The 128075-nt window shown below is 49.1% G+C and overlaps 4 protein-coding genes and 1 long non-coding RNA gene across 17 annotated transcripts; 3 read left to right on the top strand and 2 right to left on the bottom strand.

Moving 5' to 3' along the window:
• Positions 1-16986: 16986 nt before the first annotated feature.
• On the top strand, positions 16987-33265 carry L3MBTL2 (L3MBTL histone methyl-lysine binding protein 2). Of its 2 annotated transcripts, XM_068400948.1 has the most exons (17): positions 16987-17053; positions 18043-18310; positions 18557-18690; positions 19712-19835; positions 20825-20904; positions 21835-21952; positions 22315-22449; positions 23138-23226; positions 23861-24092; positions 24798-24874; positions 25480-25584; positions 26815-26962; positions 27932-28014; positions 29421-29655; positions 30426-30491; positions 31422-31544; positions 32427-33265. In XM_068400948.1, the coding sequence occupies exons 1-17, from the start codon at positions 17033-17035 to the stop codon at positions 32531-32533; spliced, it is 2145 nt and encodes a 714-aa protein (XP_068257049.1). In that variant the 5' UTR covers positions 16987-17032; the 3' UTR covers positions 32534-33265. The 2 variants fall into 2 exon arrangements, with proteins under 2 accessions (XP_068257049.1, XP_068257050.1); XM_068400949.1 differs by lacking the exon at positions 30426-30491.
• A 1789-nt stretch (positions 33266-35054) lies between these two features.
• CHADL (chondroadherin like) lies at positions 35055-38451 on the bottom strand. Its single transcript, XM_068401747.1, has 4 exons — positions 38293-38451; positions 36542-38203; positions 35669-35835; positions 35055-35313 (listed from the first exon to the last, which is right to left on the bottom strand). Exons 1-4 carry the CDS (start codon positions 38449-38451, stop codon positions 35055-35057), a joined length of 2247 nt encoding a protein of 748 aa, XP_068257848.1.
• Positions 38452-43588: 5137 nt separating this feature from the next.
• On the bottom strand, positions 43589-69815 carry RANGAP1 (Ran GTPase activating protein 1). 4 transcript variants are annotated; one of them, XM_068401281.1, is made up of 17 exons: positions 69747-69815; positions 68920-68957; positions 67129-67266; positions 65754-65881; positions 64765-64824; positions 63925-64104; positions 62588-62722; positions 61251-61409; positions 60948-61061; positions 59296-59395; positions 58475-58559; positions 57902-58055; positions 53266-53379; positions 52804-52906; positions 50924-51012; positions 48896-49017; positions 43589-44482 (listed from the first exon to the last, which is right to left on the bottom strand). In XM_068401281.1, the coding sequence occupies exons 3-17, from the start codon at positions 67238-67240 to the stop codon at positions 44413-44415; spliced, it is 1725 nt and encodes a 574-aa protein (XP_068257382.1). In that variant the 5' UTR covers positions 67241-67266; positions 68920-68957; positions 69747-69815; the 3' UTR covers positions 43589-44412. The 4 variants fall into 4 exon arrangements, with proteins under 4 accessions (XP_068257382.1, XP_068257381.1, XP_068257383.1 ...); XM_068401280.1 differs by having other exon boundaries at positions 69752-69787; XM_068401282.1 differs by lacking the exon at positions 68920-68957 and having other exon boundaries at positions 69752-69812.
• A 293-nt stretch (positions 69816-70108) lies between these two features.
• On the top strand, positions 70109-72312 carry LOC137664195 (uncharacterized). Its single transcript, XR_011048262.1, has 2 exons — positions 70109-70811; positions 71948-72312. It is a non-coding gene; the product is annotated as an uncharacterized lncRNA (long non-coding RNA).
• Positions 72313-73745: 1433 nt separating this feature from the next.
• Positions 73746-127503, top strand: ZC3H7B (zinc finger CCCH-type containing 7B). Of its 9 annotated transcripts, none has more exons than XM_068400840.1 (23): positions 73746-73958; positions 80372-80432; positions 82355-82388; positions 82770-82967; positions 83853-84011; positions 87391-87471; positions 89031-89090; positions 90502-90544; positions 94617-94882; positions 95811-96159; positions 97120-97178; positions 98101-98263; positions 98350-98511; positions 99404-99609; positions 103092-103192; positions 103874-104055; positions 107876-107961; positions 113547-113680; positions 118124-118229; positions 119629-119737; positions 121482-121615; positions 122417-122580; positions 123367-127503. In XM_068400840.1, exons 2-23 carry the CDS (start codon positions 80380-80382, stop codon positions 123557-123559), a joined length of 3042 nt encoding a protein of 1013 aa, XP_068256941.1. In that variant the 5' UTR covers positions 73746-73958; positions 80372-80379; the 3' UTR covers positions 123560-127503. The 9 variants fall into 9 exon arrangements, with proteins under 9 accessions (XP_068256941.1, XP_068256949.1, XP_068256943.1 ...); XM_068400848.1 differs by having other exon boundaries at positions 80369-80432; positions 89034-89090; positions 97123-97178; XM_068400842.1 differs by having other exon boundaries at positions 80369-80432; positions 89034-89090.
• Positions 127504-128075: the final 572 nt, after the last annotated feature.

Raw genomic sequence — 128075 nt, 5'->3', positions numbered from 1 at the left:
CTTGGAATATATTGTATACCTTTTGGCACCCAACCGTGAGCATGAGGTAAGCTTGTGTGGATGTCCTGTAGACGCTGCACCGCGACCGCGCGTGGGTGTCCTGTCACCCTGTGTTGCATCTGGTGATCTGCCAGACCCAGGGCATACGTGGTCGGTTACTGTATATATATTTGGGGGATTTCCTGAACAGAAATGCTTCAGCTGTGGAGCGTGTCTCTAGTAAACCCAGTTGTGTGCTGCCCCTAGCTGTGTGCACATGGAGTTAATCCCATCACGTTAAGAACATGCTGTGTGTTCTACGCTGGCTGGGTACCATGTATGTGGCTGGTTCATTGAGGGCTTCCCAAAATACAGCCTTACTCTGTGTGTACCTACAATGCTGGCTGCCTAGGGAATAACTCGTAGCAGGGCATTACACACCTGGAAGACATGGATGTGACCAGAGCACAACAGATATCTGCATAACACCAGCTGTGTTGTAAGCATCAGCATATCCACAAATCCCAGGCAAAGAACAACGTGAGCAAGTTGCCCGCAGGAAACTGCTGCTGGAAGATGATGGAGGGGGGAACCTGAAGAGATGGGAGCCTCAGTCAAGTGCCAAACAAAAGTAATGGTGTATTGCAATGTGGACGGATGTTCGAGGTTGTTAGAACGGGAGTAAAATGCCTGGTATTTGGGTATAAACACAAGTAGGACAATGAATCTTGTATAAAAAAAAGGTTTATTTGATAGCAAGAAGCCTTCAGCAAGATCGTGGAAAGCCCCTGGGAGGGTTAGGAAAGCAGCCCTGTGCTTTCATATTCTCCCTTAGGTAATCCTCATAGCGATCACCCCTGCGTGGCGCAGAGCAGCTCTGCACCAAGCCCACAGTTACCTCCTCTGCTTTCGGGGGGGACTGCTGTTGACCTGCTCTACAGTGGAGCAGAGAACAACAAGCCTCATGTTGAATGCCAGGGCAGCAGACCAGGATGGTTCAGAGCTGCGTTCTCCATGCCGGTCGTGGCAAGCTTTGTTCTCCCTTCCCCCCACCCAAGCAAAGCCTACTTTTGATGTCAGCCTTGGGGCTTCTCAGGCTGGAGTATAAATAAAATTCCTTCTAACCACATACTGGTTAGTGAAGTGTAAAGTGTACCTAGCTTGCTGACTTGTATGTTTTTTGTGCATCCCAACTTCTAGGGTTGAATGAAAGCTGTTTGCTATGTTAGCACCAAAAATCTGTTTTGAATTTGTCCTGGCCTGTGCGGGAGCATCAGGTCCATGCTGAAGTGAGGAAGCCTCGAGACCTTGCAGAGCAGCTTTGATTCAAAGAGCTACAGATCTTCCAACTTTGAATGCCAACATAGTGACTTGCTTAAAAGGTGCCACGAGGCATTTTATGTGGCAGCACAGCTGCTGTGTCACTCTCTGTAGATGCTGTCTCTGAGCCAAGTTTAAGCATTTCATTGAAGTGATGTGGATGATCGAGGGTCTTGGATTTGCATGGAGTTTCTTTCCCTTACATCCCTCTACCTCTGCTTTCCCTGATTCTACTGGAGAACTAGAACCCACCAGTTGGGGAAATGCTGTGGCTGAATGGGGAAGTGGTAGGACTTCAGGATGACAACAAAGTTAAGACATTGTCTGTGTCACTGCCATGTGCTCTTGCCAATCAGTTGTATCCAAATTAGAGTAGATTATTTCACTTCTTAGACCAGCAAAAAGAACTCACACCCAACATTTTAGCAGTCCAATCAAAGATTTGTTGTCCAGTTACAATGATGCTAATGCTTATAGTTAAATAACATGCAGTTCAGTGATGTAACCTTTCTAATTCCAAGGCCCCTTTGAGTCCTAGAGTCAATGACTGAAGTTGCAGGTGGGGAGGGCTTACAGTCACATGGAGGAGTATAATCATGGTTTCTCCTTCAGTCTTGAGGTCATCTGTTTGTAAAAAATACTCCACACCTTGCTCTTCCCTGTTTCATTGTTCCACATTATGTACAAATTTACTGTTTATGGAGTGTTTTACATATGTTGCATACTTGTTCTTTGTTACCCCTAAAACTGGTTTTACCCAGCTCCCCATGATTCTGATGACTTGGCCACTGGTGAATTGCTTATAGCCCTGGGCCTGTGGTATCATCCTGTGACTGTATGTGTCTGCACTGTTTGTTTTTTTTTTCCAAATTCCAGCATCATAGATACCCTGTTCTACACAGAGCTGCCTGTTATTACAGAACCACAGAATGGCCGAGGTGGGCAGGCACCTCTGGAGATCGTCTAGTCCACCTCCCTGCTCCAAGCAGGGTCACCTAAAGCAGGTTGCACACTGCTGTGTCCAGATGAATATCTCCAGGATGGAGGTGCCACAGCCTCTCTGTGTATTCCCCCCAGCAGGTATCTGTACACACAGATAGGATCCCCCTGAGCCTTCTCTTCTCCAAGCTGAACAGGCCCACCTCTCTCAGACTCTCTTAATCTGACAGATGCTCCAGTCCCCTCATCATCTTCCTGGCCCTTTGCTAGACTCACTCCACTACGTCCATGTTTCTCTCGTACTGGGGAGCCCAGACCTGGACACAGCCTTCCAGATATGTCTCACCAGTGCTGAGGGGATCACCTTCCTCACCTGCTGGCAATGCTCTTTCTGATGCAGCTGAGGAGGCTGTTGGCTGCCTTTGGCACAAGAGCACATTGTTGGTGTATTGTTCAACTTGTCACCAGGACCCCCAGGCCCTTTTCTGCCAAGCTGCCTTTCAGTATGTGCTGGTGCATGGGGTTGTTCCTCCCAGGTGCAAGACTTTACATTTCCCTTTGTTTAACTTCATGAAGTTCCTGTCAGCCCATTCCTTCAGCCTGTTGAGGTCCTTCTGGATGGCAGCACAACCCTTTGGTGTATCTGCCACTCCTCTCAGTTTTGTACCATCTGTGAACTTCCTGAGGATGTACTCTGCCCCATCGTTCAGGTCACTAACAAAGATGATGTTAAACAGTATTGGTCCCAGTACCAACCCCTGGGGTACGTCACTAGTGACTTGCCTCCACTGGGCTTTGTGCCACTGATCCCAACCCTTCAATCCACCTCGCTATCTATTTATCTAGCCCATACTTCCTCAGTTTGTGAGGAAGTTGGCAAGAGATGGTGTCAAAAGCCTTAAGTAAATTCAAGATAAACAATGTTCATTGCTCTCCATTCACCAGGACAGTCACAGAATAAAGAAGGCTGTAAGGCTGCTTAAGCGTGATTTCCCTTTCATAAACCCATGGTGACTACTCCTGTTCACCTTCTTGTCCTTAGCGTGTTTGGAAATGGTTTCTGGGAAGATTTGCTCCATCACCTTGCCAGGGATTGACGTAAGGCTGACTGGCCTGTAGTTCCCAAGATTCTGCTGCTTTGAGACAAGAGTCTCATTCTTCCGCTCCTCAGGAACTTCCCCCTGTCACTATGACCTTTCAAAGATAATAGAGAGTGGCCTTGCAATGACATCAGGCAGCTCCCTCAGCACTTGGGTGTGCAACCATCAAGTCCCATGGACTTGAGCATGTCTAGTTTGTTTAAATGTTTTCTAACCTGATTCTACTTCACTGAGAGTGTCTCCCTTGCTCCAGATGTTCCCACTGGTCTCAGGGAACTGGGATTGCTGAAAGCAGGGAACTTCAGAGAGGCACCCAGATGTGCTGATTTCCCAGACATGTTATGAGAGCTTTCCCCAGGAAACTGTCCTCCCAGCACATCCTTGTTTTCATGCAGACACATAGGCTGGGCACCCATCTGCCATGTATCAAGATCTCTCCTGTCCACATCACACTGCAACCTTTCCTTGCCAAGTTAGTCCATCACTTCCTCACTTGATTATTAGTTCTCCTGTCCCTCACCTGTTGTCCCTAATTTAAAGCTTTTCTCCATAGGTTGGGCAACCTTTGTCCCCTTGGTCAGGTGGATCCCATCTCTTCATAGCAGTCCTGGATCCTTGAAGAGGGTCCCATGGTCATAAAAGCTGAATCCCTATTGACACCGGCTGCACAACTCGTTGTTGACCTGCAGGCTGCATCTGTTCCCCCTCAAGTACTTTCTCCTCACCAGCAGAAGACCACTCAGCCCCCATATTTATGCCCATTGCATCCAGAGCCATGAAGTCACACTTGACATGCTCCGGGTCTCCCCTGGTAGTATTGCTAATGCCCACAAGGGAGAGCAGCAGGGGGGGGTAACAGTGTGAGAGCTGGACAAGCCTTGGCAGCCTCTTCATAACATCCCAGATCTGAGAACCCGGCAAGCAGCGCATCTCCTTAGGCAGGTTGGTAGATGGGGACCTCCGTCCCCTGCAGCAGTGAGTCTGTCACTACCAGCACCTACTGCTTCGCATGGTGCTGCTGCATGGCTCAGGCCTGGGCAGTTCGGATGTTTCATCATCAACTCAGTTGCGACAGCGGCTGAGGTGAGTGTGGGCGAGGGTGAGATCGGGCTGCACCGGGCGGGTTCCATACTCAGGGCCACCCGAGCAGCAGCCCCTGAGTCCCGTCCCAGGAGAGGAGGGGGTGTAGCCGGAGACACCGTGGGAGATTTGAAGAGCCCCTGGGGAGCGCGAGCGACCCGGAGCGTGCAAACAGGGGCGTGGCAGTTTGCGCAGCAGTTCTCGCAGGCAGGGCAGGCGAGCAGGGTAGGCGGGCAGGCAGGTATGGTTTCCACTCGGCAGGGCCCTAAGTCCCATGCGGGTGCCAGAAAAGAGATGGCAACCCAAACGGACCTGCCACGGAAGCATGCGGAGGTGCAGGTGGCAGGCTGCAGGGAGTGCCAGAGCCTGGCCCTGGCACTCGAGGGTAACGGAGACCTCACCTGTGTGAGGTGCGAACAGGTCGACGACCTGATCTCCTTGGTGGCCCAACTTGAGGAGGTGGAAAGGTTAAGGAGTACAAGAGCATCCCAGGAAGAGGATGGCAGGCAGTGCTGTTCCCTGCCTGTCCTGGGGAAAATGGACGGGCCGAATGCTCCCCGGGTAGTGGAGGATCCTCTTCCTCCTCTACAAGGAGCAGGAGGAGACCTAGGGGATGGGGGGGAATGGAGGCAGGTCCCTGCTCGGGGTGGCAGGCGAATCCCATCCCGACCTTCCTCCCCTCCCTACGTCCCCCTGCAGAACAGGTATGAGGCGCTGGAGTCTGAGCGTCTTCCTGAGTGGCAGGAAGACACAAATCTAGGTGAAAGACCCTCTACGGGGCTACGTAAACAGAAGCAACCGAGTAAGAGGGTTGCAACCAGCTCCAAAAAGGAGAAAAGAAAAGTAATTGTTATAGGTGACTCCCTGCTAAGGGGAACGGAGGGCCCCATATGCAGGCCAGACCCAACTCACAGGGAAGTCTGCTGCCTCCCTGGGACTCGGGTAAGGGATGTTGCCAGGAGGATTCCTCAACTGGTGAGGCCCTCTGACTACTACCCACTATTAGTATTCCAGGTGGGTAGGGATGAGATTGAAGAGAGAAGTCCCAGGGCTATCAAAAGGGACTTCAGGGCCCTGGGGCGTTTGGTAAAGGGGGTAGGTGCGCAGGTGATATTCTCTTCAATTCCTTCGGTGTTAGGTGAAAATAGGGAAAAGACTATGAAAGTACAACAGATTAATATGTGGCTAAGAGACTGGTGCCGTAGGTGGGATTTGGGGTTTGTTGACCACGGGGCGGCTTTCATGGCACCGGGCCTGCTTATGCCGGATGGGGAACAGCTGAATCAGAAGGGGAAAAGGGTTATGACCCAGAAGTTGGCAGGGCTGATCAAGAGGTCTTTAAACTAGGTTCGATGGGGGAGGGGGATAAGACCAGGGCAGCCACAAATGAACCTAGGGGTGACAGGCCTGCGTCAGGGGCAAGGCCGCTAGCCCCGCTGAAGTGTGTTTACACCAATGCACGCAGTATGGGCAACAAACAGGAAGAGCTAGAAGCCACTGTACAGCAGGAAGGTTATGATGTGGTTGCCGTCACAGAAACGTGGATGGATGACTCTCATGACTGGAGTGCAGCTATGGATGGCTATAGGCTCTTTAAGAGGGACAGGCGAAGCAGGAGAGGCGGTGGGGTAGCGCTGTATGTTAGGGAGTGCTTGGACTGTGTTGAAATTGAGGAAGATGGTGAGGATGACAAGGTTGAATGTTTATGGGTGAAGATCAGGGGGAAGGTCAGCAGGGCGGACATTACGGTGGGAGTCTGTTATAGACCATCCAACCAGGATGAGCAGGCGGACGAGGCGTTTTACAAGCGGCTGTCAGAAGCCGCCCGGTTGCCGGCCCTTGTACTCGTGGGCGACTTCACCTTGCTGGATGTCTGCTGGAAATACAACATGGCAGAGAGGAAGCAATCTAGGAGGTTCCTAGAATGTGTGGAGGACAACTTCCTCATGCAAGTGGTAAATGAGCCCACTAGAGGAGGGGCCCTGCTTGACCTGTTGTTTGTGAACAGAGAAGGACTAGTGGGAGATGTGAGGTCGGTGGCCGTCTTGGGAGTAGCGACCACGAAATGTTAGAGTTTTCTATAGTGGGGGAAGTAAGGAGGGGCAAGAGCAGAACTTCTGCCTTAGATTTCCGGCGGGCTGACTTTAGCCTGTTTAAGAGGCTGGTGGACCGAGTCCCTTGGCAATCGGTCCTGAAGGGCAAAGGAGTCCAGGAAGGCTGGACATGCTTCAAAAGGGAATTGCTAAATATTCAGGAGCAGGCTGTCCCGGTGTGTAGGAAGACAAGCCGTCGGGGAAAAAGACCGGCCTGGTTAAACAGAGAACTTAGGCTAGAACTTAAGGAAAAAAAGAGAACCTACTTGCTCTGGAAGAAGGGTCGGGTAACTTGGGAGGTCTATAGGGACGTGGCCAGGTCGTGTAGGGTGAAGATTAGAAGGGCCAAAGCTCAATTAGAGCTTGATTTGGCTGCTACAGTCAAAGATAACAAAAAAAGCTTTTACAAATACATCAACAGCAAAAGGAGGGTCAAGGAGAGCCTCCACCACTTGCTGAATGAGGAGGGTAGTGTAGTGTCAGGGGATGAGGAAAAGGCAGAGGTGCTCAATGCCTTCTTTGCCTTGGTCTTTAATGTCAAGACCGGTTGTCCTCAGGAGACTCGGCCCCCAGAGCCTGAAGTTAGGGACGGGGGGCTGTGTGAACCTCCCGTAATCCAGGAGGAGACGGTTAGTGACCTGCTGTGCCAGCTGGACACCCACAAGGCTATGGGCCTGGATGGGATTCACCCCAGACTAATGAAGGAACTGGCAGATGAACTTGCCAAACCACACTCGATTATCTACCGGCAGTCCTGGTTAACTGGAGAAGTTCCAGCTGACTGGAAATTAGCAAATGTAACGCCCATCTACAAGAAGAGTCGGAAGGATGATCCAGGGAACTATAGGCCTGTCAGCCTGACCTCGGTGCCAGGCAAGGTGATGGAACAGATCATCCTGAGTGCCATTACACGGCACATGCAGGACAATCGGGGCATCAGGGCCAGCCAACATGGATTCATGAAAGGCAGGTCCTGCTTGACCAACCTGGTCTCCTTCTATGACCAAGTGACCCGCTTAGTAGATGAGGGCAGGGCTGTGGATGTAGTCTATCTAGACTTCAGTAAGGCATTCGACACTGTCTCCCACAGCATCCTCCTAGACAAACTGGCTGCCCGGGGCTTGGATGGGTGGACTCTTCAATGGGTTAAAAACTGGCTGGATGGCCGAGCCTAGAGAGTGGTGGTGAATGGGGCAAAGTCCAACTGGCGGCCGGTCACTAGCGGTGTTCCCCAGGGCTCAGTTCTGGGGCCGGTGCTGTTCAATATCTTTATAGATGATCTAGATGTAGGGATTGAGTGCACCCTCAGCAAATTTGCAGATGACACCAAGCTGGGTGGGAATGTCGATCTGCTGGAGGGTAGGAAGGCCCTACAGAGGGATCTGGACAGGTTAGATAGATGGGCCGAGACCAACAGCATGAGGTTCAACAAGAACAAGTGCCGGGTCTTACACTTCGGCCACAACAACCCCATGCAGCTCTACAGGCTGGGGGAAGAGTGGTTAGAAAGCGGCCTGGTGGAAAGAGACCTGGGGGTGCTGATCGACAGCCGGCTAAACATGAGCCAGCAGTGTGCCCAGGTGGCCAAGAAGGCCAATGGCATCCTGGCCTCTATTAGGAATAGTGTAGCCAGCCGGTCTAGGGAAGTGATCATCCCTCTGTACTCGGCACTGGTGAGGCCGCATCTTGAGTACTGTGTTCAGTTCTGGACCCCGCACTTCAAGAAAGATGTTGAGGTGTTGGAGCGAGTCCAGAGGAGGGCGACCAAGCTGGTGAAGGGTCTGGAGGGTCTGTCCTACGAGGAATGGCTGAGGGAGCTGGGGTTGTTCAGCCTGGAGAAGAGAAGGCTCCGAGGTGACCTTATTGCAGTCTACAACTACCTGAAGGGAGGTTGTAGTGAAGTGGGAGTTGGCCTCTTCTCCCGGGCAACTAGTGATAGGACAAGAGGACATAGCCTCAAGCTTCGCCGGGGGAGGTTCAGGTTGGACATTAGGAAGAATTTCTTTACAGAAAGGGTTATTAGACATTGGAATGGGCTGCCCAGGGAGGTGGTGGAGTCACCATCTCTGGTTGTGTTTAAGAAAAGACTGGACATGGCACTTAGTGCCATGGTCTAGTTGACATGGTGGTGTCAGGGCAACGGTTGGACTCGATGATCCCTGAGGTCTCTTCCAACCTGGCTGATTCTGTGATTCTGTGATTCTGTGATCAGACACAGCTCCCAGCCTCACATCTCCTGTGAGAGCACTGAACTGAGTCTATTGTTGTCCTGTACGTCTGCAGGTGGAGCAGGAGATATCCTCCTGGGCCATGAGTCACAAGTTTCCAGCCTTCACCATCGTGGCAGTCTCTGATTCCCAACCCGATGAGCACAGGCTGTGCCTTCAGTACATATGGGGGGTTCAGGGTCTTGAAACTGCAGGGTCTCCAAGAAGATCCTGTTCTGTCCCAGCCTCAGCCAAAGCGAGAAGCCTCAAACACTCCCTGTAGCACACAGCTTGCAAAGCTGAATCCTCCCACAGGAGAGCTCAGCCTGGGTGGAGGCTCTGACATTAGAGGGAGAGCCGTTCCTGTGGCTGCAGGAGACCATGCCACGTGGTGTGTCACCGCCATTACTGAGCACAGGGACCCTCACCCGCTCTGTGCACCCCGCTGTGCAAACCCCTTGCGTCTGTTTGCTGCTCTGCGGGAGCTGCACTCTAGGCCCAGCAGTTACACAGGCTTCTCCCTAGAACCTGCTATCTCTTAGTTACAATAATACATACACAGTAAGTGTCACACCAGATAATTGTACAAAAACTAAAACAATGTTGGTAACAGTCACCTGGTCACTAGACAATTGTGGTAACAGCGAAACGAGCTACAACACAGCTCCTGGCAGGCCAAGACAAGTCCAGACAAAGCCTGACAGGGCCCGCATTACTCTCATAACGCAGAGCTTATGGCCTCTTACAAGTGGTGGCAGCACCACGACCAGGCTGAGGTACACGATGTGACAGCGACAGCCATTCCAGCTTCTGCTTCCTTTTCCAGTGCTTCTTCCAGTGTCTGATACACACTTAGTTCTTCTGCGAGAAACTCCACCTCCTGTTTCCAAGATGGTCTTTTTCCACACACCGTGTCCTTGATTGCGCTGCTTGCAGTTCCAACCAGACTCAAGGACTCTGGCCTGGCCTCTTTGGAAAGTCTGGAGCGGGTCCTGTATTTAAAGACAGCAGCCGTCAGAAGCGTCTGCTCCTAATGACTGGTTCTGCCTAAGCGTGTGAAGAGGCCTCCTACCCTTAAAATGAGCTTTTCTTTGAAGAACGGCCATAAGTTGCCCTGGCTGGGGAATGTTTGTTTTTACAAACCCTCTTAGCGGCTGCCTTCATACAACACAACCCTTGGGCAACTGTCAGTTTGCACAAGGAGCCATTTCCTCCCTTGGCTTGTCAAAACAGATCACGTGCTATAGATGCGGGCCTGAGGCAGAGCCTAGCCCAGCCCCTGGAAGTGTGAGAACACAACGGGCTCCATCTGCAGTGGTTTCAGCAGCATTTATTTCTTCATCACGACTGAAAAGCCACTGAGCTGCTCCATGAGCCTTGACAGGCATGTTGTGTGCACCAGCATCTGCCTGCCCAACTTCGATTCTGGTGCTTTGTTTAGAAAAAATGGGGGTTTGATGATTTGCTTGAGTTGCCGTAGTTGCACTCCCTTAGACCCTGTACCTCCCCGGCAGGGATCCTGCACCCAGTGGATGTTTGAAAGGGAAACCTGTTCTGTAACCAGCGCTGTGGGTAGCCTATGGGCAATCAGCCATGGCTCCTGTCTACACTCCCTGCTGTAGGAAGTGTGGTGGATTTAGGGAGGGTGAAGGAATTACTGTTGGCACCATCTCCCATAGCCATCTTTAAAGCCCTTCATAGCTCCTGGTGAAGCTGGCATGGCTCAGACTCCTGTTTTCCACAGGTGTGCTGGGCGGTGGCAGGCTCTGGTGTATCTTGGAAGCACAGACCTATGTGGGATACAACCACGAGCTCTGTCAGTGAGTGTTTTGCGTCTCCCCATGTCCCTGCAGTCCCCAGGGCAATAGCAGGAATGGGAAGGCAGTGGCAGTGGCATTACAAGAACACTCTTTGCCAACCCCGCTCCTCGGGCTGAAAGGGCATAGCTCCACGCTGCCCAGAAAAGCGGGGAGTCCTTCACTTGGGTTTGTTTCCTTCTTCACTTTTGCTTTTCATTGTCTTTGTTGTCCCACACTGTTGCTGTAGCCTTTCTAAAACAGGGAAAGTATGCAGGTAGAGCTGCATACCCTGTGGAGGAAGAGTTGCAGCAGCATGGCACTCTGGGGCTGGTGAAGCAGGGGCTCAGATGTTGGGACATCCCTGGGCTGGCATAGAAAGGATTTCCAAGGGCTGAAAGGCAGGACTTGGGTGTTAAATTTTGGCTGGGAAATGAGGCCTGGTAAGCCAGGGCCCAGCCCTCTGCACTACTACTGGGGATAGTGGCCACAGAGGTAGGGGCTGTGGGGCAGGAGAGGGGACTGCAAACACAGCACTGGAAGCCTGGGCCCCATTTTCTGCTCGTAGCAACCCCAACTCCCTAAGCTGAAGGTCCTTCAGGCATTTGCTTTTCCTTTGCTTTCTTGAGATTGCAGCAAGAGCAACAGCAGCAGTCGGGGAATCTCATGTTCTTCCTGTGCAAATGTGTTCTGCTCTTCTGGCAGCAAGTTGGTAACTTCAAGCTTCTCTAAAGAAGACCCTTGGGGCAGGTATTCTGGACATATTTTTTTTAGTCCACCTACGGTAACCCATGGTGTTCCTCTCCTGGACTGTGGACCATGTGCTGTGTCTTGTCTGAAAAGGTATTATAGGGGCATGTGGGGGGAGGTGAGGGAGGAAAAGGATGACCATCCATACACAACTCATGCAGCCTGCTTGGTTCATGGAGCAGCACATTTTCTTTTCTGTTGTAAGAAGAAGATGTGAAAGCTTCCTCTGGGGGGAAGGAGAGCCAACAACAGGTCATAGGAGAAGCACTAGCTACACACTGTGGTGCTAGATCAGCACTGTGCTGAAGCAAAGAATTTGATTTGCTTTGATCACAGCTGCAGTGGAGATATTACATCTCTGTCCAGCCAAAGATCAGGACTTGCTTTTTAAGTTGATGTCCCAAACAGCTTCCAGTCTGTGGTCTACCCTGAGTCATGCACATCCATGGGCAAGACAAGTCTCTATCCTTGCTTAGCGTTGCCACTGAAACACTCTGCAACCTGCGAGACGAGATGATCTAACTCACTTGAGCTCATCTGGAGTCACTAGGAGCCACCTTGTAGCTACACCTTCCCCATACAAGGTAGAAGGCAGCCACTAAAGTAGCAGATGAAACTGGTAGGGATGTCCTGCAGGATTATGCTCGGGCAGCAGGGCTTCATCGCTGACTTTCTGGCAGTGGTCTGCAGATGGTGATGTTGGTGTAGGAGACAGGGCCCCAAAGCAGCTAGCCCAGAGATGCCACTTCTCAAAATGACTGGGGTGGGGTGGAATGGATGCTGGGGGAGGTGGTGGAGGGGAGAAGTGAACCTGAATATAAATAGCCCCCCAGTGACTCAAAGCAGGTAACTATGGCACTCTCATTCTCTTGTGTCTGTTTTGAAGGGGAATTCAGGAATCTGGTCTCTACATCCACCCTGTGATGATCATCTGTGCAATAAAACAAGTGTCTTGTTTTAAATCCAGATTCTTCCTTGGATCATGCATTGCTGTGCCATGATGAAGGCTTCTAGGCTGCTCTTTGGTACTTGTGATACTTCTTGTCTACTTTATGAAAGCAGTGGCTTCTCTCCCCATTTTATTTCCATCCTCATCTGGGATTGTCTGCTGCAAGTTGCACTCAGTTGCAGCTCAGTGTTCCCAAACATACGTAAATATCTGAAATAAATTTAAAAGATCAGGTACACACTGGGAAGACCCTAATTGTCTTGTGGCCATGACCACGCTGTGGAGCATGAGATGTGTGTGAGCCACCTGAGAAAATGGCTCCTTCCTGCTCCTGCCATGGCCTCTGCCATGGCCTCTGCATGGCTTCAGCAGATGCGCCCTCCTCTTGCCTTCATTTCCGACTGCACCGGGGTACACCAAACCCTGCGCAGTTGTACGTAGTCAGGCAGGCACCTGTAGAGCCTCATGGAGGCCTTTAATGTGTTTGTACTGCATCAGATCCCCTCTCAGTCTTCTCTTCTCCAAACTAAAAAGCCCCAGGTCTCTCAACCTTTCCTCATAAGGCGGGTGTTCCAGTCCCTTAATCATCCTCGTAGCCCTCCGTTGGACTCTCTCCAGTAGATCTCTGTCCCTCTTGAACTGGGGAGCCCAGAACTGAACACAATACTCCAGGTGAGGTCTCACCAGGGTAGAGCAGAGGGGAAGGAGGACCTCCCTTGATCTGCTGGACACACTCTTAATGCACCCCAGGATACCATTGGCCTTCTTGGCCACAAGGGCACATTGCTGTCCCATGGATAACTTGTTGTCCACCAGGACTTCCAAGATCCTTCTCCACAGAGCTGCTCTCTAGCAGATTGCCTCCTAACCTGTACTGGTGCATTTTATTACTCCTTCCCAGGTGCAGGACTCTGCACTTATCCTTGTTGAACCTCATTAGGTTCCTCTTTGCCCAGTTCTCCAGTCTGTCCAAATCACGCTGAATGGCCGCACAGCCTTCAGGTGTATCAGCCAAACCTCCCAGCTTCGTATCATCAGCAAACTTGCTGAGAAGACACTCTGTCCCTTCATCAAGGTCGTTGATGAAGATGTTGAACAGGACTGGACCCAGCACTGATCCTTGGGGGACTCCACTAGTTACAGGTCTCCAGCTGGACTTGGCACCATTGATTACCACTCTTTGGGCTCTACTGTGTAGCCAGTTCTCAATCCATCTCACTGTCTATTCTTCTACCTCACACTTCCTGAGCTTGCTCACAAGGATATCATGGGAAACTGTGTCAAACGCCTTGCTAAGGTCAAGGTAGGCTACATCCACTGGTCTCCCTGCATCTACCCATTCAGTCACGACATCATAGAATGCTATCAGGTTAGTCAAGCATGATTTCCCCTTGGTAAATCCATGCTGACTACTCCTGATAACCTTCTTTTCTTCCAGGTGCTTAGAGATGACCTCCAAAATGAGCCGCTCCATCATTTTTCCAGGGATGGAGGTGAGGCTGACTGGTCTGTAGTTTGCTGGATTTTCCTTCTTGCCTTTTTAGAAGACTGGAGTGACATTGGCTTTCCTCCAGTCCTCAGACACCTCTCCTGTTTGCCACGATCTTGTGAAAATGATGGAGAATTTGCATTCCGGAACTTGGAAGCTGGCCCTGTGACCAGAATGGCTGCCGCTTGGTGCTGGAAGTGAAACTAGGCCCATGGACTGCCAGGATTCTCATGCACTCTTTGAAATGCCAGAGAGCAGAACACTAAAAAAGGAGGCTCTGGAGGAACAGCAGATGAATTTATGGAGCCTGGGGACCTGGAGCAAGAGCTCCTCACCCCTGAACTTGGGTGAGGGGACAGTCCCAGTAGACAATGCTCCTAAAGGACATTGTGGTGATGAGGCACAGATGGTGCTGAAGTATGAAAAGCTTCTCCAGCTGCACAACTTGGAGCTGAGTGCCTGTGTCCAGCTCTGAGAAAGCAGCCTGGCCTCTGTCCTGCAGCAATAATCCCTCCCGTTGCATCCTAGACTCCTTCTGTGCTTTCACCTGACAGCAGCCTTTTTATAATGATCTTTCTAAAATTTTTATTTCAGATGGGATCAAAACAGAGACCAAGCCCAGCGCAGCAGTAGGGAAGGAGATAGGAAAAGTGAACCAAACCCCACTAAGTTTTGGGGTTTGGTTTCTTGAGATTGTCAGTGCTGTTATAGCCCTAAAGAAAGGAGCTGGCTTTACAAAGATATTACGATTAATATTACATAAGAAAGTTTTTTATTATTGAAGAGAATATAATTATTCCTTAATGCATTCAAATTTGATTCAAATTAAAATGAAATTATTTAAATACTATTATTTATTGAAAAGGTTTATTTAGAACCTCAACGACAAATGAACAGCCGTGGGATGGGGACTGCCTTTAAGCCTGTTTCTTTAAGCTCTCAAGAAGCCTTGAGCCAGCCTGGCTGTGACCTAAGGGAGCAGTGCTGCTTGTTCCGCTCTGGGAAGGGAGCAGGGGATGTGCACCAGCAATAGCTCACGATGTGTTACATGAGAGATTATTGCAGTAGAAAGATTTAATGAACCTGTAATTTTGTATCTGTCTTTTCTGGAAACAGCTTTGCTGTCTGTTACACAGCACACTGTCTAGCAGTATTTGTAAGGGAATAAGAGCCTTTATAATTTATTTCGTTATCAACTACATTATTTAAATATTTTAAAAGCAATTTTCTGTTTCCTTACAGTGCTGGAGGATTGTTTGGAAAACCTGAACCTGGAGGACCCCTGACGCTACGGAAACCTGCTGATGAAGATGCACGCTGTGGCCTTTGCAAGCTCCCTGCCACTGTCCCTCTGCAATGAGGCTGTGACCCCAGTCACCGCCCAGGATTCTCAGCGTGGTTCACACTGGTAGCGACACTCCTTTTCATTTAGAGTCAAACACAAGTCAACAGCAAAATCACTTTGAGAGGAAAGCATTTAGAGCAACAGGCTGTAGCCTCGTGTGGGGGCATTTGGATAGCCTGGAAGAGCAAGCCGTGTGTATCTGTAATGTAGGTAAGCCTTTGGAGTGGATCTTTTCCTTACTTTCGCCTGTAACTGTGTGCGCTTCACGCATTATTTGTTCACCTACTCACTACAAAGTCTGTACAGAGTAGGAACGTTCAGTATAGGCTTTTTTTTTGTCTTTTTTCAATGTCAACACAATGAAGGTGATAACAAAATAAAAGCGGTAGAATGGGAAATAGAACTAACTCCAGGGGACATACCTTTGGCATAAAAGAGAATCAATGCCAGAGACATATGGATTGACACTTGCTTCTTGGCTGTTCTTGACAGCGAGCTGGGGTGAGGGATGTTGCTACCAGTACGAGAGCACACTACTTTTCCGTGGGGGGAAAAAAGCCAAAAGGGAGAGAAGCATTTGTACTATCAAGAAACTATGCTATAAATGTGTAAAAATTTAAAAACCAATTGCACAGCACAGCAAGCACTTCAAGGCCTCTTTTGCTTAGGTAATACTTTCTTTGCCAAATAAAACATCTACTTACGGATGAAATCTCTGAGACTGGTGTCCTGGCTTCATTGGGATTTGGTTTCAGTTTGTGGCCAGCCATGGTGATCGAGGCACTTAGCAGTTAAATCCAGGGCAGCTGACCCTGGCTGGCCCACAGATCTATTCGATAACATTAACATCAAGCTCACTATGAAAGAGAGGGTTTGATAAGAAGAGGTGGGGGCTTTTTCCTGCTTTCCTTGTCTCTTCTTCCTTTTTCCTCTCTTTTATTGTGATTCCTGGAGCAACTTGCCAGTGATCTGTGGATAAGTATACTTTTGTCTGTTTTGTGTTGTCATTTACATTGATTTCTTCATTTCATTAAATCTGGTTAATTTCAATCTACAAGTCTCCCTCCTTTTCCCAATTTCCTTCCTCATTTGGGGAAGGGACATTGGGTGAGAGAAAAACTGCTATTGTTTAGCCCCGGGTGCAAGCTAAACAAAGACAACTGGTCATCTGAGGGTGTGGGGAGCAGCAGCATTAACTTGTGTGGGTTATTTACTGTGCGATTCTCAGACAAGGCAGGGCAGGGTTGGAGTGAAGGAGTGAGTTCTCTGTCCTCTGCACCCTGCTTGCCTGGCAGTGCTTTACCAGCATCCACTGATGGTTCCCTGGCCTGGGTGACACACTGGTTGTGTCGGTGGTGTGGGACACGGACAAAGGGGCTGCTAGGGTGACATTAGGTACCAGCCACGCTAAAGGCATTCCTACCACCGAAAACCCAATCCTTAACCTCCCACCAAGGCTTCTAGGAAGCCGTGTGCATCCTCGGTTACGTTGAAGACGCACAGCTCCAGTTGCGCATCTCTGTGGGGCTCGCCTTGTTTCAGGGACGCCACGTAGGCACCCGCACGCCGACGGTTACCGGGCATCAAACCCGTCCGTGGGTCTGAAGTTGGGGGGTTGGTGGGTGTTTTTCATCTGTTTTGTTGTTTACACAAGCTTCTGGGACTGAGAGAGCTAATCCAGAACCACGAGAAGGGACGGGCTGGACCCGCCAGCACTGCCCTGAGCCGTGCCCGGGGAGCCGGCAGCGGGGCCCGGCCTCTCCTCCGCTCCCGGGCGGCACCGCCTCAGGCGCCATCGCCGCGCCTTCCCGCCGCCGTGGCGGGAAAAGAACTACAGCTCCCGTCGTGCCCCGCGGGGAGAGCGGCGAGAATAAGCTCTTCGCTGATTGGCTTTCTTTTCCCGGCTCCCGCCAATCAGATGCGCCGCTGAGGGGGGGGTAACGTGCTCCCCGCGCGTGAGGCGGGCTAGCGGCGTCTGAGCAGTCATGGAGCAGGACAAGGGGGAGGTGAGCGGCGGCCGGGCCGGGCCGGGCCGGGGGCTCCTCTGGGGCCGGGAGAAGGCCGCCCGCTCCTGCAGCCGCGGAGTTGCCCGCGGGGTGCTGGGGAAAGCCTAGGGGCTCCGGCCTGGGCCGCCTGGTGCCCTGAGGGAGGGCGCGAGGCCCGGGCTGTGTTAGCGGGGTAACGGCTGCCCGCGGCCGGGAGGGGGCGGGGGGCGCCGGGCCGCCTCCTCCCGGCCCCTGCGCTGTGGTGGTGGCCGCTCGCCCCGCCTCCGCGCTGCCGAGGGCCGGGCTGGTGCTGGAGGGGGTGATGGGTCTGACCCGGGCGGGACAAACCTCTGCGTCCCCCTCACCTCTCTGGGGGAGGTTGCGCGTGGTGCTGCCCTTGCTCGTCAGCCCTGGGAACTTGTAACATGTCCCCAAGTTTCATTCGTGTTTGGTGGAAGAGCTTCTGAATGGAGGTCAGCTACGGACTATGCAGTTTCCAAAGAACATGAACTTTCTCCAGAGTCGAAGCAGAGTTTGTCCTGCTGACATCCAGGCTGTACTGGTCATGTGAGCTGTGGTGGCCAAAGTGTGCAGCTCTGTGCTCTGCGCTGGAAGTTTGCGATGACTTTAATATTGATAGCATCTGCACTGCTGTGCTGTGTTACTGTGTTGGGAGAAACAGTGCCTGGAAGAATGCAGTCTCCTCTGTCTTCATCAGCACAGCAGTGTAGTTCTCAGTGTTCTTTCCATGTTCCTGAAACCTTTTTTCTAGGTATCTGTAGCTCTGTGGCTGTCTGTTTCCTCTTGGGAAGTGAAATGCAGCCTGTGAAATACCTGTAAGGGGACCTTCCCTGCTAGCTATTCAGATTCCTGCCTTTGGGGTTGTTATGTGGACTCATTGCTCACCCAGAGGCCTCTCCCTGGTCCAGGAGGCCCCCCAGCAGTGAAGGCAGCCTTGTTGTGGGGTGTGGTGTAGAATCTGTTTTAAAGCAAACTGGCTCTTTTTTCAGTTGGTGTCTACCTCCTGCCACAAGACTTCATCTTTGGAGCGGACGGAGGAGGAAGGTGATGATGAGGATGAGGATGATGAATTGGGCATGTTTGAGGGTTATGACACCTTCCGGGGCTACAACAGCAGCATGGGCAGTGACAGCAGCTCCTGTCTGGATGAGTCTAGTGATGATGAGGTGGCAGACCGGGAAGCTGGAGAGCTTCCGAGCTCTCCTGTGCACCAGCCATCCACAGGCCGGCCCACAGAGGACAGCGGCTCCGAGCCAGGTACTGCGTTGCCTGCCGGTTCTACCTAAAGCACATGGGTGATGGGAAGAACAAGGGCTGGGGGAATCCGAAGGGTGCGTGACTGCATCTTGAATATGCTTTAGGAGCAGTACTGGATTGAGAATGCATTTTCTGGGCTACGTGGGGGAGCTGCTATGTGTAATGAGGGTTACCTGGGCTCAGCTCTGTCCTTGTAGTGTATCGACCCCGACAACTGCTCGTGTTTTTGTGCCTTCCTTCTCTCAGCTGTGTGCGAGATGTGTGGGATTGTGGGCACCAGGGAGGCTTTCTTCTCCAAGACCAAACGTTTCTGCAGCGTCTCCTGCTCCAGAAGCTACTCCTCAAACTCCAAGAAGGCCAGCATCCTGGCCAGACTGCAGGTGGGTCAAACCCCTTCCTTCTTCCCTGGGAATGGATCAGGAGGTGCCTGTATGCAGGGGTACGTGGTTGCTTTCTAGTTAAAGATCAGACTGCCATTACCAGTGGTTTGTTCTTCCTGCCTGAAGCCCACCATCAAGGTTTAAAAACCTTGAGTAAAGAGTATCTTGATAAAGATCTTGAAACCTTGATAAAGAGTATCATAATAATAATAGAAATAATTAAATATATACAAATATGTACAAAACCAAGATTGAGCTCCCTTGATGACGATCATGTCACCACTGGGGCTGCAGGGCAGGCTCTGGGAAGTCCTGGGCTGGACTCAGTGGCAGATGGGAACTGGATTCAGGAATGCACAGATTGGGATCGAAGGCAAGAGAAAAACAGACAGAGTCCTCTTTGGACACCGGACATAGAAGAAGAGAGTGTGACCCTCGTGATCCCTCAGCTTTAAACTGAGAATGATGTGTTTGGGATGCAATACCTCATTGGTCAATTTTGGGTCACCTGTCCTGTCCACTCCTCCCTGGAGGTGTGACTCTTCTGTGGCCTTTCACTTGTGGACCATGAGGAATTTAGCAGTGACCTTGGTTTCTGTAGGAAGAAGTATAAGCAAGAGCCTTTCTGCATAACATCCCTACCGTTACCTTAGTAATAACTATAAACTTTGAGCGTTATCAATCCTGTCTGAAAAACATGCAGTTAGTTTCAGAAAGTGCAGTTACTTAGAAGAAACTTAGCTGAAAGGAAAAATCACTGAAAGGAAAATTGGTTCTGTCCTAATCCAAACCAGGACATCCCCAGAGAAAGCATGCCAGCTGAAAGGTGGTGCTCCCTAGAAGCTGAGGAAGGACACGTTGATATTTTACCTGTTGTTTCTTCGTGTTCCTGTGAGCATTAGTAAAAACTGTAGGAACCTGAAAATTGTCCCAAGGAAGACACGCATGCCCTACTGGCCAGTTGCAGGGACTGACTTCTTCTCCTGTGCCACTAATGTTCCTAATGTTCCTCCTTTTGTAGGGGAAGCCACCAACGAAGAAAGCTAAGGTCCTGCACAAGGCAGCCTGGTCGGCCAAGATCGGGGCCTTCCTCCATTCGCAGGGCACGGGGCAGCTGGCAGATGGGACACTGACAGGCCAGGATGGTGAGTGTAGGAGGCATGAGGAGATGCAGCTACTGGGGCCGCAGAAATGGGGAGACCTGGAGGGCTGTAAACTCTACAGCCCTCTTCCTCACCTCTGGTACACTGCCTTGTGCTGAAACGATGTGTGTGGATTGCTCCGACACAGCCTGGCAGGACACGGGGCACGTCTCTCTCCCCCTCCCTGCCAGTGCTAACGGAACCCTGGTGGGTTCCTGCTCATCCGCTATTGCAGCCTCATCCTTGCTCCTCATGCGACTTGACCTGGAGCATAAGCTCTCTAGTCACACTCTCACGAGGTACTGGCAAAGGTGACCTAAAGGTGCCCTGCTGCTCCCAGCCATTCGCTGCCCCATTGCCTGTGGGGAGTTTTATTTAAGCTGAGTCATTCACTGATCGACTTGAGGAACAACCAGTCGCTGCAGCTGAAGGAGTAGCGAGCTGCTGCGTTAGGGCAGAAGTGAGCCCCAGGGGGAGGCGGCAGGGATTGATCCCTGAGCAGACTGCTGCTGGAGCAGAGCTGTAGCCTTGGATCAGGAGTCACTCTGGGATTAATATCCCAGTGCTTCACTCTGATTTTCCCAGCACCCTCTGGGGAAGCAAGTGCTGCTGGTAGGACCCTGCAGTGTTGCTGCAGAGAGGCAAAGCTGCTAAGTGATTTAGCATTGACATGATGCAGTCTCCACTCTCAGCCCTGGGCTGGATTTGACCGCTTTTTTTTGCCCCTCGTGTTTCCCCTTCCCCAAAAGCAAGTGACAGCAAGAATTGATTAATATTGTGCCTCTTGCCGGGACTGGTCCACACGCACTTGTGGGATCTAGTTCCCTACCAGGGAAAATGCACTGGAATGCAGAGTCCCTGTGTGCTGGGGCAGAGGGCTCTGTTCCTGAGCAGGCCACAGCGTGGCTGCAAGCTGTAGTCCAGAGGTAACTGAGCGCTCTATGCCCTTTCTATAATCTCACCTGATTTTCTTCTCTCATGTCTGCTTATAGCACTCGTCCTGGGCTTTGACTGGGGAAAGTACCTGCAGGAGCACGACTTCAAGGCAGCTCCTGTCAGCTGCTTCAAACACGTGAGTTCTTCTTCTTTGCTGTGCCTCTCCATGTGCATGGGACATGCCATATGCATGCGCCTCCCCTGTACTCCTGTGACAAGTGGTGGGGAGAGACCTGGGAGCTGGTTATTGAGCCCCAGCTGATGCAAGGAAAAAAGTTTGGGCTTCTCACAGCTAAGAATGGGAGTCCCACAGAGGGACCAGGAGTTTTGGAGGAGGAAGCAGAGGGGGACTTGGTAGAAGTACTGGTGGTGGTGATGGCCCAGTGCTGGCTGGGGACAGAATTAGTTCTGACTGGGGAGGATAGCAGAAAGCTCCTGGTTGCCTTTGCAGTTTATGTGGGTGAGCACAGCCCAGGGTGATGGGCAGGGAGGAACTCTGCTTATATGGGCCTGGCAGTAACTGCCCCTCCAGCATGTCTGGTTCCTGTCATACTGATTTGCAGTCCTTGGGGGCCAAGTAGCCAAGGCAGATCCATGGAAGAATGGTAGTTCTTCAGTATTATAGCAGCCCCAGCCTCTCTGTATATTAAGACTCACTTGTTATGTTCCTTTTGAGCTGTGATCTCTGATAATACTAACAAAAATTGTGTTTTTCTTGAGGATCAGTCAGGAAGACGCAGCAGTTTGATGGTTAGGGATTTTGATACCATAGAGGAATGGCGGCAGCTACTTTGGGATAATAGGACAGCTGGCAGTGAAATAGTTAAGTGTTGCTATATGATGTTCTGCCTTTTGGAATCCTCTGTGAACACCCCAGTGAGATATTTGGGACAGTTTGGTTGCATTTCAAGGTGTTGACAGATACAGGAAGGGTAAGGCATGCAAACCTGGGCCTAAGATGAAAGTGTAGCTGCCTAAAACATGGTTCTGAAAGCTGGAATGAGCGCCTGAGCCCTGCTCTGACTGTCAGCATCCCTCTCCCAATGTGGCTGCCTCAATCCTTCAGGTGCCGCTCTTCGATCAGTGGGATGATGTGGTGAAAGGTATGAAAGTGGAAGTGCTGAACAGTGATGCCGTGCTCCCCAGCTGCGTGTACTGGATTGCGTCCGTCATCCAGATTGTAGGTATGTCTCCAGTGTAAGTCCTGACAGCTGGGATTGGCTAACCTCTGAGGGAAGATTTGGAGAGCCAAGTGTAGCTGGGCAAGCAAAACATCAACTCTTAGGAGCTCTGCAATTGCTGAAAGATTTTGGAATAGGAAATGCCATGGTGCGGGGGTGGGAGGAAACCAGCATCTGGTTCCTGTTCTGGTTGCTGGGCTCTTTGCGAGCGCAGTTCTACCTCCAGAATGGTTGGAGAAGCTCTGATAACCTCTGCACAGCTCTGAAGGCCATGCTGTAGGAAATAAGCCTGAGGTGCCCAATGGGAAGAGGATAAATTTTTGGCCTCTAATGCCTTTCTCTGGTTGTCTGCTCTGTCCTGGTAGGGTACAGGGCCCTTCTGCGATACGAGGGCTTTGAGGATGATGCTGCCCACGACTTCTGGTGCAATTTGGGCACAGTGGATATTCACCCCATTGGCTGGTGTGCTGTCAACAGCAAAATCCTGGTACCACCACAAAGTGAGTGTGGGGCAAGAGGGGTCAGCGTGTACCTGGGCTTGCAGGAGCCTTGGTTTATGCCTAGTGCAGTGGGACAGGTGCTCCCATTGTATGTGGGACCACAGCTCCATTTGTGCTCTGAGTTACAAGGAACAGTTAGTTCTTTGGGAAGCTGGAGACTGCTTGGACTGCTCCCTCTGCGTCTCCCTGTGGTTGACCCTGGGGGTGCTGGATGCAGAGCTGTGTCAGACCCAGGGACAGAGGCTAATGCAGGTGGCCATTCCTCATTCTGACCCACATGGTGGCTATGCTTAACCTCTGGGGGAACTTTTATGTCCTACATCCTGGACAGTGTCTCTGGGAAGTGCACTGGATCCAGCTAGCAGGTAGGAGAGGGGTGCCAGTATAGCAGAATTCAGGCAAGCTGAGATTTGCTTGGTATGGTTCATGTGTTTTTGTTCTAATACCACTTCCACATCAAGATCAATGGAACTGGGTGTCTGCTTGGCCCAGTCCGTTCTGTAACAGCGATCACTTGCAGCCAGTTGTGAGGGCGAGCTTGCAGAACAGGGTCTGCCTGAGAGCAGGTACAGGATCTGAATGTGAAGGCTGTTTAATGCAGATGGACTGTCAGAGAGGAAGAAAGGTGTAGCATGGTGCTGTAATTCCTTCAGTCATAAAGATGTGCTTTTTCCCTGTGCATATGTAGCTATCCATGCCAAGTATACTGACTGGAGAAGTTACCTCATGAAAAAACTAGTGGGAGCCAGGACCATTCCAGTGGATTTCCACATCAAGGTAAATGTGAGAGGCTGTCATGTTATGTGTGGAAAAGAAGCCAAAGCCAAGAGATGTGTGTGCAACATGTCTCTTCTGGTTCTGATCTGTGCGACTCCTCTATGTGTCCCCTTGAAACCCAGGCAGGGCAGGGGGAGTGAGACATCTGTCATGATCCTGTAGGTAATGGCACAGCCCCTATGGTCAGCACCACCATTTCTCCTTTGGGTCATAGATGGACTTTAAGAGCTTGAGACCCTTATGATCTCTTTCATGAGTGAAAAAGACATGCAATTCCCCACTCAGTTGCTGCTGAACAGAAGTGACATCAGTTTCTCACATTGAGAACATTCACACAAGGTGCTGGCTGAGCATGGCTGCTGGGCCAGGGTGGGGGTAGCTGTTATGGGGCAACAGGACAGGGGAGTCTTAGGGTGCATGTGTCCAACCGTGCTGTCCTGTGTGGGGCTGGCAGCTCCCTGTTGCCCTGATGAACCCACTCCCATGCATCCCCTCCCAGAGGTGTCTGCCAGTCAGCTTTGGGCATCGCAGGGGGTTGGCCAGCATGTCTGTGGGGAAAACTGTTCCCTGAAGAGTTTGGAGAAGGAAAACACCAAGTGCGATTGATCTCATCTCTTCTTTTGGTTGTTGCCAGATGGCAGAGAGCATGAAGTGCCCGTTCCGGCAGGGCATGCGGGTGGAGGTGGTGGATAAGAACCATGTGTCCCGGACGCGCATGGCAGTGGTGGACACGGTGATCGGGGGCAGACTGAGGCTCCTCTATGAGGATGGCGACAGCGATGATGACTTCTGGTGCCACATGTGGAGTCCCCTCGTCCATCCTGTGGGCTGGTCACGGAGAGTGGGACACAGCATAAAGAAGATGGGTAGGTATCAGGCCACCACAAGCATCTGGTTTGCTGTGAGATGCCTGGGCCCTGCTGTTGACACCAGTCTTGACATGCCGAGAGCCAGGCAGTTGCCTCAGGAGCTGACAGATAAGGTCTACACAGTCATGTGTCTGCTGCTTTTCCCCTGGACAGATAAAAGCCTGGCGATCTCCTGCCACAGGTCAGGAGAGGGGGACTGGAGGGTTTCTTACCTGAAGCAGGTAGTCTGTCCCCACAGTGTGAGAATGCAGAGTCTGCAACATCGAAGGTGTTTATAGTCTTTTTGAGGAAATTTATGCTGGCTTCTGTAAGACCGAATGCTGTCAGGTTGTGTTTTTCTGGACTTTACAGTGAGGAATTCTTGATCAGCTTAGACTGGCAGAAAAAAAAACAAACCTCAAGCCCTGTTGATCCTTTTGGCTGTGTCTCCCTTTCTTGCTGCTTCTCCCTGATGATTACAGCTGCATGTAGAGGTGTCATCACTAGCGCTCAGGAAGATCATCCATCTGCTTTTCAGCAAGCCCTGCATCACAGCCCATATTATGAGAAGGTGTAGAGGGACTGACCTTTTTATTACTCTTCTCATGGTCTCTGATCTAGTTCTTTTAAGGCAGCTGAGCCAGATCATTAATAGCCAGTGTGTTTTCTTACTGCAGTTGCTACAGGTTTCTTACCTCTCTTTGTTTCTTCCGTTCCTCACAGAAAAACGCAATGACATGGCAAACCATCCCACCTTCCGGAAGATTTACTGTGATGCTGTCCCCTATCTGTTTAGGAAGGTAGGACAAGTCTGCCTTTCTGTGTTGGCCACAGCAAAGGAAGCAATGATACCACTTCCTTCCTTGGGTATATACACTGCTGTGTGGGTTGTTGAGGATGGCTCATTTGTCTCTCTTACAGCAATAGGGCAGTAAGGTGTTTTGGGGCTTCAAGGCTGTGGTTGGGCAGGGGCAGGTCAAAATAGAAAGATGGAAGAACTAAAAGACGACAACACATTGAGGGACTCAGTTGAAGGGCAAGCAGTTGCTTGGAGCTTTGAGTTGGAGAGGGAAGATGATTGTATGGGAGAGACCAGTTCAGATGAGCTGGATCATACTGGTAAGGACTGAGATGAGAAGGAAGCTTGCGCTTTGCTGTGGAGCAGTGGCTGAGTGCAGGGCCTGGCTCTCTGACTGACCAGAGCCTTAGCAGGAGATTGCTGATACAAACACAGCGTTGGTTTGGCTACCTCTTTGTATTACTTGTAATTTTTCTTTTTTCCCCTCCCAACTTGGGTTAAGCCAAGTAAAGAAGCTCTAATCCTGTTTGCACTTGGTGCGGTTGGTGTCGGGATGGGACTGTCCCATACCCTTGACAGCACGTGGTATACCAGAGTCTCCCTTAGGTACGAGCTGTCTATGCTGAAGGTGGATGGTTTGAAGAAGGCATGAAACTAGAGGCCATTGATCCACTGAATCTGGGCAACATTTGTGTGGCCACTGTTTGCAAGGTAAGTTCAGTGGGCAGAAAGGGGTCTACCATGTTTACCTGAGATAACCCAGCCTCTCCTCAGGTCTTTGCAAATGAATAAGATTGGGTAGGATTTTGCATGAGGGAGAGGAGAGGAAAGGGCTATCAAGAGAGGTAGGCAGCTGGTGTGTGGAGGGAACTGGGGCATTACCTCAGAGGTCTGAGAAGCTCATGAGACCAGCAGTTGTCCACTTGCTCCTAAGTGGACAGCATGAGGATGTCCGTGCTTGGTCTGCAAGCTAACTGTCCAGTGTGTGTGACTGGCAGCCACCCTTCCTTCACCCTTGGGCATGCAGTAGGGAAGACTTGTTCTCCAGTTCTTGGAGTGCATAAAGAGAGCCCTCTGTAATGGTGCCTTGAGGAGAGGAAGGAGAGGGGAAGAGTTGTGGGGTGACCTCTGTGTGGGGAATGGGGTGTATCTGTATTGGCAGCATTCACTGGTGCAGGAAGCTGAGGATGGACGTGTTTCCTGCAGTCTCTCTTGATGAGGTGGTAGTGATCTCTACTTCTGTGCTAGTGTTGGGAAGGAAATTGCTTGGCCAGGTTTCCTCAGTGAGGTGTGTTGCATGTCCTAAAGCATAGCATTGACTTGGGCTTTTCCTGCTCCATCAAGCAGCTGTTTGCCCTCATAGAACCCAAGCAGAGGACTTTGATACTTGGGTTTCAAAGTCAAGGCAGGGGGATGCTAGAAAAGCTCTTTGTGTCTGTAAAATGTTCCCTTCAGCCATTGCTTGAAAATGTGAAGAGGTTGGGGCAGACGTACCTATCACATTTGGTAGGCACCAATTACCAGTGAGTGACAGGATGGGACAAGTCTTGTTGCTGTTCAGGAAGTGGCAAGTCTGAAGGTGGTGCCCTTTCCTTCTGTCCAGTAGCAAGTTCATGACCTGGCTGGTGAAGAGGGCCTCTGGGCTGCCAATAAAATCTGTTTCTAAGGGAGAACAGAGCTCCCGACCGTTTATGGCTGAGTCCTTTTCACAAGGCTATTAGTGTTGGTCCCAGTCCTGCAGGAATTGCTGCTTTGGGGGTTGGCTTGTGTTGACTTAACATACGAGGAGAAGCTACTGCATGCCCAGGAACATATAACATTGCATTTTACTATCTAGTGGCAATTGTGATCCATCTGTGGGGACTCTTGGGAGGATCCTTTGAGAGGAGAGGCTTTAGAGCAAGCAAAGCTCTACATTCATGCCCTTCACTCCTACCTCAGGTCCTCTTGGATGGGTATCTCATGATCAGCATTGATGGAGCCACGTCTGCTGATTGCTCTGACTGGTTCTGCTATCATGCCTGCTCACACGCCATCTTCCCTGTCAACTTCTGTCAGAAGAACGGCATTGATCTGACCCCTCCAAAAGGTGAGATTGGGACTCTGCCCGGTGGTACAAACCTGCGTGCAGAATCTGCTGGGCTGTGCTTTTCTGAGAGGTGTCAGGTTCAGATGATCAAAAACTCAAAGTCCCAATCTGCCTGTTTTTCAGGGAGATAGGGATGGTGCAGAGAGCCAGTTCCGTTTGAGCTCTGGCGATATACCAAGTCTTGGTACTTCATGGAAGGAAGTAACATCTCCAGAGGGCGTTAATGGCATGGTGGTTAGCTCCTGGAGGATCAGTGGGAGAGGTGTACAATCCCCAAACTGAACAGAATCAAAGGTTTAAAGGACAAGGAGGGTGGGAAGGGATAAGTAGAGCCATTGCTGCATGACTCAGTACTTAAAAGTGGCAGGAGTCACCTCTATTCTTGTATGAATAAATCTGAGATGAGTATTTCTTCAAAATCGTGAGAGGCAATCACCCTAGGAGTGTTTTTACTGCCTCGTCTGGCCATACCCAAAAGGGCGTGCTCTGCATTTCTGTGTTGCAGCACTTTTGTGCAGGGCTATTCTGTCTTCCTTTGATGTTTGTGCTGGTGGGAGAATGGTCTTAGTGGTGTGTCTTGAACATACTTCTTCCTGCCTGCTGCTTCTCCTCACCTTGCTCTGTGGTCTGGATATGTGACTGACACAGGTGTTCAGAATTGCAGCTCGCACTTTTCTGTATTTGCCCGCTGGAGCGGGGTGCTGGACTGCCATGGAATCTGTGCACTAGACCAGGCATCCAAGATCACAGGATCACAGAATGTTAGGGATTGGGAGGGGCCTCGAAAGATCATCTAGTCCAATCCCCCTGCCGGGGCAGGATTGCCTAGACCATATCACTGTATGTGCTAGTTAGTGAAACTGCTTTGCAGCCAGTTGCTATGCCTCCTTCCTTCCTGTTCTGCCTTTTCTCCCAGCTGGTCTGCCCAGTAACTGACTTTTTCCCGCTGACCATTTCTTCCTGCTGCAGGGCTAGATGCAAAGACCTTCGACTGGGAAAGTTACCTGGAAAAGACTATATCAAGACCTGCTCCAGCACGGCTCTTCGACACAGTGAGTGCTGCCAGAAAGAAGAGATGTGTAGGGATGTTGCAGTCAGCAAGAAGGAGCACAAGAGCTCTGACTGTCACAGAATTGTACTGGGGAGTCCAGAAATGGTCACAGCACTCCAGGTGTGGCCTCACCAGTGCTGAGTAGAGGGGAAGGATCCCCTCCCTCGACCTGCTGGGAACAGTCCTAATGCAGCCAAGCATACCATTAGCCTTCTTTGTCCCACGGACATGTTGCTGGCTCATGTTTAACCCGGTGTCCACCAGGACTCCCAGGGCCTTTTCTGCCAAGCTGCTTTCCAGCCACTCGGCCCCCAGCATGTGCTGGTGCCTGGGGTTGTTCCTCCCCACGTGCAGGATGTGGCATTTCCTTTTGTTGAACTGCATGAAGTTCCTGTCAGACCATTTCTTCAGCTTGTGGAGGTCCCTCTGGATGGCAGCACAACCCTCTAGTATATCAGTCTCTCCTCCCAGTTTTGTGTCACCAGCAAACTTGCTGAGTTTAACATGATCCTCTGTCATGTCATCTAGATAATTAATGAAGATGTTGAACAGGATTGGACCCAGTGTTGACCCCTGGGGTACACCGCTGGTCACTGGCCTCCAGCTAGACTTCTTGCCACTAATCACCACCCTCTAGGCCCAGCCACTCAGCCAGTTTTCAGTCCACCTCACTGTCTCCTCATCCAGCCCATACTTCCATCAGCTTTTCTTTGAAGATCTTATGGGAGACAGTGTCAAAAGCCTTGCTGAAGTCAGGGTAGACAATGTCCAGTGTCTCTATTGGGCTGCTCTTTGGTGCCAGCCAGCACTTCTAAGGAGAGCCCAAGGCACAGAAGTCTGTGCTTTCCAAGTAAAGGCCCCGTTTGGCTGGTCAGGACAAGCAGTGTTGTGCCTCTGTGGGTGTAATGATATCTTGGTCCCTCTGAGTGTGACCTCCGATTCTCTAGTGTTTCCAAGAGCTCCAGGCTCCTGGTGGGTTCTGCACTGCTTATTGCCTGTGGACATGTGGCTGGCACTTGGGTGGAGAGGGTCTGCTTTGCATCAGCAAAACTGCTGCAGCACCTGGATCTGTGGCCATCTTTCTGATTTTGCCAGGCTGTCTCAGGTTAATGGGTTTGATCGCGTGTCCCTTAACTGCTGCCTGCTGCTCCCCCAGGTCAGGATCTTGTTTCTAAAGGTTGGGCTGAGATAAACTAAGGACACAGCTGGCCTTGGATCTGTTCCTGTGTGCCCCCTTCGGTTAAACACCTGGTTGGTTCTGTTGTGTGACTGTGGGCTTGTTCTCTCTCTGCTTGCTTTAAGCTGGAGGCAAGCTTGTAGCTGTTCTAGGGTGCTGGTGGCCAGGTGTGGGTTTGGACTGGGTATGATGGCCTTGGGTTTTCTTTTTTCATTTTTTTCTGCACCCAGGACTGCCCAAACCACGGCTTCGTGGCAGGCATGAAGGTGGAAGCAGTGGACCTGATGGAGCCCCGGCTCATCTGTGTGGCCACAGTGAAGCGTGTAGTCCAGCGTCTCCTTAGCATCCATTTTGATGGCTGGGACAATGAGTATGACCAGTGGGTGGACTGTGAGTCTCCAGACATTTATCCTGTGGGGTGGTGCGAGCTGACAGGCTACCAGCTTCAACCACCTGTTGTTGCAGGTGAGTGAAGATTTGACTGTGGTTTCTAATGCTAGAGGCAAAGGTTTCCTTCCTCCTGCTCTGAGTGGCTTCTCCTTTTTGGGCCTTGTAGGAGGGAGAAAATTGCCTGCTTGATTTGCACTGACTACCGTAAGTCTTCCTCTGCTGCCACGCATTGTAGCAGCTGGCAGAGGGAGGAGTCTGTGGTGGGGAGAAAACAGCCTGAGATTTGAGGTTGGCTCTGTTTTCCATCTGTTCCCCCACCTGCACACCAACAGAGAATTGCTCCTGATGAAGTCAGGTAGAGTTCCAGGTGGTCCTGTCCCTGCACAGCTCCCTTTTACTAAGTGTACCTATAACCTCAGCCAGGTAGCAGGGGGAGCTCAATCCCTGCTCCCTTTTCTCATAAATTCTCTGACTCTGTCTGTGAAAGGTAAGAGCATCCCTCTTCAGAGTTTATTCCTTCCCTTGTCGCAGGGAGGCCACTGCCTCGCCTTCGCAGATATTTTCCATCTTGTCCCAAGCTATGAATCTTGTTTCTTTACTGCCCCTGCCAAATCTCTAGTGGGCCTCTCTCCCCTATGCAGCCCCAGCCGGCCACCCTGGGCCCTCGCCTGGAAGCACAGACAGCAACTGCGCCAGAGCCTTGCTTTTCCCTCAGCTGGTTGTCTCGGGAAGAGGGCGTCGGCTCGGGGGGATGGGTGTATCTTGTTTCTCGCTTATGTCACTTCATCCCAGTTACCTACTGGTTGTGGGACTTGGCTTTCGTTTCCCTCTCGTCTCCATGACAGAGCCCACAACTCCAGTGAAGGCCAAGGAGGTGCCCAAGAAGAAGAAGAAACCCTATGGAAAGAAGAGTGAGTGATGTTTAATTAGTGCCCTCCCGCTCGCTCACAGGCTGGGCCCAGTTAGAGGAACCCTGTCCATGTCCCGTCAGAGCAGGAGAGAGAGGCCTTGTCTTGCTGTGGATGCCCTCACTCAGCTGTGGGTTTGACAACACAGCTTCATCCTTCTTAACTGCCCCCATTTCCTAAGAGAGCAGAGAGCTGTGTGTGTGGGAAGGATCTGTTCTGCAGTCTGTTTTCTGTTGGCTGAGGTATAGATGGCGCTTGCTTCCAGGTGTGAGGTTGTGCTGCTTTCCCCGCTGTGTCCGCAGTCAGAGGGAGACTGTTCACTGCAGCTGGAGGGTAGCTGGAGAGCAACCCTGCCTGCTTTGTGCTGAGGGAAAGGTGGCCGTAAGATGGCTGAAGAGGCCAGTAGTGGGGCTAGACCATGTTTATTGTTTCATCTTGTCGTTGTTGTCATTGTTGCAGTAGCTGTGGCAAATCATGTGTAGACAGGCAAGAAATTCCTTCCTGGTGGGGGTGGGTGGAGAGGAAAGGACATCTAAAGAATATAAAGACGTTCAACCTAAATAAAAAAGTCAGCTAAAAATGAAAACATTAATACTACAGTGTCCGTGCCTTGGAGCCAACGTGCCCATTGCCTAGGACTAGACCCAGACAGGTAAGCAAAGCTGACTCTAGACTGATTCCAACAGGACCCGCTCCTTGGAAGTTAAGCACACGCTGAAGTGCCTTGCTTTTAATGAAGGAGAACATGGAGGAGCATATTTTGAGATGATGACTATAGAGTTTTTCTCCAGTAGGCCAGCTGGCAGCTAATGACCATGTAGCTTCCTGGTCAGTTGTGCTGGTCCCTGGCCTGTGGTTTCTCAGTGGAGCGGGGTTGCTGATTTTCCACGGGAAAAGAAACACTTCCCCATGCTCTGTTATCTCTTTGTTAAGGGAAAAAGCTACCTGCCAAAACCCGCAACATGAAGCAGACTGTCAAGAAGCCTCCCGTCCCAAAGACGAAACGAGAAGCAAAAGCTGCCAGCAAGGCTTTGCCAGAGCCAGCATCCGACGAAAGTAAGGGAGTGAGTTAGTCTACCCAGCAGCCATGTGCAACTCTCACATATGCCCTGCTTGCCACCGGCCCTCCCAAGGCCTGTGCTGCTTCTTGGCGGTTAAGTCACGAGCGCCCTCAGGCAGGGAAGGGCCGCACATGATAAATATCCTTCCCCACTCCTCCAGAGAGAGTGGAAGAAAGCCTTTGCCAGCTTTCCTTGGGAAGCTTTGCCTCCTGAGGAGGTTTGGTGACACTAATATAGCTGCATATCTTGATGCTGCTGATGCCTGCTGAGGGCCTGGCTGCCCTACTGAGCAGTCTGGTTGTGTGATGTCAGTTAGGGAGGAGAGTCAAGATGGACATGTCAAAAGTGTGTTGTCACATCCCGGTCCCCATAAGGGCTTGTCGTAGCATGTGAACACAGCTCATCATGCTGAGCACCAAGAGGTGTGGTGACCAGAAGAGCATCTGGCAGCTGGGTCACCTGCCAACCTGAGTGGGTGCTGGGGAAGAGGATAGATGATGTGCTTTGTGCACATGGGGATGGAGCTTCATGAAGGTCCCCATTGCTCACAAAGGTTTAATTTGCCCTGTATGGACCCAGGCAGGTAGAGAACGGGCCACACTGGCTTTTCTTCCCTCGGCCCTAGGAGAAGTTGTTCTTGGAGCAGGCAGCTGAATGCTGACAGGGTTTAGTCCCATCCTGATTGCTGCTCTGATCATGGATAGACTTGTGCTGGCAAGACAGGGCTGCTTATGGTAAGGGACCCTCAAGAAGTGGGCTGGAAACCTGGGGCATTTTGAGTATGCATGAACAGAGCTGGTTTTGGGGTGCTGCAGGTAGAGCGAGGCAGCATGGGTTGGTTGTACTTATTTTTCCCTCTCTCTCTGTCTCTTGCTAGTCATTGCTGTGCAGGTGAAAGAAGAAACCATCGACCCCTCAGCAGAGTTTGAAGCCACAGAGCTTCCCATTCCCGTCGGCAGCATAAAGCAGGAGGTCACAGACTGATGCTGGAGTATCCCCCAGCTGCCCACAGCAGCTTGTGCTTCACCTTGTGACTCTTGGGGGAAAGTCCCGGCAAAGGGAAGCAGAGGACTAAAAGGGCCTTCCCTTTCTGAGGCAGACCACCCTGCAACATCACAACTCTGCTTTCCTGGTGTGCAAGAAAATTTCCCCCAGACTTGTAATTTTAAGCCCTGGGAAAGAGACTCGAGAAAGGCCGCAGGCATGCTGAGGAGCATGACTAGGATGGCTGCTGGGATTGTGTGTGCCTGGCTTTGAAGGCACCTTTCTAAGCAGGAGCTCCCAACGGGGAAAGAGGCTGCCAGAGCACGTAGGGGCAGTTTGGGTTGTCAGCTGCGGCTGGAGGTGGTGAGCTGCAGTCTGAGATGATGTGTGCAGGTCACGTGCATCAGGAAATCAGCTGCCCTCGTAGGACACTGGTGCTCTGCTCCCTGGTCTAGGACCTGCAACCCCCAAAAAAGTCAGGACAGGAAGAGTGAAAGGTGAAAACAAACCCAAAAAGGGATGATGGGTCTCTTCCAACCTGATTGATTCTGTGACGCCTCTTGAGGGAGCAAGAGACCTTTCTGAGTGTCATAATTCCTTGCTTTTGAACCCAGAACTGCAGAGGACATGGTGCACAGTTTGAATTTTTAATTTTTTAGCAGTCCTGCTGTAAATCTGATCTGTGATCTGTACCCTAAAGCCCTGTGAATTAAACTTGATGAAGAGGCCAAAGGCTTGTGCATCATTTTCCGGGTCACCAAAATACCAGGGTTACCCAAGATGGGAAGGAGAAAAAGGGCTGTAAGTGGGTGGGTGTAAGTGAATGGCAGTTTGTGTTTGGGGATTTTTTTATTTTTGAGGGGTGCAACAGGCTTTGTCTGTGCACTTGCCCCTGTCTGTGTGCCAGTTCTGCTGACTGTCACAAGAATGCAGAAGATAACTGCCTCCCTGGAAGTGTTCAAGGCCAGGCTCAATGGGGCTTTGAGCAACCTGGTCTGGTGGAAGGTGTCCCTGCCCACGGCAGGGGGGTTGGAACTAGATGATCTTTTAAGGTCTGTTCCAACCCAAACCATTCTATTCTGTGATTCTATGAATGCCATCTCCCATTTTAGAGCAAAACTGGAATGTTCCTCTCTTTCCCCAGAGGGGCCATCAAAGTTCAGGACAAAAATCAGAAAGGTCAGTGCAGTGACACTGACAAAAAAAAAAGTTTTAAATCTCCTGTAGCTGGTTCCTGTGACCTTCCTGCAGGTGAGGAAGCGCCCTGCCTGTTGGTGCCACTGTGGGGCCTGGCCGGCTACAGGGAAAGTGACTCGTCAAACCCTACAGGGAAATGGTGGCTGCCTAGGACACCGCCTTGGCCACAAAATGTCTGCCTTGGCCGTGCTCCACTCAAACTTCCAGGCGAGAGCTTGTGATGCCAAAATATTTCCTGCTTTGCACAGTGGTTCACGACCAAAACAAAAATGTTGGCAAGCTTACTGTCTAGAAAATATGGGGTAGAGACTGGGAGTAATTAACACAGCCTTCCTCTTTTCCCTACTAAAGAGGCAAACGGAGCCTGTAATGAGAGGGAAGAAGAGGCTGTGAGGGAGCAATGAAACACAAGTGGAAGGAGTGGGGAGGGTCTGTGTCAACCTGGGCATGAGAGCTGTGCCATCTCGGCCCCTCCCTAACTGACCACGGGGGTGGCCCTGGGCTCCTGGGGGATCCATGATGGGGTGAGTGTGGTGGGGGGTGTGGCATTTTTATTGAAGGCGTATAATGGGGCTTCCCTGCCTGCCTGCCGCTGCCTGCTTGCCTGTCACCAGCTTGAGACAGATGTCTTAATGCGGGAGGATCCCATTTCAGGGTGAAGCCATCCAGTTTCTCTCTTCCCCTCCCTCTTGGGCTGCCATCTTTCCCCAGCCTTGGCAAACAGCTGGGCTTGTAGGGCCACCTGTCCTTATAGGACGGTAATTTCCAAAGGCCTTTGGCTTTCTTCCTCCTGTTTTTTGCTACAACAGCTCCGTGCCCCACATGGTCATTTAACAGCTAGAAGTGTTTACCTTTTAAAGCCTTCCCAATTTGAACAGACTTCTGACTTTAAAAAAGAAGAATCGCCATGTGTTCCCCCTGGGGTTGGGGGGTCCCAGCCTGGGCTGCCATGGGGAATAGGTTGGGTAAGTTGCTTGTGAATGAGATGTGGGAACCACCCATCAAATTTTGCAGGAAATAGAAAGATTTTGATCTGCTTATGTTTTAATTCTGGAGATGCGGGGAATTCAGGCAGTGTTTTCACTGAGGATCATTTTTAAGTTTTCTACTCTAAGATTTGAGCCAGTGCAAGACCTTGCGTTGGTGCTGTTTGCAGTCCTGCTCAGGGCCCTTTAATCATTTCTGAAGCTGTGAAAGCTCAGTGGTCTTAAAAACAAAACCAAACTTGTGGATTCCAGCTTTTCTGCATGGCTAGACGGAGCCTTGGGGAGAAAAAGCAAGTATTTGGCTTTGTTCTTCAAGGCATCAAAGCGTGCTGCAAACGTTACGGAAGCTTTTTGCACCGGTTCTTTCCAGGGTAACGTGCCTCTGTGTCCTGCAAAAACAGGGTAACGTGCCTCTGTGTCCTGTTCTTGCTCAGCTTGCTTGCAGCCTTGGCCTTGTCAGGACTGGCTCCCCCAGCCTCGCCTCGGCCCCAGCCAGGGCAGGTTTGGAAAGTGGTGGAAAGCTTCACCTTCAGCCCCCGGGCTTCTGCAGGGGACCCGCAGGTGGCCCCTACGTGGAGGTTGAGTTTGTCGATCCACCTGGAAACATGGCAGGAGATCAGGAAAAGGAGCAGGACAGGGGAAAGGGAGAAGTGAAACTACTTGCCCATGAGTGGGCACGAGTCACCTCAAAGCCAGGCCAGGTTGCTCGGGTCCTCACCTGGGTCACCTTTGAATATCTGAGTATCTGCCACCACAGCTTGTGGCTGCTTTTTCCTACACCAGGAAAGCCCAAGCTACTTCCATCCTTGCACATAGACATGTGCTCCATCTCTCCAGCATGGGAGAAGACACAAAAGGGCCAGTGTGCCATGGGCTCATGCCTCTGGTGCAGTAGGGTCCAGCTGTCCCCCAGGTTGTCCCCTGGGTCCATTTCCCCCCTCATGGCACTCACCTGTGCAGGGGAAGGAGCTGGCAGTTGCAGTGGAAAGGCACATCCCTCAGGTTGAGGATCTCCAGCCCTGTGAAGTTGCTCATGTCGGGGATGTTGCTCATTTTGTTGCTCTCCAGGTAGAGGCTTCTGATCTTGGGACCAAGGCCAGCAAAGGCACCAGAGGAAATCTGTAATGAAGGGAGGGTGAGTCAGGGGGTTCCTGATGGAGGCAGGGGAGCAAATCTCTGCCCCTGCACTGCTAATCAGCCTGAGGGCCTGAGAGTGCCTGTCCTTAACCTGGAGGCCCCATGAAAGAGCTGTTTTAAACAGCAGCACATGTACTTGGGGACTCAACCAGTTTCGGTCACATTTTGGGACTCACTAAACCCCACTTAGTCTTCCTGCAAAGCAGGTGACATGCAGGAGAGCCTTAGAGGGATCCCTGGGCCCTGTAAAGGTGAATGGTCCTTACAAGAGTGGTGCTAACACCGCTTTCTTTAGAGGATGGAGGAATTCAGGGTAATAGCAGTGAAGAGTCCCACAGGATGGCTCATAATAAGAGCAGGAGAAATAAGGCCAGGGCTGGGGGAAGGGGGTAGTTTGGGGGGTGCTCTGGACCCCACTGAAACTGGCTAGCCTTAAGGACTGGAGTGAGTGAGTCTGTCCCAGGGGAGCTGAGGGACAGGTTGGAGCAAGACAACACGCCAGCTGAGCCCAAGGCAGCCTCTCTTCCCAGCCAGGCTGTGGAGCACCTCCTAAAGCCTTTGGGAGTTTGGGGACATCCATTAGGATGCCCCTATAGGTGCCACTAGCCCTGGGCGCTGGAATGAGATGGGACCTATGGCTGTGCTCTGTGGTGCCCCTGCCCCTTGGAGGGGTCCCAGCCACACACACCTCCTCCAGGCCCATGTTGTCCAGGTAGAGGTGCTGCAGGCTGGAGGCCACCGTCAGGAAGGCACCATCTCCCACGCGCTTGATGGGGTTTCGGGACAGCTTCAGCTTGCTCAGGGATGGCAGACCCCGCAAGGCCGCCGTGGGCACCTCCACCAGGTGGTTCCCCTCCAGGTGCAGCTTCTCCAGCATCTTGGCAGGAGCCAGGGCGGCAGGGGCAATGCGCCTGATGGCATTGCCGGCAAGGTAGAGCCACCGCAGCCCCCTGGCCCCAGCCAGATCCCCCTCCACCAGCTCCCTGATGGCGTTGTGCTGCAGGTGGAGGGAGATGAGGTTGGGCAGGAGCTGAAAGGCGCCCGCGGGCAGGTGGGTGAAGGCGTTGCGGTCCAGGTCGAGGTAGGCCAACCGCGGGGCTCCCTCGAAGGCAGCGGCTGCCAAGGTGGAGAGGCGGTTGTCAGTGAGGTAGAGGTAGACCAGGCTCTCCAGTCCCCGCAGCGCCCCGGGGTGCAGCGCCCTGATGCCGCAGCTCTGCAGGTGGAGGGACACCAGCTCCTTCAGGCCGGGGAAGGCGCCCGGCGGCACCATCCCGAAGGTGTTTCGGTGCAGGTCGAGGAGGCGGGTGTCCCCGGGGAAGCCCTGGGGGATGTCCCGCAGGTCCCTGTTCTCACAGGACCCATGATGGAAATCGGGGGAGCAGGTGCACCCCCGGGGGCACTGCACGCTGCTGGCTGCCCTTGGCCGCTCTGATGGTGTGGTGGGGCTGGGGGGTGGCCGGGGGTGGCCACATCTCAACTCAGGGGGCCTCAGGGAGTCCAGGGGCCGGCCACGGAGGGCAGGGGGTGCGGTGCAGGACCCCTCCGCCTGTACCCGTGCCCTTGCCAGCCAGTCGTGGAAGGGGCGCAGGAGGCAGGAGCAGAGCAGGGGGTTCCCAGCCAGGTTGACCCTCAGCAGCCCCCTGACCCCAGACAGGGGTGGCAGCCCCCGCAGCTGGTTTTCATGGAGGTCCAGGGTGCGCAGCTGGGGACTGTAGGCGAAGGCATTGGGCGCCACGTCCTGGAGGGCAGCGTGGTCCAGGAAGAGGTTCTTCAGGGAGGCCATGGCCAGAGCCTCCTCAGCCACGTAGGTGATGGGGTTGTGGCCCAGGTCCAGCCGGGTGGCCCCGTCCAGCCTGGCCAGGGCCTCACCAGGCAGCGCCTGCAGCTCGTTGTGGTCCAGGCTCAGCCTGCGCAGGGTGGGCAGGGCAGCAAAGGCCTCACTGCCCAGTACATGGAGGGCATTGTGGGACAGCTGGAGCCACCTGAGGGCCTGCAGACCCTGGAAGACCATGTCTGGGAGGTAGACCAAGGCATTCGCCCTCAGGTCGAGGACAGTGAGGGATCCCAGATGGCCAAAAGCACCTGACTGGATCTCCTCAATGCGGTTCCCCTTCAGGATGAGCTGCTGGAGGGAGGAGAGCCCGTCCAGGGACTCCTGGTAGAGGAGGGCTATGCCATTGGAGGCCAGGTTGAGATAGAGCAGCCTTCCCAGCCCCCGGAAAGCCCCTTCCTCCAGCCTCTCCACCTTGCAGTGCTGCAGGTCCAAGTGCTTGAGGTACGGGGTGGCAAGGAAGGCTCCCACCGGGATGACTGTGAAGCTGTTGCCCTGAAGATCCAGTTTTTTGGTGAGCTGTCAGTCACACAAATAAACCGCTGAGTTATCCCAGGGCTGCCATCCCCATCTCCTTCCTCCCATCCTCTCCCCATCCCCTCGCCCACCTCTGGGATGGCACCGGGGATGGCCGTCAGGTTTCCATTGAGGCAGAGGACGTGGGCACGGAGGTTGTCACAGATGCAGGGTGTGGGGCAGCGGGCGGCAGCCGTTCCCCCCAGCGGCAGGGCTGCCACGAGCAGGAGGAGCCCCCAGGAGAGGCTCATGGTGGAGAGCACCTGCGGCTGGAGAGAGATGGCAGTGAGGCCAGGAGAGGGGTCAGGGTCCCATACAGCCCCAAACACCATCACCTACTAGCACCAGGTGCCATGGGGGGCTGTTGCTGTGACCTAGTGCAGCAGGTCTCACCATCTCTTGCTCTCACACTGTGATTTTACAGGTTATAAATGAGGAAGAGAGCAGAAGAAAGAGAAAAGAAATATTTAGAATGAAAACTGAAGATCACAGCGAGCAGGTCTCCACTTGGACCTGGGTGTTCTGGTGGACAACTAGTTCACCATGAGCCAGCAATGTGCCCTTATGGCCAGGAAGGCCAATGGTATCCTGGGGTGCATTAGGAAGAGTGTGGCCAACAGGTCAGGGGAGGTTATCCTGCCCCTCTACAAAGCCCTGGTGAGGCCACATCTGGAGTACTGTGTCCAGTTCTGGGCCCCCCAGTTCAAGAAAGACAAGGAATTACTGGAGAGAGTCCAGCAAAGGGTTACGAAGATGATCAGAGGACTGGAGCATCTCTCTTACAAGGAGAGGCTGAGAGAGCTGGGTCTGCTCAGCTTGGAGAAGAGAAGACTGAGAGGGGATCTTACCAACACTTACAAATACCTTAGGGGTGGGTGTCAAGAGGAGGGGACCAGACTCTTCTCAGTGGTGCCCAGTGACAGCACAAGGGGCAATGGGCACAAGCTGAAACATGGGAAGTTCCATTTGAATACGAGGAGGAACTTCTTTACTTTGAGGGTGGCAGAGCACTGGAACAGGCTTGGTTTTTGTAAGGCAAGCAGGTATAGCCACCCAGGGGATGTGGTCACAGGGGCTTTCTCAGCTGCCGACTTCCTTTTAGTTGCAAATGTCCCAGCTCTGCCACCCTGGCCACCTCCCACCTCCCTCCCTGCACACTCCCTACTCCCCCTCCCAAACTATTCATAACAGGTTTTGGAATAGATCTCCACTGTTTAGCTGCAGGAAGGACAAGGTGGGTTTGGCTGGGCAGGAGCAAGCTCCTGGGGTGGAGATGCTGGCAGAGAGGCCAAGGCTGGGTCAAGAGCAGAGGAGGCAGTGGGGCCACAGATAGGACCAATACACCCCCCTAAGCTCTGTGGAACAGCAGCAGTGGGGTCTGCAAGGCTCAAACCCGTGGAGCCACTGTGGTGCCCATCCCCTTGCCCACTGTGGCTCATCGTCTCCCATGGTCCCATGCTCCCCCTCTGCCCTCCTGCCACCACCACAGCCAGCCCTGCCTCAGCCCCCACACACACTGGCATCACCCCCCCTGGCACCGCACAGCCACCGGCGAGTGCCACCAACGCGATGCCCCCAGTTCAGCCCCCGTCTCGTGCCAGACATCATCCCACCACCCTCTCCCACACACTTGGGGGTCACACACACAGGGGCTGGGGGTACCTGGACCTCAAGAAGTGGCAAAGGATGAGCGGAAAGCACCCCCCTGCCCCTCGTCCAGCGGCTGCTGAGCTCCTGCGCCGGTGTTTGCTCTCCTTGCAGACGCCAGAGCTGAATGGGCCCCATTGTGTTGCTTTCCCAGCAGCGCTTGCCAGACGGAGCCAGAAACATGGGAGGAGGAGCAGGGGAGGAAGGGTAGAGCACCCCTGGAGAGACGGCAGTGCCCCAGACATCGCCTCCCCCTCGCCTCGCAGGGGGCTGGGAGCACCAAAGCCTGGCGTGTCGCAGCACCAGCCCGGCCAGAGCCTGTGTGGGATTTGCACTCACTATTTCCAGGGCTCGGCCTTTCCCTTCCTGGCTGCAGAAGTCACAGGAGCTACGGAGGTACAGGCCAGAAAGGTGACATCCAGCCAAAACTGCAACGGCGGGTGGTAGGCCGGAGCGGCAGGACCGAGGCAGCTGGCAAGGCAGGCTGCAGGGCCGTGCCACATTACAGCCCTCCGTTCTCCTAATTCTGCTTCTCTGCCTGTTTCGGAGAGGCCAAGGGCAGCAGCGCCCGTGTGAAACAGTATTTCCTTGCAGAAGGGCCCACAGACCTTTGTTTTCCTCCCCGACTCCGTCATTTCTCGTTTTCGGCTCTGCGTTTTGCTCTCCCAGGGAACGCGAGCAGATCTGCAGCACGACAAAAATCTGAAAGATTTGATACTAATGTCTCTCTCCCGTTCAAGCCCTTCCCCTGTTCAGCTGTATCTGAGCTGCCAGAACCAGCATGTCCCATCCCAGTGTCATTTGTGGGCGATGGACATGCTGGCTGGGATCTGCAAGCCTCCCTACCCAGCCTCAACCCTGCTCCACTGTGCATGAAGGACACTGGGGATGCAGGTCTGGTGGGGATGAACCTGCACCAGGCTGGCAGGAGTCACCCTAGGGAGCTCGCTGCCTGCGCCGAATCACCAAGACCCGTTTCAGGGTGACGGCTGGGCTCGGGAAGGGCCAGGTGAAGGGTCCGGTGCCTGTTCCATATTACAGCTGCGCTCTGGCCAGCGCCAGTGCTCTGGCTGGTGGTCTTCACCCTGCCCCTGCTGTGTGCTGTCAGTGCGGCTGGGCCCTCGTGCCACCCTGAGCTGCTCCCAATCTGTCTAGCAGTGCTGTGTCCTGTGCCCCAACACCAGCTTATCCTCACTGCCCACTACCATCCCCATGCCACCACTGAGATGACCTTGCAGCACTGCATCTTCCCCACGCTCGAGGCCAGCTTCTTCCCAGACCTGCCAGACATCACTGCTCCCCACCTGAGGGGCAGCGGGGTGGAGCAGCTCCAGACAGGTGCTTTCAGGGGCCCAGGAGACCTTGACCACCTCCACCTGAGCTGCAACCTCCTCTGCCCCGCTGCTGGCCACCCTGCACTTCAGCAGCAACCCCATCCACCAGCTGATGTGGAACCACCCGCCGCAGCCACCATCACCCCCACCACAACTCTGGCCCCTGTCCAGCCCATGCTGCTCCCCCCTGCCTGCCCTCCTCACCATCTCCCCTGGTCAGGAGCCCCCACCCCTGCCAAGCCAAGCACTTGGGCCTGGGCTCTGCTGTAGGCCCATGGGGAGCAAGGCGTGGTACCAGCCACCGAGTGCCATGTCTGCCCTTTCCCCAGCCTCCCCGCAGGGTTTTAGTTTGTTAATTTGCCCAGCAACGACCTCGCCAGCTTTAGCTTCTACCGAGGCTGCAGGGAGGCAGGCAGTCTTGGCTCTCTCTGATGGGACATGAAGGCAGCACACTTGAACTTGGTGGGGTTTAACCCACCTCTGCCAGGCCAGATACTTTTGCTTTCCATTAAAGAAAATGTTTCACACCTTTGCCTGCGAGGAGCCCGATCCTCTTACTACCACTACGGGGTTTCACTGCTCACAGATGCACCCAAAACTGCTCCACACAGACAGAGTTCTGCACCACGGCTGCCTTCCTGGACTAATCAAGTCCAAATTAAAAATACTTCTGACAACAGCAGTGCTTTTGGGGTGAGATGGTTGCATAAGATGGGCTGAAGCAGCACTGGAATGACCCCACGTTCCTTCAGGGCACTGCTGGGAAACAGTCATCCTCTGGGAACAACTTCTAATGGAAACCAGAATTAGCAATTCCCATCCTCTTTTGTTTTTTCCCTAATCCTAAGGCATAAGCCAATTTTAAAGGACTTCTGAGTCCACATCCTACTTAGAAGTGAATCTGTCTTCTGCAGAGACTGTCACTTCTACCCTCACACACCCCTTTTCCCTATAGACATCTAATCTTGACATTGAATACCAGGAAAATCCTCTTTCTAAATATTGTTTGTCTGTGAAAGAAACTTAGGGATCAACATCTCACACTTGTTCTGCTCCTATGGCTTGGTTACCTAAAGCTTCCTGCACAGGTTCTCCCCCTGACCTGGCCCACAGGTCTTTGTGCAAGCAGCAGCATCCCTCTGACCTTCGCAGGCTCTGTCAGACAGCCTTGCACACATGACGTGCTCGATGGGACCCATTGCAGATGGCCTCCTGTAGAGGTTAACCCCTTGGCTCGGTCTCTGCGTCTCTGTTCTGCATCATGTTCCTTTTCTTCATGACTCTCCTCCAGGGCAGAGGGACATGAAGAGCAGCAAGAGGCCAGGGAGCTTCAAGGAAAGCTACGCTAGGTTCAAGACTTACAGAAAATACAGATTCTTTTATGTCTCGTTTTGCTCTCAAGCTCGTGGCAAAACTGAACAGATTTGCTTCTGCAACTGACAGCTGAAGGAAGGGGATGGGATGAGGTAAAGAAGACAGGGCTGGGCCTGCTGTGTGAAGCTCCTTCTGTAGGTGCAGGTACCTTCACTTCAGTGGATTTTTACCAATTTGGACACAGAGTTGTTCCAGCTTCAGTCCCAGAAACTGTGAGAAAATGCACTTTGCTTTTAGCCTTTGGGCAGCCTTTTAATGAGGGGACACTGCTCTTAGATGAAGGTGAGCACCTCCCCTCCCAGAGCGACGAGAGACACTGCTTTCCTGCGCCTGCTTGATCATAGCCACACGAAACTTCCCACAGCTACCCCAGTTTCACCAGTGGTTGCCTTGAACAGGCCCACAACCTGGAAGAATGTAAGCACAGAGTGCATGCAAGGAGGTCTTGCACATACCACACACTTCATTTCAAGCCAGTACCCCACGCCCTTTTTTCTGTCCATGCTGCCTGCACACCTTGTGAGTTAACACCAGCTTTTCCTGCATTAAGGCCAAGCACATGCCCCCTGCCAGCTGTGGCATATATCGCCCCTTAAAGCAAAGGGACAGCTAGCTCTGTTTCCTTGACTTCTTCCTGGCGCTGGTCCTACTCCCACTGCATGTCAGTTGTGAGGTCTGGTAAGGGGGGATGAACAGTGTCCTCCAACTGAAAACAGAGAGGGAAGGAACCGCTCTTTACTACCTGAAGAGAAAGAGATGTGTTGATTCTCAGAAGCTTGAAAGAAGAGCAGGACCAGCCTGTGAGGTTGTGTGCTCAGGAGTGGTACAGGTAGGTGCTACAAACATGTGTAGGCACACGGACAATCCTCCATACAGAGATTTAGGGGCATCTGCTGCTACTCCTTCAGCGCAAGGGAAAAAGCACACCCCTAATTCCTCATGCTCTTACAGGTGCTCAGCTTTCAACCATGTGAACACTGCACACAGTCCCCATGTTTTGTCAGAGAGGAAAAAGGGAACACTCATGCCACAGTGATTTCATGGATTGTATTCATTTCCAAACCAAGCCTATTCATAATTAGGAAGAGAAGGGAAAGGGACAGGGAAAGGGCAGGACAAGGGAACAACACAGGCAATGGCAAAAAAAATTTACAATAAAAATATGCTTGCTCCCTTAAGCAATGGCCACCAGGGTCAGCCACACTACACGAATATTCCAAGCCACAGCAGCAGGGGAGTAGTATATTAAAATACACATCAGCCACACACTGCCTTTGACAAATGGACTTGAAAGAAGAAATAAAGGGGAGCACACCTTGTCCCTCTGACCCAGCGGCAGCAGAAGGGGGTCAAGCACTGCCCTGGCCTGAAGAAGCAGGGGCAGCAGTAGCAGCGTAGCCTCCCTCCTGCACAGTGCTGAATGCTATCAGGCAAGAGTGACAGTCCAAGGAAATAAAACAAAATGCACAACTGGGTTGATCCTGATGAGAGCGCTTCTGGGCCCCACATTAGTCTCAGCACACCCTTGCCAATGTGACCAAAGTAGAGAACTCTTCTTTTCAATTCACACAGAGCTCAGAGCAGCATTGACTTATTCTAGCATAAGCACCTGCCCTGCAGACCAGAGAGTCACTTCATGAGGAGCAGAAAAAAAAGATTCAGCAGGATTTGTCCAAGTTTTTGAAAGCAGAAGGAAGGACAGACCTCTTACAGGGGAAAAAAGAGGAAAAAAAAAAAAAAAAAAAGGACAGCGTGTCTGTATGGGCTCTGGGATCTTCTCTCCCACCACGCAGCTCTGAGTTCTCTGCTGACAACAGTCCTATGAGGAGCGAAGGGCACAGCAGCACATCTCATCTCTTACAGCTGGTGGAGCGTTTGTAAGAGCATGTGGCGAGCAAATGAACAGGAGTCAAGAGCACGGTTTGGTCTGTGGAAAGAGGAGACAGATTTAAAATACTAAATTTAATAACTGCTTTGTATCTGACTTTGAATGAGCAAATAAACACTATTCTCTTCTAAAACCATTCCCTGATCTCTGCACAGATCACTGCTGCCCATCCAGTGGTTGCTGTGGAAAATTCTCTCTCTTGTTGCTGAGTCTGAGTCAGGAAGACAATAGCCAAGAATCAGAACATTTTTTTCCACAGGCACAAAAACCAGCAGTAGACTGTTGATCTCCACAGCCCGGTGTCTCAGTTTGGGTAGCAGGAAGCGGGTGGGGATGGAAGTCCCTTTCCCTCCCAGCCACAGAATTTTCCATATAGATTCACCATTTATGGCCCCAAAACAGAGAAGACAAGCCTGCTCCTACTCAAATCTTTTCTCACTCATTCATCTGCTTCAGGGCTTAAGTCTTTAAAAGAGGCCCTTCCCACCCCTGAGGTCAAGTAACACCTGACTGGCTTTGCTGGGCCACCTTTTGGCAGGGCCTTAACAAATAGCCCACAGAACCTGCAGACCATCATCTGAAAGAGCCTGGCACAGAGATTGCAACAGCGAGGTCTACTTCATGCAGAGTAACCTGCTCCTTGGAACTAGATGATGAAACTATACAGTCACATCAAGGTTAACGTGGGGCTACATCTCCCTGACCTTCCCATCACCACCCAGTAACCTATGTTTCTGTTTCCACAGGCTAGCTGTTCTCTGAGCATCACTGCAACTTCTAACAGTCTGCATCCATCCATTAGGGAGCTTCCTCCAAAGAATTTTAATCCAATGTTTTCCACTGTTCTGAGAAAGACAAAATTAATGATTTCCATTCTCCTGCTCCAACACAGCAAAACAACCTTAATAGCAGTGAAGTCTATTCAATTTGGGAATGAAGGGGGAGCTGAAATAAATATGGGAGTATCTAGGTAGGGGCAAAAAGTTCATCTCTGGATGAACATGCACAATAGCTGCAGAAGTTGTCTGGTATAGAGCTCCGTTTATGCTACAGCTTAACGGAAGCACATTCTGGAGAAGAGTTGACCCCCTGTTGTCCACCCAAGAGCCATTCAATGCCCCACACTGAACAGACAGGACACAATTACAACTAGCAGTTTATCTTCAAAGTGGCTTGGTGAGGTATTTCAGTTGTCAGGTTTGGAACTCCCAGCCCTGTTTGCAATGAGCAGGTTGATTCTGTCTAGGCAGCTCCTCATTTTTGGAATTAGAGAACCTGAACTGCTGATATCGATCACAGCCAAGCTTCCTCAGCCCCCACTCCTTACACCAAGCCTCCTCTAACACTAAGGAGCCTCCCTACTTGCTGTGGAGTTAAACTGCCTGCCACTCTGTGCTACAGGCTGTTGAAAGAGGCCAGTGATGTGATCCAATCCAACAGCAAAGAGCAGCCAAAAAAACCTCAAACACCGACAAAAACCCCACCACCACCTCCAGTAAGTCACAAGCAGGCAGGCAGATTCCCACATAGATTCAGTGTTTCCACCTAAAGAATTACAGAAAAGCACATGTGGATTCACAGCACCCTCTTGTGTCCAAAAAAAAAAGAAAATAAAGACCGACAGCAGCAGAGTAAGATGGATGCTGCTTACAGTCCATATCCATAATTTTATTATTATTTTTGAATAGAGAACACTACCCACAACATCACAAATTGTCGTAAAGGAAAGTAGAATGACTGCTCCAGAAGTAAGCTCCTTGCAGCAAAAGGCAGCAGAGCTCCAGCCTAAACAGCTACAAGAACATTGAAGCTCTAGAAGCCCAAAGGAGCTAACTGTGACCCTAAAGGAAAAACCTAGAAAATATTACAAAAATGCATACCAGTTTGCTGCAAATGAAGGACTCATGGGTTTGACAGAGTGGAAGTAGATTTGTTGCAGAAAGCCCAAGTGAGCTTTGCAGGTTACTAGGTTAGCACAGGCTTCATTTAAGGTTAGGACGTGATTTTGTTCTGACCAAATTCCAAGTAAAGACAAGGGCTGTTGGTTAATCAAGAAGCTCTTTTAACTGGACTTTGTGGTCTTGAACTGCTCTTGTTCTCTCCAGGCAACTGTAAAGGATTTAATAGATGTTCTCCTTGTTCCCTTAGGGAAAGCATTTTAAGAAATACATGTGTTTATAAATCACAAAGGTATATTGCTTGCATACACTGTTGGCTTCATTAAGTTGCACAAGACCTAAGCTTCCCTACGATAATAGCACACCTTGTAACACAGGGGTTTGCAAATCAGAGAAAGCTTCAGCTCCAAGAATTTCACAGCACCAGGGATACTGCAGGCTTGTCATTAGCACACTTAAGTATCAAAGGCAGGCAGACAGATCTGCCTTCTACTGTGAGAGACTCCTGTCTCTCACTCAACTTTTACAGGACCTCTGAACAATCTCTCACTTTCAGAAAGAGACCTTTCCCTCTTCTACTTGTAGTGAAATGCTGGCTATGGATTCAATGGAATTTTTGTTGACCAGAATTCTACTCTTTTGTCACATTTAGCATCACCTACAGATGAAAAACGTTTACTGGTATTTTGCTGGTGTGAAGCCTGGGAGAGGCCTATATACACACACAGGGAGAGGGGAACAAGCATCTGCTGTGAGCAAATTTGTTTAGAAAGACACATCAAGCTGAGTTACGAGGCTACTCTAGGCACTGGAATCTGACATAAGCAATTAGAAGGGTCAAATGCATTGAACCAAAGCCTCCTTTTCTGTATTCCCAGCTTCAAGTGATTTAAATCCTCTGTTTGGAGGGCTGGGGCTGACAGACACTAAGTGGTACTTGTTTTGATCAAGCTGGGTCTCTGCATAATTAGTGCCCAATGAAGTAGAAAGCCATCATTTTCTTCACCCTTTTATTTTAGGGCTAGTATTGGATCCTTACACTGTACATGTCTACTTGATCAACAAGAGATATCACAGGCACAGGCAGCAGTGTAGGAGACAGCAGAAATCCAGTGATCTGTCTGGACAACTTCACATGGCAAATCCTGATACTTTTTGCTTAAACCTACAAAGATTGAGTTGGAGGTGTATTTGTTCAGTTGGTCATTGGGTTGTAACTGCCTAATTCTTAGCCTGATCAAGCCAAAGAGAGGAGACAAACTGTTCCACCAGAAGGGCCTCTAGATTAGCATTTGCACATGTGTAAACAAGCTAGTTACATAGTTTTATTTTCCAAAACTGACCTTAGCATGGCTGATTGCTGGACACATACCACTGCTATGCATCAGCTTTGACAGCTTCAGCCACACCAACGCTTGGAAAAATTCTTCTCCCCTATCACAACTGGCCTGCTTCCAATCCCAGTAGAGCTAAGAGAAGACTGACTACCAATATTTGACTGCATCCCTCTCACCTATGTTTCATACTGACCACAAGTAGTCTGCCTTTCATCAGCAAGCGATTCTAAGCATCTGCATATTCCCCACACCATGAGAATCAGGGAGGCTCAAGCCTCATTCTGGAACCGTTAAGAAGCTGCTCTAACCCTACGTGGCACATGGTCCATGCTGAGCCAAACAGCCACCAAGCTCTAAATGGATTTCAGACCTCTGCCTGTTTTGCCTACAGTAACAGTTTTGGACTGTTTCTCCTGTTGACTGCTGAAGAGGAGTATTTAATCCTTCCTTTCTTGAGGGAAGGTATATTTGGTGTGTTTTTTTCTAAGTCACATCAATGCTGAAGTTCACATTGATTTAATCCAGAAGAGATATGGCTTCCACAGCTATTGCATTCACTATGCTTTAAGACACTAAAGAAACTAAAGCTGTTGGGGGCAGGGGTTGATTCTATACCTATACTAGAAGTAATAACATTAAATAGAAGAAGGCAGTAGAAGCAGTTTCTTCAACACTTATGTTCCAAATTTAGTTCTTGAAAAAAATCACTAACCTTGTTGCTGTCACAGTAGGAACAGTTTCATTTAGGAACAAATTCAGTCTTTGTGTTTTGCACTGTTTTGATCTGCTGGTGTTCAGAGTTACACAGCATGACAAGTCAGATAGAGCTCTGCTGACCCTCATACTCAGGATGATTTGGAGGGCACAGTCAGATCCAGTGCACTCATAGTTCACTCAAGCAGTGGCTACAAACCCAGCAGGTTTCCTTAAGCTCAAAACACCTCTTCCATGACTGGCATTAGCAGTCTCTGCTTCAGAGTAAGTTAGTTGCAAAGCCAGCTTTCCACTATCTCTTCTTTACGATCAAGATTTTTTTACTCTAAACCTTGCAGTCTGGAGTAAGCAAGATAAAAGCAGAGGCCCATTAAACTATTAATCCTTAATTTCAGAACAGATATTTAGAGGGCTTTAACAGAACAGCTTGCATGTAGCTATTAACCCTCAAACAGTTTCACTAGCTCCCATGGAGAAGACTGCATGGCAACCACAATACTCACTTTGTGACAAAAGCCGAGAGAACTGGGGCCAGGGATTTAGGGAAATAATCCTGCTGGACCATGTGGTTCAAGGTCATAAGAATACCATAGAGGCTTGGGACAGCTTTGATCTTCTCTTCACTCTGAGAAAAGGACAAGAAGATGGAAGTCAGACATCAGACAATCACTATTTTATCTCATCCACTGTAGTTCACAGAGGCAATGAATCCTCTGCTAAATGAAGTGCTGCCATACACTGTAGGAGAGAAAGCTGCTCACTAGATTAAGTGCAATGTTCCTCAAGACAAAGGTAGCCAACTCTATAGCCTCCTAGCACCAGCATCTGAAATAGAGCAACATCAAGAACATTCTAGTACTTATCAGTTAGAGCGAGGTCATTGACAGCAGCAACAATGGTGAAAGGGAAGTAATGAACTTGGAAGTGCAATAACCAAATCTTCTCAGAGGCCCTGTGTCCAAGCGTTCTCCCAAGGAATTTCACCCCACTTTGATTCATAAAGAATTCAGTTGCCTTAATTACACAATTTTTCCTGGCATTATTCTGTAGCTCATTTTTATACCATCTCCAGTTCTTCGAAAGGCTTCCTCCAGAACTTGATGCAGTATTCCCAGAACTGGTCTCACAATTGTGTACAAGATAAAGCTAATAGTCATCCCCCTGCTTACATGACACAAGTTATTCTTGCTCGTAATGTATACGCTAACCTACGTGTCCCAGTTCTTACATTTTTTCATTTATTTCTCCACTGTCATCTCAACTGAAGCCCTTCATTCTGTAGGCAGGATCTGGATCTGTGTTCCCAGGTGTATGACCTTGTATTTCATGGTGCTAAATATATCTGTTGCTCGGATGCTTCCAGCTACGTGGGACAAAAAATGATAGAAGCTGCTCTCTCTCCATATATGCCTATTTCATCAACAGTCCTCTATCTCAGAGGACAAATAATCATCTGGCTGATCCTCAAGGGCTTTATTATCAATGCCACTTCCTGGTCTGAAAGAGTTCTTCTGGAGCACAAGTCTGTGCTTTGTGCCTCGTGTATTTATTTGCTATTTTCTGTATGGGATAAGAGGTAGGTGGTAGTCCTTGAAATGAGTATTCTGCAGAACAAAAGCCATCTCGGGTTCTGTTGACCTGTCTGAGAAGTGGGATGCTCAGCATTGGTCCAATGCCCAGTGAACACAGGGAAAGGCTAAACTGATTTTTAGGAATTTAAGAGGTATCCAAGCACATCAACAGCTGTCTATATCTCAAGCTGGATATTACTAAAAGGAAATCCTTAAGCCTAATTAAGAGCCAGCTGCTATAACATATTATTGCTATTCTCTGGTTTAGAATTGTCTTGGTCCAAGTTTCCATTCTCAGCTTCTAGGTCTTGAGGCAGTGAGAAACTAACTGTTGTAGCACAAGTAGGCAAAAGTGCTCCTTAAGTTTGCAGACAGAACCTCTCCCCAGTCACCTCACTGTAAGTAAAGCTACAGGTATTCTAATGCAATTTGCAGGTTTCTTACTGACCATCTTTTCTCATGAGAAAGTTTCTTCCATGTAACTACATATTTGACTCTAGTATTTGGCAAAGATACTCCAAAGCATGATGTTGAATGCTGCTGATCTAGTATGAGTAGTTGGATATATGTTTTTTGAGCCATGCTACTAAAAGATGCCCTAAAGGACCACATTAACTAATAATATTGTAGATTTAGACTCCTGGACATGGCTTTTTAAAGACACCATAGTCCAGCAGCAGCACTATTTCCTTACCTGACCCTCCCTACCTTTAGGGGATGACTGAGAATGCAGAGCACATTACTCCCAGAAGAGGTACAAAGAGCTGACACCTCCTTCATCCTAATGCAACCTTGCAATTTGCAATTTCTGCTGGACCTGCAGACTTCCATTTTCCCTGGGCATCAGGCATGCACAGGCACCCAGCTGCTTCTATAGCAACATAATTACCCAAACCCCAGCCAAGTCTGGTCTTCAACAGCCTAAACAAACCATAACTTAACTCTTTCCTGCTCCCTCACCTTAAGTAGTCCCATGTGGATCAAGAGGCTTGTGATGAATGCATCTGAATTAAATGTGGCAGAAGTGAAGGCTTTTCTCATCAAGGCATCTAAAAGAAATAAAAGCATCATATTAAATAATACAGAAAAGGATGCTGTTACAGATTTTAAGATCAAGATCGATCATACAGGACCTCAGAGAATATCAGCTGTTAAAGGAGTTTTGGGAGGTAATATCTGCTAAGAGTTGTCTCCACAGGGACTAGGTATAACCTCTGAAACACCAAGAGAGATAAAATCCAGTCCTTAAGTATAAGGTCTGATACAAAGAAAAAGGGAAAAAAACAACAACAGAAAAACCCAAATTCCCACACTGCCAAGCTTCAGATACAATTTGACCTCAGTCCTATGCATTACGAAATGCTGTACTCAATGCATTTGAACATGCATGCTATATGTATACATGCATATAAATACGATCAGATGAAGTAGAGCAGCAAGAGTTAGAGCCTTAAAATTTTAAAGGCCAGCAAGAATTCACGTTTCATTTGAAACCAAAAGGAATGAGAATACAATGAGAAAACTTGTTCAGCTGTTTTCTGGGCTCCCTCAGGACCAATATTCTGCTGCAAGCTACAGGCAAACTGCTGCTTTAGCCTCTCACATCTAGAGGGTAGGCAAGGCACCTAGTTCTGACTTCTGATCATTCTGGTTTCTTGGAATGGGCAGAACCAACTAGAGTGGCTATAGAACAGTGTCAGACATTAACCAGGGACCTCATCATCAGCTGATGGTCACTCTTCTGAAAGGAAAGTAATTGCTAGGTTCTACCTTTCCCTAAGAAGCAGGAGTAATAAGGAACAGCTATCGAGATAAATACATACACAAGCACATTTCAGACAACAGGAATATCCTGTGCTCTATTTTTTGGTGGAGACAACTGATAATGGGCATTAGCCAAGGCCAGCACTAGCTCAGTGAGATGCCAACTGACTATTTTTGGCTGGTTGGACCCATAACCAACTGCAGAGAACTCTATTACATTACTGTTTTAAAGACAACAGCTAACACAGTTTCACCATGTGTCTATGTATTCCAAACTAAGAAATTCCAAACTAGGGAAATGCACATTTATTTGCAATAAATCTCTCTGAATGGTCTTAAAAATTGATCCAGTTCTTTTGCATAATACCGATACATAGCTCATGTACGGTAGAACTGTACTGCTGAGGGATATGAAAAAGATGAAAGTCAGTGGCCAAATGCCTAGGAGCATTTGGAAATTCCTGTTTCCAAGTGAGAACATGAAGGGATGCTATTAGTCCACACAAAAATCAGACCTAACTTGAATCACTGCTCCACAATATACAGTGAGGGACAGTCCCTTGCCTGTACACTGTACATTAGCTTCTGTGCCTTGTCCCATGTTGCAAATCTCTGCTTTCTGAAGAAATTAAAGACGTTTCAGACAGATAAGATGCTAACTAAGAGGCCTCTCTTTACACTCTCTTAATACTACACTGGAAAGGCTACTTCCTGCAAAATACTTTTAAAATAAACAGCCTTGAAAAAGTAACTGACCTTGAAACACAGAACTACTGGCTATTGACAGCCTAGCATCAAGGAGATGCAGTAAGGGCAGCACAGGTCCACTAAGACAGCAACTACAACAGACACTCATCATCAAGCTTTGGCAGCACAAGATATGCCAAGTTTAGAATGAATCTCTACTTTCACTCCACACAACAGCATGGCACAGCTTGGTACTATTATCTGGGGTTTCCTGCTGCCAGAGAAAAAACAGTCAAATGGCGTGGCCCACAGGGGCCTTCCTCTGCTTCGCACTGCTGCCCTTGACACTGAAGCAGGTCACACCATGAAGTGAAGAAAGGCCCAGTCACCTGTTGTTTCATGCACTGCTGTTTTCACTGGGGCTTCATCTTTGAAGACTGAGGATATCCTTAGAAGAGTTGTAACTACTTTCTCTACATCAGATGTATCTGTCTGAAAGACAAGGAGGGGGGAAAAAAAAAAAAAAATAATCAGGGGCCGTTCAGTCCACTGCTTGCCAGCTACAGAAGAGGGGTCTCTGCTAAGGCTGTGACAAGAATTACTGCCTTCATCTGACTGACATCAGTTTTGCCTTGGCCATATCACAAGGCATAAGCAACGCTGATACAAAGTTACTTTATGTAGAAGCCCTGGTGCCAGTAGTAAGTGTTAACTGCATCATCTGCTTCCATAAGGTTCCCCGGGATCACTGGGAGAAGATGCAAATCTATGTCTTGAGAGAAAGTTATCACCTCTGGGGATAAAATGCTTCTGAGAGAGCATCAAGCACAAAAGACCGCCGGCTCACCTACCTGCTGAGCTATCAGCATGGAGCACTTGGGTCCTAGTCGCAGCAGCTTCTCTGGTGAAGGAAAAGCAAGGAACATGGCAACATCCACAGGAGGAGACGGCACTGGAGTTGAATCCTGAAACAAGCAGAACCCATCTCAACTTTACTCTTGGAAGTAAAAAAATTGGTTCAGCAGCAAAGGCACATAGGACAGCAGTGGCAGCAGCGACAGCAGTGGCAGCGGCGGCAGCGACTGAGGTGAGTGTGGGGTGAGGGCGAGATTGGGCTGTACCGGGCGGTTTCTGTACTCTGGGCCCCTTGAGCAGCAGCCCTGAGTCTTGACTGGACCTGGAAGTTCCCGGCAACGAATCAGGAGAGGAGGGGGCGGAGCCGGAGGCACCGCGTGCGATTTAAACGCGGTGAAACCATAACAAACAGTCAGTCGGCAGCGGCGGCAGCGACTGAGGTGAGTGCGGGGCGAGGGCAAGATCGGGCTGTACCCGGCGGTTTCTGTACTCTGGGCCCCCCGAGCAGCAGCCCCGAGTCCCGACTGGACCCGGAAGTTCCTGGCAACAAATCAGGAGAGGAGGGGGCGGAGCCGGAGGCACCACCCGCCATTGATCAGGTGATAAAGAGGGTACAGGGTGAGTAAGCAGTGACTGTGTGTGTCCCAGGTGGGGGAGGTCACAGCTGTTTGCAGCTCGTTGGGGAGGGCACTGACTCCCTCCCAGTGCACAAGGCAAGGAAGGTGCCAAGGAGCTGTGAACCAGGGGTGTCACCAGGAGTTATTTCCCAGGTCAGTGAAAGAACAATGGTCTCCTCCCGGCGGAAGAAGACCAAAATGGATGTGGGAACCCAGACAGAGCTCCCACGGAAGGAGGCGATGGTGCAGGTCACAGGCTGCAGGGAATGCCACAGCATCTCCCTGGTGACAGGGGGCTGTGTGCGCTCTGAGCAGGTAGATGATCCTCTCGGCCAAGCGGCACAGCTGCAAAGCCAGGTTGAAAGGCTTCAAGCAGAAGTAGAAAGGCTTAGGAGCATTCGGGAGGCTGAAATGGAGCTAGACTGGTGGAGCCAGGCTCTGCCCTCCCTGCAACAAAAATGGGAGCACCTGCCAGAGAGCTCCCAGGATCGAGGGGCCCCTGTACTCTGCCCCTCTCAGGTGGAAAACAATAACCTAGAGGAAAGGAGTGAGTGGAGGCAAGTTTATGGTCATGGCAAAAGGCGAGTGCCCTCCTTACCTACCTTGCCTCCCCAGGTGCCTCTGAGTAATAGATATGAAGCCCTGGTGGAATACAGCCAGTCCAATGGGGATGTGGTGGAGGGGCAACCTATATCAGAGGTCCCACCACAGTCAGAAAAACCTGACAGGCGTATAGCTACCTCCTCCACAAGGAAGAAGAGAAGAGTTTTAGTGGTTGGAGACTCGCTCCTAAAGGGATCTGAGGGTCCAATATGCAAAGCTGACCCCCATCACAGGGAGGTCTGCAGTCTGCCTGGAGCCCGAATCAGGGATATCACCAGGAAACTCCCCAGCCTGGTGCAGGCCACAGACTACTACCCGCTGCTGATCTGCCAGACAGGTGGGGAAGAAGCTGCATCCCGTAGTCTGAGGGGGATGAAGAAAGACTACAAGGCCCTAGGACGGTTGGTGAAAAAGTCTGGGGCACAAGTTATTTTCTCCTCCCTCCTTCCATTTTCAGGTGATGACGTGGGATGGAATAGTAGGATTCTCTCTGTAAATGCCTGGCTACGAGACTGGTGCTACAGGCAGGGCTTTGGGTTTTTCGATAATGGCTGGTTTTATAAGAAACCAGACCTGCCAGTAATACATGGGAAAGGCTTATGTCGTAGGGGCAAAAGGGTTCTGGGACAGGAATTAGCAGGGCTCATTCAGAGAGCTTTAAACTAGATTCGAAGGGGGATGGGGTAGTAGCTGGGCTTGCACCACTGGGGCAACGCTCTAGTGTTGAGGTAGAACAGGAGGCCTCCCATCCCCCTGGGGTGAAATTGGTGTGCTCAGCTCGCTCCCTGAAATGCCTGTACACCAATGCACGCAGCATGGGGAATAAACAGGAGGAGGTGGAAATCAGTGTTCGGTCGGGGGGCTATGATCTAGTGGCAATTACAGAGACTTGGTGGGACGCCTCGCATGACTGGAATGTGGTCATGGATGGCTATGTCCTGTTCAGGAAAGACAGGCCACTAAGGAGAGGTGGTGGAGTTGCTCTTTATGTGAGTGAGCAGCTAGAATGTATTGAGTTCTGTCCAGGGGCAGATCAGGAGCAAGTTGAGAGTTTGTGGGTGCAAATTAAGGGGCAGGCTGGCAGGGGTGATACTGTTGTGGGTGTCTATTACAGGCCACTGGATCAGGATGAGGAGGGTGATGAGGCCTTCTACAGGCAGCTGAGAGCAGTCTCGCAATTACAGGGCCTGGTTGTTGTGGGGGATTTCAACTACCCTGATATTTGCTGGGAGGCCTACTCAGCCAGCCATCTTCAGTCCAGGAGGTTCCTCCAGTGCATTGATGATAACTTTCTGATGCAAATGGTGGATGAGCCAACTAGGAGAGGAGCGCTGCTGGATCTGATCCTCACTAACAAGGAGGGTCTGGTTGAAGAGGTGAAGGTTGAGGGCAGCCTTGGTTGTAGCGACCATGAGATGGTAGAGTTCAGGATCTCATGTGGCAGGAACAGAATAGCTAGCAGAATTACAACCCTGGACTTCAGTAGGGCCAACTTTGGCCTTTTCAAGCAATTGCTAGGGGAAATCCCATGGGACAGGGTACTAGAAGGTAAGGGGGCCCAAGATAGTTGGTTAGCATTCAAGGACTGCTTCTTCCGAGCTCAAGATCAGAGCAACCCAGCAGGCAGGAAGTCAAGGAAGGGTACCAGGAGACCTGCATGGTTAAACAGGGAACTGCTGGGCAAACTCAAGTGGAAGAAGAGGGTGTACAGATCATGGAAGGAGGGGCTGGCCACTTGGGAGGAATATAAGTCTGTTGTGAGAGGATGTAGGGAGGCAACTAGGAAAGTTAAGGCCTCCTTGGAATTAAACCTTGCAAGAGAGGTCAAGGACAACAGAAAGGGCTTCTTCAAATACATTGCAGGTAAAACCAACACTAGAGGCAATGTAGGCCCACTGATGAATGAGGTGGGGGTCCTGGAGACAGAGGATAAAAAGAAGGCAGAGTTACTGAATGCCTTCTTTGCCTCTGTCTATACTGTTGGAGGCTGTCCTGAGGAGCCCTGGACCCCTGAGGCCCCAGAAGAAGTCAGGATAGAGGAGGAATCTGTCTTGGTTGATGAGGGCTGGGTCAGGGACCAATTAAGCAACCTGGACATCCATAAATCCATGGGCCCTGATGGGATGCACCCGTGGGTGCTGAGGGAGCTGGCGGAAGTCATTGCTAGGCCACTCTCCATCATCTTTGCTAGGTCGTGGGCAACGGGAGAGGTGCCTGAGGACTGGAGGAAAGCGAATGTCACTCCAGTCTTCAAAAAGGACAAGAAGGAGGACCCGGGTAACTATAGACCGGTCAGCCTCACCTCCATCCCCGGAAAGGTAATGGAACAACTTGTCCTTGGTGCTGTCTCTAGGCACATCAAGGATAGGGGGATCATTAGGGGCACTCAACATGGCTTCACCAACGGGAAGTCATGCTTAACCAACTTGATAGCCTTTTATGAGGACATAACCCAGTGGACAGATGATGGTAAAGCTGTGGATGTGGTCTATCTCGATTTCAGTAAAGCGTTTGACACGGTCTCCCACAGCATCCTCGCAGCTAAACTGGGGAAGTGTGGTCTGGATGATCGGGTAGTGAGGTGGATTGTGAACTGGCTGAAGGAAAGAAGCCAGAGAGTGGTGGTCAATGGGACAGAGTCCAGTTGGAGGCCTGTGTCTAGCGGAGTCCCTCAAGGGTTGGTACTGGGACCAGTAATATTCAATATATTCATTAATGACTTGGATGAGGGAATAGAGTGCGCTGTCAGCAAGTTCACTGATGACACCAAACTGGGAGGAGTGGCTGACACACCGGAAGGCTGCGCAGCCATTCAGAGAGACCTGGACAGGCTGGAGAGTTGGGCGGGGAGAAATTTAATGAAATATAACAAGGGCAAGTGTAGAGTCCTGCATCTGGGCAAGAACAACCCCATGTATGAGTACAAGTTGGGGACAGACCTGTTGGAGAGCAGCGTAGGGGAAAGGGACCTGGGGGTCCTAGCGGACAGCAGGATGACCATGAGCCAGCAGTGTGCCCTTGTGGCCAAGAAGGCTAATGGCATCCTGGGGTGTATTAGAAGGGGTGTGGTTAGCAGGTCAAGAGAGGTTCTCCCCCCCCGCTACTCTGCCCTGGTGAGGCCGCACCATTTTCTGGACATGGGAAGACTTTTTCTACCTGTGTTTGTTACAATTGCTACTCAGCCTTTCCCTCCATGCATGTGTGCACATGTACACTTTAACAAAACATGTTGCCAAGTCATCCATTTTCTTTATGTCCTGCATGTTATCTCCCTGACTGTTACTACAGTGCCAGCCCACACAGGAATGTGAACGCCTGCCAGTGCTCCAAGTTCAGACTCACTCTAGAAGTCATTTCCTCCTTTACTCTGCTCCAGCTGGGGAAACAGGAATGCATCTGGAAGTAAGTTTACCTGTGAATCAATTATGTTCTTAGGAGTCAGTGACTCCTGTTCTTCCTGTCCTCTCTCCTTCAGCTGATGCTGTTCTTCCTCCTCCTCTTCATCATCCTCCTCTTCTTCCTCCTCCTCCTCCTCTTCATCATCCTCCTCCTCTCCTTCATCATCACTAAGGTTTGAGAGTTACATGTTACATTAATTACACACTTGCAATTCCTGTACACAGGAACTCACTTTTTTTCAAGAAAAAAAAAAAGCAGCCTCCCCTCCAGTCTCACTGCAAGAAGTACATCTCCACCTACAACAGATGAAGAGGACGCTCAGACTTCAGTCACTCAGTTGGACAATGGCAAGCAAAGTGCAAGGAATGCAATCAATAACTAAGACTAAGATAATTCCATCAATGAAAATGAGACACAAGACTTATTCTGCTTATGGAATCCCCTAATGGTGCTCCACACTGCACACTCAGACCAATATCCATCCGCAATGTTACAGTTCTTATTTTAAAACAGATAGATAGGTGAATGAAGGTCTTGATGAAAATTGTCAGAACATTTCTAATTGAAACTCTGGTACCCAGCCTACCTCAAAGATCCCAGCACAGCTGCCATATTGAAGCCTTCAAGGATCTCCTGGAGTTGCTCACATCCCTCTTCTCCCAGACAGTTACCTAGGTTGATAAGGGAAAGGGAGTAGACTTATCAGATGCACACAAGTTTGTTGTTGAGGATTTCACTATAGATTCTTGTCTATCTCTTATTTCTCAAATTGAACAGTTATCAGTCATTTCTACACAATGCCTTAGAGGTAGCAATGCAGCCTCCAGTTTTCAGAATCAAACAGTTGTTAAACAAATTTCAGCAGCATTACACAATGGTTGGAGACAAACCGCTTAATTTTTCCGAATGTCTTTGAGAGAATTCCTGCTAGTTCTATAAACAGCTCTTGTTCTCAGCAATTCTAAAACAAGGACAGATGGCACAGTACCACTGAAATGCAGTGACCCAAGGTATGAACAGCAAAAGCCAACACTGGTCAAAGTTCTCTCACTCTTCTGCAGAGACGTGCACAGAGGTTTTTTGTTTGCAAGTACGAAATATCTGAGATCACAATGAACAATTAAAAAAAAGTTTGAAAACAGGTATAGGTATCAGTTTAATCTTTCCACCTTACAAGATGTACCAAAACTGCTTAACTTTAACAGTTAACTGAGTTCATGGCTTAAGAAAACTTTCAGGATATAACTGCTTCCTGTCCTGAGGTCATCCAAGTTCAGCTTCTCTGAGAGTACCATTTTTAAATGCTGACAATTGCAAGACTAGAATACACGATACTGTCAACATTCTTCCTAGCGGTTTCTAGTTGGGATCAGACTAGACGTACTTTGATCTAGCAATCTTACATACCATTGAGATCCAACTTTTCCAACTCTGCCTTGTCTTCAATAGCTTCAGCAACAGTCAGAGCAGCGTCTCGTTTGATCTCACAGAAGGACAAATTCAGTTCCTAAGAAGCAGAACAACATTTGTTTGCAGAATTCCTGTTAACATCTATCATCTCCATAAGCTTCATGTACTCACAAGTGTTCTGGGAAGAATCTCATTTGAAGAGGCTCTTAGCAAAAAAAAAAAAAGTATTTTTAATGGGAAATAAAACCTGACACATACTCCAACTTCATACACCTAGAAGGGGCATTTTGAAACATACTATTGTTAAGAGCAGCGCTACTGAAGGTAACCACTTTACTAGAATAGCCACAGAGACCAGACTACTCGGACTGCTCACCTAAAAAGGTAGCAGACATTTCAGTCCTTAGCAATCAGCTGACTGGAGATCTTCACTTATTCAGGGGTCACAAGAGCATTCCAGAATTCACACACCACTAAGTCTTACTGAAGAGGGTAGCTACTGTACTAAATGGACTGTACATTTGCTTTTGAACAGTTACATTTGCAAGTTAAGGCCTTCAAAAGACAAACTATGAGTGATACTACTTCTGACAAACACAGCCACCAGAGAAACAATGCAGACAGACTAGTAAGAGTAAAGTTACTCAATAGCCAGGCACTACCCCCCACCATTCCACGTTGTGTTCAATCCATCCTTTCCTGAGAAGAGATTTAATATTAACAGCAAAAGGGAAGCAGTCCTTGAGCAGAATGAGTCAGCTACAATTGCTTCATGCTACCCTCCCTTAACCACTTCTGCTCTAGAAAAAAGGATTTAACTTCTGGCTGTTCATCTCAATACCCCCATTAGAATCCTTAGGTAAGTTTTCCTGGGAGATTCAGACATAAGTTCCAGTAGAACCAGCAGAAGCCTGAGCAAGGGATCTCACACCACAAAGCACCTACTGCTTTCTGTACCAGGTTCATACATATAAATAAATATTAGCATTCAGCTGAATTTTTGTCTTTGACTATAAGCTTGCAAGATTAGGAATTATGTGTTCAGCATCTGTCCCAGTGAGTTGTGACCTGTGGCAGGTGTTTCTAGAGACCCTAGTTTACTTACTTTACTGACTGGACTTAGGCCTGTCTAGAATGTTGTCAAATGCAAGTCCTGCGCAAATACTGATGTAGGAGGCTGTGGTATTGCCAAAAAACTAAAAATATTTGGACCTTTGATACATGCCCTAACAAAGAAAAAGCATTAACTGTATGAACTCTGAAATGCTGAAGAGATTACAAGCTGTTCATGAAGAGGAACGTCTCAGTCCCTGCTCATGACCCTCTGACAGGTTCTAAAATCAGATACTTCCATTATCAGATTTCTTGAATAGCACTTGCCGAGCTGAACCAACAGCTTCAAAAACATCAAGTGGAGTCTAAACATATCACTAGTACAGCTCCATGTAGAATAGTCTTAGCTGGATGCGGTGATGCCACTGATCAACAATACAGCTTATTGCTTTAGAGTTGTGAGTGCAGAGCCTGCAACTGAAGTGAATCCCACTTTAAAATAACCACTAGTGGAAGAAGAACAGACAGAAAACCAGGAAATGGGAAACAAGGCATTTTCAAAAGAGATTCAAAGCTTAACAGCAAGACGACAATACCTTTAATTTATGAAGCCCTTCTTTAACAGCATCGGCAATAGCAACAGCACCCTTTGAACGCACCAGGCAGTCTCCAAAGTTGATCACTTCAATCTGCCGAAGCGCCTTCAGAGTCTGCGAGACAGCACAAATTGGAAAGTACAGACATGCAAGTAAATGAATGTCCTATCAATCCCAGAAGGTCATCTTTCCTACTGCGGCGTGGCATGCGGCTCCACCCACCCAGAGGTGTTAATGCTAGCTATATTCGAGAAGACTGGGAGGCAGAAGACAAACCCAAAGCAACTGCTTCAAACAACTCACCTCTGCCATGGCTATAGCTCCTTTCTCTGTGAAGGTGTTGTCATTCAAGTTTATAACCTTAAGCAGTGGGTTGACAGCAAAGGCCTGAGCCAGTGCTGTGATGCCAGGATGGTTAATTCCATTCTGTGGCATGTGGACCTCTTCTAGAGTGCCAACGATCTGGGAAAGGACGCAGATAGAAAAAGCTGTTAGGAGACATACTTCAACTCAAGAGTATAGTGCTCGACTCTTCAGGATTTGCTTAAAATTCTTTTCCTCCAACTTAAAAGTCCATTAGCTCTTCTACACAGAACTATTTACCAGCAATTACATTACAAATCTAAGTGAAATTGCAGGCTCATGGCAAGTGTCAGATTAATATAAAGCTCCTGGATTCTACGAGTCACAGGTAGCATCCTCCTAGCGTGTCTGCTCTAGGATACCTTAAAATAAGAGTTCTTCATCTGTGGTTCAACAACCCAGAAACAGACCAAGCCACATCACTGGATACGATATTTTTTTTTTTTAATTAAGATCTACATTTTGCCCTGACTGCAGAAGCAAACATGTAAGAAAATGTGTATGAACACTGTTTATGGACTAAACAGCATGTCACAAAACACAGTAATGAATCCCACTTTGGTAGTGCCATTCAGTCTGACTTCCTCATGAATCACTTTGTTATGTGCCTCTCGAGTATTTAAGAAGTCTTATTTTTACCATGATTGCTGATTAGTCAAAATCACATCCAGACAGCTCTTTACAAAAAAGAGCAACATATAACCTGCAATATCATTGTTAATATACCTGAAAATATGCATTATAATTCAGAAGTTGCTTTTAGCAGCAGTGGAGGAAGGAAAAGGAACGTGGGTAGTCCCAGCCACAGTGACAGTTAGAGAAAGCTAGGCACCATTTAGAAACCTCACAGGATGATCCTAGCAAAAACACTAGGTTGCTTTTACCAGATGATTGAACAACTAGGCAGAGAAGCACTCAAGAGGTCAGCTGGTACACCTATCCCAGTGCCAGATAACTTGCATTAGCACAGAGGGAGGAGAAGGAACAGGACGACTATTAATCTACTCAGGAGATGCCTGTTTCTCCCTCAAGTAACTACTTTACACAGCCACTAGTTATGTGTTTGGAAACACGTCACATGAACATTCAGTCATCAATTCTAATTGCACTTGTTGAAGACTCCAGTTTCAGCAGCAAACAACATCATGACTTTAGTGAACCAACAACCAGCCACTGCCTCCAAGCTGAGGCAAGCTCTGTATGCATTATCTTTAACAACAGCACTTAAGCACACCTTGCTCCAATTTGCTATCGAGAAGCTCTGGTTTGGTACTTACCCCAAAGGCTTCAGCCAGGGCAGTGGCACCATCATTCTCCAGACGATTTCTGCCAGCCACAAATATTCTCAAAGCAAGAGGCTTGCCCTGGGCACTTGATTTCCTGTGACACTCTTTCAGAGCAGCTGCCAATATCTAAAGACAAAACAAGCAGTTTATACTACCTGAGCATCTCATTCTGAAGGAATCCAAATGTGTTTTATATATCCAGCTTTCAAGAAATACTTTGGTCACTGCTGAAATGCACCTGCTTCTACAGTAGGGTACACAATAACACTGTAACTACAACACTTGCACACTACAGTCTTAAGCAAGAAATTATAGTTTTGCAACACTAGAACACATTGACCCCATTAAGAACATTTGATTCTTAAACAGGCAAACATATAGGGCCTTAGAGATAACAACAGTTAGTCCTGGTTTTCTGCTTCATCCAACAGGCACCCTTCAGTGCTAGGCTTGGTAATACTATTCTCTCAAATCCAAGGCTACTAGCTCTCTTGACATGGAATCTAATGTTTAGGATAAAACTGTTTTCCTATCCTGGAAAAACAGATGAGCTTTTCATATTTCAGAAATTTATCCATGAAAACATGCAGAGGTAAGGAATCTTGAGACTGGAGAAATGGGCCAATAAGAAACTCATTAAGTTTAAAGGGAAATGTGAAGTCCTGCAAACGGGAAGGAATAACCCTATGCACCAGCATAAGCTGGGGGTCAACTGGAGGCAAAATAGCTTGGCAGAAAAGAACCTGGGGGGTCCTAGTGGGTAAGAAGTTGACTATGAGCTAGCAATATGTGCTTGCAGCAAAGCAAGCTGACTGGGCTGCCTTGGGAAAAGCATTGTCAACAAGTCAAAGGAAGTGATCCTTTACTTAGCCCTGTGAGATGCATCTGAGTGCTGTGTCCAGTTCTGGGCTCCTACATGGACATACAGGGGTGAGTCTAGCAAAGGGTCTCAAGGATGATTAAGGAATTGAAGAATTTTACATACTGGGAGAGTGCTGAGAGCTGGGATTATTCAGGCTGGAGAAGAGAAGGCTCTGGGGCAGATCTTATCCACATGTAAGAACAGTCAGAAAACCAGGGTGAGGGCAGTTTTTAAACCGTGGGTTAGATTATCCAGAAAGGCCTGTGAAGTCTCCATCCTTTGAGATACTCAAAACCTGACTAGACACAGCCCCAAGCAATCTGGTCAAGTTGCCTTGAGCAGGGGAGTTGAATTATATGATCACCAAAGATCCCTTCCAACCTCAACCATCCTGTGATTCTGTGTAGGGCAGTCTGAAGCCAAGTCCTGGCCCTGACCTCATTCTCGACAAGGAGACAACCCTTACCTTCCCACCACCAATGCCCATGCCACAGTTATTGAGCCTGAGTTCCTGTAGGCTGTAGCATGCAGGGCCCTTCAGCAGTGCCTCAAAGCCACGCACACCGTCTGGCCCAAAGGCATTGTCACTCAGGTCCAGCTCCACCAGCTGGGCTCCAGCAGTGATGAGTGCATCCCCCAAAGAGATCTGTAAGGGAACAGATGGCAGTGGGTGGGAGGGAGTAGATTGACTTTTAGTGACAGCATCACTGCAGTGGCTAGGTGAGCTGACGATGCTGCAAAAAATTTCCACTTTGAAGATATTCTGCAAAGCTGCATAGGGAAATAAAGCTTTACAGCTAAAGCCAGAGAAGAAGTTGTGCAAACTAAGCTAAAGAAAACCATAAGGCAGGTACCAAGAAGTTATCGCATCCCTTTAGGTCAAATACACGTTTTTCAAAGTGAGCTTCCTCCCTACATTGCTAAAAGAAATATTTTTTCATTCTGTTGAGTTTATGTTCTTGCTTCACAGGACTCAAGGAGGCAGAAAGCTCTGTAACGTTCTTGGAAGAGATGGCCATATGCTTTTATTTAGAAAGCTTAGTTCCCATTCTATCTAGCGGATCACGAAGATGTCTTCCCTGGCAGCAAGCTTCTTCACTAGCATAGACTTGCATTTGGCCTTTCATCAACTCTTCTCCACCTCATATGGAATGAGCAAAAAAGAATCACTCACCTATTCTGAGACACTTAGTGTGAAAAGCGTAGAGAAAGATCAGCTCTGTGCTACAAAGTATACTCCCACAAAAAGCATGACAGGTGAGAAGAGTTATATTAGTCAGAGGTCTCAGTTCTAGTTTTTACTTACCAAAGCAGGAGGGATCTCAGACCTTAGTCTCCCTGTGAACATGTCACTCCAGTGACACCTCTAAAATAAGAAACATACAGATAGAAAACATTAAAAATATTTAGGACAACAGAGTTGTACAGAGGTTTACACATACAATCTGCATTACATCACTGAGGACAGCTTAATACTGTCTGCCTTCCCTTGGGCTTGTCATTTGATTGCCCTAAAGAGCTACGAGAACTAACGTCACAATTACTTCACTTGCAAGGACATAAAGCCACTGAAATACACACTGTAAATAACACTATACAAGAATTCTTGCTTGCATTCAAGATGGAATTCTTTTCTACTGAGAAAACTACCACAGGAAAAAGCAGCAGAAAACTGAAGGATACATTAGGAATGCAGATTTTACTAAGGTATGGAGCTCAACAATCTGGACCTGCTTGAAAAGCCACACTGGGGTGATTAACATGAATGTTTCATACTCCTCCTCTGGAAAGGACAGGTCCTCTAGCAGCACAGAATCCTCCTAACATTAGGCTAGAACAGTAGTAGGGAAACATAGCCTGGACATGGAAAACCAGGTGCATTTCCTCCGTTATTTCTTCCCTGTTCAGGCATTCTCTGAAGACTCATTCTTCAGAAAATCCAGTCATTCTCCATAAGATATGACCCAGCTTTTCCATTAGAACTTAAGTTTTGTTGCCACAGTTCTTTGTTCACAGATGCTGCCTCTGCAGAGACCCTCTTCCTTGCACAACTTCCCAGCTTTAAGACTAGAAGCCTTCTGAACAAGAACAGTTAATAACAGCGAAAGTGTTGCCACTATACCAAAGTCCCCAGGTCCTGCCATATTTTCATATGGTTGTTCTTCCTACTGCAAGAACTACCAAGCACGCTTTGGGGCTAACTCAAGGCAGGCAACTGTAGGAAGAGCATAGATAGGCCTCCAGTATTTCTACATTACTTCTTCCCCTTCACCACCACCCACTTAAGGATCTCACCTTTAGCTCCGATTTCTTCTCCAAGGCTTTGGCGATGACCTTTGCTGCCTCCACACCCACTGTGTTGCCTTCCAGGCACAATGCTTCCAGGCCATCAAATTCCTCAATTTGCTTGATTACTTCTTCAGCTGGAAAAAGCAGATAGTCTAGTTGGCCTTTTCACTATCATCTTAGGTACCACAGTAACACCCTGATGCAGTAGCACTTGCTCAACTCTACCCTTAGTGAAAACAGATGAACAACATTACCTGAAAGAATCCTGAAACAGCAATGGAGAAGAGAGCTAAAATGTCAGGTCACTAGAGAGAACATTCTCCATTTCCCACCCTGCCTCTTCATAATTTATTTCTAGTTCTATTCTCTGACAACCATCCTCCTATTTGCAAAAGTAAGTTTCCATACTTACTCCTAAGTAAGATTCCTCTGCCATTCAGCATGTGGTTTAGGAGTTAAAGTGCATGTATCTACAAAGATGCAAGGACTATGCTAAAAGTTGATGGGAATTGGTGCCACATCAACAAGAAGTTCCCACTGACAGACAAAAGTAGATGCCTGTTTATCAAATACGTCAGGGTGGAACAATTTAACTAGAGTAATCCTACGTCAAGACACAGGAGGAGGCTGCAGACTCTCTCCTGTCACTGGCACTTGCTATCATTCCCAAGCTCCAAAGCCTTTCCCTGTAGTTCAGTGGCTTTGCACTACTACAATGGCATATAAGAAAGCATCACCTTTGGAATCAGTAAAAAAGGTACACGCTATTGCAAATAATCTCTCTAAAGAACATGCCATTTCTTGATGTAGCAGAAATATTGATCTAAGAACATATACATATTCTCCAGATATTTTATACATTATCAGCCATTGCAGAATATTTTTAATTGGGAAACACACATACACCAGCAAGAGAGATATTCTGGAAAAAAAAATAAGGGTCTAACCAATTGATCAGAATTTGGGAAGAAACTGGACTATTGCAGTGGACTAACGTATCAGCCCATTCCTCTGCGCAGGTCTTTGAAGCACCTACTTGTTCCAAGTGCTGTCATGCACTTGTTTACTCTTTTTAAAAGGAGCACTGACTTCTAACGCACAGTGACTGTCAAAAGCACTTGGAGAGAACAGCAAGAAAACAAGAATCACACACCAGAGAGCCAAACCCCAATTCTGCCAGCTGTAGCACTGCCAGTGTAGCAGGTCAAAGCAGGGTAGAAGAAGGGAAGGAAATATCTCTATCAGAAGCAGCTGTAGCTGTAAGACCCTTCCGTCACAGCTAATATCATGCCAGCTTGGCCATGCAGCATTAGCAAGAGGTTTTCCACAAGACTAGAATTTCAGGGAGACACTTCCCAAACACAAGGGTATTTTCTCTTACCATCTTCAGCTGTATTGAGTTTAAGGCTCTGGCCTTTGAAGCTCAACTGTCCACCACCCACTTTGGTTTTGGCAAGTGACTCCGCAAGCTTAGTGATGTCTTCTGATGCCATTTTCCTGCTTTTCCAAACGTTAAGAGCTGTCAATTAAAAGAAACTGTCAACATAAAAAAGCAAACTACAATACATAATTTGTACAAATAATCATATTTATTTGAACACTAACATGTTTTTTGTTCCCAAGATATCTGAGTTTTCAGTGTCATTAGTGTTTTCACCATAATTCACTTGCAACAGCTAGGCTAGATTAATATTCCAAAGCCCAGCAGTCGGACGGTGTTGATTGTTCCAATACTGACGAGACTTGGGTTTTGATGGAGTTGTTACACTTCATAAAGAACCAGGAGCTAAAACTACGGATTCAGGCCACATTAAGACATTACCCTTTGCGCAACACTTTTACAATTAAAATGTAACATTCCTCTCTCCCCAGACCTCATCCTTTAATTACACACACTGCACATTTCCCCTGTTCTCCAAAGCAAGCTAGAATGAACACAACTGTTTTCCCTTTCAGTGATATCCCCAGGAGTGCCCTCGTCAGCACAGTTCTAGAACCACCGAGTTGCTGAAAACATCACATGTGCTGCATGCAAAACTCTCTCTCAGGTTTGTGCGTTCTCTTTCCTTTCGGATGTCCCAAACAGATTTACCACACACATTAAACAGGATGATCTTACAGTGATGAAGGATCAGCAAACATTTTGCCTTGAGGCACAAGTTTGAAGCTAGCCATGCCTAGTAGCATCTGCATACCATTATTTAATGAGTATCAGTCACTGAGTGAAGTAACTGGCGTTCATTCACTCAGCAGTATAAATGGAGCATGTTTCTTATCCCAGCACCTCCACTGGGATAGAAGACTACACACAACTAGTGTTCACAAGCAACATACTTATAAACAGATTCTGGTGTCAGAAGGGATGAAGGTTCAATTCCTACAACAGAAAACTGGTTCCCTTCCAATCTTGTCTGACATAGAAGTGGCCCCACACTCTTGCAGCTCTTTGATCTCAACAGCGCCACTTTTAAAACACCCCCTAAACCAAAGTTGTACATACATCCTTTCCTCCCGATACCTAGCTGTAAAGTATTTACCTTCAGCTTCCCCAGAGTATGGCCTCTCTGCAGCTTCCATTAATTTAGTATTGCTTTTGGACATGGGGGAAAAAACATCCCCAAGGTTGATCAACAACACTTTTCTAAGATAACTGTCCTCTCAAGTAGGTGCTGGCATTAGAAAGATGCTCACATAACTTACTCCACTCCTACCAGGCCACACAGACTCCAGACTCAGGGACACCTTCACGGGTTGGAGGATGTCCTCTCTTTCTTCCTTCTCAGTATTAGATTGGCAGAGGTTGGTAAGTAAGTTATGTGAGCATCTTTCTACCGGCAGCACCTACTTGAGAGAGGACATCCTCCAACCCACGAAGGCGTTACCATACAGGAACAAAAGTTAGGATCCAAAGAAGTCAGTCTGTTCGCCCAGTTCAATTATTAACTTTACTTTTAAATACCTCATCACCCTACTGTTTAAAAAAGAGAGTTCTGTTCTACTATGATGCTCTTCTATACTCTACAGGTGTACTCGCTCCCTTTGCTTCTCTTTCCCTTTTACTTTCTGCATCTTACACACAGGCTACTTCCTAATTTCAACATACAAACTCATCATCACATCCTGAAGCACGTTTTATTGCAAACATGTCAGCTACACCCAATTGTCAACCTACCAGAGGTCTCTTCACTGGTAGTTCTTCTGCAGGGAAAGCTTTAAAAAAAATAAAACTGAAGAGTTAGTATGTTTGCAAATAAAGCCAAGATCTGGAAAAGGCTCAAGAGAGGTTTCCTTGTTACTTAAAGGCTGTATGAAGCTGTACCCTTCTCGATGGTCAAAAACATTAGTTCAGCCGAACGCTTTAATCACAACAGTTTGTCCACGCCAACAGCCAACACACCGGCTGCCTGCTGTGCTGTCCCAAGGAGGAGCCCGCTCTGCTCTCCCGGCAACGGAGGGAGGGCCCAGCACCCGGCTCCCGGGAGCGCCGAGTGACAGCCCCTGACAGCCCCCCGGCGCGGCTTGCCCCCGGTGACGGCTGAGGGCTCCTCTCCTCCCCGAAGGAAGCTGCCAAGCGCCGACCACGCCGCCACCTGCTCTCCGCGGCGGCCCCCGTGACCCGCCTCGCCCGGGCCCCACCGCCCCGGGAGACGGCGCCGATGCCCTCCTGCCCGGCTCCACGAACCGGCGGCCCCCACCGTGCCGCGTCGCGCCTGGCGCGCGGGGAGAGCGGCGGTGTGGGGGGCGCTCCCGGGGCCGGGCACGCGTGACCCGCACCCACCAGGCGGTACCCTCGCCTCCGCGTGGGAGGGGCGCGCGTGGGAGCGCCGCGAGGCGTTCCCTTCCCGCTCCGCCCCCCCGCACCCGCGAGGAGCCTGGGCGGCGGCGGCTACGGGGGGGTGTTAGTCTGCGGGATCGCCTCACCTCACGCACACCCCCCCTTCCCCGGCCACCAACGGTGGCGGCTGCCGCCTCGCCTCGCCTCGCTTCCCCTCTCCTCACCTCACCTTCGCGCCGCGAGGGACCCGGTGCCGCCGCTCGCCGCTGGCTGCCGGGGGAGGCGATCGAGTGACGCCGACCCAAGCCCTCACGCCGGCGCCGCCGGGGACGATGGGGGAGGGGCGGGCGGGGGAGGCGGAGGATTTGAAAGCCGGCAGTTTTGCTCTCCCCTCCGGGATTGGCTGCGCGGCGTGACGTCACCAGGGCGGCGCCCCTCCGCCCCGCGCCGCGTGCTGACGGCCGGCGTGCCGCAGCCGGCCGGCCCCGCCGCGCGTGGGCGGGGCTAAGGGGCGACGGCGCCCGCGCGGCGCCGCCAGCCGCGGGTCATGCCGGGACGTGTAGGCCTGTGAGGGGAGTACCCGGCATGCCTCGCGCGGAGCCTCCCCGCGGGGTTGCGGCCTGGGCATAGGCCTGGGCCCGGCCGGCCTGTTCCCTGTACCGCCCGCGTCCCGCCGTGCGAGTGGGGCAGTGTGACACCGGCCCTTGTCGCTGCCCTCGACTACCGCCGCTCCTGCCTCTCCAGAGCGCGGGCTCCGAGGCGCGGCAGCCGTGCCATTGGCTTCAGAGGGCTGAGTGGACCGGCGGCATGCACCCGAGCCCGTTCCACGACAGGCGTGCGGGGAGGAGGTCGCCGGAGAAGCTCTGAGTTGCTCTGCAGGCCTACCCCATACCCACAGAGGAGACACGAGTGACTTTTTCTATGAACCCTCATTTAGATAATGTCTCTGCAGATCTCATCTTTGTACTTAGGTGTTCTTGTCAAACCTTTCTGCTCAGGAAAGCGTTTTATCCAGCAGTGCGCCGTCATTCCTACTTAAGGATGAAAAAAGCATCGGTTTGCTTGACGGCTGCCTGTGTACATGGTGTTTGACATTTTCCTCTTGAGCATAGAAACAAAAGTACATCTGATGGCGTGAGGTGAGCTGTGCATAAACCTGCTTGCTGCTGGAGTGCATTTGCACAGGTCCTCTCAACACAAGCCCTTCTGTCTGAGTTGCGACCTACAGGCACTGACGTAGGTACCATTTCAGGTGGCAGCTGCAGATACTGGATGAGCTCAGCACTGAGGTGGGTAATAGGCTGGATTTATTCTGCCATTTGGTCCCAAAACATTATAGAGGCATTTTTCGTTCTCACAATTCTCCCAACTGTGGTATTAAGAAACAATATCAAATGCTTATATGGACCCAAGAAAACAATGTCAGTAATTGGCAATGCTGGGTGATGTGGGAGACTGTGTTGAGGGTGAAGGGCATGGTAGACCTTCTTTATTCTTGGGGGAATACAAAAAGCAATTAAGTTTCTTTATGGAGCATGACAGCTGAAGGAACAGAAGCCATAAACCAGTAGAGCAACCAGATAGAAAACTTGAGCAAGAGCTAACTCATAAATAGTAAGAGAAGTTTTTCTTGCAGCTGAAGAAAATTAAGATGCTGAGGCATTGACTAGATTACGATTGTATGTGAGAAGCATAAAGCTGCTGGAAAACGTAGAGCAGATGAGGGAATAAATTAGTGTGATCTTGAGAAGGAGCTTGAACTTGGAAAATATAAGCAAGGAATTTGGCACTTGTTATTAGTTCCTCACAATCTTTAGCAATAAACAGGATCATATCAAATAGATCTGATTCCCTTCTCTGTTTTTCTCTCAAATATTGGTTAATTACCTGGGCCAGAGAGGCGAGAATAAAGTCTTTGACTGTGGATGCAGCTATATTGGAATGAAGGTGCACTGTGCCGTTGTAGCATAGATCCATAGATTCATTCTCCCTCAAAGAATAGCTTTACAAATCAAAGTAATTTTTATGACACTGTAACTAGTTCGTAGCAGGGACTGGCGGCATTTTGACTCTGCTGACTACCTGCACATGAGACCTCGATAACCATGCTTGCAAACTGTGAAAATCTTCATGTTAACCACTAAGGAAAGATGTTATTTGATGAGAGGAGTGGTATAGGGTGGGTTGAGAGAGATATATATATATATATATATATATACATACACACACATGCTGGATCATGACCTTTGCAGGATACCTCTCAGTCTTACAGGAAAAGGAAATTGGGCCAGAGGGAAATATAATGTGACATTCAGTGGGGAAATTCAGTCTTGAAAATAAATGTTCTTGAATTAAAAAATAGTGCTTATTGCAGTATAACTCTTGATTGTGTGTAGATTTTGGTTTTGTTCTTCTTTCTTCTCAGCTCCTCCTAAGCCCTCTTCTTCTCGTCCAGCTGTGATGTCTTGCCTTTCAGAGGTGCTGCAGGGTTGGAGGCGTCCTGGGCTCTGTGACTCATTTGATGCTCAATGGCTCCCTGAGGCTGCCCTCCCAGTATGATCTGGCATTTCAGTACTCCCCGTGTTTACTTTCCCCCACCAGGCCTGCTCCACCTTTCTTCTGCCCAAAGCCACCCCTCGACAGGGATTGTCACTTCATGTACATTTTGCCCAACAGCTTCTCCAGCAGAGGCCCAGCTTGGTTAAACTCTACTCATTGTCATGCTGTCATTCCCTAAAAATAAAAGGTAACAAATCAGCTGAAGAGATAATAAAAACAAACATTGTCTTATCTGTGAATAACAGCAATCTTTGGATCATAATGACTATCTAAAAAAAGGGCCTTGTGATTAAATATTGTAAAGAGCGTACGACAGTGTTCTCCAGTGTCATATGGTACATTCTATAATTCGCAGCCTATATTTCATAAATTATCAGTTTATTGTGTTGACAGAGCTGCCAGAAGCCAATCCTACTCAACATAATAAAGTCTTTCCTTTTCTGATCAACACATTTTAAATACTAAACAAGTTTAGTACACTTCAGGTGATACCTTCTACCTGCCTCTGAATCTTGTCGGAGCTGCTCAGCTGCAAAGTGGCACTCTTTTGGGTCACTATAAATAGAGAAGCGAGACTGAGGAGTAAATGTGTAGCTGATTACATTGGAAAAGAGGTGACAATTTAAACCAGTGTCAGTCTGGAAATTATGATCTGACAGTAGACAGAATCCTTTAGGGAGAAGAAAACCTACCAGGGAAGCTGGACTGGGAGCTGAGCATAACTCATTTCAGAAGGTTATCTGAAGTGAATGGTAGTGCAGCTGGGCAGGGAAGGATGAACCCCCTGTCTCAGGCAGTCTGCGTGTCTCTGGTTTCACAACCGTTTCCCACCACAGAATAATGCGTGTCGCTGGGCCCCTGCTTCCCACCAGCAACTCCGGTCCTGGGGCTCCGTCCACATGGGCTGCTGTGGAGATTCAGTCCACTTTCTGGAAATATTGAGGGATTTGGGATGAAAACAAGCCAAAAATCTGGTTCCAAAAAGTACCGAAACTTGTATGTATAGTTATAAATATATAAATACATATGCATGTGCATATAAATTATATATAATGTGTGTATAATTTATAATACCCAATAATATATAATATAATAATAATATGTTATGTTTACACACACTGTGTATTCCTTTCCACCCAAAGTTTTATGTTTTCACAAGACCTTATTTAAAGGGAACCCCTCAGCAGTGCGGCGTGGAATAAGTAAGGTCTGGCTGGAACAGATAATTGCTCTGCCACAAGCAACGGCTCTAGCCCCCTTCGAGCAAACATACGTGGGTGGGCAAAAGGGTCGCTGCTTCACATATGTGATAATCCCATGGTGGGGGGTGTCTCGTAATTCAGTTCGTTGCTGCCCTTCGCGTGCAGGCAATCGCTCTGCAGAGGCAGCTTTCCTTTCTTCTGGAGTATATTTTATATATCAGCAAAGACAACCGGGAAGAAGAAAAAAGTTGCATTAAAATAAGAATGCAGCCTCAACCGCTTAAGTGCTTTCATTTTTATTATTTTTTTGTTTTAAGCCCAATTCACCTTAAAGAATCTCAAAACTAACCACAAGGGAAAGATCTGTAAATTTTTGTAATGGAACGCGGTAGCCTCTAGGGCCCAGAGGATATGCAGGGAGGCATTTTCTCTTGCTGGTGCAGCTGAGAGCGAGCCAGCGAGCGAGACCTGGAAATGAAAGTAAAGAGATCAGGAGGCACATGGAGGGAGCTGCAGGGGCAGCCGATCCAGAAGCAGAATGCTGCCTTCTGTAATTAAATAGCACTTACTATTATTATTACTTCTTGTAATAATACATAAATAATATCTCTAGTAATACAATACCATTTATCAAGGGAAGTTTATACGTAGTGTGGGGGGAAAACCCAAGGAGAGGTGAGTCCTTTAGTATTATTTTGGGGGGATTATTTTTGTCTTAATACAATTCTGTGTGTGTATGTCTGTGTATGTAGAAAGGGAGTGGACTTGAGAAACAAGAAAATCTGGATGTTGCTTCATTAGAAAGTAAAGGTTTCAGATAAGTAACTACATGGATAAAACGTTGTGTAATTGCAAATTAAAAAAAAAGTGGAGAAAGATAATATGGGTGAGATTTTGAAGCTAACCCCCTCTTCCGCCAAAAATGTGGGGTTTGCAAAAAAATAATTGTCAGAGATCCTAATCCCACCCCCTGGAAAAAAATGTGGTAGTAGTCTAAAAGCGAATAGCTAGGGGAAAAGCCTGTATGAAAAACTTAGTATTAATTGTGTTTCTGCCTGTATGTGGTTTGTTGTTTTGGGAGCTGTGTTCAGATCCATATTTAGGTTGCAGTTTCCCCCTCTTGTTTGGTATAAACCCCGTGAAGCAGCAGAGAAGCCCTTGTGGAATAGGTTTTCAGATGCAGCTTCCATAGGGGCTTGTAAAGTTTATCAAATATGAAGGTTGTGGGATTTTTTTTTCCTTTTCTTCTTTTCTTTTCCAAATTCTTTAATGCTTTAGACAGTTTCCGGGTGACACGGGAGGTTATATATATGTATATTTTTTTTTTTTCCTTAAAGTCGCCTCCCAGACTCTTGGAGATGTGTGATTTTTATTTAAGTGGATGGGGGGTGAGGAAGGAGGAAGAGTATGTGTTGGTTTGTTTTCCTTTTCCCGGGGAAGCCTGGGTATCTTCTACCGCAGGAGACCCCTCCCAGCACGACCGGGGTGCGGGAGATACCGGGGTGCCGGCTCCTGGCCGGGCCGCGGGGAGTGCGGGAGGCGCCGCCGGCCTCTCTCTGCCCTGGCCGGCCGAGGTGGCGCCTCCGCCTGCGGCGGCCACTAGGCAAGGCCGGGGATCGGCGGCCTAGTGCTGGGGGTTGGGCGAGGAGGTGAGCGGGGGCTCCCGCTCCACCCGTGTGGGAACCGGCCCCGAAATTTAATTTTTAAAGCGAGGCAGGGGAGGGCGAGCTGGGTGGGCACAAAACGAAGCGCAAGTGGCTGATGGATGGGCAGCATCATCCCACCACACCGTCCTCATGCCCCGGCCGAAATGCAGTGCCCCTCAGGAAGGGCCCAGAGTGCTGGGGCAGGAGGAAGGGTGGCCCACAGTACATGGGGGTGTTATGTGGGGGGTGCCTGCAGTAAACAGAGTGTTACGGGTGGGATGCAAGGCTGGAGGGAGTGGAAAATAGGGTGGTGGGGGCCAGGGTGGTCTCTTGAGGCTTTGGCCGCTATCTCCATCTCCTTCCTCGGGAAATATCTGGTTGATGCTTTTATTTTCATCTGGGGGTGAGGGGGTCATTGCCGCCTCACCCTGCGTTTCCTGGAGGTATTGCTGGGTGAAGCTGGTGGCACCCCAATGCCAGCCGCTCCCATGGTGCTGCAGGGCAGGAGTGGGATCAGTGGGGTGCCAGGGTGTGGGAGAGCGGCCACAGAGGTACCTTGGGGTGGCTGGCACGTGAAGGGATAGTCGTCAGACCCCATGGGCACAGCATGGTGGTGGGGACCTTGAGAGCTGTCAGCTGTGAGAAGCATTCAAACCCGGGGAGTGGGCGATGGCAGAGAGCAGCTACGGGAGCGAGTGGGAGCCTGTCTTTGTAGTGGGCTGTGAGGCTTGTCCTCTGCTTGATGTGAGTCCAGTTACCTGTTCTGCTGCACCACCGGGGTGGCCAAACTGCAGCCAGTGAAAGACTCCATGTTGCAGACTAGTGCATCCTGGAGCCTTTTGACCGGAGCAGAGCACACACAGCCTGGGGCTGAGCTCTTGTCTCAGCCCTATGACCTGCCATTTGCATCTCGGTGCACTTATTTCTGGCTGAAATGTTACATTCAAAGCCTGGAAGTCAATCAAGTGAGAACTCATTGTCATCCCAGAAATATAGTATGAAAAACTTCGCCCAAATTCAGCTCTGGCAGGGTTGCGAATAACACCCAGCCCTTGATAAGGTATATTCAAGTCTTTTCGTTCATCTCGTAGTGTCTCATAGAGTGAATCTACCCAGTTTGTGATTGAGTCACCCTGTTTACTGGCTTGTGCTTCCTTCTGAATGCAAGAAAACCATTTTGCCTATCTGTCTGCAGTGTTTTATTTCTGTCTGGCAAATAGTTTGTAACTCATTGACAAACTATGAATAAAGTCCTCTCTAGATGCTGGACCAGAGAGGATAAACATCTCTGGACTGCAAGGATAAGAGCTTTGTAGTGGGGATATAAATACTCTGGATTCGAATTCTGATGGTGATTTGAGCAGACAAGTCTGGACAGACAGATTTGAGGGGGGGCGGGGCGGGGAAGGACGCTTAGCACACTGCTTCATTAAATGTTTTCCGCTGTGTTTCTAAAAATATTTAAAAGACTGAGAAAACAAAAGCTAAAGAGGCTCTGCACTTAATTATGCATCAGCTGTGGTATGGTGTGCAGCAGAGCTGAAGAGTTGCACATGTGTGTGGCTCGCTGTGTCTTGGGTTTCCTGGCCTAACGGGTCTGAGGCTTGGTGCGAGCATCGAAGGAGACACGGTGAAGGGGCAGGGATGACGAGGGGAGACAGAACTGACCAGAGTTTGCTGGGGAGGTGGCAGGGGAGGAGGTGTAAGGAGCAAAATGAGGAGTCCGAATGGCAGCCTCCAGCAGCGATGGGGCAGACAGGACAGGGGAGAGGTCTGTCATGTGTGGAGGAGGGTGCTGGTATGGAGTCAGATTGAAAGGGAAAGGTGGTTGTTCCTGAGAAATATGAAAGAAGTTCTTAGGGCAGCAGCATGTGATGTGCGTTTTGAGGGTGTTGCCATGAGGAGATGAGCCTTATGTGCAAAGTCGTGACATAAGCGTGAAGGCGTGATGGAGCTTTAGCAGAGGAAGCTGGTCACCCACTTGCAAGGAAAGAGGAATGTGGGGCAGAATCAGGGAGCAACAGTCTGGAGGGGAGATCAGGCCTGTGGTTTATGTCTAAAGAAGGCAATGCAGGGTCTTGGGTTGGAGAACGTTCACTGTGGGAGATGAGGGCAGTGCTGCAGAGATTAAACAGAATGCAGGGCACAGAGGTTTTTTTTTAATGAGGGTTTTGTAGCAAGGATCAAAACTGTAGCTGGGTATTGTGGGACTTACAGAGATGCAGTATGTTGGTCAGCCATCCACATGAAGCAAGGATGAAGATACGTGTGTTGGATGTGGTGGCAATGGTGGTGAGGAGAGAGAGACTGAAGGGGAGCTCCAGGATGCAAGAGGAGTTGGATAACTCTAGGAAGGAGACATTCTGGAGCCTTTCCCTGTAGTCCTTTGGCTCCACTCCAGCTTCTGGTCAGTAATGTTTGAATGCCCTTCTCTGTGGGCAAGCAACAGTAACCATTTCCCATTGTAACACATGCCCACATCCTGCTGTGTAGGATGTTTTAGCAGTGGGGTCAGGGTAGCGGTGAGAACAGGTAGAGATCTCTTCTTCGCTCCTTGCAGTAGTGTTTTAAGAGCTGAGCTCAGAAGCAGAGCTTGAAGTAGGCTGTGCATATCAGAAGCTTTTCAAGGTGATGATCTGTTTTGTGGATATACACGATTGTGAACATGGGCCACAGCATTTTTGGAGTGTAGCCATGGACTTTGTGATGACGAGCCAGCGTTCAGCTGCTCTCCCCACAGTCACCAACAATCTCCCTTTTCATCAGATCCGTGGGCTGCTGCTTCACTTCCCTGAGTTTTGTTCTCTCCAGCATGGCTCATGTCAGGGAGCAGAAAGAGCAGCTGCTTCTCCAGGGCGGGCAAACTAGGAGCCAGAGGTGATGACAGCCACCAGCAGTGCCCTCATTAACTAGGGTACAGTCCCACCATACCTTAACAGGGCAGGCAGAATAAGATGCTGATAGCAGTCCCAGAGAAGATGAGGTGGTTAATTGGGTCCAGGGACTACCCAGAAAGTCCAGAGAGATGGTGCCAGAGATAGGACTAGAGACAAGCTACCTACAGTGTAGGTCCAAGATTTGTCCAGGAGATACAACTGAGGACAGGTGTACCTACAGTATGGCTCAGGTGAGGCAGTACGCCTAGACCTGAGCTTAAATGGAGCTCCTGGACCATGGGCAGGGGGTGTGTGGGTGGGGGTCTGAGGTGAGGCTGTTTGGGGTATTTAAAGCCAGTTAGTGCACTCAGGGCCTAGATGGCTAGCAATTCCTCCTTCCTTCCAGTCCTTTCCTCCATCAGCCTTTGTGAGGATCCCCTTGACCTTTTAAGTCCTCTTCTGCCCCCCCAATTTATGTCTTGTCATTTCCTGTGGTGGCTCTTTCCCCACCCTTGTCTCTGATAGCCCTCGCAGTTCTCCCCTACAGTGCTTTGGGGTTACTCTGCCCTCTTTTGTGGCTTTCACTGCTGTCTGTGGAAATGGTACCTACTGCTCCTCTTCACCTTGACTGTTCTCTTACTTCATCTGCCTTTGCAGAATTTCATGCAAGGAAAAATATCAAATGAACTGCCTCTGTCTCTTTTTCTACCCCTCAAGCCTGTCTGCCCGTAGCGTTAGTGATCATATTAACCTCACAGTCTCCTTTTTAAAATTCCTTCTTTCTTCCTGATTGTTCATTATCCAGGTTATTTATAAATCATTCCAGGCCTTCTGTTGGTGGTGTACTGAAGTCTACATGCTCTTCTCCATCGCTTCTGTTAAAAGCCTTTATAGAGATGCTGATCATCACTTACCTTGGCTGTTGGCTTTCGCTTTCTTGCTGCGCTGCCCATCCCGTTCCAAATGCAGCTGCTTAAAATCTTCTACCTGCTGCTTGGACCAGATTGCTCTCAAATCTAACGTCTGATGACATACAAACCGCACAGTGTCACTTTCAAGCTCTTGCTTCCTTCTGCTACCACTTCTTTCTGGTCTTTTTCTCGTTGCTGCCTTTCCCCCTTCCTTCAACTCTCCTTCTTGGTAAAGGGCAGGTATTAATTCTTCTACATTTTGCATGGCGCAGAGCACAATCAATAAAGGCTTGCTGAGTTGCCGTGATTGATTTTAACGTACCTTAAAGGTCCCTTCACCCTGTGCCAGACTGAATGTGCCATAGATACCGTAAGATACCTTAGAATGGTAGGGATGGCCTTAATGTAAAATGGAGCTGGGCAGTAACGCTCTCCAAGCTGTTGTATTGTACAGTTAAAGAAATTACTTTTGTTTTTGTCGTAATCTCTTCAGAGGTGATCCCAGGCTGGGAGGGCACTGTGTCTTCAACTCCATCTCATCTCAGTGTTTCTGTGCTTGCTGCCTTTGTCCCCAAGTTACCATTCCTCAGATGCTGAGCATTGTTTGAGATCACAGTTGGGAAATTTGCTGTCACCAGCAACTCTGTTTTGCCACAAAGTGCCATCTCTTTTCCCCTTCTTTATTCTTTTCTTGCATGGCAGACCTGTGTTACCTTGGGGAGAGGTCAGGGAGGAGCCATTCCAGGATTTGCTCCCAAAACACGGGGGATGAAGCTCCTGTATCTAATGGTGTGATTCAAACCCATTTTAGGTGAGAAAAGGGACATTATTCCAAAATGGCTCCATCATACTCCTTACCTGCCTGCGCTCGCAGGGACCCAGACTGGATTTGGTCAAACCTAGACAAGTTACTGTGCCCATTTGTGTCCCTGACTAGGTAGAGATAAATCTTTCTGGAGTCTTCCTCAAGTGCTGCCCACCCCAATTTAAAGCGCTGCAGGATGGGGCCCTGCCCCCTCTCTGAAGGAGCGTTCCCAAGTCTCCGCTGCTCTTGCCTGCGGATTTTCAGCACGAAATTCCCATTACTTACATTCATCACTGTTCTTTTATGTGGACCACGGCAAGCAATTCCATCTCCTTCCTTTGCGTCTCTTTTCTGTAATATGCCTCCAGACACCTCACATAGATGAATTGTTTCATATGCCATGCGGTAAACCAGTTTAAAACTGTCCAAGATAAATAGTGGTTAGAATTGCTTATCATGGGAGGGACCCAGCACAAATTCCTGAAATGACTGCCAGTGCAGGAGGAATGCTGATTTTTTTTTTTCCTTTCTTAGAAGGCAGTCATGATTATAGTCGGTTCCCATTGCTTTATTTACTGGCAGTCTAAGTAGAGAGCTCAAATTGAAGTAATTCTTCTTTGCCCAGGTATCCTGCCAGTGGCATGTGAGAAAAAGCAGATACTTGGTAGTGAGCTGCTTGCCATCTTGTGTCTGCTGTGTGGATAAATCATGGACTTCGGTGTTCAGGGCATCTGGTCTGGAACATTTTGTTAGTAGTAAATTCAGGCACACACAAAATACTGTACTGCTTAATTGCCAGCAAGACCTATAATGACTCATTTTGTGTTGTTTTTTTCTTCTTCCTCAGCAGCGACTATAATGGAGAGACAGAAGAGAAAACAAGAAATAGAGAAAGGACTTCAGTTCATTCAGTAAGTGGACAACCTCATTGTTTCCTGTGGCTTTGGAGGCGGTTGTCTTCATATCCAGGATTGCAGGAACTGAGTTCTTCCTATTCACCACTTTGGGGCTTCTGCGTGGGAAAGAGATACTGGTCCTGAGGCTTTTCACTGTGGTTCTTTAGGGTGCTTCTTGTCCTACCCTATCTCTAAACTTGTAATTGTGTAATTTTAATTTCCTCGGGTTTTGCCCTCCATTGCAGTTCCAGGATGATCTTTATAGTCAGCATAATGCAAATAGTACTTGGCCCTTCTACTTTGTCGTCAGCAGGAAGATCTCAAAGTGCTCTCTCAACAAGGTTATCCCACCTTTCTTAGGAAGGGAGATGATAGTGTTTCTGTTTTGTAGGTGAGGAAGGCAGGGTAAATGACTTGCCAGGTGCCCCATATAGTGCCTATAGCAGAAATAGATGACCTAGGCTCTTTTACAGTTGCCAGCCTGGTAGGTGCCTCAGGACACTTTTCTGTGAATATCATGTGGCCTTCTAGAGCTTGAGGTAGTTGCTCATGTGGTAGCTGCAAGTCCAAGTGCTTCCTAATAAAGTACATTAGTGTTTTTTCCCTCCAGTGTTTGAGTTAGCAAAGGCCTCAGACTCAGGTCCAAGTTCCATGGTGAGTAAGGAAGCAGCAAGATTGTAATCAGATTGTTCGAGGGTTTTTTAAGGTCTGCTTTGAGTCCTGCAGTAATTATGGCTGAAATCTGTGCATCTACAATAGGAAAAAAAGCCAGATCTTCTGTGTTACATATTTATATCCTGTGGCATGGCAATGATATTTTAGCCCCAGACTGAGACTAAACGGGGTTTATAACCCAGTTTCAGAGAGGCAATTGTGAGGTTTATTTATTAGAAAGAAAATAATTTAGAAATATGTGGTAGTGTTCATGCTTCTGGAGCATATTTTGAACTCTGAACCAGAGGCAGTGTCATTTGTTGGCTTGTTTTGATGTGAAAGAGGAGTAGTCCAATTTTATAAGCAGCATGAATGTTTCTTACAAAGCCAAGGCATTTCCTGTAGTTAATTTTAAGGAGCAGATGATGATTAGATTAGATAATAGAAATATAAAAAAAGTTTATTCTCTGACCAATAAGATCATGTATATTACATTGTATTTCAAAGGTGAGGAGGGCCATGAAAGGTGCTAATGATTTCTCTAGAGCCTATTGTTTTCTCTTGAAGAGGAAAAATAAATACATGTGGACCGAACCTGGATGACCTGGGTGGTCTGATTTGAAGAACAGAAACTTTCATCTAAGTCTCGGTGCTGTTGTGGGGTAGGTGTTATCCACACAAGCACTGCCAGTTTTGTGGCACAGCCTGGCAGCCTTGGCCAAGACAGCTGGAGTTAAATGGCCTCCCGAACCTCCATTTTCTCCTTTCCTTTTGTGGTGTGGGCCTAAAGACGTGTGGCTAAGTTAACGCAGAGGAAAGCGATTGCATTTATCACTGTATGTCTTTGGTCACACAGAGGATTTGTGGAGGTCTTGGAGTACCAGTCTGGTGCCTCTCATTAGAGCCAGATGCACTTAAAATACACCTGTGTTCTTCATGACAGTCTCTCATGGGACTTCCGCAAAGATGTTTTTTTTTTTTTAGGTGGCTGACTGAAGGCGCATTACAGAGGATCACGTATGCGCAGAAAATAGCTGAGAATAAGATTCCTCTAGTCTCAAATCCCTGTGGGACCTGACCATCTCTTGACGCCACTGTGGCCATCACTGAGCACAGTGCTCCCTAATTGTATTCTCTCTGCTCCAGCTGCCCTTGAAGTGATAAATTGTTCAGCAGCTCACTGAGATCATCACCACAGGACCAGAAAGATGGTTTCTTCATCAGACAAAAGCCTGTGTTTGTATGGATGCCTCTTTCATGAGAATTTTCTCTTCTTTTTTCAGGTCCACATTACCTCTAAGCCAAGAAGATTATGAGGTAATGAAGAATTTGTTTTCTGAAGTTGTGAACTCTTTGGTTAGCAAGATCTGTTCTGTTGCATAGTCATTGGTTTACATACCAGAAGTGGAGAGTGTGGGATGGTCTGTCACAGTTTGTCTGTAACTTAAAGCTTTAAGGTTCTGACAATGACAACTTTCAGGAAAAGGAGAAGACACTTGAGTGTTCAAGGAGGAAGGAGATTTGACTGGATTATTCTCCTCTACCAAAAGACTGATGTTTTACAGGAGGGTAGGGAGGCAGGAGAATCTTAGTGGGCAGGAAGCTTGCTAAAACGTGTAGCAAGGAATGGGAAATTGGGAAACCTCTCCTGCATCTGAATATCCACTTCAGTCTGTTTGCTCTTTTCCTGCTGCCCAGGCCTTTTTGCAGAAGCTGGTGAGAAACCTGTTTGCAGAGGGCAATGATTTGTTTCGAGAGAAGGATTTCAAGCTTTCACTGGTACAGTATGTAGAAGGGCTGAATGTGGCGGATTACGCAGCCTCTGACGAGGTGACCATCCCAAAGGAACTCCTGTGCAAGCTGCATGTCAACCGAGCTGCCTGCTACTTTGCTATGGTGAGCGCCTTCCCAAGTCATCCCCAAGGGCCAGGGAGGGCATCATGGTTGCAATGCCATGGAATTGGAAAAGATGTCAGGAGGGGTTTCAGTTGATTTTGTCCACTCCCTTCTTGAACACTGGAGGAGATGATGACACACAGAAAACTCTGATATCTCCCCACTATTGCACTGTGTCTTGTGAGACCAGAGGAAGGATGTGAAGGAGAGGGGGCCTGGCCTAAGGTACTGAGAATGCAGTTCTGGTCCACATTGGTGAGGAGTTAGTACAATCTGGAGACTGGAAAGAGCCAGTGCCTTCCAGTAGTGACTGAGTATTTCTCTGGAATACTGTCTGCATATTGCTCTGGAGGCTCCTGCCTCCTCGAGTGAGGCATGGAAGACAGTGAGAAGGCTTTGGGTCTTGACGGAGCTTTCAGCACACACGTGGAAAAGGATTCTGCAATACCCAGGTTCTAAAAGGCTGTGTGCTTCCATTTACCTGGGGAATCTAACAGCTTTCCTTTACAGCACAACCCCAGAGCAGGTCCATCCTGTTCGTAATGAGGCTGAGTCCCATGAAAAAAGTTAGCAAGCAGTCACCTAATTAAAGACTGTCAAATGTCACATGCCCAAGGTAGAGGGGGAGACAAGATAAGGTTGCTCAAGCAGTCTTAATTCTGGCATCCACTCGCTTTGAAGTGTTTTGAGTTTTGCAAGACTTAACAAAATGTTACTGTAGGTTTTGTGTGTTTGTATGCTGGTCTGTGTATGAGGTAATACAGGTATTTCCAACTGCCTTTTATATTCCTGTTTTCTGCTGAGAGATAAAACATTTGCATTCACACAGAAGGAGGGATCAGTCTGCTGTACCTCAGCTGACTCGAGGTGGTCTCTTCCATGCAGGGGTTGTTTGAGAAGGCACTGGAAGACAGTGAGAAGGCTTTAAGTCTTGACAAGGAGAACATCCGAGCGCTCTTCCGGAAAGCCCGCTCCTTAAATGAACTTGGAAGACACAAAGAAGCATATGAGTGCAATAGCCGATGCTTGCTGTCCCTCCCACATGTAAGTTTTTGACCTACAACTCAACATGATTTCTGTGGCTCACCACCTTCCTCCTCTGTAACATGCTTAGTGTGAGGCCAGAGGATAGTGGAAGAGGAAGCCTGGCTGTTCCTGAGAACACGCTTATGCCCAGAAATTCTGTCTCTCTGACTCGAAGAAGATGTCTGATCTGACATGTTTCTTCAGTCCAAGTCACCCTCTACAGACAGTGCCAGCCAGAGACACCGGTTAGTGACAGCAGGTTTGGTGGCCTATTTGTGAAGAGCAAAACTCTACCCTAACAAAATGTGAACTAAGGCCAGGAGATTGTTTTAATTAGCTGGTTTTACATGTCTAATGGGAGTAACTAGGAGCATGGGACAAATAGGAACTGGAGCACTGGAAGAAAAACATATATACTTTTCCTGTTTTACATTAAAATGTCTCACATTTTACTTACTGATTGCTAAGGCAAGCTGATAAAGCTTTTTATTTCTTGTCGGACATGCGAAGCTGTCCTTGACATCACATGTCATAGCTATTTTTATGTTCACAGGTGTGTAAATTTTTGCATTCAGAGGGGACTGTCTGCATATACTAGGCCCTAGATATTTTCCTGACAATGCTTTTGTTGAGTGTCCTTTTAGGCCAAATATTGAACAGGAAACCAGACTGCAATTAGATAGATTCTAGCGAGCACTGGTTGTCTTTGCTAAATTTGGTTCTGATCCATCACGGTAATGCTAATACAAGAAAAATACATCGCCTTCAGCAGGAGAAGTTAGCTTTCCTTTATTATTAGTGTTACAGAAGCAATCTTTGAAAGCCTTGTTAGCAGTTGGTTGGTCCTTTTGTATAGCTTGTAAATTCTAGTTTCTTTGACTTGGCAGAACAGGGTGACCAAAACAAATTAAAGGTATCATGTTAGGGGAGTTCCAAAGAACTATTTTTTAAACAAACCCTTTTATATACAAGACCATCTAATATATGTATTTATGTAAAGCCGTATCTGGCTATATTGCACATTGCAGTTGAGCCACTTAATTGAATTTATTTTTTAACCATATACTTATGTTTACATATCTCCCATTATTATCATTACAATCATCGTGGTCTACAAACGCTTTATCAATCTTCTCTGTGGGCAGGGAAGTTCAGCCTTACAAACTCCATATTGAGTGATCTGCATTCCCTATTCTACACAATTCAGTCTTGTAAATTAACATACGCCATTGCCTTATTACCTGATTAACAGAAATCATCAGCCTTCTCTGCATCAAAGGCAAGTCATGCTATCCGTCATCTCACTCTTTTTTCCATTAGACCGGCTGCTAAGCCTCTGGAGCACACAGGTGCTTCCAGCTTGCATTGCTGTAACAGCTGAGAACTTCATTGTGGTCAAATCAGAGCATGTATTAAAACTTCCGGTGATGAAGGATCTGCCACTCAGTTGACTCACTGTCTAGTAGAATTAACTTGTTTCTGGGTGCAGGTACTCAATGCTGATAGTTTTCAGAGGTTCCCAGCATGATGAGGTTAATACTCCTCTTGTGATGTGCTTTTTTTGGTATGGCATGGTTTTTTTAGGGTGTTGGAGGACAGCGTATTGCATGCCCTTGTTGAGCATCCCCTCATTTAGGTGGGAGGTAGTAAGCGCCTGAGGGTGGCATTTGGCTGAGGGATGGGAAAGCTAAAGTAAGATCCTGGGGGTGACAAAGAGCAAATAACCCCCCACCCCCAAACCTCAGACCTGCTGACAGAAAGGACAATAATTAACCACGTGTTCTTGGGAAGGGAAGTGGAGGCAGTCTAGAGAGAAATGCATTCTTGATCTTGTCCAGGAATCTGAGAAGACATCTTGGAGTTACATTGGCATGTGAAGTTGGATGGGGTAAACCTGGTAGGTATGAGTGTGAGATCCGTGAAAAGAAAGGATGTCAGAGGCCTTTCTGGTGAGTTTTCCACAGGGAGTAAGAAAATGGCAGACTTCAGAAGACACCTGAGAGAGTGTTTGGAAAGGCAGAATCACCACAGGCCAACAGAGCAATGAAAACGTGATTGGTGTTAGAAAGATTTAAGAAGTGGAAGAGAGTGAGGAAGGAGCAGTGACCATGAGATTTGACCAAGAAGAAGTCTCTGGAGGGTGTGGGGACAGTTTCAGGAGAAGGTACATCCTGAAGGGGTGGAAGATGGAGAAAGAATAGGAAATGGACAAGATAGTCTTCACTCTGTTCAGAGAAGATGGTGACAAGACCTATGTTGAGAGTGTGAGGGAGCAAGTACAGTCAAAAAGTGACACTCCAAATTGAAAGGAAAAGTTACTGATACTGTGGGCTGGAAGAACCAGAGCTAGTGAGGGGCTGAAAGGGAAAGGGTGAACTTGCAGGGAGAAGGAGGTTGGAAAGACCAGCATGGCAAGTAGAGAAAAGAGAGAAAGGTTGTAGATGAGGGAGGAGATGTAGGGATACTGTAGAGGGATATCACAATAGGTTGGGCAGATATTTTTTTCTTCTTTGAAGAAACTGTTAAATTACTCCATTATTTTTGCAAACAGGGAGAGAGAGGAAAGCAGAAGGAGAGAGTTGCTGGTGATAAGTAAGTGAAGAAGATTGTGGCAGGTTGTTAGTCCAGGCAGAACTGGAGAGGATGGAGCAGGGGAATGGAGCATGGCCCAGAACTTTGTCTAAAGCCCACGATGGTGTGTGAGTGGGCCTGAGCAGTGAGCAGGGAGGATGGTTAATGGCATGCACCAGGGAAAGCAGAAGGATCTGCTTGACTAAGCTGAAGCTGTTTAACCAGAGACGGAGATGGTGAAAATGCCTTGTAGCTAGTAAGTTGGAAACTGAGACTTGGTTTCAGCTTTAAAAACAAACAAACAAGCAAAACAGGCTAGTGAATACTGTCTGCATACCAAAACATTATTAGCTCTGTGGCTGGCAGACAGGGAAAGTATATAGGCTGTGCATGCAGGAAGGCCTGAGGCTCCTTCTTCCGAGACATGGGGACCTTGTGGAAGCTGTATCAGCCCCCAGCATGGCGGCTGCTAGCAGCTGGCCTTGGCAGCTCCTTCAGCCATCCTGCCAGTGGGACTTGTGAACCCTGCTTTTGGAGAGTGGGTATGTTCTTGGAAGCAGACAGCTGATTCTGATTTTCTGCAGCATTGAAAGAGTGTGGGGGGAAGTCCTGGTGCAACCTCAGTATCTCAGCAGGACTGAATGACAAGAGCATTCAGGTCTGCATGGACTCTTCTAGGGCTGCTCTGGCAGTTGTCAACATGCTGCTGTCTTCAAGTGAGGCTTCTTGGCACAGCCCCATGTGGGTAACTGCATTCCTGTTTACTTTGTTGTGTGTGCTGCAAAGGCAAACCTGAAAGTGTCCTGCCAATGGTTTTTGTCCCCAGGATGAAAGCGTCACGCAGCTGGGACAGGAGCTTGCCCAGAAGTTGGGACTGAGGGTTCGAAAAGCATACAAAAGACCTCAGGTATGACTTTTTTTTTCCTTAGAGACTATTCTTTGTCTCTTTCAGATTTACTTTTGCAGAAGTGGTAGGTGCTGCTCTGCAGCTATAGACAAACGTACACTACCCTGTGATCCCTCTAGCAGGCTGCTGGCTACCCTCCTTGTCCTGACTTTCTGACTCACTTTGCCTTGATCCATTTCTAACCCCATTGCTGGTCTGTTTCTACTGCCAGGATGTTTCCTGTGTCCCCAGCTAAGCTGGGCAGAGCTGGGCTGGTGCTGCAGAGAGGCTTCCGATGCACTGGGAGCTTGTGTTTTTGGGAGGAGAGGGTCATGTGGCCTGATTCCAAAGGAGGTTTTGCATCACAGTCCTTTCCCTGTTATGGGATGAGAAGGGTGGGATCCTCTGCTGCATCAGAGGCATGTCTGGGTTTGTAGTGCAATGAGTCATGAGGGGTTCTTGCCCCATATCTAGGCATGCACCTCCTTAGTAGTGGGAGACAGGCTTGTACTTTGGGAAAATGACAAGTACACAGCTGGTCAGATGCTAGGAAAGAAGGCAGCAAAAAGCAAGTCGTGGGTCCAATAAATTGACCCCAGTGTCTGAATCTGTAACTGGCTCTACAAGAAAGTGCTGCCGCAACCTGAGTACTGTTGGTACTTAAATGTATACCCTGGGATGGAGCTAGAGGGCGTTAGGCCACTGCTAGCACTCTTGGATAACGCTGCCTTGGTCATGTAAAATCCCAGGATGCGTTTTCAGGAGTAGGGAACATCAGCTAGTAGTCGAGGCTTACCTTCGCATCCTCAGCCCCGTGTGCAGTGGTGTGTTAAACAGCCAGTATGTTCCACCTCCAGAGGGGCACCTTTGCAGTATGCAGTGAAGTGATTGGTGGGCATCCAATTTGCAGAGAGCTTTTGGAGTAAATTCGGCTGTAGCATCTTAGTCCTCTACCTGACCAAACTCACACGTGGGATTGGCCTACCCGTCAAAAAACCCTCGGCGTTGTAGCAGCTCTCAACCCTTTGAAATTATTTTGTCTCAAAGAAAGGGAAGTTTTACGTGGAAATATTTTTTGTAGCTGCTCGCTGTGTTGGCCTTCCCACCTTTTTGTTGCTGTCATGTTACTCAGCTGTGATGGGCTTAAACCACCTGTATGTTAAAAAAATAAAAATTGAGAACTCCGAAATGCTTTTTATTATTTGAAATTTAGTGATCGGTATTTTGATAACACCTTTCTCTCTCTTGTGTTGACTTCCAGCTTTCATTCCAGTGCTGTAATGCCTTCCCGAAGTAGTAATTTCTTAATGAAAAGACAAAAACTTCTGTTCCTCGGGGAAGTTTTTTGCTTCCTGATTGTGTATTGGATGTTGGGTGTTTTGCACTGAGGTGTCCAAAACAAATATATGTCCCTTTCAATGTTCAGAAAACTGTACCCTTGTGTCACAGTGGTATGCCTTTTGGGGTGGCTTTTATTTTATGGGCGGTGCCTGGAAGGAAACCATATTGTAACCCAGCTTTACCTAGTTTACAAGCATTCATGGGCTGTCTCTGTTCTAAGACCTCTCTCTTCCCTGCAGCAGGAATTGGAAACATTCTCACTACTCAGTAATGGCACGTCAATCAATTTGTCAAACCAGGTAGAGTTTGCATCCTGTGGTTCTTTCTGTTCATGCATTGTGCTACTAGAATGCTTTGCAGTTTTATTTACATGCAAATTGATAGCTGTCTTTTAGGGTTTAAATGTATTAATTAGTGTTTTCCGCTTTTAAGGAATATTGCCAATGAAATTAATTTCTTTGAAAATATTCCTAGTAACAACATTTTTATGTCAGTAATTAGATCACTGAAGATGGTTATTTTTCTTAGTTATTGTGAATGTTTGCTTTCTCTTGCATTTTAAATAAGTTTCAGTAATCAAGTTAGGGCAACGCTAAGTAAAATCAGAAGGTGCAACTGCTGAAGAAACATACAAAATCAAATCACGTGATGTACTGAGCAAGGTACATACACAGTTTATGTATTCTTTGTATTGTCCTGTCGCCTGGGAGATCCAGCTTGGGCAGGGCACCGTACAAATACTAAGCTAAAATATAAGAAATTGCTGATTTTCTTGTTCCACCACTGGCGAAAAAAAAACCCCAAACACTTGGTGCTTTTACAGGATATTTGGTATTTTACACTACTCCTTAAAGCAATCAACCGTAAAAATCCAGTGTAAAACCGTAAAAAATCGACATTTTGTACAACAAAATGGGATACTAAAGAATTATTTTACCTCCCACCATTCAGTGAGTTGCCTTCACACCCTTCTAGGACAGCCAGTCAGCTTTCTTTAATAGCTATGCCTAGTTTTTCATTGGAAAATCTTTCCTTTTGCAAGAAATGAAAATGGTACAAAAACTAGAAGTTGTAAAAACTATTGCAGTAGATGCAGTATCTCAAAAGTAATGCTTTACTTGTGCCTTTTTGAGTTTAAGCTGAAGGCAAACGTACTTACCTCTGTTTATGTTTCTGTACAATATGGGCTCATTTTATTCCTTGTGTGGAGCTCCAAGACAGCAGTTGTCTTGGCAGAAACGTTTTCCTGTTTTGAGTTTGCTGTAAAAGTTTGTGGTTGTTAGATTGCAACATATGTGAACTAAGAAAAGGAACGTTGTGTAAGATCAGGCTAATCAGTCTCACACTGCATGGGGCTGACCGATTGATATGTCCTGGGACTTGGGACACAGCGTTCTCATCCACACGTGAAAAACCCTATTCTATGTACAGATTTGCTCACATGGTTGCATATTATGCAGGGCTGGTATTCCTTTGCAGCAACAGGGTTTGCCCACTGCTGGAAGTAAAAATGAATAGGCTCTTTGGATTAATGGCCTCTTAAAGTTCGTTGGTTTTACTGCTCTTGCACTGAAAGAGGCCATAAAGGAAAAGAAAGGGCCAGATGCATTTAGGAGTAGTAAAGGGTCTCATCTGTGTAATGTGAATATCTTTCTGAAGATTAATTTCTGATGATATTTTTCTCTACCCTTTCCTACACCCTCTTTGCAGACCACTTCCAATGGATTGGGTTCAATAGATGACATCGAAACAGGTAAAGACATTTCTCTTCTCTGACTTTTGTGGCTTTGGTAAGGTATCTGAGCAGGCTGTCAGGTCTGAGAGGTTCTTCGTCTTCATTTGTGTCTCTTCTGCATGCTTCTGGCTTTGGTAACTAGGAGGAGGAAAAGGTGGTGGGAAGCAGGAGTGTTTTTCCTGCAGAAAAGCTTTTTGTCCAGGCCCAGTGAGGGAGACATCTGGGAATTAAAACGGTCTGCTGGGGTACACAGCTCTCTCCAGCTGTGCTTTCTTAAAGCTGGGCTTGGCAAAGCTTCTGAAACTCTGCTCCCAGCCAAAACAGTCCAGATAAAGTGAAGTTAAGGTTGGAGGCGGCTCTTTGTGCTCTAAGCACGTATGGTCCTCCAAGATGTTGAGGTAGAGGAAATGAAAACAAAGGGAGTTGGCAGGGACCCAGGGAGAGCCCTGTTCAGGGTTAGGCACCTGGGAGAAGCAGAAGGAGGGCTACAGGGTTGCTTTTCTCATGCCGGGAAACAAGTGACCTTAACTCTGCCCCTGTAGAAAGGCTTGCTATGTGCTTTGCCCTTTGTTGTGTGCTGGAGCATTGAACTCATGCCTCTGAGCACATCAGTCTCTGTTCCTTTGAAAGGTAGCTGCGTGTGTGAAGGTAAGTGTGAAGACTTACCGCTGCAAGTAGCAATTGCTTGTTTTATAGAAAGAAAGTAATTTCATTATTAGGGTGCTTTGGTGTCTGTTTTGGAAAACATGTTAGTTCTCTGTTGAATCCCAGTTCAGTGATTGAATGCTGCATGCAATCATGAGACCCAGTTCTGTGAATTAAGGAGAGTTTTTCACATTATCTTGCTGTGCTAAAACGAACTGGATTCCTACTGCCGAGTAAAGAGTAACTGCATCCAGTAAGCTCTTCATCTAATCAGGATTTGGTGTAAGAGCAGCATGCCGCCTTTGCTGCAGTTCAGTCAGAGAGAACCTTTACTGCTAGGAAATCTTTTCAAAAGCACTGAAATGCCATGTTATGCCATTGCCCTGAGAGTGGTGTGCCACCAGGAGGGCTGTGGGTGCTGGGTACCTCGAGAGTTTCAGATTCAAAGCTTTTTTAGCAAGGGTTTTTATTTTTGTTGTTGTTGTTTTGTTTTATTTTGTTTTTAAAATGGCCCTGTCCCCATGCTTTGCTGGAAGTCATTTGATTAACTCAGCCCTGCCCTGAACAGATCACAGCTCAGATCTGGCTCAGCATGGCCTTTGGCCAGCTAATGCCCTAGGGTATCACTGCTGTTTTGCGAAGCGGAGCTAGAAACAGGGCTTTTAAAAGCACAGTACTTTACTCCTCTGGGACAGGCAGGTGTCTGGCCAGAGAATCTACAAGGTGGGGCACATGGTATGAGAGACTTGGTTCGGGGGAGCAGATGGACAAGACCCTCATTGAGCTTATAATAATAATACCTGGGGCTTAGTGTCATGGCAGTGGCAGAAATCAGAGGGAGGGAGGTGTGTGCCTGTGATCTGCTCATCAAAGAAGGCTGTTTTATTTTTTTAAGATGGAACAAACATTAGGTGAATACAGGAGGTGCATGAGCTTTCTGGAAGGAGAGTACATGAGATGTGGGTATTGTGGCTGGTGAGCGAGGTCAGTAGATGGGGTGTCCTGAGGAAAGCAGGAATGGGAAAGGAGGGATAGGGGAAAAGATTGGACAGGGGGGAATGGGAGGAAGTGACTGAAGGAATAACAGGGTTTGGGTAGTCAGGGAGAGGGGAGTAGACATCTCCCGTCTGCCCCTTGCAAGTAGTAGAACCTCTTGGTCCCTGTTTTTCTCCTCGCCCTTCACATGCAGTGAGCTGTGGGCGGTCCTGTATCGTTCTCTGCCTTTTGGTCGTGCGTTCAGCTTTCAGGGTTTTGGGCCTCTTAGGGTGTGTGAGGGCCTCTTTTCTCTGCTGCCCAGTCTGAGTGGGAACCGGAGGGCCTCGTTCATTCCTCAGAGGAGGTCTGAACTTCTGGATCCTTTGGGGCTCTGTCATTGTGAACCCTTTTGCTCCCCCCTGCACATGTCCCCGTCCCTTCCAGCATGTCCTGAACTTCTTGTTGGCCCCTGGAGGGATCTTGACAGTACTCCAGATTTAAACATCTAAAAAACAGGAAGGCACAAGCTGTCCCTTTGTACTGAGGGAAATCTGGCCGAGCTACCAGCGATGAGGCCAGCACCGAGGGAAGCTGCATGGCTGGCTCCCGAGGGCAGCTGGCGCCAAAGGGAGATGAGCTGAGAGAAGTCATCGCAAAGGGGGCATGGGGCTGGAGCCGAGCCTGATCTGAGGGGCAGCTGCAAAACTAAGGACATTTACAGCCTTCCTTTGAGCCAGTGCCTGTGGGGAATGTGTCCAGCTGCAGCACTGAAAACCTATGTTGGATCCTATAAGGTACAACATGTGCTTTCCTTCGATCACAAGCATGAGGTTGTGTAGAGCGACCTGTGTCTGTCCCTTGCTGCTTCCCCCTGCTTTCCCTGCCTTTTGTCACAGCTCGGCCTCCGGTGCCTTGCCCAGCAACCTCAGCTGTGGTCCATCCACATGGACTACTCACATGCCGGAGGAAAGGTTGCAGGGGGTAGTGGTGTGCTCCTGGTGGGGTTAGAGCTAAGGGGGCCTGCGTGTGTGTGTCACCTCTGCTGTTGTTTTGTTCAGGACTTGGGGGTTTGCAGGAATTGCTGATTTGCTGATCTCTCTAAGAAGGGCACCAACACAGTCCTCAGTCGGTGAACGTGCGGTGTAGAGGATAGCAATATGGCTCACTTGCCCAGTCCCAGTTAGAAAGGGATGGCTGAGTTCTCATGGGGGCTGAGTGAACAGAGCTTGTACAGACAGGATGCAGCATTTCTTGGTGGATCATGAGTTGTGTCTCAGAAGCTTGTCTAGTTTCTTTCCTGTTCTTATCAGTCTTTCTAATAAAAGCTATTGTCTCTCCTTCCAAACTTTGCCTTGCTTACAGCCTTAGACCGTTATAGCCACAGTGCAGCCACTGCTTTGTGGATGGAGAAGGCAGCATCTTTGTCTTACTTCTTTTCTTTTGTTCCAGGACATCTGCACAGGGGCAGAATTAAGGTAGTTTGGGTGCTTGGTTTGAGAACTGCAAATGTAACGCTGCATTTTCCAAATTGCTAACATTTGAACTTTTTTTTTTTTTAACCTTTAATTTTTTGGAGAATAAAATGCTCCTCTCTGAAGAATATGTGCTTGTAACCTTAACTTCACTTAACAGAGGTTTATATTGCATGATGGGAACATCTTACCATTTCAGTAACATACTGGAGAGGCAAGGAAGCCTTAGGGAAAATCACTGCCTCTCTGCTGCCCCGACCCTGGCTCACACAAGTTCCCAAGGGGATGTTTGCTGCTGAGGTGTTGAGGGGGAGTGTGGGCAGCAACATCCCCCCTGTGGACATCAGGAAGCACTCCAGAGCAGGGAATTTACTTGAGTGAAGACAGCTGAGTGAGTCTGATGGGGTTTTTTGGGGACACATTGTTAGCAAAACCTGGTCTGAGCACCTGATGTCTGACTCTTCCCAGCAGGACCTTGTGGTTTTTAGCTTCTGCCATTTAGGATGCCTGGGGTTTTAGAGAGAGTGTGCAAGTAAGCAAGCTTTCAGCTGGGATATAGAAGCTCCAAGGAGTAGAGAAGGCAGTGATCTCTGCCAAATGCGTTAGTGAGGAACATTAAAGAAAACTCCAGGTTGTGGGCTATAGAGCAATCATGTTATGTACCCCTGGCCTTTATCCTGGCCACAGTGAATTCAGTAACTGCTCAGCCATAGGTTTTGTGCTGTTCCTGGTTACTGTACGTGCTTGCCAAATCCTGACAGTCAGTCTGGGCACTGGCCCTTAGAGTGTATTTCAGCTATTGGTGAGCCATTGGAGACTGGGAACAAAAATGAAAGGGCACGATATCTTCAGACCAGAGCCCCTCCTCTCAGAAAATTGCCATACTTGCTTTTTGTATTTGATGGAGTTCCACAATATTGGTTTTGCCAGGCTGTGCTCTGCTTGCCCCTTGCAAGAGGCTCTCCTGGGTGACTGGCTCTGTTTCTCCCTCATCACAGACTGCTGTATGGTCCTGCAGTGCCTCCCAGCTCCTGTGGCCACCTCCATCCCTGTGAGCGAAGGGCTGGCCCCTTTGCCCTCTGACTCAGATGCAAAGGGCTTGCCTATGTCGCTCCCTGCTGCCAGCTTGCTCCCATCTCCAGACGGCGTGTCCCTGCCAGTGCCTGAGAGCGTGGAGGACTTCACAGATGGGGACATCATTGGGGAAGAACTGGACTCCCTCCTGGACTCCCTCGCCGAAGGGTCACCATACCCCCTAGTAAGAGTGGGTGCTGCATGGGTCCCTTGCTTCTTGTTCCAAACAGGTCCTTGGAGCATGTGGATATGCGTGCTGCCTCTCTCTCTTTCTGTCACTCTTTCCTCCTAGCTCTTCCTCTGGCAAAACTCATTCATTCCTTCCTTATTTCTGCAACTGGCTTGTGAGTATCTAAAGACCCCACCTCCAAGCCTGCTTTGCTGTGTGCAGCTTCATGGAGCTGCCCCTCAAAAGGTACCCAAGATAGCCTTCCCTCACCATCACCTTCCCTCTGGCCTCTGGTGTCCTTGGAGTTGAAGCAGACCTGAGGGTAGAAATGAGTGTGCTGAAGCAGGAGTGATGGATATATTTTGTACAGTGGGCATGCTCTAATCTCCTTGTATTTTGTGCAGGCTGCATTCAGCCTAAGTGCTTTGAACAGCCTAAGTGCTTTGAACAGGTCTGGGAGCTGTAGAGACAATCTGTATTTATACTTACGTTGGATTTTAGTTGCCAGTGTTGCTGGTATTATGCGAGCCAACTTGGGTCTGGAAGCAATATAATCACATTCATGCTGGACACCTTTCGATCCAAAAAGCTCTGATGAGAGGTGGCATGAGTAATCGTCATTACCCTGATCTCAGCACTGTGTGTACTCACCTACACTGTTTCTCGACCTGAGCTGGTTTAAGTGCCCAGGGTAGGGGTCTGCTTTGCAGGCTGATGAGCTCAGGTAGCCCAACACCTCCTCAAGGACCTTGGTCCAGACTGTGTGCGATGTGGATAGATTGGAAGGTCCGTGGGAAGTCTGCAGGCAGATGGAGCTGCGGGGTATCCTTTGGCTTCAGATAATACAGCACGCACTTGAGTGAGAGCCTGTTGCTTCCTGTATTCACTCATTCTCTGCTCCCTGCTCCTAATGTGCTGTTTATCCTCCCCCTTCCCCTGTTCTCCAAAGTCTCTGGTCCAGGGCACCATTCCTACCAACCTGCCAACAGAGATGCCCCAGCTGATCCCTGTGTTTCCGGGGGGAACTCCACTTCTGCCCCCAGTCGTGACAGCCAGCATCCCTGTCTCCACTCCGCTGCCACCTGCCTCCTTTGGCCTGGTGATGGATCCTACCAAGCAGCTCTCCTCCTCCTCTGTCCTGGATACTTTCGAGGCCCCGCCAGGAGGAAGTGGCGGCTCCACCTTAGATTCGCTGGATTCCCTGGATCTGCTCCCCTACACAGACTCACGGCTTGATGCCCTGGACTCCTTTGGGACAAGCAGAGGGTCGCTGGATGCCTTGGATACCTTTGCCATTGGTAGGTGCGGGGCTGATGGGGTTTTGTGCTGCTTTACCTGTGAATGCATGCCAAAATTATTTCCTTCAGTGCCGAGGACATCTGTCTTATAGCTCTGTCTGTTGGTGCTGCAGAATGGGAGTACAAATGTAGAATGTCTTGGACAGAGCAGCTGAATATATCTATCTCAGGAGCAATGAGAAAGGCTATAGGTGTGTGTAATCCTAGATAACCAGTATGTTCATGGTGTGAAATCTTAGAGGAGGAGGGAACACAAAGATGTGTAATGATGAGCAATGAGATTTAAACCTGTTTTGGTGTCCAGGACCCCTGCCTTGGCAGAATTTGCTAGGCTATAACATGATTCCTCCATCCTCCCCAATGACTCTTGAATGTTTTGGATCAAACGAGCAAAATCCTGGTGACTATTTTAGATGATGTAGGACCCTGTTGTGCTGGGCAGAGTGGTAGAGGACAAGGTGAGTCTCTCCCATCTCTGGATTCAGGGCAGTGAGTGTCCTGTTGAATGGAACACTGCATTCTCATGTCACAAGGAGCAAAGATGTGGAGAGTGTTGGGCAAAGAGTAGGTCACCTCCTGTCCCAGGAGGGAAGGCAGGCTTCTTCTTGGCTAACTTGTCCCCAGTATTGCAGCAAAAGTATTTTGAGAAGAGCAGAGATTGTCCAGTCAGCACTTCAGCACTCATATTCACCTCAGCATTGGGCTACCTTGGAGTTGCCATCTTGGGAATGCCAGTGTTCAGCAACATAGAGTTGGGTTCACTAGGGTTTGGGAACAAGAAGGCCTTTTCTGGAGTTTTTCCAAGACATAGACAGGTGGTTTGGGGAAAAAGTACTAAAATGTTATGAAATAAATAAAGCTAATGGATTTAATAATAATTTTGTGAGCAGAACTGCCTCTGAAAGTGAAATGATTGATTGTTTTTGTTTTGTGGGGCTTTTTTCCCTTTCTTTTGCCCAGAAGAAACTAGCCCTCAGGAACTGCGACACCCACCTGGCAGCCAAAAACCATCCCCTGTGGTGAGTGAGTTGCTCCCCTGTGCTGATGTCCCAAAGTGCTCTGGAGCCAAGGTAGTAGTGACTTGGGTGATGTAGATAATTTGGGCCCCTCTTCTTAACCTGCCTCCCATGTTGGGGCAAGGCACGTAAAGATTTCCACGGAGTCAGTAGGAAGACGTTTGTTCCATCTTCATTTTTGTCTGCAACTCTGCATACTGCCAAGGTAAACATGGTGTGACCTAGGTTGTAGGCTCAACAGGGGAACAGGGTGGCAGTGTCCCACTATATCTGGCAGCCACGCAACACTGAAGGATAGGGCGGAGTAAGCCAGCGTTGTCTTGAAACTAGTGAGGTTCTTTGCTTCTCTCTGCCCCTGTCAGGACGTTTTTCCAGGTACACTGTCCTGCCCCTGTCTCATGTCTCCAGTCTTGGGAGGAAAAGGGGAGGATTATCTATGGTGAGCAAGCTTGGAACAAGTATTATTCTTAAGTTCCTGGTGTCCTGCTATCCCTGTTACTTCAGTGTGGAGCCAAGTCTCTGTCCTCAGATTAGTCTGCTCCCTGAAGACTCACTGATAAGTGGTTTGTTTTTTTCCCAGGTTGGGATGGGGTTGATTTGAGAGTCTTCAAATGCAGAGTTGGTCGTGATGGAAGGAATGGGAAAGAGCGAGGGGGCATTTTGTTCTGTGGCTCATGATAGAAAACTGAGGTCCCTTACCAAGAGAGACAAAGGTCTGTCTTTGAAGTGAACGTACCACGCTATTTGTTATCTTTGAAAAGATTGTGTGCATCTCTCTTAAAAATGTAGTTTCAGATGTGAACATTTTGATGAGAGAGGAAATGAGGAAGGTTTTCGAGAGACTGGAATGGGGCAGGGTATTAGAGAGGTTTCTTACCCATGTGGTTGCAGAGCTGAGGGGAGAGGTACATGTGTTTTCGCTCAGGTCAGCCTTGGTGGAGTGAGTCACCCAGCTATGCCCAAGGTCACCGAGCACCTGCTGTCCCAGCCGGAACCAGTAATGCCCAACACAGCCCTGCTGGTGAAGAACCCCCTGGCATCTACTCATGTCTTCAAACAAGCCTGTCATATCTGCTACCCCAAAACAGGTGATGCATTTGCTCTGCCACCCAGAGCACTGGCCTGGGCTAGGGTTTGCCTTTCCCGGGGTTGATGGGGTTATTCTCTCCTGCAGGGCCCAAGGCTGGCGACTACACCTATCGGGAAGGCTTGGAGCACAAGTGCAAGCGGGACATCCTGCTGGGCAGGCTGAAGAACTCAGAAGACAAGACCTGGAAAAGGATCCGTCCTCGCCCAACCAAAACCAACTTTGTAGGATCCTATTACCTGTGCAAAGGTGATCTGGAGGGGATAGGGCTGTCGGTGGCTGGGAAGGGGCTGTATGGTATATGCCGGGGGGGGTCGGGAGGGGACTTCCAGTTGGTGTTGCCTGCTATCTTTGGGGTCTTCCTTGTCCCATCTGTAGCTGATGGACTGGGAGGCTCAGTACAATGGAAGGCAATGAGCTCCTATGCTGTGGAGAGCAGGCAGCTTTTAAAGTGGTGGAGCAGAAGAGTTGCAAAGGCAGAGTGAGGTGCTGTGCACAGCCAAGTGCTCAGAGCTGCCCTGTTGACATGGGCTTTGCTGAGCAGCTGCGCCCTGTGCATGTGCCTGCATTAGTCACACTCCACCCAGCAGCCCGGTTGCAGGGCTGTGGTTCTGCCTAGGGGAAAGCTCTCTCTGCCTGCTCCGTTGCTCCAGCCCGTCCCTCTGTAGGTGCAGGCAATGTGACCGGACTGGTACCTAAGGTCAAGGCCACTGGTCCCTGGCGCAGTGTCATTAGAAAGTACCTAATGAGGTGGGGAGATTGCAAGAGCCAAGATAACAGGGCCCTTAGTGCTGGGCTGCTAGGAGAACTTAATCTGGATTGGCTTTAAAAGGGGTTGGTTAAATCGTGGTCTGTCCCTGGCCAGGCACTGAATTAAAGCAGGCCTCCATTTTGAGACAATTTCCACAACAGGTGGCATTACTTGATATTGTCACCATTCAGTAGTTTGCATTAACTTTCCTCAGTGTCTTGGTATAGACAAACTTGGGGGGAGATGTCTTTTCTTTTTTCTTTAACTCTTGTGTTTTCTTGCTTTCAGCTCCTTGTGAGGTGTGGGCAGTGGGAGGAGACGAGAGAAAGTTTAGTTTCTGACTGGGCCGCCCTCCCTGTGTGGCGGTGTGTGCTGTTTGTTGCTTTGTAGATATGCTTAACAAGCAGGACTGTAAGTACGGGGATAACTGCACCTTCGCGTACCACCAGGAAGAGATCGACGTGTGGACGGAGGAGAGGAAGGGGACCCTCAACCGTGACCTCCTCTTTGACCCGCTGGGTGGGATCAAGCAGAGCAGCCTCACCATTGCCAAGCTCCTAAAGGAACATCAGGGCATCTTCACCTTCCTCTGTGAGGTACAGAGCTGGTGGGAGGGAGCAGGCAGCCTTCATCATTTCATCAGTATGTATCTGGACCATTGATATGTTGATAGTTGCCACCACAGAAGCATGGTGGGATCACTCACACAACTGGAGTGCTGCAATGGATGGTTATAAACTTTTCAGAAGGGATAGGCAAGGAAGGAGAAGCGGTGGGGTGGCCCTGTATGTTAGGGAGTGTTTTGACTGACTAGAGCTTAATGATGGTGATAATAGGGTTGAGTGTTTATGGGTAAGAATCAGGGGAAGGCCAACAAGGCAGATGTCATGGTGGGAGTCTGTTATAGACCACCCAACCAGAATGAAGAGGCAGATAAAATATTCTATAAGCAGCTGGGAGAAGTCTCACAGTCGCTAGCCCTTTTTCTCATGGGGGACTTCAACTTACCAGATGTCTGCTGGAAATACAATACAGCAGAGAGGAAACAGTCTAGGAGGTTCCTGGAGTGTGTGGAAGATAAGATAACTTCCTGACACAGCTGGTGAGTGAGCCAGCTAGGGAAGAATTTGTGAGTGATACGATGGCTGGAGGCCATCTTGGGCACAGCGATCACAAAATGATAGTTTTCAATTCTTGGAGAAGTAAGGAGGGAGGTCAGCAGAACTGCCACCTTGGACTTCCAGAGGGCAGACTTTGGCCTGTTTAGGAGACTGGTTGACAGAGTCCCTTGGGAGGCAGTCCTGAAGGGCAAAGAGGTCCAGGAAGGCTGGACACTCTTCAAGAAGGAAATCGTAAAAGCACAGGAACAGGCTGTCCCTGTGTGCTGAAAGATGAGCTGGTGGGGAAGAAGACTGGCCTGGCTGAACAGAGAGCTTTGGCTGGAACTCAGGGGAAAAAGAAGAAGAGTTCATGACCTTTGGAAGAAGGAGCAGGTGACTCAGGATGACTACAAAGATGTTGTGAGGTTATACAAGGAGAAAATTAGAAGGGCCAAAGCCCAAAAATCTGGCTACTGCTGTAAAAAACAAAAAAAAAAATTCTGTAAATACATTAGCAACAAAAGGAGGGTTAAGGAGAATCTCCATTCTTTATTTGATGCTGGGAAAAACATAGTGACAAAGGATGAGGAAAAGGCTGAGGTGCTTAATGCCTTCTTTGCCTCAGTCTTTAATAGCAAGACCAGTTGTTCTCTGGGTACCCAGCCTCGTGAGCTGGAAGACAGGGATGGGGAGCAGAATGAACCCCCCATAACCCAAGGGGAAATGGTTAGAGACCTGCTACACTCCTTAGACACACACAAGTCTATGGGGTCGGATGGGATCCACCCAAGGGTACGGAGGGATCTGGCGGAACTGCTCACCAAGCCACTTTCCATCATTTATCAGCAGTCCTGGCTAACCAGGGAGGTCCCTGTTGACTGGAGGTCAGCAAATGTGACGCCCATCTACAAGAAGGGCTGGAAGGAGGGTCTGGAGAACTGCAGGCCTGTTGGGCTGAGCTCAGCACCGGGAGAGGTTATGGAGCAGATCGTCTTGAGTGCTATCATGGGTGAAGTACAGGACAACCAGGCGATCAGGCCCAGTCAGCATGGGTTTATGAAAGGCAGGTCCTGCTTGACTAACCTGATCTCCTTCTGTGACAAGGTGACCCGCTTAGTGGATGAGGGAAAGGCTGTGGATGTTGTCTACCCAGACTTTAGTAAAGTCTTTGACACAGTCTCCCACAGCATTCTCCTGGAGAAACTGACTGCTCACGGCTTGGACGGGCGTATATTTCGCTGGGTAAAAAACTGGCTGGATGGCCGGGCCCAAAGGGTTGTGGTGACTGGAGTTAAATCCAGTTGGCGGCCGGTCACAAGTGGTGTTCCCCAGGGCCTGGTGTTGGGGCCGGTTCTGTTTAATATCTTTATCAATAATCTGGATGAGGAGATCGAGTGCACCTTCAGTAGGTTCGCAGATGACACCAAGTTGGGCGGGAGTGTTGATCTGCTGGAGGGTAGGAAGGCTCTGCAGAGGGATCTCGACAGGTTGGATAGATGGGCCGAGGCCAACTGTATGAGGTTCAACAAGGCCAAGTGTTGGGTCCTGCACTTGGGGCACAACAACCCCATGCAATGCTACAGGCTTGGGGAAGAGTGGCTGGAAAGCTGCCGCCTGGTGGAAAAGGACCTGGGGTGTTGGTCAATAGCCGGCTGAATATAAGCCAGCAGTGTGCCCAGGTGGCCAAGGCGGCCAACAGCATCCTGGCTTGTATCAGCAATAGTGTGGCCAGCAGGACTAGGGAAGTGATTGTCCCTCTGTACTTGGCACTGATGAGGCTGCACCTCGAATACTGTCTTCAATTTTTGGGCCCCTCACTCCAAGAAAGACATTGAGGTGCTAGAGCGTGTCAAAAGAAGGTCAACGAAGCTGGTGAAGGGTCTAGAGCACAAGGTTTAGAGGAGCACAAGATTTAGAGCACAAGGGTCTAGAGGAGCAGCTGAGGGAACTGGGGTTGTTTAGCCTGGAGAAAAGGAGGCTCAGGGGAGACCTTATTGTTGTCTACAAGTACCTGAAAGGAGGTTGTAGTGAGGTGGGTGTCGGTCTCTTCACCTAAGTAACAAGTGATAGGACAAGGGGAAATGGTCTCAAGTTGTGCTGGGGGGGAGCATTTAGATTGGATATTAGGAAAAATTTCTCCACTGAAAGGGTTGTCAAGCATTGGAACAGGCTGCCCAGGGAAGTGGTGAAGTCACCATCCCTGGAGGTATTTGAAAGACATGTAGATGTGGTGCTTAAGGACATGGTTTAGTGGTGGACTTGGTAGTGTTAGGTTAACGGTTGGACTTAATGCTCTTAAAGGTCTTTTCCAACCTAAACGTTGCTATGATTCTGTATGTCCCAGCCAGTGGGCAGTGCACAGTGGATGCAGCTGTGTAGGAGAAAGGAGAGGTAGTTTTCCTCTTTAGCCCTGCAGCTGAACCGGTGCACTCAGCCTCATGGGATCACCTGTCTCTTCCTCTGTCTTGAGATGTTGCTTTGATTTGTAATTTAGCCCCAGCTACTTTTAGAAATCAGAACCTTGTAATGCAACAAATTCCCACTTGATGTCTGTGCTGAGCCACTGAGTCGGTCAGCTAAGGATTGGCTCGTACCCTCTTGATGCTCTGCAGCAGCATTCCCCATGCTGGCAGTGGTACATGTAAAGGGACACGTTCTTTGCTGTGAACTGGCTGTTCTTTTATTTCTCCCCATCATTTCCCCCTTGTCCTGGGTCTGTTGGCTAACTGGGAAATAATATGTGGCTCTGACCAAAATTTTTCCAACCACAATGGAAAATACTGTTGAGAATAAGCCAAAAAATGTTGTCCGGAAGCTTTTCCAAAAATTTGCTTGCTTTTTTTTAAAGCCCTACCACGAAGTTTTCACCAAGCTGCTTCTAACTTTGAACATTAGAATGGGCTGGCTCTGGTTCTTCTTCCTCTTCCAAGTGAAGTGGCTCTAAGATTTTCCCAGCATGCTAATTCTTCTCTTCTCAGATTTGCTTTGACAGCAAACCCCGGATTATCAGCAAAGGGACCAAGGACACACCATCTGTCTGCTCCAACCTTTCTGCCAAACACAGTTTCCATGACAACAAGTGAGTGAATGTTTTTTGTGCTGATGGGAGCAACCTCTCACAAGTCCAGCCAATTTAACTCCAGGGCCCTCGTCTCTTTCTTTCTTTCCTCCCCATGGGTTCCAATCATAGGGCAGCTCAAAGCATGATAAATAGCACTGTGTGCTTCACCCTGCATGTTTGCTCCTGGTGCTGAGGGATTTCAGACATCAGCAAAGCCCTTTGGAGTCAGCCTGAGTTTTCCATTGACTTAATTTGCCTTTCAGTTTGGCCTTTACATAAAGGTTAAACCAAAGATACTCTAGCTCAGGATCCTGCCTCTGACTGGCTGGTAGTGAATGTTTAGAAAAACAAGTATAAGAAACACGTGAAGTACACAGTAAAACAACCCCTTCTGGTTCCTGGAAACCTGAGGCTTGCTGAACCAGAGGAGCGGGTATCTTTGCTGCATATTTTGAAATGTGTCTGATCTCTGAACTGAAGCAGAGCATCACCTATGGGCTGAGGAGATTGAAAATACCTACCTGGGGTTGATAGGGTGGGAGGGCAGGGGTTTGGTTTTCCCAGTGGGAATCTGCCTCTCCCAGAGTTGATTTTCTGTGTCCTTTGCCTGCCCAGTCAAATGTCTGAAAGTGACATGTAAGGAGGAGGGGATGAAGATTTCATCCTCTGGTGCTTCATATTTCTGTGGCCTGGCTGCAGGTGTCTGGTCCACATTGTGCGTTCCACCTCCCTGAAATACTCCAAGATCCGCCAGTTCCAGGAGCACTTCCAGTTTGACGTGTGCCGACACGAGGTGCGTTATGGCTGCCTGCGCGAGGACAGCTGTCACTTCGCTCATAGTTTCATCGAGCTCAAGGTCTGGCTGCTGCAGCAATATTCAGGTGAGTGTAACTTGGTGCAGGGCTGCTGATGTGTACACCCGAGTTCCTTCCAGTGTGTACCCGGGGCCAGCTGAGAGGGGAAGAGGGTGATTTGGGAGTACCAAGAAGTTGTCACTCACTTGTGCATATACTTACTCTGTGTCCTCAGGGACACAGAAAAGAGGGCCAGGGTGCTCTGTGAGATGATTTGGCCCTTGTCCCTTTACATGTGCTACTGTAATTTGCAGACCAGGAAGCCTTTCCTTTGGGACCAGCTGCATAAGTTGAAATGATTATTAGGTAGGGCTGAATTCCCAGAACTCTTTTGGTGCAAGACCCTGTGCAAGACCCTAAATAGCAGCTGGGCCCCTGAGTGAGCATCTGGTGCAGTGAGAATGGCAGCATGTGCAGGTGACAAAGCAATTATATAAAGAAGGCTGTGCATCTTCAGTTTCTCTAAACAAATGCACCAACAGTGGGAAATGACAAGATACTTGGGGTTTCTCAAAAAGGCTTTGATGACGTGCCTCTGAAGAGGCTATTGCAGAAATTATATTCAGGTCACTTATATAATGACACTGGCACATCTGGCACTTTCAGTCCTCTCTCTCTGACATGTTGGACAGTTTCTCTTGCTGCTCTCTTGTTAACTGAGTAGATGCTGATCCACCCACAATGCTACCTGCATCTTTTTTCACCACAGGATCTTGTTCAGTGCAGGACCCAGCCCGATAATGGGAGTACTTCAGAGAGGAAACATGTTATGGATGTTTCTCACCATTCTTTGATGTAATTGGGGGCAACTTCTTTAATTTATTGTTCAAGTGCCTGTCACGGTTGTTCAGTGCAGTCCTTGGCCTTGGCTTGGCTCATGAGGGACAGTGATGAACAAGTAGCACACTGTGGCAAATGCCATCTTTTATTCTTCCCGTTTGGCCTCACTTACTTGTGGCTACAGGAAATTAAAAAGTTACACCACCAGAGTTTCTAAGACAGCATATTGCTTGTGAGCCGTAGGCCACCATTGCTGCCCTACATGCTTATGATACTGCCACTCTGGGCGCTCTAATGTTCAAGCACCTTGCTCTTTTCCCCACCCCATGGTTGGTTTATTTTTGTTGGTGGTTTTTTTTTTTCTTTGCTCCCTCCTTCCCTCCCTCCCTATTCCTTCCTCTTCAGCCTGTAGAAGAAATGTTTAGATTGGTTTTTGCTTCTTGCCTTCTTTACTTGAAGTGGTTTCCAAAGGGGAAGCTAAGGAGGTGAAACAAGCCATGAGTTTAGCTGCAGAGGTGGTCAGTAAGCCTTGTGCTTATTCCCATCTTTTCCAACAATGGGAGAGCCATCATCTTTTTGTTTGTTTTTTTTTTTCTGTAGGGCTGTATATATGAGCCTGCTTTCCTTGTGAGTTTGCCTTCCTGGAGTGGTAGTTTATTACCTCTCTTTAAGTGTAGCCCTCACAGAAACAGAGATGAAAGGTAGTTGTCGCCATTCTCTGGGAACGCTTTAGCTTTGGAGCAGCGATTTTGATTTGGGCACCATTTGCTTGGCAAGAATAGGAGGGGGACATCATTCATAGCAGCTTGCATTTGAAACCAGTGGGCTGTTGCATTTCACAGCCATTTGAGCTTTTACAGAGCTTGGGACTTTGTTCATGGTGACACAGGATTGTGTTAGTGGAGTAAAGGTTCCCAGGATCTGAAAATGTGGACAGGCAGGGCTGTTTTTTTGTTCATTTTGGCTTTTCACAGACATATCTTGCTATCTTCTTCCATCAGTGGAAATGACAAAGTCTTTGTCCTCAGTAATGATCATAGAATCATAGAATAGAATCATAGAATGGTTTGGGTTGAAAGGGACCTTAAAGATCACCTCGTTGCAAAAGATGCTGAAATGTTAAAAGTAGTCAACACATGGGCCTTTTGGTTCCCAGATCATCTCTTTGGGACAGTTCATGCTTTGGAGAGCTGTTGTATTGGAAAACATCCTTTCTTATTTGGGAGGGCTTTTTTTTTCCCAACCACCATGTTTCTAGACCATATTGTTGAGTTAGTTCAGATTTCTGTGACTGGAAGAAGGCAGTCACTTGCTAAGAACTTAATTTGAAATTCAGTCTTGTGACAAAAGCTGTGTATGCTTCTCCTGTTGGTTCTGCACCCCAAGGATCACAGTGCAGGTGTGCAGAATGGAGAAGATGAGAGCTGCTTTGGCCCTTTCTCTGCCAGGTCCAGTGCAGCATGTTAACTTTTTGCTGTAGTTTTCTCAGCTTTATAGTTTTTGTCCCCAAAGTACAGATCAGCATTGTGTCCACCCTGAAATACTTGGACACAGAAGAGGGAGTTGCAGTTTTTCTAACTCTACACAGTTTCTTCTGGGGTTAATGGTTAAGAAGGAGAAAATCCACAAACAGCCCTGATCTGGGAGTAATACCAGCTATGCAGCAGCTGCCATGTTGGAGGCCTGAGGAAATGTTCTTGAAGAATGGTAAAGTTCCCTGAATGCTTTTCATCCTGTCCAAGCCTTGTACAAACAGCAGTATTGTTGCCTGGCAGGGACCTGGACAGCTGAAATCACAGATGGGGAAACTGAGGTCAGGAATGCTGTGACTTACCCAAGTTACACACAGCCTAAGCTGAGATGAAAACTTGTGTTTGCTGGCCCTTAAGTTCAGGAACCTGCTTGCTCCCAGATCAAAGATCGTGTTCATGTGTCATGCCTGAGGAACACCTCACTTCAATAATAAAAGCTGTAGGCAAAAGCAAAGCAAGCAATTTTTCAACCTCTCTGTGCTGGGGGTGCTGCATCAAGGCCATTCTCAGCACCCCACTTGTTGCAATCAGATGGCCATTGTAAGATACTTTCTTCAGTTTGTTTTTGCAGGTCTCTCAGGTCTTCATAGCACTTAAATAACATGGCTTTTTGGTAACAAAGTCCTCACATTGACCAGACAGTTCCTACTTTTACATACTTTTCTCTCGGTGTTTAGTGCTCTGAGAAACGTAGCGCCCATCTAGCTGGTTGCTTCTGGTAGGGGCTGTTCCCTCACCCCTTAAGTGGGTCAGAATCTAATTCCTTAAATAAGGTCTGACCAGCCCTTTTCCATGTTGTCTGATGTTGCATTTCTGACTCCTGGAACCCTGCAGATTTTTCCTTGCTGGTTCCATAGTAGCAGCTGTTCCTTGGTTGGTTTTGCACTGTCGGTCTTTCCTTGCTACCCTGGTTGCACTTGGTGTTTGTCTGTGTTGAATTTCAACTTTCCTCTTCACCTGTTGATTGACGGGCAGCCCCCACAACTTGAAGTGTGTGACAGGCTGATTAATCCCAGCAAGAATTAGGTGAGACTTCTGGAGTCTTGGAGATGCTAGATGTCTCAGTGTGATATCTGTGATCTTCCAAGCTAATGGCAAAAACTCCAATATACAGTTAGATCAACAGTAACAAAGCGTTGTCTTCAGGGTGTTGGGTAGGATCTGTTGATACAGTGTTGGGGACAGCCTTGGTCAAGGTCTTGACCCCTAGTCAAGAGTCATCATCTTGGAGGCAGTATCTGCATCCTTTGCAGACAGCCTGAGCAGAACGCCAGGTCTGAGCGAGCCCAGGAGACCAGACTCTTCCCCTTTCATTTGGCTTGTGTGGAGAGAGGAGCTGCTTTAGCCTGTGCATAAACACATTCTGTGGTGGGTCCCCTCATAACCCATGTCCTGACATTACCAGTGGGACTGTTTGGAGCTGTCAGCCACACAGGGGTTCCTAAGCCCCAACTTAAGAAGTCCTGCAACCCCTCCCTCCCTGCCTTCTCTTGGCCAAAGCAGGGTGGCTCAGTCCTGTCTCCTTTTGTTCCCAGGAATGACCCACGAAGATATCGTGCAGGAATCGAAGAAGTACTGGCAGCAGATGGAGGCACATGCCAGCAAACCAGCCAACAGCATGGTAAGTAAGGTGCATCTAGGGCTTGCAGCCTGGTTTTGCTCCCAACTGTTCCAGCACTTTCTCTCTTTTCCTCCCACTGCTGTGCCTGACAGGTCCCAGGCAGACCAGGATGGCCATTGAGGACAAGGACAGCTGAGAGCTTTCCTGGTTGCAGTACTAGTGATGAGCTTTGTGCCTTGTTTTGCAGCGTCGTTATCTGCTCTGTTCCGTGGTGGGATGAAGCCTCCAGAGCAGGGAGGGCAATGTGCAGAGAGTGGCGCTTCCTGCAACACCTTGCCTGTGAAATCGGGAGACTTTGGGGACCATGGCCACACAGAGTGGCGACCAAAGGTGTCCTGCTGCCCTTTAGTGGCCAAGGGATGATACCGCAGTTTGAAGGACTCTAAGAAATGACTCGTGACCCACAGGACTCCTCTAAATGCAGGAGTGGGTGGAACTTGCAGCTCAGGTGCTGTTGAGGCTGGGCAGAGATTCTAGTGGCACCTTGCCAGGAGGAGGCTGTGAGCTTTGCCTCTCTTTGTGCCACCAGTCTCTCAGTGTGGGGGAAGATGCCTTTGGCTGCACCCTCCAGCACTGCCAAGAGCTTTCTCTGGAGAGGTGTGTTGTAAGCAAAGGGCGCCTCTTTGCTTTCTTCCAACCTGTTGGCTAGGGGTGGTGCTACCTTATCCTTTTTTTTTTCCCCAGGGGGCTGTTCTGTATTGTAGGAGCAGAGCCCACCCAGTGAGGATAATTCCCATCCCAGCCCCGAGGTTGAACTAAAGCAGTTTTGCCATTAGAACAGGAAGTTTTTTGTTCTTTAATTACTTTCAGAAGATATGTCTGATGAGATGAGAAACTTCATGCCTCCTAGCAAGCTCTCAGGCGTAGGAGCAATTCTCTCCCCTGCAAAATGGTGGGGAAATTGTCGTGAATTATTTTTGTTCCCACCTGACAGCTTGCTTTCCCCTTGTAGAGGCCTGGGCTTGCCACCCCTTGGCTTGTGCCTTACTGTAAGAGCAAGGGTGCTTCACCTTTGTCAGGGACCTCTCACCCAGGAGTCCCTCTGCAGGGACTGGGTGCTGCACTTCACTGAGTGCAGCCTATGAGCACCCTGGGGAGGAGGTGTTTTATGGGAAAGGGATCTGAGTCACTCATGTGGTGTGTAGCAGCTTTTTTTTTTTGATAGGTTACGGGCTGCAGCAGTTCTGAAGGCTGCAGGACACTGATGCTGGGGAAAAGCAGATCTGATGGGCATGGGTTAGATCAACAGGAAAGATGCAGGTGACTGCATTGATGCTTGCCGTGGGCTCTGTGTCCACCTATGTACTAGTTAAGCTGCATGAGATGGAGTCATCTTTGAGGAGATGCTCAGCAACCTACCTGTGCAGCCCATTCTGCTGTTGGGGTCTGAAATGGTTGGGGGAGAGGAATGGGAAGCAGCAGTCCAGAGTAGCCAAGGTCTCTAGTTCCCAAAGCTGTCTGACTTGCTTAAGGAATATGTTCTAGCCTCTCAGGAAACTGAAAGGACAAGTTTCTGCAGCCTGTATTTTATGAGAAGTGAGCCTGGATGATCTGAATGGTCGCTGCAGACAGAGCTGGCTATCATCTCTTTCTGCCTGGTGTAGAGACAGAGGCAGCTGCCTGTTATCTCCACAGTGGAGGGAAAGTAAGCGTGAATTTGCAGCAGTTTGTGACAGTAGTTGGATTTGTATCAGCAATCCCTGCCCCGTGGAGAGTGAAGTCATGTGACTGGTTCTGTCCTGCCTGCTGTGGATCTGTCTGCATTTTCCAGAAAGCTCTGTCTTGTCATTCTCTGTGCGTAATCTGGGGGTAAAAAAAGATAGATGGACAGCTGTTTTCCTGTAAGCCTTGCAGCTTCAAATTCACCTCTTTCTGGAGGTGCTGCTGTTGGAAGAACAAGTTGTTCAGCAGGCATGGGCAGAGCATGTCCTCCGAAGCAAGTGGGATCTGAATGCTCAGCGAGGGTTTCGTTTCTGGCTGTTGGGGCTTGCAGGGGGCAGAGGATCAGGAAGAGAAACACCAGCGCCTGCTACATCAGCTGTCAGGGGATGGGCAGAGAGCTACAGTTTCTGGGCCCTGTGGGCAGTGTTAGGGCTGATGGCCAATGGCAAAGCTTGGTTGTGCCCCACAAATGCCTGTTGCAGAGCTGGACCGCACCCTCCACTCTTCCAGGGCATTGGTTTGTGTGGAGACGAAGTGGCAGCCTTGTTGGTACAGTCAGAAGGTGCCTACCAGCAGCACCATCAGTTTTCTGTCGATATTGGCAGCCTGGCATTGGCACCGTGCAGGGAGACGGAGTCAAGTCGGTCAGATGCATGTGTTTGCAATAGCAAATCATGGCTTTGGCTTTAGCACGTACTCAGCCAGAGGGCTGTGCTCCGGGATGAGACACTGGCTTGCTGCCGAAGACCCCGCGGGCAGGACTAACATATCTGTTGAGAGATGTTTACTTTCGCCATTATTTTCTCCCGTCCAAGCAGGCTAACGTGACTCAGAGTTTTCTCAGCATCCTTCCAGCTTTCAAAGTTGGCTGCCTGGCAAAGACAACTTCCCAGGAGTGCTGTAAAAGCAGACCCCTCCTTCCCACCATCCTGTGTGATCCACGCTCACCCCCGGAAGCAAAGTCGCTCCCCTGGGATTTTTCTGCAGTTTTGTCACAGCTGCCAGTTGGACTCAGTGGCTGGGGCTATCCAATTGTGGAGAAAAGAGGCAGGCAGCATACAGGGACCCAGCAGCTGTGACAATGCAGGCCAGGAGGCTTAGCAAGAAGTGGAAGATGAAGATACACTGCTTGCTAAGCACCTGCCAGGGATCTCTCACTTGGCCCCACAAATTTCGCCCCACAGAGGCTGCTGTAGGAGTAAACCCAGTGGCTGCAGATTGAAGAGGCCGTCAGCAGAAGAGACTGTTGTAGGTAGCTGGGTGTCCTCTCATCACATCCCTAGGAATTGAGGGGTTTCAGCGCTCATTTTTGAGGGCTATTGTGTTTTTACTGCACTAGCCAGCTGCAGAACCCCCATAAAAACTGGCCTCAGAATTAGCAATTTCAGCATGGAGAGGAAAGGAAAGTCTGTAATAAGGGGTACTTGCACCTAAGTACAGCTCACTTGGTTAGGTGGCTGAGTAACCTGGGCTTCTCATGTAGTCCCCTGAGGCACGTGGCTTCTCCAGAGAGCAATTCAGTATCGCTGAGAGGGGTTCCTGAAGTTGGGAGACACAAGTGGCCGTGCTGGGGCTATTGCTTTCTGCAAAGCCTGGAGAGCGTGCCAAAGACTTTTATTTATTTGGTTGCCGTGGTGCATAGCTCTAACAGTATATTGTCTGGCTTCGTAGCAAGGGGCGGTGCCACGGCCCGAGGCACTTTTGCCTCATTTTGTCTGCTAGAGCCTCATGTGATACTAATTTCCACACTGTTGGTTATCAGCAGCCTGCCAGGTATGTGTCTTGCCTTTACAAATGCAGTCATGTAGCAGCAACAGCAGCAGCTTTGATTTTTCACTTGGCTCCTAATCCCCTGGGAGCATACGTGCGTTAGGTTAATGGTTGGACTCGATGATCTTAAAGGTCCTTTCCAACCAAAATGGTTCTATGATTCTACGCCCAGTGAATTGACCAGCAGTTTGCATGACTGATGAAGAAATGCACAGGGCTTCTTTTGGTTAAGAATTTGTGGAAAAAGCAGCCCAGATCACCAGAATTACCCGAGAAACATTTTCTTTATCTCTGATCGATTGTGCCTTCTGGAGCCACTCAATTTTTATTTTTGCTGGGTCAGCAGATTTGAGCTAAGCTTCCTGGCTGTGCTGAGAGATCTGTCGCCTGGAGGATTACGTGGCAGATAGCATGGGGCTGATAAAAGGCAATATGCCAGCAGTGCCATTTTGTTGTCTTAGACCTTGGTGGGTCAGTGGCGAGCTGTAGCTTAATTTCCTTTGGAGACCAAGTCGAGGTTAAAGCTACTGTTTGAAGGCCACACATCTGAGAGGGAGGCACCTTACTGCCTTCTGTGATATCCCAGGTCTCAACCCTGCTCATCCCGCAGCTGGACGCTTTGATGTGTTCTTGGTGGTCACCAGCACTGGTGGAAGCTGTCAGTGGAATGAGTCATGTGCTGGATGCCACCAGAAAGGCTGTCTTGCAGGCGCGTAGGCCAGAATCGCTGCTGCTTTTCAAGAGAGATGATGGTTCTCTGGAGGGATCCTTTTGCTGGGACATCCAGAGCAGTGATGGCCTCTTGCAGTCAGCACAGGCAAAGGTCAGCTCTATGGTCAGCTTTTCACAGCGACAGAGGACCATGATGGATATGTCAGCTCTGCTTCTCTGAAAGACTAGGTCTGGAGGACGCAGAGTGGTAGTCGATAGCTTATGTAGCGTTTCCTGGGAGATGCTTTGATTCTGCACCACCTGTGCTTGCCATTTTCCCTTTGCCAAGGGATGCACATAGGGTCCACGCTACTGCTAATCAATTGCTAGCAGAAGCCTGCTCCTCTGGGACGTAGTTTGCTTGTCTGCTCATTGTTAGATGCTCAGGGTTAGAAGTCAAGGCGTGGCAGCTGGTATGGGCTGCTTATGTGGTTAGCAGTCAGAGAACCGTTTTACTGGTACATGACCTTTGTGCTTTGTGGTCGGCTTGATGACTGGGGTGTTCTCTTGTATCCTCACATACTCCTGTGCCCAGGGCCACTGGCATCAAGTCAGGTTTGCTCTTTGGTTAGGAAATGCACTGGAGACACCAGCCTCATGTCTTCCAGTGGTGATACAGAATGCAAATGGCTTTCCAGAGATTTGCTCAGAAAACACAAGGCAGCGATGATGTGGGACTGGTTTCTTTTTTTTTCCTCCACAATTTGTTAGTCATAATCCCAAAACAGCCTTCTCATGGGGACAGGTAGAAGGCAAATCAAGTGAAGTGGCTGAGAGGATATGAAATATGTGCTTTGACGGTTGTACCTCTGTCCAGAGATCATGATTAACTGCCTGTGAAACCCGGTGCAAAGGAACTGTGAGAGATGGAAACCTGCCCAGAAATGGCTTGGAAGGGTATCAACAAGAGGACCCACCTCTGACTTCAGTGTGTCAAATGCTAGATGTGACACGAGCCTCTTGGTCCAAAAGCAGGAGTGGTGGGTCCTGCTTTGTGGCACGGCCTGGCTTCCTCCCGAGGGGGCTCTCTCGACTGCGCGACTGAGCTCTCTCCATGGGTAACAAGGGGAACATGTGTTGCCCTCCCTGTGGAGAAGTGGGGATTAAGCGCTGGGGCAGATCTCACAAAGCATGTCTGTACACAGAGACAGGCTGCAGGGGTTTCACAGCCAGGCCTGGTCAGTGCTTGAAGCTGCCAGGCTGGCTGTGCTTTTGGCCAGACGTCAAAGCCCAGGAAATCATGCTGAAGCAAGCAGTGTTTTGCTTCTGTCTGATATGTCAACGGGCCACCAGCTAACACTGGCAAAGGAGAGCTGGGCTGTCTCCGATTAATCTGGCTTGTTGCTGGCATGCGGGCGTGCGGGGAGCCGCCAGCATCTCCGTGGCAGTTTGGGGGTTGCATTTTGGCTCTGTTCACCTGAGGTTGTGTTTCTCTTCGCCAGGCTTCTCCCCGGGCTCCCACGTCAAGCACCTTTGACCTACAGATGAAATTTGTTTGTGGCCAGTGCTGGAGGAACGGACAGCTGGTGGAGCCAGATAAAGACCTCAAGTACTGTAGCGCCAAAGCCCGCCACTGGTGAGCAACGCAATCTTCTCCTTCCCCCACCCTTCCTCAAGGGCAGGAATTTCTCCTCTTACCTTCTCCAGGGCTTCATTTGGCCTCTTTGGAAGAGGCTGTAAGGTTTCCTAGCAGCCTCTTGCTGCTTGGGGTGTTTGTCCCTATAGCAAGCATTGCAGATAGCTGTTTTCCAGTTTCCAGCTCTCTTCTTTACTGTTTGTATTTGCTGCCAGCATTGTGCAGACTGTTACTCCTGGTGCATGCAGTCCAGCTCCCACCATTCTCTTTTTTCCCAGTTGCTATCATTTCTTCTTAACAAGGTCACAAATACAGTTCTCCTCTGCACTTGTTTATACTCCTAGCTGTTTGCACATGTCTGTGAGGTCACTATTAGCAATGATTCAAGGTATTCTGCTTGCTTTTAAATTAGTTTCCTTGGCTCTTTCATTGCTTTGGTTGCTCTTCTCTGGTGCATGTCTTGTCTGTTTGTACCTCCTGGCTCCTTGGGGCCCATGAGGATGTTTGGTGTGACAGAATCATAGAATAGTTTGGGTTGGAAGGGACCTTTAAAGGTCATCTAGTCCAATCCCCCTGCAAAGAGCAGAGACATCTTCAACTACAGCAGGTTGCTCAGAACCCATCCAGCCTGACCTTGAATGTTTCCAAGGATGGGGCATCTACCACCTCTCTGGGTTGTTCCAGTGTTTCAGCACCCTCATCATAAAAAATTTCTTCCTTGTATGTAGTCTGAATCTACCCACTTTTAGTTTAAAACCATTATCCCTTGTCCTATCACTACAGGCCCTGCTAAAAAGTTTGTCGCCGTCTTTCTTATAAGCCCCCTAGAAGAGGAATATCAGCTGGGAAGTCACCATTGGGTCATGGAAACTGTGGCCTGTCTCACCCAGGCAGCCTGGCAGGATAGGATGGAGGGGTTTATAGGACGTCACTTCCCATAACACAAGCTCCAAAGGCACAGTCCAGCATCCTATTGCAAATGCCTGTACACCAATGCACGCAGCATGGGGAATAAGCAGGAGGAGTTAGAAATCCGTGTTCGGTCGGGGGGCTATGATCTAGTGGCAATTACAGAGACTTGGTGGGACGCCTCGCATGACTGGAATGTGGTCATGGATGGCTATGTCCTGTTCAGGAAAGACAGGCCGCTAAGGAGAGGTGGTGGAGTTGCTCTTTATGTGAGTGAGCAGCTAGAATGTATTGAGTTCTGTCCAGGGGCAGATCAGGAGCGAGTTGAGAGTTTGTGGGTGCGAATTAAGGGGCAGGCTGGCAGGGGTGATACTGTTGTGGGTGTCTATTACAGGCCAGCAGATCAGGATGAGGAGGGCGATGAGGCCTTCTACAGGCAGCTGAGAGCAGTCTCGCAATTACAGGGCCTGGTTGTCATGGGGGATTTCAACTACCCTGATATTTGCTGGGAGGCCTACTCAGCCAGCCATCCCCAGTCCAGGAGGTTCCTCCAGTGCATTGATGATAACTTTCTGATGCAAATGGTGGATGAGCCAACTAGGAGAGGAGCGCTGCTGGATCTGATCCTCACTAACAAGGAGGGTCTGGTTGAAGAGGTGAAGGTTGAGGGCAGCCTTGGTTGTAGCGACCATGAGATGGTAGAGTTCGGGATCTCATGTGGCAGGAACAGAATAGCTAGCAGAATCACAACCCTGAACTTCAGGAGGGCCAACTTTGGCCTTTTCAAGCAATTGCTAGGGGAAATCCCATGGGACAGGGTACTAGAAGGTAAGGGGGCCCAAGATAGTTGGTTAGCGTTCAAGGACTGCTTCTTCTGAGCTCAAGATCAGAGCATCCCAACAGGTAGGAAGTCAAGGAAGGGTACCAGGAGACCTGCATGGTTGAACAGGGAACTGCTGGGCAAACTCAAGTGGAAGAAGAAGGTGTACAGATCGTGGAAGGAGGGGCTGGCCACTTGGGAGGAATATAAGTCTGTTGTCAGAGGATGTAGGGAGGCAACTAGGAAAGCTAAGGCCTCCTTGGAATTAAACCTTGCAAGAGAGGTCAAGGACAACAGAAAGGGCTTCTTCAAATACATTGCAGGTAAAGCCAACACTAGAGGCAATGTAGGCCCACTGATGAATGAGGTGGGGGTCCTGGAGACAGAGGATACAAAGAAGGCGGAGTTACTGAATGCCTTCTTTGCCTCTGTCTATACTGTTGGAGGCTGTCCTGAGGAGCCCCGGACCCCTGAGGCCTCAGAAGAAGTCAGGATAGAGGAGGAATCTGTCTTGGTTGATGAGGGCTGGGTCAGGGACCAATTAAGCAACCTGGATGTCCATAAATCCATGGGCCCTGATGGGATGCACCCACGGGTGCTGAGGGAGCTGGCGGAAGTCATTGCTAGGCCACTCTCCATCATCTTTGCTAAGTCATGGGCAACAGGAGAGGTGCCTGAGGACTGGAGGAAAGCGAATGTCACTCCAGTCTTCAAAAAGGGCAGGAAGGAGGACCCGGGTAACTATAGACCAGTCAGCCTCACCTCCATCCCTGGAAAGGTGATGGAGCAACTTGTTCTTGGTGCTGTCTCTAGGCACATCAAGGATAGGGGGATCATTAGGGGCACTCAGCATGGCTTCATCAACGGGAAGTCTTGCTCAACCAACTTGATAGCCTTTTATGAGGATGTTACCCAGTGGATAGATGATGGTAAAGCTGTGGATGTGGTCTATCTCGATTTCAGTAAAGCGTTTGACACGGTCTCCCACAGCATCCTCGCAGCTAAACTGGGGAAGTGTGGTCTGGATGATCGGGTAGTGAGGTGGATTGTAAACTGGCTGAAGGAAAGAAGCCAGAGAGTAGTGGTCAGCGGGACAGAGTCCAGTTGGAGGTCTGTGTCTAGCGGAGTTCCGCAAGGGTCGGTACTGGGACCAGTTCTATTCAATATATTCATTAATGACTTGGATGAGGGATTAGAGTGCGCTGTCAGCAAGTTCGCTGATGACACAAAACTGGGAGGAGTGGCTGAGATGCCGGAAGGCTGCGCAGCCATTCAGAGAGACCTGGACAGGCTGGAGAGTTGGGCGGGGAGAAATTTAATGAAATATAACAAGGGCAAGTGTAGAGTCCTGCATCTGGGCAAGAACAACCCCATGTACCAGTACAAGTTGGGGACAGACCTGTTGGAGAGCAGCGTAGGGGAAAGGGACCTGGGGGTCCTAGTGGACAACAGGATGACCATGAGCCAGCAGTGTGCCCTTGTGGCCAAGAAGGCCAATGGCATCCTGGGGTGTATTAGAAGGGGTGTGTTCAGCAGGTCGAGAGAGGTTCTCCTCCCCCTCTACTCTGCCCTGGTGAGGCCGCATCTGGAGTATTGTGTCCAGTTCTGGGCCCCTCAGTTCAAGAAGGACAGGGAACTGCTAGAGAGAGTCCAGCGCAGAGCCACGAAGATGATTAAGGGAGTGGAACATCTCCCTTATGAGGAGAGGCTGAGGGAGCTGGGTCTCTTTAGCTTAGAGAAGAGGAGACTGAGGGGTGACCTCATTAATGTTTATAAATATGTAAAGGGCAAGTGTCAAGAGGATGGAGCCAGGCTCTTCTCAGTGACATCCCTTGACAGGACAAGGGGCAATGGGTGCAAGCTGGAGCACAGGAGGTTCCACTTAAATTTGAGGAAAAACTTCCTTACTGTAAGGGTGACTGAACACTGGAACAGGCTGCCCAGAGAGGTTGTGGAGTCTCCTTCTCTGGAGACATTCAAAACCCGCCTGGACGCGTTCCTGTGTGATATGGTCTAGGCAATCCTGCCCCGGCAGGGGGATTGGACTAGGTGATCTTTCGAGGTCCCTTCCAATCCCTAACATTCTGTGATTCTGTGATTCTGTGAAATGTAAGACCTTTGTTGAAAAAAAGACAGAAGCAGCAGTTGCTGGAGGAAGTGAGCCAGTGAGGATCGCTTCCTGGAATGGGAAGGATAACACCTCTTTGTGCAGCTGCTGAATAGAGCTGGGAGTTTTGCCCAGGGTATCTCCTGGTGATCAGTTGCTGGAGCTGCAGGAGAATTAATACTTTCTGGCACCTGTTCATAAGACAGTGCTTGTAATGACTTGCATTTCTACTGCACCTTTCAAGCAGAAAATATTCCCAAATGTTTTTCATGGATCTGATTGCACAAGAATTGGCTGTGTCGAAGGGTGGAATGCAGCTGTTTAGTAATCCATGGTGATGCCGTGTGAGACTTGGAAGAGACTTTTGTGGCTTTGTGAGAAGAGATACCCCAGGAAACAGGTGATAAGTACAGGGAGAAATCCTCCTAAAACACCCTTCTTGTGGCTTCTCTGTCACAGATGTGCATGTCTAGGAGCAGATGGATAGTGCAGGGACAAGCTGGACAGGAGGATATGGTCATCTCTCAATATTTAAGGATCTCTGAGGAAAACAAAACCTTGTTCTGCTCTTCCTTTTGCCTCTCTTGATTGGTTCTCTCTTCTTCAGTTGGACGAAGGAACGTCGCGTCCTGCTGGTGATGTCCAAAGCAAAGAAGAAGTGGGTGTCTGTCCGACCACTGCCTTCCATCCGCAACTTCCCACAGCAATATGATGTAAGCCCCATGCCCAGCACGGCCAAGTGCTCCTTCCCCTTCCCTCCCACCACGGTGCAGTGTTTTGAGGGTTGGTCCTTTGTAGACCTGGCAGGGAGGCAGGCACATGTTGGCTGAGGTGTGAAGCACGGACAGACTGGTGGCAGCAAGATCTTAAGCACATCCAGCAAAAGGGTGGAGCAGAAAAAGGAGCAGCACCCTTTTAAACCACTTTTAAACACACGTTTGTGAATTTCTGACTTTGCTATTAATGCAGTCACCATCTCAAGAAGTGGCTGGCACAGGGATTGGAAATGAGATTTAAGTCTCCCCTTAGGTCAGGGTTTCTCAATGTGGGTGAGAGGCAAGACGGAATGCTTGGGAGAAGCCTATCCCTGCCTTTGCTGTGGCTGTGCTGCTGTAGATTGTGAAACTTGCTCACAATGTGTTTTGAAAGCAAAACTAAGAACTCGGCTAAAAAGCCACATGCTGTGAGGAAAACTACAGATACCCAATCTCCAACGCCAGCCCCGAATGTGGCGATTGATAGTTTCTCTCTCCCTCTCCTTTCCTTTCTCCCTGAAAGGAGAAAGCTCCTCTCCCCCTACCCTATGGGATCTGCTGCCCTTAGTCCTTGGGCAGGCGCAAGGCCATGTGTGAAGCCTTGAGCACTCTCCAGTTGCAGGCCAGTTCCTAGAAGCTGGAGCGGGGGAGCAAGAATTATTTACAGCTGCTGCAGTAGGAGATGAGGCCAGCAGGTGAGTCGCAGATCGTGCAGCAAAGCAGTTTGCTGTACAAGTATGCACGTTGCCTGAGCTCCCACCCAGCCCCAGCCAGAGAGGAACGGCATTGTCTCTTCCCCCCAGTTTGTATGGGCCAGCTGGTCCTCCTCTGGTGACAGGACTGGGAGAGAACGGACCATCAGTAAATAGGATGCTTGGAAACCTTCTCATTTTCTCTGGCAATGATGCTGTTGGTAGCTGTGAGGTAAAGTTGTGTGTACACTAGTGCGATCTAAGCAACCCATAAGGCCACTCTTCACCCACTTGGAGATGGTCAGAGAATGAGTCACCTTTGGCGACCAGCAACTTGACCAACAGCAGGAGATGCTGTTGGGTCTATCCAGGTTGCTCCCTGCTGTCTCACCCAGGGTCTGCATTAAGCGTACCTGCACCTGGTCGCCTATGGAAATGGCAACAAGAGAGAGGCGAGGGGCTGAACTGAGTGTTTATAGGGAAAACTTACCCTTCATGTCATCAGGAGCTTGAGGAAAAGAAGCATGAGTTAATGATGTGAAGTGTCCTCTTTGTGACCTCTCCTGTGTGCAATTTAATGCCCTGGCTGGTTTTTTGAACCCACTTTCCCCTCTAGCAAGGAGTGTTTGTGCAGATGCTGAAGTTTGCTCTCTGTCTTTTACCAGTTGTGTATCCATGCACAAAATGGCAGGAAATGCCAGTACGTGGGCAACTGCTCCTTCGCCCACAGCCCTGAGGAGAGAGACATGTGGACCTTCATGAAGGAAAATAAAAGTGAGTGGGGGAAACATGGGCCAGAGAGTTTGGGGAGAGGGAAGAGGACATTTGGGCAGTGGGTGCAGAGTCTGTTAAAACATACTCTTGACAACAGAGATGGAGCTGGACAGAGCTGGTACCATGTGCTTAGGTGGGATTATGGGACAGGTCTGTCTACAGTAATTTAGAGCTGCTCTTTTCTTAAAACGTGCATGTATATCTTGAGTCCCTTGCTCTGGGACTAGTGCACGTTGGTCCCATCTCTTGCATTGCTCCATTGCTGCCCTCCCTTTCTGCAGCTATTTGAATCCACCCTGTGCTGTCCCTCCAGTTGCCTGTACTGTCCCAGGCCTGGCTCCACATGGAGCTCTGCCAAAGCACCAGTCCTGACCTGTAGCTGCTCCTGTATCTTTCTTGTCTGTCTTATTGGCTTTCTTGCCCATATCTGCTCATATCCCTTGCTCCTGGGCTATGGCACTCCCTGCTCGTGGCATTGCATTCAAAGGGATGGATTTGAGATCCTGAATGAGAACATCGTTGGGTGGTGCCTTTGTGGAGGAGCTTGTCTGGAATTAATTATGCAGGCTCCCAACTTACCTTTTGGGGGATAGCTGGGGGGTTGCCCATGTCCTGGACAGCCAGCTCTCTGGCAGCAATCCTTGTTTATTCAGACCGACAGCAAGTTGGGAACAAAGACTCGCTTTGCAAGGGCCGGTTGTCCAGGCGCTCACCTAACTCTGTTGGGAGATGCTGGAAGGCTTGAAGGGTTTCAAACCTGCCCCGAGTTTGTTCGGTCTGTATGCTTGGATGGAGGGTGTTTCTCTCTGCTGGGCCCAATGCTGTTATTTGTTACAGTTCAACTCATTTCGTTGGTGAGGCCTTTAAAGCACATCAGACCAGTCTGGGTGTGTGTTTGCTCAAGCACGAAGGTGAATCTTCAAATGGCAGCGTTGTTCCAGTTTGGGGGAATTTGCATTCATTATCCCCAGTTGCCTTGAGTTCCTCAATTACCCACTTAGCAAGGAGTAAATCACTAATGCATCATGCTTACAGCATCGCATCGGTGTCTGCAAACATTTATGTTTCCATAGCCTCTCTCAGGAGCTGATCTTGGAAAGGCAGGTGTGCAGTCAAACTTCCACCCAAAATTTCCCTTCCCACTAGTATGCTGAGTGGATTTTAAACCAAAAGCACCAAGAGACACTGACTACAGTGCTCTGGGCAGGTTTTGAACTTGGGACAAGCTATCATTAGGTCTTCCTCCCTTCCCCAGTGCTTCCTGTGGCCAGCTTGCTTAAGGGCTCTCCTTCCTCTCGAGCGCTGAGGATGAAGCTTAGGCTCAGAGGGAAGGGACAGATCTGAATCTAGCCTCTGCCTTAGCTCCCTGGCTGGAGTGAGGTGTCTGCTGAGGTCAGGCAGAATCAGACCTGGTGGAAAATCACCTTGTGAAGTCCATGGAGGTCTTGGGGCACTTTCCCTCCTTCCTGAATACTTTGTGTAGCTGTTGTTGAGGTTGCCCCTCGACCCATAGAAGACTGCCCCCACCATGCCAGGTGGTGTGGTGTGAATTTGGTTCCTCTCTCCAGGGCTCTTATCTGAGGAGGTGACCTCAGGCCTCCTGAGCCCAGGCCTTCAGTCTGATGGCAGGTGCCTCTGCACTGGAGAGGGGAGGGAAGGGCTGCCCCAGCGTTCGTCCTTTTCTCGTAGTTTGTGCACGGCGCGGGAGCTTGTCTAAGTGACTTCACAGGTTGCCTTTGTGCAGTACTAGATATGCAGCAGACCTATGACATGTGGCTAAAGAAACACAATCCTGGGAAGCCTGGAGAGGGGACACCGCTCACCTCACGAGAAGGGGAGAAACAGATCCAGATGCCCACCGACTACGCTGACATCATGGTAATCCCTGATCTCTTGTCCTTCATCCCTCCTCCTTCTCGGTGCTGACAGCCTGCCCCTCTCCTGTGCTCCAGGTGTGAGTTAGCAGGGACTGCATTGCTCTCCTGGGAAAGAGCCCGTGCTAACGTAGGTTAAATGGACAGCTTGGAGCAGCACGGCAAGGGCAGCACAGATGAGGTGGGAAGGGATTGATCTGGGGTCCGCAAGGCTCTGCAATTGCTTTTCTGTTAATCCTTGAGTCAGTAGGAGTCTACCTTAGGTTTCCTTTTGTGTGGGCTCAGCCTCTCCCGAGGGTTCCTGCCTGCTCCTGGGAAAGCTGGCAAAGCCACTGCTGGCCTGTCAGAAAAGAGAGAGAAGCTTGGAGAAGAGCTGGGTCGGGAGCACAGAGGCCTGGGAAGACTAGAGGCAGATGTGTCTCCTTAGCCCAGGGGTGGTGGCTGGTGTAAGGCTTTGCGCTCCTGAAGTGTCCTGCATTGCCTGTGCACCTGGGGGCCTGCAGTCAGACCCCACCTGGGCCATCAGCAGGAGCAGGGGGACCATGTCAGTGAACTGAGCTGACCTGTTCTCTGAGCCTGTTTGAGCAGTAGGTAGACGTCAACAGAGCATCTCCTTTGTTCCCTCTTAGTGGCAGCAAGATGCTCTAAAGATGACAGGGAAGGGAGGTGTGGGAGGTCATAAACTGAGCGGAGCTTCCAGGATGTTCTGGAAGGAGACGGGGAGAGGCAATGCCAGCCCAGGGAAGGCTGATGGGTGTGACTGTTAACACGCTGACTGGCCCTTTGCCCTGTCTGCACCGGTTAGATGGGCTACCACTGCTGGCTCTGCGGGAAGAACAGCAACAGCAAGAAGCAATGGCAGCAGCACATCCAGTCAGAGAAGCACAAGGAGAAGGTATTCACTTCGGACAGTGACTCCAGCTGCTGGAGCTACCGCTTCCCCATGGGCGAATTCCGGCTCTGCGAAAGGTACCGTTGTCTCCTCTCCCTCCTGTGCTGCTGCTGCAGGGACAGGGCAACAGGCCCAGGGTCTCCATCATCCCTCCTCCTCCTGCAGCACCTCCTCCTCCTCTCTCAGAGTCCCCAGGGACTTTGCTTGGAGGAGGAGTGGGACGAGCTGACAGGTTTGGGTGATGCGTGAGGCTGCTGTTGGACCCCAGAGGTGCTCAGCCACACTGCTGAGTGGTAAAAATACATTCCCGAGCACGTGTCTTTAGAAAAGGAGAGCGAGCTTCATGCCTGCACCTGTGCCCTCCATAGCCAGGATGCTCTCAGCTCTCGGACTGCTGAACAGTCTGCTTGGCCCAATGCTTGGGGGAATCCCAGATGCTTTGTTAAATGGTTTGAATGTCTCACACCCTCTGAATAAGCACCTTGAGGTGTCTTCAGAAGGCTTGCGATGGTTAGGAATGCCGTTTTGGTCAGAGAGAAGGCTGTCTCTCTCATGGCTGTTACCTGGCATTTCGTCTCTTGTGTGGTGGCTTCTCCTCATCCCTGCTGGTCCAGTTCCAGCTCACATTGTTTCGTTCTATTGACTAAATCCCCTCATAGACGTTGCTCTGTTCGCTGCTGTGTTTCTGTGCCCAGCCTCCATGTTGCCTTCCCCGGCTGCACATGGGTTTGTAGGAGAATCATTTCGCCCTGAGAAAGGAGCGTCCACAGCATGTTTCGGTGGCCCCGATCGAGTATCCCAGACGGGGAGCTCAAAACCCTGTCCTGGGGGTGTCCTCCTGATCACGCTCCTTGTGCCGGCAGGTTCCAGAAGAGCAAGGCCTGCCCCGACGGAGAGGAGTGTCGCTATGCCCACGGCCAGGACGAGCTGACAGAGTGGCTAGACCGGAGAGAGGTGCTGAAACAGAAACTGGCCAAAGCCCGCAAGGACATGCTGCTCTGCCCCAGGGATGACGACTTCGGGAAATACAACTTCCTATTGCGGGATGGTGTATAGTAAGGGCTGGCGGGGGGAGCCTGTCAGCTGGAGAAACACAGGGGGGGTTTTCCGAGAGTGGCAGTAGCAGGGAGAGCGAGATCTGTGTCTCGCAAAGAGAACTTTTTCTTTTCTTTCGTTTTAAGATTATGAGATGATGATTTATTAGTGGTGAATGAAATCGTGAATTTGATTCTCCTTGGCCAGCGAATGCCATGCTCACTGAGTTTGTGATCCGTCTTCTCTCTCTCTTCCTTACCCCAAATTCTCCTTCCTCTCCATCTTTTTGTTTTCACTGTCCTTCATTCAAAGGAATGAATTCAGTCTGTACTGGGCTACAAATTGGAGAATTTCTCCTTGTGTCATTCCCCTGCCCTTCAATTCAGAGTATGGCTGCAGATGTCTGGAGGACAAAGCTCAGAGAAAGGGCCAAACATCTGGTGAAAAGGTGACCGTGAAGTTCATGTGCTCCTTTTCTCAGTGCTGCAGAGCAAGCCCCACTTACGCTGCTGCAGCCAGCCTGCTCCCCTGGGAATTCAGTACCAGAAGAATTAGGAATTTGGGTGCAAAGAAGGAAAACCACTAGATCTGGCTTAAAACATTTAGGCTTAAGCTCCTGCTGTCTGTATTGCCCTGAAGCATCAGCTGGTGCTGAGGAGGGTAACAGCCGTCTGGTATAAAGAGCGTAGCTAAAAGCAGCAAGGTAATCAAACTGTTCGCAGGAGCAGGAACTGGATTGTTGGTGACTTCAGACTGTTTCAGCTGTCTGTACCCAGAAAGCAAATTGGTGACTCCTCATTAGATGTCTTTCTCAGTGTGCGACAGGTATTCAGGGTGGGTCATTTTGGTTTGTTTTTTTAGCTGGTGTGACTGGCGCAAGTAAGACTGAAGCCATCTAGAAGGTGTAGTGGAGACCGTGACACACCCTGTGCCACTGCACCCCACGTAGCAGTGTCAGTCAGGAGGAAGACTGTAACCAAAAGGAGCCTGTTTCTGTGTCAGCTCGTGTCCTGAAGAGAGGGAGGGAGGTAATGGGTTCCCTTCTTGCTCTTTAAATGATGTGTGTTACTGGTTATTTAGAGCTGCATTTTCCCATGCACTGCCAGAAGACCTGGGTGGGGACCCATTTGAAAGGACACCATTGAGCAGCACAGGTGATGCTTTGCTGATGGGAATCCAGCTGAAAGGGCGCTTACGAGCACTGGGAGTCCAGCCCCCTTCCCCTCGGAGCCGGGGCAGGGAGCTTGTGGGGACACAGAGCAGCCAGGATGCGACCCCGGGCAGGGACCGCGGTGGAGGGTGAGCAGCACAGTGGCACCCAGTCATGCGCCTGCTCCTGTCCCGCCTGACATGCACCACGATGGGGGAACCAGTGAATGCTGAGCTCTGGGCCAGCATCCTTGGCTTTTATAGTGGCAGCGGTGAGAGGCAGTACTGCTCTGTATGCCAGCCTTGTCCTTTCTTGGCAGTCTCATCCTGTAAGCAGGAAATGTGTGTCCTGTCCTGAGCTTCCCTCTCCTCTCTTCTGCAGTCCAGCTGTTCTCTGCAGTTTGGCATGCGTGGATGGCACTATCCGCTCAAACATAAATATATCTCCCTCTCCCTCCTCCTGTAGGTGATGTGTTTTTCATACAGAGTCCCCCAGGACAGCAAGCTGCTCTGAGCTTGGGGCTGGCAGTTCTGTATCCGTGGTGAATACAATCTGGCCGTGAACTGCTTGGTGCTTTGGCATTGCTGGGTCCCCCTTTCGCCTCCCTGCTCCCATATCCTTGGGGTTCCCAGCTTCAAGAGAGACAGGATGTGGAAATACAGGAGATGTGGAAATGCAGGAGATGCTGTGGGGGCAGCTGGCACCTTTCTAAACCAGCCTCCAGGTAGGCGCATCAGCTCCCCTGGGGTAGTTAGAGCCCAGGAGCAGTGTGTGCTGCGTGCTGGTCTTGGTCTGTCCAGAGATACTGCATGCTCCAAGTAAGCTGAATGCGCCTCTGAGCTTGTTTCCTCTCCTTTAAAATGTGGATGGTGGTCAGTGGTTTGGTCTGAGCTTCCCTTCTTGGTTGTACAGCAGCTTGAGATCTGGCCTGGAAGGGGCCAGGACCGTAACATCTGATGGTACACTGGTGGCTTATTGGGAGAAGAGGGGAGGGAAGCAGTTATTTACATCTCTGCCCGCGTGTGGGGAGGAGGATGAGATGAGGAAGGATCTGTAGTGCTGTGGGGAAGAAGAGTGACCCACGCAATGTCAGACATGGCAGTTTTTGAGGGGTCAGGTGCTGCATCGTCTCCTCTGCCCTTTGCTGTAGCTGCCTGGATTGTACCTTCTCCTGGTGCTCCTTGTGCTCAAGTGGTCAACTTTATAAACAGAGAGAGATGGGGAGGAGGTCGGCATCAGCTCCCGGGTTATCTTCTGCTTTTCTTGGGCACAGATGCCAAGGAAGCAGATCTGGATCGGGGAACATTGGAATGTGTTTTTATTTTTAAAACAAATCTGCATCTCTAGCGTGACTCTAGCGTTCGCTGCGCCATGATTTTTCATACGATAACTTGTTTAGGCTACAGAGTGGGTCACTGTCCCCTCTCCCCATCTCTGCGATGAGAGCCAAGGTGCTCAGTGGGGCTTCGGAGGGATGGAGCGGGGCTGAGGCGGGGAGAGGGCGAGTATGCGTGAGGTGAGGGAGGCCCACGGTCACGGGGACTGCGTCGAGTATCTCTTTTTGTTTTCCCTGATATGACAACCTGGTCTGTGGTGTTGCAGTACTTTGTCACCAGACTTGTTTTAGTGTGTATATATGTGACCCCTCCCATGAAGCATATATACACAGGTATTAAATATATCGCTCTATATAATATTATATGTGTGTGGTATCGAAGGAATCTTTTAAATGAGGGTAAAGGAAAAGGACTCAGGCCAGGAAATGCAGCATCTCCAGTTTAAATATGAAGACTTTTATTTGGGTTAGGGAAAGGGAAATAACAAAGACGGGAGGGTTTTATATAGATAGGTATAAATTTTGAGATGGGACAGGTTTCCCTGTTCACATTTTTGAAACCCCCTAGGATGTCCTCGCAGTCCCATCTCAGTGAGAGAGTATTATACTGCTAACTAGCGCGTGAAGTTTTAATGATAAGGCTTTGCTTATATTATTTAAAGAGACATTGTGAAAGGCAGGAAGCTTCACACTTTGACTTCACAGTCTCGCTTTATCAAGCCAAGAGGGTTTTCTTCAGCACGTTATGTCCTCTCAGCAGAACTGCTCAGCGCTCACGGCTCTGCAACAGATAAGCCACAAGTTGTAGGGCTGCTTCGGTGGTGCATTCACAAGACCCTGTGGTAACTCTCTCTTTTCTTCATTCATGTGAAGGAAAAAGAAAATTTTGCAGTTCAGAGCCAAATCTGAGGGTTATTAACAAAAGGGATGTTTTAATTTTATAACATTAGAAGAACATTTCATATCCTGTAAAATCACCACGGAGTCACTCACTCACACAGAGCAGAGACTTTGATTCAGGTAAACTTGTTAAATGCTGAAGGACTTAGTGAAAATCTTTTCACAAATTCTTTGGTAGGGGCAGGGATTTAAGTGATGCTGGTGTTGGAGTTAACCTGGCCTTAACAGGGGGAAGTAAAAACCCAAAATACACCCTACTTTGCTTGTATGAAGCTGTATGTCAAACATAGACGGGTTTTAGCAAGTGAAAGGAAAAGATCGCAAGGGGATGCTGCAGTTCTGAGCTGGGTAGTAACGATTTCGAGTCCTTTAATATGTCTTTGTATTAATAAAATTTAAGAATACCACGCTTTACTATTAAAAAAGAACTTAGTATCTTTCATAAGGTCTAGTATCAGGATAATAATGTAGATGTTTTAACAACATTTTTGGTTTTGTTCTTAAATAAAAAAAAAACAAACCAAACTTGCTTCTTTTAGCCTTTGTAATAGAAAATAAAAGTGTGCACTTTAAACCCTCTCCTGATCCAGTGTGTGTTTGCACTTTTCAAATAGCCTCCAAAGGCTTTTTATCTTGGTTTCAGGTTTCCCTGCTCTAAGGAGGGAAGCAAAGGGAGGACTTCAAGCATTGCATCGCTTTCGCTTTCTGCCATCCTTAAATATAATCTACTGCACTTCTTGCTGAGTGGGAAATTGCCTCTGTGTGTATTAACAGATTCTGCAGTTCTTCATCGGACCCACAGTTCTGGTGAACTTTAGGTGTGTTTAAGATTTTTTTTCTTTCCCCCAAGCACGAAGAATCTACGCGCTCTGCATTAACACATAGTTTCAGGTGTTTGAGTGACCTGTGTTTTGAAATCTCCAGTAATGAGGTCTTGTAATCACCTTCATCTAGAGGTTGTTCATCTGCGTAGGCTGCTCTGTTCAGCTGGGTCAGCCAGTTCTTTTGCCTGCCAGTGTGCACCCTGCCAGGGAAAATGCTCTTAGCCCTACCCACCGAGTCGCATGCAGCTTGGGCCATGAGAAGTGTCTGTGCAGATTCCCCCTGGAAAGGATGCTGTGTGGTGAAGATCGCACCTGGGGGAAGAGGCC

Source organism: Nyctibius grandis, chromosome 5, assembly GCF_013368605.1.
Source record: "Nyctibius grandis isolate bNycGra1 chromosome 5, bNycGra1.pri, whole genome shotgun sequence".
NCBI classification, from domain to species: Eukaryota; Metazoa; Chordata; class Aves; order Nyctibiiformes; family Nyctibiidae; genus Nyctibius; species Nyctibius grandis.
Note: the sequence above shows the minus strand (reverse complement) of the source record. Positions and strands in the feature narration are given on the sequence as shown.

Bases quoted from the DNA above. Each gene is read 5' to 3' on its own strand.
- L3MBTL2 (XM_068400948.1), top strand. From the start codon at position 17,033: ATGGAGCAGGACAAGGGGGAG. The intron at 24,875-25,479 runs GTAGGACAAGTC...AGTCTCCCTTAG, and splicing joins TCCCCTATCTGTTTAGGAAG to GTACGAGCTGTCTATGCTGA. The intron at 28,015-29,420 runs GTGAGTGCTGCC...TTCTGCACCCAG, and splicing joins CAGCACGGCTCTTCGACACA to GACTGCCCAAACCACGGCTT.
- CHADL (XM_068401747.1), bottom strand. From the start codon at position 38,451: ATGAGCCTCTCCTGGGGGCTCCTCCTGCTCGTGGCAGCCCTGCCGCTG. The intron at 38,204-38,292 runs GTGGGCGAGGGG...TGTGACTGACAG, and splicing joins TCCCCGGTGCCATCCCAGAG to CTCACCAAAAAACTGGATCT. The intron at 35,836-36,541 runs GTGTGTGTGGCT...CCTTCATTACAG, and splicing joins ACAACATGGGCCTGGAGGAG to ATTTCCTCTGGTGCCTTTGC.
- RANGAP1 (XM_068401281.1), bottom strand. From the start codon at position 67,240: ATGGCATCAGAAGACATCACTAAGCTTGCGGAGTCACTTGCCAAAACC. The intron at 64,825-65,753 runs GTGAGATCCTTA...TTCTTATTTTAG, and splicing joins AGAAGAAATCGGAGCTAAAG to AGGTGTCACTGGAGTGACAT. The intron at 64,105-64,764 runs GTAAGTAAAAAC...GTTCCCTTACAG, and splicing joins CTGAGATCCCTCCTGCTTTG to ATCTCTTTGGGGGATGCACT.
- ZC3H7B (XM_068400840.1), top strand. From the start codon at position 80,380: ATGGAGAGACAGAAGAGAAAACAAGAAATAGAGAAAGGACTTCAGTTC. The intron at 89,091-90,501 runs GTAGAGTTTGCA...CCCTCTTTGCAG, and splicing joins CAATCAATTTGTCAAACCAG to ACCACTTCCAATGGATTGGG. The intron at 94,883-95,810 runs GTGGGTGCTGCA...TGTTCTCCAAAG, and splicing joins CACCATACCCCCTAGTAAGA to TCTCTGGTCCAGGGCACCAT.